General features: G+C 40.7%; 3 protein-coding genes and 1 long non-coding RNA gene across 10 annotated transcripts; 2 read left to right on the top strand and 2 right to left on the bottom strand.

The window, feature by feature from the left end:
- Window positions 1-4108: 4108 nt before the first annotated feature.
- On the bottom strand, window positions 4109-6959 carry LOC120369850. The gene is made up of 3 exons (XR_005583465.1): window positions 6825-6959; window positions 6221-6344; window positions 4109-4298 (listed from the first exon to the last, which is right to left on the bottom strand). It is a non-coding gene; the product is annotated as an uncharacterized LOC120369850 (long non-coding RNA).
- A 21142-nt stretch (window positions 6960-28101) lies between these two features.
- On the top strand, window positions 28102-54349 carry GFPT2 (glutamine-fructose-6-phosphate transaminase 2). 2 transcript variants are annotated; one of them, XM_039486603.1, is made up of 19 exons: window positions 28102-28152; window positions 37490-37597; window positions 38320-38418; window positions 39347-39472; window positions 42281-42339; window positions 42817-42951; window positions 44386-44447; window positions 46696-46775; window positions 47349-47466; window positions 47920-48083; window positions 48669-48764; window positions 48885-48982; window positions 49385-49505; window positions 49898-50055; window positions 50195-50309; window positions 51162-51289; window positions 52065-52232; window positions 52655-52816; window positions 53463-54349. In XM_039486603.1, exons 1-19 carry the CDS (start codon window positions 28146-28148, stop codon window positions 53505-53507), a joined length of 2049 nt encoding a protein of 682 aa, XP_039342537.1. In that variant the 5' UTR covers window positions 28102-28145; the 3' UTR covers window positions 53508-54349. The 2 variants fall into 2 exon arrangements, with proteins under 2 accessions (XP_039342537.1, XP_039342538.1); XM_039486604.1 differs by lacking the exon at window positions 28102-28152 and adding an exon at window positions 35810-35825.
- A 4329-nt stretch (window positions 54350-58678) lies between these two features.
- Window positions 58679-116576, top strand: MAPK9 (mitogen-activated protein kinase 9). 6 transcript variants are annotated; one of them, XR_005583474.1, is made up of 14 exons: window positions 58684-58905; window positions 70792-70967; window positions 81411-81540; window positions 83126-83184; window positions 84210-84348; window positions 85805-85970; window positions 87400-87471; window positions 91554-91736; window positions 93040-93164; window positions 93747-93810; window positions 94807-94878; window positions 104437-104641; window positions 115319-115648; window positions 116116-116576. XR_005583474.1 is itself a non-coding variant. In XM_039483599.1 (12 exons), exons 2-12 carry the CDS (start codon window positions 70846-70848, stop codon window positions 115342-115344), a joined length of 1158 nt encoding a protein of 385 aa, XP_039339533.1. In that variant the 5' UTR covers window positions 58679-58905; window positions 70792-70845; the 3' UTR covers window positions 115345-116576. The 6 variants fall into 6 exon arrangements, 3 of the variants coding, with proteins under 3 accessions (XP_039339533.1, XP_039339532.1, XP_039339534.1); XR_005583473.1 differs by having other exon boundaries at window positions 115319-116576; XM_039483599.1 differs by lacking the exon at window positions 104437-104641 and having other exon boundaries at window positions 58679-58905; window positions 115319-116576.
- Window positions 116577-116654: 78 nt separating this feature from the next.
- Window positions 116655-120611, bottom strand: LOC120369866 (rho GTPase-activating protein 24-like). Its single transcript, XM_039483602.1, has 2 exons — window positions 120115-120611; window positions 116655-118659 (listed from the first exon to the last, which is right to left on the bottom strand). The coding sequence occupies exons 1-2, from the start codon at window positions 120417-120419 to the stop codon at window positions 118407-118409; spliced, it is 558 nt and encodes a 185-aa protein (XP_039339536.1). The 5' UTR covers window positions 120420-120611; the 3' UTR covers window positions 116655-118406.
- Between the last annotated feature and the right edge of the window lie 792 nt (window positions 120612-121403).

A 121403-nucleotide genomic window follows, 5' to 3' on the forward strand; every position in this document is an offset into this window, starting at 1 on the left:
CTAGTATTTTTAGGGGCTGGCACATATCATCTATGTTTACATTCATTCAAGCAGATATGTACATAGCTATTGGGCAGAGACTGGCTTCGTTTGATAGCAGCAATGAGACCTTTTCACCCAAGCATTAAAGACAGAATGTGCTAAACCACACACAACTGAATTTTCTGAGCTATGTTATTGCATAATGAAGAAAACTGATGTAACTCAAGTTTATTGCATTTAGTTTAACAAAGGAAATCTGTGTTGATTTTGCATGTTTATAAACCAAAGACTCTCCCATTTTTAATTCAGTTACAGAAATGTCAGCTGCAAAACTGACTAGGGAGCTTGTACACAGACAGGCACACTTGTGGTGTGGAGAGAAAACCAAACGCTTGCTGCTGCCATTGTGATCCATGCCAAATTCCATTAACTTCAATGGGAGCAGGAAATTGGCCACTCCCCATCAACACACAGCTTGCTGCAATGGACTATGTGCTGGGGAAATCCACGGAATCTGGAGAAGGATTCCCACTGCTACGGCATGTACTGAACCCCTCAATCTGCAGCAGCCCATGTGGTTCCCATACAAGTACCTTCTGAAGGGGAGAGGAAATGCCAGTGGCGTAGCCAAAGGTACACGGGCTGAGACCCTGTCCGCTCCCTTAAAAAAAAATTAACTCATCACTGAGCCATAATTTTTACCATGTAAAAATCTGCATGTGCAAAGTCCAAGCGTGTACAATGGTCACCTTTAAAACAAAGTGGTAGTTTTGCCTTATATCTCTACAAGATGAGCTCACTATTTTCAGAGTCTCTTGCTCTGTTACCCCCTCCCCCCTGATATGCCCCAGGAAATACTGGTCCTCTTCGCTATTTATTTAAGACAAAATTGGCAAACATTGAACGATAATGTTATAAGAGCTTTCTGTCTCTGATGATCACTTTGTGAAAGAGAAAACTCTCTCTGCCAGGACAGACTGTATCTACGCCAAGGAGAGTTGGTACAGACAGTCCTTAACAGCATGAGGTGACTAAAGCAGGTAACGGAAAGTTTTCAGAGTGATCAGGACACATTCATTTTCAGCTGGAAGAGACATCCGGCAATGAAAGAAAAGCAACGCAAACACACCCTTTGCCAGCTGTAGCCACACGGATAGTTTAGGCTGCTCCCATATGACAGAGCATTGATGCCATTTGGCAGCAAAGCTCTTTAAAACTACGCAATGTGCAATAGTTTTCAATTTTATAATGAATTATGTAGCTCCAGAGAGAGAAATGATTAATGAAGCACCATATGCCCCACCCAGCACAGAAATGTCACATTACTCTAAGCTGTATTAATACTCTAAAACCATCTCTGGAAGTGCCACTATAGCATTGCTTATATCAGATAACAGTGTCTTCTTACCTGGTCCTCTCTGCCTCAGTGTAGTCTTGCAATGGCGGATTAGCCACTGGGACAATGGGGCCCATGCTGAAGGGCCCTGGCCAAATGGGGGACCCTGGAAAAAATTCACTGCCATTCAGCACCCCCCACCCATCCCTGGCAGAAGCCGCAAGGTGGCAGGGGAAGCCCCTGTGCCCGACTACATTCTCTGGCAGAAGCACCGGACGGGTGGGAGAAGCCCCAGCATTCCAACCCTGGTCCCCCACAGAAGCGCAGGGGGTGACGGGGGAAGCCCCCGCATCCGGACCCCCTCTGTGGCCCTGGGACTGAAGGAGCTCTCACGCCCCAGTGCGCAGGGATGCAGCTTCTTCAGTCTTGGGGCTGTGGGGCGTGGGCAGAAAGGAGCAAAAGGGGTTGCGGGGCTGCAGCGGGGGGGTGGAATGGGCGGGACCCTGGGTGGAACAGGGGTGGGCCCCGGGGAAGGGGCAAAAAGATCTGGGACTGTGGGGGGTGCCACAGGCAGAAGGGGAAGAATAGGGGCAGGGCCACAGGCAGAAGGGATGAGGAGGGGCCCCCCACTTGCTCTGGCCCAGGGCCCCAGGAAACCATAATCTGCCTTTGTCTCACTGACATACCAGGTATGTTTTTGTCACTAATTTCGACAATGCTGAGGATGTGATTTGTGCTAGGTGTGACTGGTTCTTTACAGACCACGTTACATAAAAATGGCTACTGTTTGTGCTCTCTCTGCGCGAGCTAGTTAGGAACTTCTGGACTGAATGTTTTTTTCATCTGAAAATACTGATTTGTTGAAAGCGGACTTTTCTGCAGGAACAGAGCTCTTTGGATGAGGCTTTAATTGGAAATGTTTCTCAGGATGGATTTTGGGGAGAGGGAGGGAAGAGAGGAGGGAGAGAGGACTACCCCAAACTAGCCACTAGCCTGGTCAGTTATGGCACTCAGCTGGGTTGGGAGAGATAGACCTAGGCCCCTTACTACTGGGCTATCTCTGTTTTTTTTTCAAATTCCCGCCCCCCCCCCCCCCCCCGCCGCAAGGGGTTCCGCATTGGAATGGAAATAAATAATCAAAATGTATTTCTTGGTTTCTAGCCAGCCCTAATCAGTCTCTATCTAAAAGCTGACAGAATTGGAGTAGACGCTATTGTCTTAAGCAAAGCTAAGCACGCGGAAAATTGCAACACCGAAAGAGTAAAAGTTAATTCTGGACTGTCCCTTTTGTGACACAGTGACTGGGTCATGTCTCGTGCGTCACAGACACTACCTCATGACTGACTACTCTGGGAGGAGTACTTTAACCCTAAACCATGATTTCCAATGCACAGCAACCAAAGCTCAAATACATTTATGTGTTGCTAAGATACAGTATCTAGTGATTCTAATATGAATAGCATATAAAGCAGGACAACACACAGCAGAGCTTCACCTAAATTACCCAAATTGGAAAAAAATCAACAAACAGTTGAAAAAATTCTTAAGTTGTCTGTAGCCCACAGCGTGACCTTCACTTTATCTCCAGGGGCAAAACTTCTATCACTGGCAATGAGAATTATTCAGACACATGGGGCGGAATCGATCCTTTGGGTTAATTTACAAGCCTACTGTGTTTGAGAGGGACCTAACTTCATTAAGGTGAATATCTGATGTCTTTTTCCTGTCACCTCCCCTTTAATCTGGGTTGTCCTTGGCCATTCTGCATGTAGAGAGAAAAGTACATGCACCATCTTTGCCCAGTTCAGTCACGCAGCAATATTAATATTGTTACTTCCAAGCCCACTTTCTGCTGCTCGGAGAGTTCATTACATTATGTAAGACAGAAGCTGCTGTGCGATATGTAGTTCATGGCCTCTAGGGTCTTGCATCGCAGCAACAGGTATTTAGCCTCTTGTGGTTGCAATGTCAGGTGTGATGGAAGAGCCTGTTAAAGTGCAGCCCGCCCTGCAGTCCTTCACTTCTGGTTCTTTTAAGCATCTGATGCTGCTGCCTTCCAGAACATGGAACTTTCCTAGGATCATTCCATGGGTGAGGGGGAAGGGCCTGAGAACAAAGTGATGATTCCAGGGGTTGTACAGGAAGCAGGTCCCTTTGCCCTGATTCTGTGGCCCTTAGCCTGCCTTGTGGCTCCCTGACACCAGAGCTCTCCTGACATCTTTCCTAGCCCTTGGTATCCCTGGGATCTTCCGTTAAGGTGTTTCCCCAAGTGCAGAAGGGGCATGAAAGAGTTAATACGACTTCAAGGCTCCATTCACTTTGGCTTCCCCCCAGCCCACCCCCGGCTGGGTGGGAGAGGATGTAAGTCTCCCCTGCCACTCCCCCTCCCATCCACAAGTCTCAGATCTTGCAGAGAGATCTCTGCTGGGGTATGGGTGGCAGGGAAAGTGACCCCTCCGACTCTCCCATGTAGGAAGCAGGTATTGTCTGTGGAGAAGCAGCTTTATTTATGTGATGCTGCGGAGGCAACTGGGCCCATGTTGTGAACGGGACTTAAGCAGTAAATAACTCTGGGTTTGCCAAGAAAAAAGCTGGTTGTACAGAATGAAAAGTGAATTCAGCAGCAAAATGCTGTGACATGACATTCTACTGGGGCAGCAATTCACCACGATGAATTCTGTCGCTGTGTGATTCAGCTTAGAAGTGGCATTTATTTCTTCAGTCATAGGGTCATCACCTTTTATCCATATTAGAATATATGGACAACATTTACATTCTGTATTTCTCCTTAGCATAGTAGTACACTGTGTGAAATGATTGAACCTCATGCTCCAGAAGTGTGTAGAGATGACTAAAGAAAGCCACTTCTGAAGCAGACATTCCTAAATTTCTTCATCTTTCTAAAAGCGGTTGATGGCAGCAGTGGAGTGATGAGTTGGCATCTCGAAGCATTCCTTGATGGGTTGGCCCAGTGGTATAGCTCAGACAAAAAGAAAAAAATTAAAGGTAAAGTGTAAATATACCCTAAATAACCAAACTGCCATTTGAAATCCATTGTCAACGAGGTAATCCTCATTACATCCCGCCGCTGCAGTAGATGTTAGCTAACTCACTCCCTGCCCTCTGATGTTTCCCTGAACATAGCTGCATAGACATTGGTACCAACCTGAAAGTGCTCTTATTCCCCAATCAGTTTTAATCAACTAATTTCTTAACAGATAACGTTTTTCTAGTGCTGTCCCTTTCTAAGTAATGAAAAATACTGCATCAAAGAGCTAAGAACGTCTGCTGTTCTTGCTTATAATTAAAGCCATTTTCTAGCAGAGTCCTGGGGTTGGGGTGGGACGGAGGGCTTGTTGGCAGGTCTGGTCAGGTCAGGTCTGACTTCAATATGTCATTTTAAGGGTAAATTTAAGTCTGTCTTTCTTGAATATAATCAAAAGGATTAGAAGTCTCCTCTGCTTTATTCAAAACATTTCTGCTGCTACTTAAGAAAGAAGAGGATGAAAACAAACACTGCACAGTCTCTGGTTACAAGAAAAAACACTTAGGAGGATATCTGTTAACATGGCCAGTGAAGTAACTTCGCTCAGGGACTAAGGTTTTGGATCATGCCTGACGTCCTGATAAGAATCCTACCCCACTGGCTGCGTCACACATTGCAACTATATTGTTGCTGAGAGTGTTAGGAATAGTTTCTTAGGGAGGATGCCCTGAAAAGAGGAAAAACTAGATGGAAGGGGAGAAAGTGACTCCCAACCACAGCAATTATGGTTCAGTGTGTGTTTGAGTCTGGATTTATATGGAAAGCAGAGCTCCACTATTACAGCCTGCTATCACCAGCATGTTCTGCTATGAAAACGTTAAGGAAAACTTAAAGGAAAGGCTGAAGATCCAGGAAGAAGCCATTTTTATGGGAATCATAACTGCTGTCAAATCAGTTGTCAGTTTAAATAACTGTGCTGACATCGTTTATGCTGCAAGGGGAGGCTCTCAGCCAATCAGTATGCACAGGTACAGTCTGACTGTTCCTCCATAAAATCGAACTCTGCTGAATGAGGCAGTGATGAAGACACCACAGCTTCCTCCACAATTCATTACTAGCTGTACATCTGGTGCCTACATTTATGTAACAAGCCTTTAAGTCTGGGCGATATCCTATCCTACTCCATGTAACAAATGGGATGCTCAAGATAATACCATAAAGACCTGCTGCAAAATCAGTGGTGACATCTAGCGATCTTTGATGTCCTACTTTAGACATGTTAAAGGGGCCTGACTTTCAGAGGGTGAGTGTCCAGCGCTTCTGAGACTCAGGCAACATTAAGGCAATTCAAGTTGAGCACCTAAAAAGGGAGACACCCAAAAATTACTAGTCACTTTGGTAAGCTCAGGCCAGAATGTCTGTCCCTGCTCTAGAGTCATAAGGACAGTGCCGGTAGGTGGAGTTCTCACTCCACTCCATACAGAACATACACACGCCTACTCCATTCTGCTGTGCAGCTCGGTAACACCAATAACAAAACATAAACTTTAGCCTTAAGTTTCTTCCTAAACTGGGTGTCACTGCAGGTCCTTCCCTGCCCTGAGAGGGGATTGAGCCTATTTTATATTCTGGTTTGAGCTAACTGAATCCACCTGCCAGCATGATGCAGCAAGAATTACACTCCACCTTCATGCAAGGTTCAAGTACCTGATGATAGAAGTACTCAAAGGATAAGCCATGCATCCCTATGCCGAACCCTAGATCCAGAAAGCATAACACCAAGTCAATGCTCCCTAACAGTCAGGAAAATGTAATCTGTGCACCCCATTCTCTTGGGGCAGCCAGCTTGATTCCGATGCACTCTTCCGGCATTCAGAATCCAGAAACAATTTAACAGCACTACTGCAAGTATTTACCAGGAAATACTGAGGAGAGAGATTGTATGCTTTTGTGGTTCTTAGTTTTATTGCCTTCTTCCTGTAGCTGGATGGATTCTCTCCAGCCTTGTGAAACATACTCATCGGTCCAGATTTGCTGAATCTGCAAAGGAAACCGATTGGTTAATAGTCATAGGCTGGTCTTTCATATTTCTGTAGGCATTTTGTCTCTTTCTGGTTATTGCTGAGCTGACTTTTGCATAGAAACCTCCAATATTATGCAAGACAGACAAGTTGTAATGTCTCTGGTACAGGGTTTCACAGCTATCATTTCCAAATAGTACTTCCCTCCTCACTGCTACTTCCATCTGTGTTAGCTCAGTTCTATCTGTTACTGAGACTTATGGTGATCCCATCTCACAGGCAATCTCTGAGTCAGATGTCTGTGTGCCTGGGGAGTGAGTAGCTAGAAAATAATTAGACTGTTTTACTTCTTGCTTTCAGTCCTTTCTGTAAAAAGAATGTTTAAGGAGATACCCCTAGACTGACCATGCAAAGTGACAACTTTCATTCAAGGCCCTCAAAGAACTTTATAAACAAAAATGAATGTTTACAACACCCTTATGAGTGAGATGAGTGTTACCTCCACTTTATAGCTGGATACACTGATTGCAAACAGAGGCTAAGGCCGCAATCCTACAATAAGTGCCATGTGGGCAGGCTTCCATTAATTGGGCCCAGAGCTCATTTTATGATGATGGCCTCTGATTTACCCAAGCTTACATAGTATGTCAGAATCTGGAGTTCTTATATGAATCTAAGTTCTAAGAATCTATGTTCTTATATGGCTTCCATCACCAGAGTATCTGAGCACCTCGTTATCTTTAGTGTATTTATCCACACAACAGCCCTGTGAGATGGCTCTGCCTTAGGAATTCCTAAGCAGCGAGCAGGCTTGATATATTAATTAAGGCATGCCCCTTGATAAATTAGCTTGATTTGATTGCTTTAATGTCACTGTTTTAGGGTGCACTGGACAGGCCATTCAAAGCTTGTTCAGAATAGTTTGCAGAGAAGAAGCTTCAAGAGAAGCTAGAAACATTTGTGGGATTGTGTTTCAGAACAGAGTTTTGAGGGTTTTTAATATTATAAAATCAGGTTCATCTTTGCACGTCCATGGATATTTATTGATCCCTATCGTGAACAACTTTTCTTATATTCCCTAGAAGCACAGCAGTCATCCTGCTGCTAACCACTGGGGGCACTGATGAACGTAATGCACATGCTGTGACATTCTCTTGGAAAGTTTTATACTTGGATGACTAAAATCTATGGGGTTGACAATTTAAATCTCTCCCTGAATGCACTTTACCTGTTTAGGCTCCCTGTATAGTGTATGTTACTTCTGATGTACCATTTTGTGGGAAAACTAGAAAGGGATTTTACAGTAAATGAGTATACATCATTGCAAAATGATTTGGCAAAAGTTCTGAGGATTTATTTCCCTTTCAAGAGTGAACAGCTGCTGGATAAAATTGACCAAGTTGTTTCTTTTCCTTAATCAAAATAAATTTTATCTAGACCAGAAAAGCCTAATAAGTGACACACACTTACAGATATATGATTAGTATTGGATGAATAATGCAAAAAGTCAGTTTTCAGAGTAGCAGCTGTGTTAGTCTGTATCCGCAAAAAGAACAGGAGTACTTGTGGCACCTTAGAGACTAACAAATTTATTTGAGGATATGCAAAAAGTGAATCTCAAATAAACATGGTTCATTCACTCAGCTCTTATTAATTGGGATCATACAATTCTCTCGTCAAGTAGCTAGATGTTGGCATTTGTTTGTGAATGCCCAAAGTAGCACAGATAATTATTATTCATTGGGAAAACTCAGACCAGAAAAGTGCATCATATGTTCATTGTTTATTGTTCTCTTGTCCTAATAGTTGGTCAACAGGCAGTAATATTCAGGCAGCAGCACTGCAGCAGTGACATTACGTACCATGAATGCTGAATAGCACATAGTGGAAATGGACTGTTTACAAATCCATAGGCTGAAATAATGAATATGTTCATAGCAATCAAGATAGCTTTGTGAATGATTCACAAACAATGGGGGACAAAGAGCTAAAGCTGATGGATAGTTTATTTGCAGCTAATTATCCTACCATTAAAAAGAACCCAGCAATTTCATAGCTGATATAAAGAGTTCATCAGCTCTGTGTAGGAGAGGGGAAAGGGGACTTCAAATCCATTCTCATCCACTTTAAGCCAGAGGCTTTGCGGGGAGGGGTGTTTTTTTCCTCCAAGTGGGGGTAAAAAGGGATAACCTGGAGTGGTTATGGACTACTGAGCATAATGGAGAACCACAAGATGTCCAATATAATTGAGTGTGATGTGGTCTACCTCTTCCATTTCCAAATAAACTATTCAGATTAAGCCATATTTCACATAGAGTCATAGTTCCAAAAGGGCCTACTTGACTTTAGTGCCTACATCACGTTTGACAGTGTGTCTTAAACTCCTAGGGGCCTAAAGTCTCATCCTAGGAGTCTAAGGGGTTGTCTACACTCAAAATGCTACTGTGGCACTGCTGCAGCACTTCAGGGTAGACTACCTATGCCGACTGGAGGGTTCTCCCATCAGTGCAGGTTATCCATCTCTCTGAGAGGCAGTAGCTAGGTCGACAGAAGAATTCTTCTGGTAACCTAGTGCTGTCTACACTGAGGGGTAGATAGGCTTAACTACGCCACTCAGGGGTAGAGGAATTTTTACACCCCTGAGTGACACAGTTAAACTGACTTAATTTTCTAGTGTAGGTCAGGCCTAAGTCATTTTTAAAAATGGAACTTAGGCTCTTAAGTCACTTATGCCCTATTTTTAAAAGGTTACCCTAAGAGTAAGCTCAGACTATAAATTACCTCAGTTGCTCTTGGTCTCTAGAGACCATGTAGATTCCAGTTTATTTGGCTAATGTTCTGTTCCTATTTGGGCAAAGCTTAATTGTATTCAAAGAGCCATATTCTCCACAGCCTTGCAAGTGGTGTGGTCACTTATCTCTGTGACTGGGTAACTGTTCGCTTTGCACAGGTGTGTTGACTACAGAAGGTAAAAGGCAGTGGTGAAATCTTATTTTGTTTCACAGCTTTAATGTTCAAGTCAAGGATGAACAACACAAAGGTTCAGCGTAAAACTATAGTTTCATTTCATATCACTGAGAAGAGGAGAAGGAATAACTTACTTTTATTTTCCTAGATTTTTTTCAGTTTGTAAAATAACCTGAATAATGTTTTTAATGTTTCATGGAAGGTTATAAAAGTGTTACTCATTTGAAGGAGCAGCACTCTTCCTTCTGTATCACATTTGTCTCTTGGGACTGCTCTAGTTTTCCCAACCTGTCTGAAAAACATACATTCAGGTAGCCTATAATAATCCAGTTATTAGTGAGGTGTTCTCAAAACTCCTCTTCACTTGAAATACGGGGCTGGCTTTTGGTATTAAACGTATGTGTTTAGAATAGATTTTGTGTACAAAGTGTTTGACAAAGCTTCTCTCTCTCTTCCCAAGCTTCTATAGAGGAAAGAGTGGCTGAGTGTGTGAGAGGAAGGAGAAGCTGAAGACTAGGGGATTTTATGTGGGCTTTCCTGGAGTGTGTATGTTGAGGTTTTTCTCCCTTTTCTGGTTTGTGGCTTGGGACACATTAGTTTTTGGTCGCTTAAGTTAATTTGTATTTTTCAAGTGTTAAACATTAGAACTTCTTGAGAAAGAATGATGTAGTAAGTAGGGCATTAGATGGGGACTTGAGAGATCCAAGTTCATTTCTCAGCTCAGCCACAGACTTCCTGGGTGGCCTTGGGCAAGCCACTTAAGCTACCTCGTGCCTTGGTTTCCCTATCTGTAAAATGGGAATAATGCTTCTGTATGTCACTGGGGTGTTGTGAGAATAAAACTAATTCATTGCTGTGAAGTGCTCAGATGCTATGGTGATGAAGGCCATATAAGTACCTAGAAAGTGTTTTAATTTATTTAGATTTGTAGAAAATATAAAAAGATACCTAATAGTAATAATAATAATAGACCAAATGAATAGCCATTGTAGTTTATCAAACTTTGTGACAGAGAAAGACGGGTGCTCTAGTTTAGTCCCAAAATTTAGGGGAAGAGCTTTGCAAAAATTATTGACATGCATTATTATTAACATGTGCATTAATAACATGTTTTCACGAAATTAAAAAAAATTGTGAAAACTGTTTGTTTGTAAGTAACCAAACATCACAGCATTGTGCTAGTGCATAAGACCTAGAAAGTGAAGTCACCTTACTCACTGAGGATAAGGTGCATTATTGGACATGAATTCAAAAGTCATATTTTCAATATTTTATAGAAGTAGTTTGCCAGTATGGTCCTCAATATAGTCTTGAATTCTAAAATAGGCTCAGGAACTAAAAATCCACATGAATTCTTCGCTCCAGCTAAATTCAGCTTGACCCATTCCAAAAGCCTTAACTGTAGATTTCCGTACGAGTGTGATGCATATGATGCATGTATTACAGACAGATGGAAACCTGGATCATGCCATGCATGTATAGCATCATATACTTAATTTGTGCCAAATTCTCTAAAACCAATTCAAATAGCAAATGGGAAGATGATGGTTTATACTCTTGGGATCAGAGCTGTGTCAAGCTGAGAAATGTAGTAATTGTACTTTGTTCTTTACTCCATATGGAGTAGAGATACATTAGTACTGACCATTGGAAGAGCACATTAGACTACATATGAATAGGATTCCATTCCCAACAGACCCTCTACCCAAAATGTACCACCAGTGGAAAGCTCTAAAACACTGTTAGTACAATTGCTTACCTATGCCACAGGGACCAGTTTCCTGCCCATTTTTATCAATAATCTGGAAGAAAATATAAAATACCTGCTGATGAAGTTTGCAAATGACCCAAAGACTGGAGTGGTAAATAAGGATAGGTTAAATCTGGATTGCATGGTAGGTGGACTCACTTGAACAACAAGCATTTTCCTACAGCTAAATGAGAACTATATACATGTGACTTTGTCTTTGCGTGGGCAAGAAAGATCGTTCGGGAACAGCTATCAATGAGAGCAAGTCTGACTTTAAGGCTGCTCCACTTCATTCAAAAGAGAGATGCTGGTGAGTACAAAGCCATGTTTCTGTAAAAGCCTGAGTATTTCCCATATGCTGTTTAAAGAAAACATTTGTAAGCCCTTAAATCTATCACTTCCAGGGAAGTTAGTGGGGAACTGGAACCCAGGAAATGTAGACACTTTGCACCTTTTCCCCCTAAATGTTTTTCCGTTTAAGGAGAAGCTCTTGGTCTAGCTCTTTTCCTTGCCAGTAAAGCTTCCTATATACACAGAAGTTTTATTCAGAAGTCATTTTACAGGAACAATAGCAGAGGCAAAAACAGTAAACACCTTGCCCCATTCTGACTAAGATTGTCAGGCTGAAAAATTTGATCACTAGTAGCTAGGTATAGAATACTGGAGTGGAGGGACACTGAAGGCTGTTACAAGCGCAGGTCTGCACTATCACATCATAAGGATGGCATACTGTCTCCGAGGGAAGAATTTGAACTAATGACCCAGTAGGCTGTCAGGAACACTATCCTGCAGGAGCCGGTGCCTTTCAGAGGAGACATAAAACAGAGGTCCTGATCCTCTTGCAGTTATTAAAGAGCCCGTAGCATTTTTCAAAAGAATAAGGGTTTTAATCCAGGTTCTCTGGTCAAATAAGATTCAAGTGAACATAGCATTCTTCATGTCTTGTCCTGGGGCCATACCCTGTTTGCCTTATTCACACAAATAATCCTACTGACACCTTCGGGAATACTTGTGTACATGTGGCCTCTAAACCGTTCAATAATGGGAGGGGGTTTGTGTGCTGTTAATTGGTTGCCACTTATAACTCTATTTATAATTTGAAATATTTCTGGAGTGCTTCTGGGTCCTTTGGGTACCATCAAAATATAAAGTCACTAGGCCAATGTCTCAGTTTCACCTGTGCAACCCCCTCGACACCTGTACTGGTGCACAGGTATAACTAATATCTTGTCTATGCAGCAAGTTCCAGTAGTACATCAAGCCACACTCCAGGACTTGTGCTGTGCTACAGTTACCCTGCAGCAATTTGGTGCACTCTAGGTTCACACCCTGGCTTTCCATACCGGAACTTGCTGCCTAGACAAGCCCTATGAGGAATCTGACCTATTAACATCATTACAGGATGCTGTCTAGTTTATATCCCATTGGACTAGATGATACAAACCGTACTAAGTATGCTTTGTCATCCACTAGCTTTTTAATTTATTTGAAATTTGTAAAATCAATAGAGATATGTCACATGGAAGGGTCTATGTGCACAGTGGAACCATAGTAGCAGTGTCAGATGTTGTAAGGTAGCTGTAAAACTTTGCCATGAATCTAGTTCACTTGAGATGCTCCTTAATTGCTCTAACATATTGTTATATAAATCCCCCGAGTATGGGGTGTAGAAACACAAACACGACTGTGTTCGGATTTTTTTGCCCTCCATGCAGATGTGCTCAGTTGTTGACAACCCTTGAGAAAATGCAGGTGGATTTACAGTCCAGAAGTCTGGAATTCATTTGTGGAAATGTTCAGCCTTTTTTTTTTAAGTCCTTTGGCTCAGCTACAAGAAGTCAAAGCAAATGGATCTGAACTCTCAAAGTGAGGAGTGCAAAAGAGCTTCTTAGCCCTCCCTCCATTGAAACAGTGAATGGGCAGAAAAGTCAAACGCTCTCAAAATAAAATATCTTCTCGTAGGATTTTCACTGTAGCTCTTTCCAAATGTAAGAGACACACATAAGCTGTTGGGCTGTACATATTAACAACAACTAACAACAGGCTGGCTCCTTTTGACTACATTTTACAGTTCATGCTAACACATTCATCCAGGAGAGGGAGATGGGGTGTTAATTTATTCACTGAAGAGTTGGAACTAGGTCAATGTTCCCTACAATGTTCTTGATCTGGTAAATTGTATGTCTTTAAACTCCCTACAAAAATGTAGCCTCCGTGGAAAACTTTAACCTGTGCTGTTCAGGCTCCAGTCTGAAGCATGATGCTTTATCAGTCAATTGTGGCATCCTGGTTAGTAGCTTTGAATAAATTAAACATTATTTTTTGTACTTGGGCTCCTTAGGGAATGGACTTCATTTCTGGGCCCTAACTGAGAACAGACTGTAGTAACCCAATGGTGCGATTATGGGGGCGGGGGAAGGAGAAGGACTGGGGGTATAACTGCTTGGCAGCTAGATGGAAAAGGAATGACCTGTAGCCATTTTGAGGGGCATTGTAAGCTGCAGGCCTCTCTCCCCAGACCAGTAGGGTTACCACATGTCCAGGTTTTCTCACAATTGTCCCTTTGAGGTAGTTGTCCAAGGAATCTGTAAGGTGCTCAGTACATGCTGCCAGCTGTCCAGTTTTATGGGCTCAGGATCAGCCCAGATGTCCTGAGTTTTGTACCTCAGGGGTAGCAACTCTATTGCCCAGTCCAGTGAGCATTGGCCTGCTAAACCCAGGGTTGGTTGTGAGTTCAATCCTAAAGGGGGCCATTTAGGGATCTGGGGCAAAAATCTGTCTGGGGATTGGTCCTGCTTTGAGCAGGGGGTTGGACTAGATGACCTCCTGAGGTCCCTTCCAAGCATGATATTCTATGATTCAGGAAGGATTGACCCCACACCCAGAGCTTGGGTCAGGTCCCTTTTTCTCTCAGGGCTTCAGCTTTATTTCTTCCACATAAAAACTGGTTGCACAAATTCCACATCACTTGTTTCTTCCCCCTAACCTTGGGTTTTCTGCAGGGCTAGCTATTCCCTACACGGTCTCACCCTACAGGACACTGGCCTGAGAGCTATCTACAAGTTGTGCTCTCTATACCCCACCCACCAGAGCCTACTCCTGGCAGCTCTTTTCCAGTCCTCCTACATGACATTTGCTTGGGAGTCTCCCTTCTCCAGGGTCGGCCACAGGAATCAACCCACTTCCTGTAGCTCCCACCCCTGTCCCTGGGTCTCCTGCACATTCCTTCCTGTAGCTGTCTGTCCACCTAAGTGAGTTGCTGATTTATAACCACCTGATCCCTCACTGATAAGTTTTAGCTAGGAGGTAGCTAATAAGACACAGGCCCAACACCTCTCAAGAGGGTACATTTATACTACCCGCCGGATCGGCGGGTAGTAATCAATCTATCGGGGATCAATTTATCGCATCTCATCTAGACGTGATAAATCAATCCGCGAATCGACGCCCATACTCCACCTTGGCAGGAGGAGTAAACAGCGTCGACAGGGGAGCTGCGGCAGTCGACTCGCCACCATGAGGACGGCCAGGTAAGTCGAACTGAGATACTTCGACTTCAGCTACGCGAATAGCATAGCTGAAGTTGCATATCTTAGATCGACCCCCTCCTGCCCCAGTGTAGATCAGCCCAGAGTGCCTGCCACTCTGTGCCAGCCATCAACAGGGTAGTACAAAATTGGAAGGGGACAGGTCTCTCAAGCAACAGGGGGCAAAAAAAAAATAAGTGGGCAACACATATTTTTAATGATGCAATACATGGTGTGCTTTTGTTATAAAGGTTTTACCAGGATGGGCTGCATTGCTCATGAGCAGTGAAGTGATTCACACATACCCAGAATCCCGCCAATCCTTTAGGTCTCTGGCAAATCCAGGACCAGTTTCCTTACAAGTTACTTTGGCATTTTCAAAGGAGCTTGAGAGAGTTCAGGGAATTTCCCTGGAATTGGGGCACCCAACTTCCTTAGGCTCCCCACCGCCGCTGAATAGTAATATTTAGCACTCTTCAACCAAAGATCAAGGGTGAGTAAGCCTCATGATCCCCATTCTTTAACAGAGGCGGTAACTGAGCCATGAAGAGGTGAAGTTGCTTCTCCATGACCCTTGATAAAGGCTTGTCTATGCTACAGAACAGAACCATTGCTGATGTGGTTCACAGTGGTTGCAACCGAACTAGTACTGAACACTGTTCAGCTCTGAGTGCAGACAAAGACCTGCCACATTCAGCACAGTTCCAGCTAAGCTTTAACCCTTTGCCAGCAACAGGTTTTAGTCTGTAGTGTAGATAAGGCTTCGCCTCCTGTTTCCCTAGTCTGTGTACCCGTCTCTGAGGCAACCTGTAAGCAACATGACTGATACACAACTCAACATTTTTACAAAAACAAAACGTGGCATCATAGTAGATGGAAGCCTCTTCTTTTCTCAGAACCCACCAAGTCATACTCCTAGCTGAGATTTCCTCTACTTTGACTCAGCTTATAAAACGAATGACGCCTTGTGGAAAACTCTGCAAAACATTCTGTTAAGAGAGAGGTCAGCCTCTACATCATCCCTGGTCTGCTTTTCCACTCCCTTCATTTTTTCTTAGTAGGAGTATTGGCAGGACAAGCAGATCTTTGTTTCTTAACTGTTCCTGGGCTCCTGTTGCTTATCCCCCTCCTGCATTCATATAACCTTCTCATTTGGTTACCAGTGTTGCAGATAAGACAATGGCTTTGGGAGCAGATCTCATATGGATTATGATGCTGTCCTTTTCGTCCTTTATTAACAATGAGCAACACAAAAAATAACAACAACCCAACAGAAAATACACGAGGGAGAAGCAGCTTTGCTCCTAATTAGAATGTTTCCCAACATCTACCAGGAACCTGTGGCATTTATAACACTTTACATTGAAAATGGCATGCATTCATCTTACTCGATTTTACGTGCTAGAAGAGTTTACATTTCATCACATTTTGGACAGGAAAATAAGTTCAAGTTGCTCATATTGGCCATTTCCATCCTTATGTTCAATACACACCTTCATCCGTGTAAATGTGATGTGACCCAGCCCTGTTCCAATGATATAACTGGAGCCTGAGTTGGGTACCTATTCCCTAATGAGCATGGATGGAGATTTTTTCCCTTGTGAACAGAGTTGGATACCTGATACAATATATCACCTAGGGGGAGTCTTAAGCACAGGGTCCCCGAAAAGAGTCACTACTCATGCAAACCAAATTACCAACAAATGACTTAAAAGATGATTGAGGCAAGCATGATTTTAACCTTCATCTGGACCAGGAGCGGCGCCAGGGTTTTTGGCGCCCTAGGCGCAGGGCCGGCTCTACCCATTTCACCGCCAGTCCCGGGGCTCTGGTGGACCTGCCGCAGGCGTGCCTGCAGATGCTCCACCGGAGCCGCGGGACCAGCGGACCCTCCGCAGGCATGCCTGCGGGAGGTCCACTGGAGCTGCCTGCCGCCCTCCTGGCAAAATGCCGCCCCCTGCAAATCCTGGTGCCCTAGGCAACTGCCTAGGTCGCCTAAATGGAAGCGCCGGCCCTGATCTGGACAGGGCCCTTCTTACTCTGTATGTAGCTGAGACTAGACTTGCAGCTAACTACATTAGTGGCAGCAGGAGACCTGAACATGTGCAGCACCTGTATTATCAATTGATAAACGTCTCTAAGAACCGAGTCCTTAGGTTCTGCTAAAGTCAAAGGGAACTGAGAGTGTTCAGGATCAGGCCCTGCTATGCACTGACCGCTATGGCACAGGTTACTGATTGCAAACCATCAAATCCAATCTCACTTTTGTAACAGTCCATAACTATGGATTTATCTGATCTGCCTTAAATGTCTGCCCATATTTCACATTTAGACAGAAATGTACCAGACAACATAGTTCTGTTCTGCAAGGTAAATATTATACTTTAAACTTTTTTTTGTTTTTTGTAATCTCTGGTACTGCACACTTTTAGTGGTTTGGTTTTATTCAAGTTACAGACACAATTAAAAAGAACATAAGAAACCCTTGTCATTAAAACTGTGTTAATGTAATGTTAATGGTTTAGTGTGAATCTACAAATCAAAGAACCAGAGTAAAAGGTGAAACTACTTCAATTGGTGCCATTGTCTGAGAAAAGTCTCCAGGAAAGAAGATGGTCCCACATGACCTGCGGTACTTGGACTTGAGGGGGTGAGTTAAAGGCATCTTTTCAGGCCAGCACGGAATTTCCAGCGTTCAGTCAGTTTAAGTAAGTTGGTTTTAGTGGACTAAGTTTTGTTGATGAGAGAGACATGCTTTGGTGCTTACACAGTGCTCTTCTTCAGGTCTGGGAAATGTGCTGGGGGCAGGCAGCCAGCAGCCCAGGAAACGCACATGCAGAAGATGTAACCTGAAAGCGAAAGGAAAAAATCAACTGCAAGCAGCCTTTTAAGTTTTTTTTTAGCAGTGTAATAATGCACAGAGAAGATAGATTGCGCAACCAAGCGCCAGTCTCACTCTCTGGCGGGAAATTAAAAAAAAAACCCAACAAACAAACAAACAAACAAACAAGCCAGACCCCTGAAAAGCACCAAAAAAAGCAACATGCAATTTATAGATCCGAATAAGCAATTACAGACACAAAGAAGCCAAAATCTGCTTACTGTTAGTGGGCTTGGCAACACCCGGGGTTGCCAGTCTGAGAAAACTAATGGTTCTATTAAATGACATCAGTGATTCATTTTCCCATCTCTGCTGAATGAGCTGATAAAAGAACAAGATCACAAGCTGTTGTAGGGGAAACAAAACTTAAAGAAATGGCAGCAGATGGTATAGTTGAGCATATCTAATGCCAAACCTTAAGAACAATCCAAGTAAATATTTGACAGAGGCAGAATCTGATAGTGGTTCAGACTAGATTTAGGTGGGAGCATGAGAACAAGGACTCTGACTGAAATGTGTATTCTAGAGGATTGTTACAATTAGTACCAGCAGACAGATTTTTCTTCCACTGAAACGACCATATTAAAACACCTGAGATAGGCTTACACTGCTGTAGGTAACCTCCTGTTATGATTGGTAAAGGCGTGATCCAAATCACATTAAACTCAATGGAAAGACACCCATTGACTTCAGTGGGCTCTGGATCAGGCCCTAATTTCCAGCTGTCTGTTTTGTTATCCAGGGCAAGTTGGACGAAGGGTCCCTTAGTGAGAAAGAGAATCCTTCTACACTTAAATTAGATCGACCTACCGACCTACCTACTTTCCTCAGGACTGTGAAATATAGTTAGGTTGACCTAACCCACGGTGCTAGGCTGATAGAAGAATTCTTCCCTTGAGTTAGCTACCACCTCTTGGAGTGGTGGATTACAGTAACTCCTCACTTAACGTAGTAGTTATGTTCCTGAAAAATTCAAATTTAAGTGAAACGATGTTAAACAAACCATAGTTGCTTTTAGCCTTGAAGCACAAGGTTTATTATCCCTTCAAAAAATGTGTTATAATTCTGGATATTCTTGATAACCGTATAAATGTCCAATTCCTCTTTGAATCTTGCTAAGTTCTTCGCCTCAGTGACATCCTGTAGCAATGAGTTCCACAGTCTAATTACATGGTGTGTGAAAAAGTGTTTCCTTTCATCAGCTTTGAATTTTCCACTTTCTGTAATCTCATTGAAAGTCCCCATGCTTTTATGTTATGAAACGGCGATCTACCTTCTTTAGACCACTGTATATACATTTAACATGTCCCTTCTTCTTTAATTCTTTTCTAAGGAGAACAATACCAATCTTTTCAATCTCTCTTCATATGAGAATCTTTTCAGACCTTGATCATTCCTGTCACTCTTCTCTGAACCTCCTCTTAAGTCTGCATAAATTTGAGATGCAGGTGACCCCAGTACTGCACATAGTATCCAGATGAGGATACACCGTTAATGTATATATGGGTATTAAAGGCATTATCAGTAATTCAAAACAGATATTCTTGAAAGTCGTTTTCCTAGAAGTCAGAATATTTTGAGGTCTTAGATGAGGATTTGATCTGAGTAAGTGGAAGTGCAGAATGTGCACACACTCATGTGTGTTAGAGGGCTTGGTTAATTTACAGATGTTTAAATGCTGAAGGGGGGCAGGAGACTGTGCCTCCAGGGAGCAGCCCAATTCAGAAGACAGCAGAATCAGGGAAACACCGAAGAAGATGATGGTATTTCTCTCATTTTCACAATTAATTGGCATTTAGATGAATACTACAATTAGATCTTATCATGCACATACCAGACATGCTCACATGCCGTCGGAACATATTCATCCCTATCTTTCTGTACAGTAAGAGCAGTAAAAATGTTAAGGCACATGGCACCTGCGCATCGAATCAATACGTTTTCTTATTCTCTCTCTCCTCGTGTTTCTGTATGTTTTCCCCTTCATGCTGTGACACTTGTGCTGAAAGTTGATAGGAACATAGGACTTTCCATACCAGTGCAGGCTTCAGAGGAAAGTGCAAGAAACCGGGAAGTGAAATAACTTGCCCATAAGGTACACTGCTTCCTAACACCCCTCAAAGACTGGCTGATTGGACACTTAGGATCTGTCTATCCTGCAATTAAAAACCCCTGGCTGACCTATGCCAGCTGACTCGGGTTCAGGGGGCTAAGGCTAAGGGGCTGTTTAAATGCGGTGTAGACATTTGGGCTTGGTCTGGAGCCCAGACTCTAGGACCCTGGGAGGTGGGCTGGTCCCAAAACTCAGACGGCAGCTCAAGCCTGACATCTACACCACAATTAAACAGCCTCTTAGCCTGAGCCCTGTGAGCCCAAATCAGCTGGCACGGGCCAAGTGTAGGTTTTTAATTGCCCTTAGTGCCAGTCAGTATAAGCAGTCTGTCCAGTAACATCTTCATGTATCTAATATTCCTGTGACAGCTTTCAGGTACTGGCTGAGTTGAGTTCTCTGATCACTTGTGGCTTTTTGGTGGTATGTGTGGATGAGGTATTTCATTTCCAGTCTCTGTTTTACAAAAATCATGGCACAGTAGTTACAATGTAGAATGTACCAGCTTCAAGGACTACTGCTCTGTTCTGAGTCTGATTTTCTTTACATTTGGAACATATCACTTAGGCATCATGGATGTCTGCCTTGAATGTAGAAGGGGAGATAATGGAGCCATGATATTTGCATATATAATATGGAACAAGTTGCAACTTGATATTGAAGGTCACTAGAAATTTATGAGCAATAATTAAAAGAAAAACCCATAGATGTAGCTTTTGTGAGTCCAGAGTTTTGCTCCAAAGAATGCTGTGTGTGTGTTCTGGAGAACCTCAGCTTTGATTTATAAAATTGGACATTTCTTGCCAGAGAGCTGTCTATAAACAAAACAAGCAGCAGCCAACACCAGAACTATGTTTTCTAGCCTCAAATGTGTTAATTTCGAAGTCCAGTTTAAAAACATTCAGACACTCATGTGGATAAAGCAAACTGGTGAAAGAATGGCATGGAACTAGAATGGAATGATACCAAAATAACAGGTGAGATTCACTGCCGGGCTGTGCTAGAAAAGTAGGCTGCAGTGGTACACAAGCTGCACTTCACTTTGCCTAGCAGCCTGGAGTGAACCAGCCAGTGCAGCCCAGATGTGCTGGTTTGGCACATTTCCCAGGTGACCTCTGCCAGCAAGGCTGCTAGGGAACCTTGGAAGGAGTTTAAAGATGCCCTTCCATGCACAAGTCAGAGGTGATGCTGTGACCTGTCCCTGGTGTGAATGTCTGCTTGGGTGCAGCTACTTTCCTTGTATGAATTAAGCCAGATATCTTTATACATATCCAACAATTAATTTGTCCTAGCAATTCTTTCTCTGCTGATAAAATCCTCTAGGCCTGTGAAACTAAACTGTCTAGGAGAGAGTGTGAGAGTGAGTGTGTGTGTGCGCGCACGCGCATGTGCATTTCGCTCAGATTGGCATCTTCCCTCCAGTAAGTATGATGGGCTGGTGGCTCTGCTGACTGAAACAGGAGCTACAATTAACAATGGCCAGGAATCTCAGTCTCAGCTTTGCCTCCTTCTCCGTTCTATCACTGGGGGGTTGTGTTCCCAGATATGACTCAGGATAAAGGTACAACAAGATTTATTAATGGGGTGGCAAGGACTCCCCAGGTAACAAGGTGAGATGGATAATAAAACAAGGCCGTCTGTACCAATAGGGATGTATACATGAGGATCAAAATGACAATGACAGTACCCTCTCTGGCAGCTTGATTTGATGGTGTCTTCTGCTCTTCAGGATGGATGCAGCGCGACAGGACGGCCAGATTCCTCAGATACAGACAGGACCTCCAGATGAACATCTTCTCGGGTAAGATGGAAGTATTCAGGTAATTAAATCCCTCTCCCTCCCTTTACTTGCGTTGTCGTGCATGGGGCAAGTGATCACTATAGGAGATGGATTAGGTGTGTGTAGGTAAGTATATTCCCTGCTTAAGATGACCCTTGTGGGGTGAATGGCCTACCCTACTAACCCTCAGCCACTTGCTCTGTCTCAAACAGACAGCAACAAGAGTCTGCCACTCAGGCGGGCAGCCCCGACCTAATCTGAGCACCGCCCTTACGTAGACATAGGGTTGGTAGGCAGATTGGCCAATGACAGTAACCATCTTTTCCCACCTAAACACACAAAGGCGCCAAATTCAGAGCGAGAAGGGGACAAGAAGGGCTTACAAAATGGATGCCTAGTTGTCCTTTGGAGAATCCAAGGGTATGTCTATACCACCCGCCAGATCAGCGGATAGTGTTCGATGTATCGGGGATCGATTTATCGCGTCTCGTCTAGACGCAATAAATTGATCCCCAAATTGATGCCTGTACTCCACCTCAGCAGGAGGAGTAAGCGGAGTTGATGGGGGAGCAGCGGCAGTCAACTCACTGCCGTGAGGATGGCCAAGTAAGCTACGTGAATACGTCAGACAGCCCTGGGGACTTGATTTATCTCCAGAACATACATAGCATGAGGAGCAGATTTACAAATATCCATGTTGCTGTGTCAACACACCTCAAACCTAACTGGGAAGGACCACATAGAGATCTGAGAAAAGTAAAAGATATTCTACCAAGTTCCACTCAATCTTCCCAAAAGTTTCACCCATTGTATTCTTTTTTCTGCTCTTCCCCACTAACTTGTTTTCAGCTGCTATTACTATTAGAAGCACAATGTATTACCTTATGCTGCTCCATAGAAATTAGATCCAAAGAGTAAATGCTTTCAGTGAGAGCTTAAAAATCTTAGTGTTTGAAAAAATACTAAAAATCAAATGTATAGGTTAGCAAATTGGTTCCCCCACCACCATTATAGCAGAGTGCATGGAATTCTCATTATGAAACTTCTGTTACAAAGCTGCCATTGATTAAAAGTCTAGTTACTGTATTCTTGTTCCCAGACAACTATCGGTTATGAAAACAGACTTAATACTATGCACTTTTTCATAACGCACACAGCCTTTAGTTTTTCAAAAACAGCTGTTTAATGAAGGGGTGATGAATGCTGGCTAACTTTTCCTTGTAAATTATTATTGGTTCTGAAATTAAAGCTATAAAGTGGCATTATGTATCATTATATACATATTATCCCCTAAAACAAGTCCCAGGGAAGTACCATGTAACGCATGCATTACTGGCCCAAGAGAAACACCTGTCACAAACATGCTTTTCCTTCTTTGAACTTGTTGGCCCAGTACTTCCAGAACCTGAGAAAAGTTGTACTGTTAAGAGTTCTAAGTTAGCTGCTAATTTTCTGCAGAACTCCAACATGGTGCTAGGGGAAAATGTTGAGGCCAGTCCGAGCTGCTTCCTCAGGCATGACTTGCAATGAAGTCAATGGGAATCATGCTTGAGTTAGGAATTCAGAATGTGGCCTTCCTTCTTACCCTTATAGCAGCAGGGAGCAAGTCCCAGGGAGCATATTACTTACACTGGTTTTGCATCAGCATAACTTCATTGACCTCACTGGAGTGACTTCTGATTTACACCTGCTGTAAGTGAAATTGGAATCAGACCCGTAGGCCAACTAGCTCAAAAGTATAACCTTTGATTTTGGGTGCATCTGTTTTTGAAGGCTTAAGCGGGAGACACCTGAGGGTTGGTTTTTCCTCAGATGAGCTGAGTACCCACATTCATTTGTATATATTTGTCAGTGCCACTGGTCTCAAAGCCAAACCCACAAAGTGAGAGCCTCTCCTGCTGCGTTCCCATGCTGCAAGGCCAAGCAGGGAAACTACAGCTGATAGCCAGCAAACAGTGTTACACCCGGTTTGACTTAGGTCAGCTGACTAGCAGCAGACTTCTGATTGGTCACCTCTTGGCATAAAGCTTCCTGTTCCCCTTGCTTAGAAATTCATTAGTTGTTTGGACCCCCTATTGACCAGATCAGGTTCCTACTGTGTTGCTCTAGCTCTGGTTATTGACTCCAGCTTGACCCTTGGTGTGACTCTGAGTCTGATTTGACTCTTGGGTTGGCTTCTGACTCTGGCTATGCTGATCTAAATGCTACTTTAGGCTCTAACTGTAAGGTCAGACTGCCTACATATGGGCTCTGACAATATTAATATATACTAGAAAGAATTAACACTCTTAGGCTTTTGGTAGGAGGAATGAGTTGAAGAATAGGGGATAGAGGCAGGCTATGAGTCAAGCCCAGGCTAAATAATATGGTACATAAATCTATGATGTTTGCATTTTGAGGTAAAAGATGCTTTCTTTGAGTTCTTCCTAATTTTCCCCACTATTTCTACCCTCTTTTCCCATCTGTCCTTTCTTTCTTCACGTATATTGTCTATAGTGGCAGAGATCCCACTAAAGCCAAGGGGAGTGGAGCATGATGATTGAGGATGTTTCATGCCCTTTAAATCTGGCAGTGATATTTAGCTGAATTGTTGTTAAATCAGGAAATACAGAAATTATGCCACATATGAGGACAAATCTGGTTACGGAATGTGAATTCTTGGAAATGTGTAAATAATTTATGGGGATAAATGACTAACAGTCTAAAATCTGTAATTAACAGAGTTTTATTACTTCATAACCCAGCTAAAATCATAGGAGTATTTGAGTTGGAAGGGACTCCTGTTTAGTAATCTAATCCACCCTTGTATCAGAGAAAGCGCACTTTCATTATCCCTAAGTAGTCCCAGATAAGTGTGTCAAGGCTAGCCTTGTGTATCACCAGTGAAAGTGACTATAAAACCACCCTTAGCAGTTTATTCTGTTACCTAACCACTCCTCTTAAATGTTTCCTAATATTTAGCCTAAATTTTCCCTTCTGCAGTTTACACCCATTAGTACTTGGTCTGCCCATGTTAACTAAGGGGAATGTTTTGTCCCTGTCCTCTCTAGAACATCCTTTCTTGTATTTACAGACAGTTGTTCATAGAGACATACAAGTAGGATGACTGGATGTCCCAATTTTATAGGGACAGTCCCAATATTTGTGGCTTTGTCTTATATAGGTGCCTGTACTACTTGCTATTTGGTCACTCTAAATACAAGTCTCCTTTGGAGTTTGATCTGCATAATAACCAGGTATGTGGGTCTATCTGAATCTCTTCAATCTGAAAAATTGAGTCAGAAATCTTGGTTTTCTCAAAATGCTTCTGCTGCTTTCCTGGTCAGACCATAAATACTCCAAGAACAGCTTTTTTTCATGGTATCCAGGCACTTCTGGTCCTAGCTTGAACCAAGGACTACAAGGACCTGAAGCAATGAAATAAGCAAACTTCCTTGACTCTGAGTTCTAGTTCAAATTTGGTTTCAGTCTGATGGTTGGCAACAGTTATTCTGTCCAAACCTATTCACTATTGTGTCTACTTTAGACCTGGTGTAAGTTTCAGTGGCATTGAACTCATTTAACTCTGGTCTGAATTTGGCCCTGGGTCTCTTCTTGCTTGTCTTTTTTCTTTTCCTTTTAGACTAAAAATGCCTCATAAGCCTAAACTGACACAAGGGCCTCCTTAGGTTTTTCTTCCAGATGGTGGGAGACCCTGGCCACACCAAGTTGTTTGCTCTGGGTGGTTCATGGACAGGCCTCAGTTTTACTTCTTGCAAGGGGGCCCTGTCCTTTGCAGGCCTTCTTAAGTCCCTTCTGCTGGGGGATCAAAAGGAAAGATAAATGCCCCAGCACACCCAAGAGTAACTTCTTGCTGGGGTCCCTCAAAGCGGATAAAGGCCAACAGTACAGCATCTGTGCAGTGGTTTTTGAGATGTCCCTCTGGCTGGGCTGCTGAATCACACTCAGTCTGTGAGGCTTACCCTGGGCGTTCACTGCACTCCCCGAATGGTCTGGGTGGAGATCTGATGGGCCTTTCTCCCTGTGGCATCAGCAATTGCTTCAGCAGTTTCCTGCTTGGGGTGAGCTCTCCCCTGACTGCAGTTTCCTCCTTTTCAAAGGCCTCCTCCCTACCATACATGATTTAACAAGGCCAGCAGGGTTGGGTCTAGCCCCCTGCCCCCCTCCCCCGCCCCAGTGCTTCTCTGGCACCTTCCTTGTCAACATGGGGGCTATACACAACCCCCTTAGCACTTTTGTTCTGTACAGTACTTTGAAATTCCCCAAACTTTTCTTTTTTTAAAAGGTGATATCCAGAACAACACCCTGAATCGCTATACCTGGCTTGTTGAGTTCAAGGTACATTAAACTAGTTGTCATCTAGCTCAGGTTTGGACCATTCATAGATTTTAAGACCAGAAGGGACCATTATGATCATCTAGTCTGACCTCATTAAAATCTGTATAGCCAAGCCAAGCAGGCCCAACTGTAGGTTCAACTAGTACATTCTCTATACAGTCTTCCAAGTTAGTAATGAAATTTCCAAATGGTATTAGACACAGGGCAGACTGACAGAATCTCACTCAACACCTCTTCCCAACATGATGCTTAACCATTAATTACTCTACTTCCATTTTTTAATGCCCCGTGCATCTAGTTTATAACAGTTCCAGCTCATTTTCATTTCTCTAATTTCCTCTTGGGAATGTCAAATGGAGTCATATTGACTACCATGCTAAAGTGAAATACTTTGTTCAGCCCACTTTTCTTATCCTCTAAGCTTGTCACCTATCAAAGTAGGTTAGTTTGGCACAACCAGATTTTTTTGACAAACTTGTGTTGTCTGTTCACGGTACTCAGAGATGGAAAAGATCTACCATCAACATTATCACTATTTATATTACGATATGGCCTAACGACTCCAACTGCGATCATGGCCCCATTAGGCAGCGTGGGAGGGGGAAATAGGCACAGAGAGGTGACGTTGCCCAAGGTCATGCAGCGGGTCAGTGACAGTTAGGATTTAAACCCAGGTTGCCTGATTGACTATTCAATGGACCATTCTGCCTCAGAAAAAAAACATCTCTTTATTTTCCCCAACTATCAGATATTTACTTATTGCATTTCTCTGAGCATGGACAATGAAGATAGACTGTTTTACTTCCTGATTCTCATGGATCAGCTCAAGGATCAGCTATATGCTCCATAAACTGTTTTTCTTTTCTTTCTTTTAATTCCATGACTGTTTAAAATTGTTTTCAAAGCCTAAATTTTGTCCTCAAACTGGCAGTGTTCCCCTTTAGTGAGACTTTGCAAAGCTGTTTGCGTGTGTTTGACATTTTTAAACTCTGGAAATAATTTCCAACTTTTTTTTTATATCAACATCACTATTCACACTGGAATTGAAATTGAGAGCATTTGAGGCACTTATTCCTCGTACCTAAACTTAACATTTAAAAAGTGCAATCATGCTTTACAAAAATAAACACTGGAAAATTAATACTTAGTGTTGAACTAGAGTATAATAAAAGATGCCTAATCCTTACCAAAAATCCCTAAAATATTCCTGATCCTAAATTTTAGGTCCGGTAAGTAGTTGTTTTGGACTTTTACTATTGAAAATGTTAGGGGAGGGGGTTAATAAAAAAAAACTCCCTTGTGTTCCTGTTAATATTCTGCTAGACAGCAGAAATATATGTTGACTGACAGAGCGTGATCTTCTTCCTCTGTATTAAGAATTTTGCTCACTTGGATATCCTTATGAGAGATGTTTGTGATGTCCCAGGGACACAGCAATCGTATAATCATTCTCCAAAATACCTCAGTAGCTTACCACTATATAAAGCAGGGCAATTAGTGCAAAACTGAGTAGTCACAGTTCTGTTCTCCTCCTACAGACAAGGCTTCTTAAGATAAGAGATCAAAAGTTTCGTAAAAGCCAGTTAATGCTGGTGTGCCTATCCCATTGCCAGTCAAGCTACTCCAGATTTGTACTGTGAATGACGTACTGGCTACGGACATGATCTGCCACAAAAACAACCACCATCGTTTTAGTGCAGTGGCTCTCAGAGGCAGGTCTCTGGACCTCTTTCTTTTTCTGCAAAAAGAACAGGAGTCCTTGTGGCACCTTAGAGACTAACAAATTTATTTGAGCATAAGCTGTCGTGGGCTACAGCTCACTTCATCGGATGCTGTAGCCCACGAAAGCTTATGCGCAAATAGATGCGTTAGTCTCCAAGGTGCCACAAGTACTCCTGTTCTTTTTGCGGATACAGACTAACACGGCTGCTACTCTGAAACTTTTCTTTTTCTGGTGGGCCACAAATCCCCCAAAAGAGAGTACAATACAGTACTGGTTGAGAGAAGGAAAATAACGGGGAGTCTGAGCCCTGGTTCATAATTTCTTTCTTGAGAAGTGATCTGCAGGGGACCACTCATTGAATGAACTATTACATTAACTATTTTGCTTCCCTTGGGAAGCTCTCTTCAAGCTCGCAGTTCTGCAAAGAGCCACGTGCCCTTGCTACAATGTACCCATTTTAAATACCCCCCCCCCCAGAGGCTTGGGGAGGTGTGTGTCTATGTGCGCTGGTCTGTGGCCCTAGGTCTCGTGCAACGTGCCCCTCTCTCCAAGCGGGGAGTGCCCAGCCCACTCGCAGCGCAAGCACTGCCCCCCCCCCACAGCCCGCGGGGGAGGGGGACCGCCCCCCCCCCCCGCCCTGCCCCCAGCCAATGAGCGGGGCGGGAGCCGGCCCGGCGGCGCTATAAGAGCCGGGGCTGCGGCTCCGGCCGGACTCGCCTCCCCGGGTTACGCTGCGACTGGACCATGTGCGGTGAGTGAGGGGCTCGTCTGCCTCCCCCCTCCCCTCGCGTGGGGACCCCCCCCCGCCTTTCTTCAAAAGCCAGAAAACACGCGGGGGGGGCGTCTCCTTCCATCCTGCCAAGGGCCCTGGCGGCTGCAGGCGCCCCCTCTCCAGGCCCCCACGAGGGGGGAGCCCCTGAAACGGGGGGGGAGGGGGCCCCTCCTTTCCAGCCCGCACCCCTGCAAGGCGACCGGCGGCTGCTTTTCTCTGCCCCAGGCATCCGCCTGTTCGCAGCGAGCCTGGCACTGCCCCTTCGCCCGCCAGCTGGGGGCAGCAGTTCCCAGGGGATCGCCCCCGGAGCGTGTTGCTTTCATGGAGGAGGCGGGGGGGGGGCGCTAGGTGGCTGTTCTTGCCCCCCTGCCGGGGGGCCACAAGGGCCTTGGTGGCCCCCGCGAATGGGAGTGAGGACAAAGCCTGTCTGTAACCCTGTTACAAACTGCGTATGTGTGTGGGGGGATTACATCCTCTCCTGGGAGACAGCAGGGGCGCAACTGCTGGGACAGGAGTGACTCTGTTGTTAATTTGCAGGGTGGTTGTGTTGGGCCCAGAGACCAGGTGGGTTTGGGAATGTGTGTTCTCCGACCAGCTCCTGTTGGTGGAAGAGACAAGCTCTGGAGCTCCGCAGAACCGAGGAGGAGCTCAACAGCTCGTCTCTTTCACCAACAGAAGCTGGTCTGATAAGATATTTCCTCACCCACCTTGTCTCTTTGATTTTTAATGGCGTTAAAGTTAGCCAGAACCCCTGCTGCAGTGGGAACGGGAGTTCGAGCTAGTTTAAAAACAGAAAATCTAGGCTTGATCCCCAACTGTTCTTTCTGGGCTGCTTTATTTTGCAGAATTCTGGTCGTGATGCATCTGTTTTGTGGGGATGGTAAACCATAGATCTGGGAGGGCGTGACTGGTTTTAAACCAGGGGCCCGGCAAACTTTTTGGCCTCAGGGCTGCCTCGCGTTTTGGAAATTGTATGGAGGGCTGGTTAGGGGAGGGGGTTGTGACCCAGCCCCCACCTATCTGCCCCCCCTGGACTCCTGCCATCCCATCAAACCCCTCCTCTCATTCCTGACACCCCTACGCACCTGCCCCATGCAGCCACCCCTTCTCCCTGTCTCCTGACTGCCTCCTGTTGCCCCATCCAACCCCCCCCCATTCAACCCTCCTCCGATAGCTATCCACATTCCTGCCCCTGTTCATCACCCTGAACTCCCCTGCCCTCTATACACCCCCCCCCCCCCGCTCTGTGCCCCCTTAACATGGAGGCTGCAGAGGAGGGGGTACAGCAGGGGAGGGGTCGGTGTGTGCCCCCAGGCCATTCACTTAGGGGCTGGGTAGGATGGTCCTGGGGGCTGGATGTGGCTCATGGGCTGTAGTTTGCCCACCCCTGCTTTAAACCATTTGTTCTTGTCATAGGTAATGCCTCCCTCACTCACTTCCCATCCTTAACTCCCTTTCTGACCTAATCAGATCTTTCTGTTTTCCTCCTCCAAACTCCACCTTCTGGCTTGCCCCCAAACATCTTTCATCACAACAGGTGTGAGGTGGTACACTTCAGTGGGTCTTTGTTTTTGGGTTACTGGGTGGCTCCACTATTAATCTTTGCTCTAGATCAGGGGTTGTCAGCCTTTGGCCTGCAAACTCTGGGGGGTCAGACTGAGTCTAAGATTTCTAAAGGGGTCTTAACCTCCATTTGAATTTTTTTAGGGGTCCACCAATGAAGAGTTGAAAACCACTGCTCTAGGTCCAAATAGCTACATTTTTAAATATTGATTTCAATTCACACACTAAGTGTCCAGTGCTCACTTTGATTAGAAATATTTGCACTGTAAAAATTTTTTCAATTCACCTAATCAGTACTGTAGAGCAATCTATCATGAAAGTTGAAATTAGAAATGTAGAATTATGTTAAAAACCCTGCATTCAAAAATAAAACAATGTAAAACTTTAGAGCATATGAGACCACTTAGTTCTACTTAAGCCAATTGCTCAGACAAACAAATTTGGTTACAATTTGCAGGATTAATGCTGCCCACTTGTTTGCCTGTTATCACTTTCCGGTGATATTGTATTTGCAATGCCTGCTACAACAGTGCCATGCAAGATATTTATGTGCCAGATGTCTCTTCATGTCTCATCCACCATTCCAGAGGACATGCATCCATGGTGATGAGTTATGCTTGGTAACAACCCAAAGCGACGTGGACTGACATGTTGATTTTCATTATCGGCATCAAATGCCACCAGCAGAAGGCTTTTCTTTTTTCATGGGTTGGCTTCTATAGTTTGCACATCAGGGTGTTGCGCTTTTAAGACTTCTGAAAGCATGTGCCACACCTTGTCCCTCTCAAATTTTGGAAGGCACTTCAGATTCTTAAACCTTGGGTCAAGTGCTGGAACTATGAGAAATCTCACATTGGTACCTTCTTTGCATTTTGTCAAATCTGTGAAAGTGGTCTTAAAACAAACGTGCTGGGTGATCATCTGAAATTGCTATAACATGAAATGCAGGTAAAACAGAACATGACATAAATTTGAACTCCTTGTGGGAGAATAGTAACTAACACTTTAACGGGCATCATCAGCATGGAAGCATGTCCTCTGGAATGGCTGCCAAAGCATGAAGGGGCATATGAAATGTTTAGCATATCTGGCACGTAAATACCTTGCAATGCTGTCTACAAAAGTGCCATGTGAATGCCTGTTCTCATTTTCAGGTGACATTGCAAGTAAGCAGGCAGCAGTATCTCCCATAAATGTAAACAAATGTGTTTGTCTTAGTGATTGACTGAACAAGAAGTAGGACTGAGTGAACTTGTAGGCTTGGAAGTATGTGTTGTCTTTGAGTGCAGTTATGTAACAGTTTTTTTAAGTTACACTTTCACAATTTCACTACAGTACTTGTAAGATGAATTAAATATTTTGTTTAATTTTTGCAGTGCAAATATTGTAATAAAAATAAAGTGAGCAGTGTAAACTTTGTATTCTGTGTTTTAATAGAAATAAATGAAAATGTAGAAAAACATCCAAAAATATTTAATACATTTAAATTGGTATTTTATATACAATTAGAGTTAATCACATGAGTTAACTGATTAATTGACAGCCTGTGTTAGAATTCTAGTGATAAGGCAGTTTGTAGTATTCGCATTACTCAGTTCTTCCATCAGCCTAGGTGCCACTTCTGTGAGAGGTAGATAACTACATCAACAGAAACCTCTTCCATCAATGTAAGAAGTGTCAACTCCACAGAGCTACTGTGCTGTTGTAGCCATGTTTGTTACAAGTTAACACACCTTTGCTTTCCTACTGAAGGCAAGGCTTTTAAGATGATAGCTAACCCAGTAGAGACCATTGATTAGACCAGCTTTGAATGTGACTAGATTCTGTGATGCTTCAAACAGTGACAGCAGCCTGCCTACACTAGGGCTCTCAATGCTGCTAAGGCAGTGCAGTTTAGCAACAGAGGGATATTTTTCCCTCCCATATCCCTCCCAGGACCCCAGTGCCCCCACAGTCTGGGGAACCCTCACCCAATGTCCCCACTTTGCCTCAGTCTTGGCTACTGCCCAGTCTCCACCTAGCTCCTGTTCACTGGGGCAGATTGCAGTATAAGCCACTCATCACAGGCAAAGGGGTTTGGACCTGCAGCCCAGTACCTAATAGGTCTTACCAGGCCTGCAGCCTTCCTGGGCCAGAGCTCCCTTGGCCTTTCCCCAGCCCTGCTCCGCTCCAGATACCTGGTTAACCTCCCTGCAGCCAGGCCACTTTCTCTCTGTATTCAGAGAGAGACTGTCAAGCACCTGGCTCCCAGCCTCTTATATAGGGCCAGCTGAGTCCTGATTGAGGTGTGGCCCAGCTGCTGCGGTTTTCCCCAATCAGCCCAGCTTTTAGAGCTGCAGTCCTTGCCAGGGCTGCTTTTACCACTGCAGCCCTCCAGGCAGGAGTGGGGGACCATCCTGCTACAGCTACCTTAATTAAAACAAACAAAACAGCAGCCTAGGTGAGAGACGACCCTAGGTAAACAGTCATGTAAGTTGGAAACATTCAGCTGAGAGACTGGAAATGACTTAATCCCAGAGTATGCAGGCGTTATTGATTGAGGAAATAAGGGAATTAATCCTGCTAAAGCAGTTTAGTAAAACTTCTAATTTAGGGGTGGGGTAACTGACTCAGTATGAAATGGCAAGGCGAGGGACCAGTCACATATAGTGAGAGTGATATGATTTAATTGCACTCAGCCTTCTGCTATCACCAGCATTTGGGCACCAGATGTCTTCAGTGATGTAAAAATTAAAAAATGTTATAATGGAACTTCAATCCCAAAATGCCACTGGGGGTGGGGAATGGACAGGGAATCCTTGTTCTGGATGTGAGGTATCTGTAAAATGGCCAGGATAACATGTATGACCCCATTAACATTAACTGTCACATATCCCTTAACACATACATGGCATGTTGAAGCTGTTCTGTGAAACCTGGACATTTTCAACGTTCTCTCTACAGTCAGCAGATATTTTAATATTTTTAAAAAGTATTAATAGTCCCTTTTTAAGGTTTATTCTCTCCTCCAATGATTTAAATCTGGAAATATCAACTGTGGTACCTTGTCTAATCTCTGATTTGGGTGTGTTTAGGTGGCACATATAGGCCAAAGGTTTGCAACGTGGTCTCCTAAAATTTAAGTACATAAATTTATCTACATAGAAACCTAGTCACCCTTTTCAGGTGACTAATTTGGAAAATTTTGGCCAGAGTTAGTGTTTGTGTAAATGGAAATGTTGCATGAAAATAGTGTAGTAAGAGTAGTAGTAGGCATCTGTCAGTCTCAAGAGACTGAGAGGTAAAGAATTTACTCAGTTGTTTTTTATGGCAGCTGTGAACGTGGTTGAAGAGCAGAGGTGAAAGTAAGTCGGTACGCCCCGGTACGGCGTACCAGCAAGAGCGGGTGTACCGTACTGGGGCAGCCCGGCTTCCCTAGGCGGCTGGAGCCCCAAGCCCTTTAAATTTGCTGCCAGAACCCTGCTGCTGGAGCCCTGGGGTAGTAGCAGCGGGGCTCTAGGGGTTATTTAAAGGGCCAGGGCTCCCGCTGCCTCTACGGCCCTGGCCCTTTAAACTGCTGCCAGAACCCTGCCGCTGCTGCTACCCAGGGCTCTGGCAGGCTCAGGCAGCTGTTTAAAGGACCCCAGGGCGGTAGAGGCAGGGGAGCCCTGGGCCCTTTAAATAGCCCCCGGAGCCCTGCTGCCGGAACCCTGGGGTAGCAGCAGCAGCCGAGGGTTCCGGCTTTGGTTTAAAGGGCCCGGGGCGGTAGCAGCGGCCGAGCACTGGGTCCTTTAAACTGCTGCTAGAGCCCCTGGATGCCGCTGCTACCCTGAGAAGGAGGGCACTTACCGGTACAGGGCGGGCCTGGGCTGGCTCTGATCCTTCCACCTGAGGCCCCGCCCCTTCCGGGGGCCAGAGCCGGCCCCAAGCCAGCCCTGTACTGGTAAGTCCCTATTTCTACTTTTACCTCTGCTGAAGAGACCCACTTGAGAGAGCGAATCTCTGCTGCATCTGTCACATTTAAAAGTTATGTTTTGACCCTATGAAGATGCAGTGTAAAAAGTGTTGACTCTATTTTAAGCAGATGATTTGGCTATTTAAATATAAAATAATAAGCTCTAGTCCATCTAAAAATGAACTTCACTTTTTTTTCCTCAGAGCTAAGTTTTTGGCAACAACACACTCGCTCCAACTATTGAACAGACTTTAGTCTCTTTGGGGGGGAAAAGTGCCTTTACTTTTGGTCAAATTCAAAGCATAGGCTGCCCCCATCTTGGTGAAGGCTTGCAATTACATAGAAAACCCTCAAATCCTTTTTCTAACCCATGACATGCAGTCTGTCAGGGAAAGCCAGAATTGCAGTCTCTTGATGGGGGTTTAAGGAGAGCAAGATTAACTCTGCTCTTACTTAAACTTCTGAGTGGTATTTTGGTGTTTTGTTTGTCTATTCCAGTGCAAAATTGCTTCTGTACAATCAGCTACAAGTAACTTGATCAAATCAGATAATTACAGTCATTACTACAGTTTATAACTGGCTTCATCTTCTGTGTGATGCAGTTACAACATGGTATTGAGGTCAAAGGAACAATACTCTAGCAAAAGACAAAAGAATGACTTTGAACATTAACAGTTGGCTATAAAATATCTGATTCTATCTTGTACCTCAGATTTATATTCAAGGACAACATTTCATTTTTTAAGTTGTGCTAGTGAGGTGAGACCATCACTTTCAATGGCTTTACTTGATTATTTTGGTATAATACTTAAGCTAAAATGTTTTAGCTTTTTCATTACAAGTTCTGTTGGAAACTGCATCTACCTAATGCTTTTTAATGGTATTCAGAGATATCGGTTTCACAGGTCTCCTTTATATCGAGTAAAAATATTTGTCAAACCTGTAATGTGGTTCAGCTTCCAGTGGATGCTAGCTTTTCAGAAAACACTATACTAAAATGCTGATTATTTCTAATTGCATGTTGCTCAACTCCTCCTTAAATCCAGCCAAAAGGATGATCTGTTCAGGGAAGAAAGTACACAAGGAGTGAATAAATTATGAAACACAAGGAAATATTGTAGAGGTTTGGTTTTGAGAATGAATTATTTCCCTGTACCCAAAGAATTTGTAATATATTCCTTGGCAACCCAGGTGCAGCTATCACTTTCAGTGTAATGCCTCTAGTGGCTTCTGAACCTTCTAGTTGACATATGTAGAAATATAGCTGAGTTCCCGAGAAACAAGGAGCCTTTAACAATTACAGCACACTGGTAGCATTGTAAAGGCAGTCCCAAAGGAAGCTTTTCCTGGAGCTCTGCGTAGTCACAAAGACGCCACACTGAACACACAAGCCTGAGGTGTCTTTAAATATGTTGTGAAATCTGGCATAGAAAGCATGGTTGGATCTGAAAAGGGAAGCATGTAGCAATGTTTTGGAATGATATTAAGAAATTTGTATTTAAAAATTCTGCTCTTGAGGCTGATGGCATGCATCAAACAACTGGAAAAGGGTGTCTGAAAAAGCTGTCCAAAAATCCTCAGTTTAAGGAGGCTTTATATGTAATAAACTGTAGACATTACTTCCAAGAAATCCATTTAAGAATAACACTTGTGAGGTGTTTAGATGCCTTTTTTTAAAATTTAACTCTGTCAATATTCTCGGCACATACTGCCACCTGGATATTAATATGATGGGCATATTAGAAATGCCCAGGCTAAATAGATGTATGCAGTGCTGTTGTTGCTGTGTTGGTCTCAGGATATTCAAGAGAAGATGGGCGAGGTAATATCTTTTATTGGACCAACTTATGTTGGTGTGAGAGACTAAATAGAGGGATTTCTCTTCTGTAGCACAGAATGGTTCTTCTGAGGATATGCTATTCTGGATCAGTCTATGCTAGAGCGCAATAGTTTATATGAGACTAAAAAGCTATCAGGCTAATTATAATATCTGTGGTAGAAACTCTTTGAAGTTACTGGATTTACACTAACAATGAATTTGTCCCTAGATGTTCAACTATAATATTTTCACTACAACTTCCTTGCTTTTGGAGGACCACTGGGATATGTAAATTATGTTGTTGAGTTCTTAATACCTTTAATTGATGGAGTGAAGGTATTGAATCTTTAACAAATGCTTCTTGTATTCAGAATGTTAATTAGTCATTGCAGCTCTGTATTTGTTAATAAAAACAATACTTTCAAGTTTAACAGTCTCTTAATAGCTTAACTTTCACTCCTTTAGCTTTGTGATGTCAGTTTCACTAGTTCTCTAGTCTGGATATGGTTTTCTGGAGTAGTCAGGAGCTAATTTATAATGTTAATAAAGGCATATTTTTAACAGCAAAATCTTCCAGGCTACCATTATAACAGTGGTCAGAAGAATACATTTTTTGGTCTCTTGCTTGCAGGTCACCTTAAAACACACGCGCACGCACACACACACACACACACACACCTGACCGACTATAGTTGCATCCCCTAAAGTGATCAGCAGTTATCCTTCAGTCTCATTAGGAACATTCTGCTATTACTCTGCTGCACTTACTCTTCTACACCCCAGCCTTCAGAAAATGACCTGACGCATCAAGAATTCCTTCCTGTCTTAGTGATGTCCCATTCCCCTCTTCTTTCCCTTCCATTCAAGAAAAGAGATTCCAGCTTTTGCACTCTCTTCTCATTCTGTCTTTCTGTTTATGGGAGCAGAGAGTTTGCTCTCTGCACAAGATGACCTCATCATCTATAAGGTCAGAAGGGACTACTATCATGATCATCTAGTCTGACTTCCACACATCGCAGGCCACAGCACCTCACCCATCCACTCCTGTAATAGACCCATAATCTCTGGCTGAGTTACTGATGTCCTCCAATTGTGATTTAAAGACTTCAAGTTACAGAAAATCCAACATTGACTCTAGTTTAAAGCAGCAAGTGACCTATGCTGCACAGCTGCAGAGGAAGGTGAAAATTCCCCAAGGTCTCCGCCAATCTGATCTGGGGAAAATTTTCTTCCTGACCCCAAATAGATGCTCAGGGTCTAACTGATCACCATATCTCATCAAGACCTACCAGCCAGACACCTAGGAAAGAATTCACTGTAGTAACTCAGAGCCCTGAAGCATGTGGGATGACAAATGGGTCTAATGACTCTTCGTAGAGTCGAGGGTGGCAAGCAGGTTATGTTGAAGTAGCACAGAAGGAGAACTTTGGGGGTGTCTCCTTTGTCCCCTCACTTTCTTTTGTCCTTCCTTTTTGATGTCTTCTTTTCCTTTGTATTTTGCTAAAATGACTATTGTAGACCATATAAACTAGGAACTTTTCAAAAATAGATGACTGCTCAAAGTACCTATCCTATTTAATAAGCATTTTGGGCCCTGACTTTGATTACCAATGTCACCTTTCATTCAATCATCATGAAGAGTTGGGAAGACTCTCTTTTCAGTGTTCACTGCTGTTCCTAATTGGATATGTCTGTGAGGCGAATGAAAGGCTAAGCATTGCTTAGAACTGGTGCACTTGCTTAACGAACGTGAACACTGTATTTGGTTTGCAGCATTTAAAATGGTTGGATAAAGTTCTCTTCCCATTTTAAAGCCCACTGGGAATGACCGTACCAAATATAGGAGACTTTATTGGGAAATGTGGGTGGTTTTTTTTTGTTTTTTTGGTAATATTAATATTTTGAATTCCATAAAGGATTTTAAATCAATTTCTGAAGGGATCTAAACTAAATATTTGCTCTTTCTGTTCTGTCTCCCTTCCTCTCTCCTTGCTTTACAGGAATCTTTGCTTATCTGAACTACAGAGTATCTCGGACCCGGAAGGAGATATTTGAGACTCTGATAAAAGGGCTACAGAGATTAGAATACAGAGGCTATGACTCTGCAGGTATCTGAATTTGCTTGTTGTACAAATGAGCAGTTGTAAACAGGATTATGCTAACTGCTTATCTTTAAACTTAAGATAATATGGCTAATGCTTCTAATCAAAATTTAGCATCTTGATTTGCACAGTATTCTCTCAACCTAATTTTATACCATCGCCAGGAAAGGATCAAAATTTATCTTGACTATTAATCTGATCTTCAACTTTCCTTAGGACTTCAAGGGCTGAAAACTTGATTTAATCAGTTGTTCATCTATAATTGAGTTGTACATCATGTAATCAAAGCAAACAGGATAAGGGAGCATTGTTTACACACTATAGGGTTGGGTTGGGGAGGGTGGTATGTGTCTTGTTGAAGTGTGTATGGGGGAAATCAAGGAGGCTTATTTATGTCATTTTAATTTTAACTTGTTAATGTCACTAGGCAAAATCTATCTGGGGGTCCTTACTTAGGCAAAACTCCTGTTGACTTCAGTGGGAATTTTGCCTGAATTGGGGATACAGGACTTGCCCTAATCTACAGGAGTCCAGTAATAGACTTCAAGAGTTTCTCTTTGGAGGCTAATTTTGAAGTAGAGCCATGCCTTTGCATGTGCATGTCAGTCTCAATCTCAGGTTGGACATTTCTTATAGACTCTTAGACTTTAAGGCTAGAAGGGAACATCATGATCATCTAGTTAAATGCATTTCTTAAGTAGCTGACACTTATGTCTTCTGAATTCTAGGTGTTGCCATTGATGGAAATAATAACGAAGATAAAGAAAGGTACATCAGACTAATCAAGAAAAGAGGAAAAGTGAAGGCACTAGATGAGGAATTATACAGTAAGTTTAAGAATCCTTATGTTGGCTTTGTACGTATTGCTGGTATGATATCACCTTAGACGTCACTCGTGTAAAAACACTACTGCTGATTGCTGTGTTTGTATAACAGGCATTAGATTGGAGTGAGTGGTCTGTGATCAGCGACACTGGCTATCACAAAGTAAATCAATCTTCATGCTCCAAGTGTAAAGCAGCAGTCGTCTTGTTAAAGTAAAGCTGCTGGAGGCCTCAATCCACTCTTCATTTTTGAGTGGCTAACATGCTCCTTGAAATATGAGCTTCCTCTTGCAAGCAATCATATACTTAATGTACATTCTGCAGCAGGAATGGCAGAACATGGACTGTTGTACAACAGAAGCGCTTATTAGCACTAAAGCAACTGGTTGTCTTCACAGCATCAGTTTATATAACACTTCAGTAACCCACACGCCTCCTGGGTGTGGTGTTCTGTCCCATCTAGAGGCATGGAGACCACTTAGAGAGAGAGATAAAATGAGTCTGCTCTACAGCCTTAACTAACAGGCAGTTGGCTTTTAGCTCATGCACTAAGCTCCAGAGGTCCCCGGTTCAATCCCGCCCGCTGACGACTGGGTTCTGTCAGTGCTCCACTTCTATCTATGAAAAGCAGAAGTCACATTTCAATATGTCTGAACTGTATCTAGTAATGTGAACTTTTTGGCTTGGTTAATAACTGTTAGGATTGGTTGAAAATGGTTCAACTTTAGCAAATAAAGGTTTTATTCACAATAACTTGAACAATCCAAAGTTTAGTGTCATGAAAGTAAATACTTAAGGTTTTTTTTGCCATTTTCTAACTGCTTTTTAAGCTCTGAAATCTAAAAATGTTGGGGGACCAAATTCTGTTCTTGCATTTGTGTGATTACGATTCAATTTAAACCTGTTAGTGACCTGATTTCCCTCTCTATAGAACAAGATGGCATGGACTTAAAGGCAGATTTTGAAACACATTTTGGAATTGCTCACACTCGCTGGGCAACCCATGGCGTGCCCAATGCAGTGAATAGTCACCCTCAGAGATCGGATAAAAGGAATGGTAGGTATTCTCTGTACCAATGTGCCCCAAATTCCCTGGTGCCCTACGCAGCTGCGTATTTTGCGTATGGGCTCAGGGACAGAAAGGAGGGAGCTTGCGGGAAGCTGTTGCTTCCTGTCTGAACTGGCTGATCTGCTTAAAAGGGCAATGTACTTGAAGTGGGATCAGTGTACTTAAAGGGGTAATGCATGTCTCTCTCTCATCTGCGCACCCCCCCAGCACTTTGAAAAGTCAGCAGCTGTGTATGTGCTATCAGGAGGAGGGAGTAGTGCACTCCAGCTGGATAGTGTGGGCTCCTCATCATGTTCCGTTTTTGCAGGGAAGTGTTTGCAGCTACTGTCCTGCATCTGTTGTATTTCCTCCCTCCTGCCTCCGTCCATGCTGTCTTGTAGAATGTGAGGCTATATTCTCAGCCAAGTGCTAGTTCATCATTTAGCCGCAAGGCATTCCCTGGGAAATATTCCACCTCTTACTCCACCACTTCAACCAAGCTTCACAATCATTCATTGTTGTGTACCGTATTAAACTGTTTGTTTAAAATTGTTTAAAACTTATATTGTATATGTAGATAATGTCTTTTGTCTGGCAAAAAAAAATTCCCTGGAACCTAACTCTCCCCCCCCCCCCCCATTTCCATTAATTCTTATGGAGAAATTGGATTCACTTAACATCGTTTCTCATGAAGTCACATTTTAAGGAAACATAACTACAATGTTAAGTGAGGAGTTACTGTACAGTGGATTACTGTAAAACTGACGAATGTGTAAATTTCAAATAGGCTGAACTCCGTTACTTTCTCAAACAGAAATTTCAACGAACAATTTTGTGGATTTTTCTGAACTTGGCAAAGCAGTAATTGCTCAAATAAAACATCCCTGCTTCTAAGAGTCTTAAGTGAAATTTGTGTCATGCTTGAGAAACACAAGTGCAACAGAATCACTAGGGGTATAAATTGTTCTAACAGTAAATATTTGTGTGTATCAAAATTTCAATACAACTAGCCATCTACTCAGACATAGTAATATAGAAATACATCTTATTGGGTCAAAGTCATCCTCGGTGTAACTACATTTCAAAGGGATTAGATTGTGGATGAATTTAGCCTGTTGAGGGCTGTAAAATGCTTAGAAATAACTTTTGTAATGTAGCTTGAGCAATCTATTAACTATACTTTCAGAGATCATTTCTATAGTTTGTAATTAGAGAAGTGTAGTCGAAAGTGTCTGAATCCTGATTGGCTAGAAAAATTCTAAGGGCAGATCTACACTTAAAATGCTCCACCAGCAGACCTGCACCACTCTAGCGCTTCATTTGGAGATGCTCCCCTACTGGTGTAGTAGCATCTTCCCTTAGCATAGTTAGTCCACCTTTGCAAGAAGTGGTAGCTGTGTTGATGGGAGAAGCCCTCCATCCACATAGTGCTGTCTACACCATCAGTATAACTGTTGCTCAGTGAAAAATCCACACCCCTGAGCAATGCAGTGATGTCAATCTAAGTTATAGTGTAGACCCGGCCTAAGTAACTTACATTAGAAGCAGCTAGTACTCCAGGAAAAAAATCATCTCTTTGCTGATATGAGAATACTAGAATAGTTTAGCTGGTACTAAACAGATTCTTGTGTGGCACCAAAAATTTTGATCAGCCCAAACTGAATATTCTCCTGACTATGAATTTTTTATTGTTGTACATAAGTCTGCAGAAAGAGAGGTGGAAATTGTCCCTGTCTTGGCCTACTGGATTTAAAAATGGCCTACTGGATTTTTCGGGACTTGAGGTCAGATTTTCAAAAGAACTCAACACCCATTTAGGCACCTAAAAATGGGAGGAGAATTCTTTGAAGTGGGTGGAGTGGGCATCTTAAGTACACATCATAGGTGTAGCAATTTAAATGGTACCAGGAGCACCTACATGGAGTGGTCTGACATCCTAACAGTTCTAAACATATAAGAGCCAAATGCTCAAAAGTACACAGCCCCCAGCATACTAACCTCTGTTTAAAAATCTTGCTACTTATTATGGTGCCTAAATGGGAACTGAATTCTTCTGAAAATCTGGTGCGTGATGGCTTTTATTTTTAAAGAAGTTACTTTATTTTTAAATCTTCTCTTACTGTAAATGGAGTTACCCTGTTTGAAAATTTCTGTCCAAACAATAAAACACACAAGTTTCAAGTTCCAGCTGCATTAACACATTCTTTGGTTGAGACAACAGTATACGAATGGCCTAATGTCTCTTACAAATGTAATGATTTTTGGATGGTGAATTTTTAATTGGTGTACAAGGGGTTTAAACATTGCTCAGTCTGGCTAAATTGTATATATTTAACATAATTGTTAACAAATATCTAACAAACTGTCCATAATAAACTAGTTAATAAAGATTACTGTTAATATTAATATCTAGTTGGAATATTTAATCTCCAAAATTGAGTGTGAACTCTTTCAGAAAAAAGTCTGTTGCCCTTTCTAAAAAGACCACTCTCTTCCCCACTCACCCTCCATAAGCCAATCAAGATACTTCTTCCACTGGCTGGCTGGGAAGAGGGGGAAAAGAGATTAACAGTTTCTATTTTGGGAAGTGCTCCAATACTACTGTGGTGGTGACTGCTGTATCACTATCTCAATACTTAAGTCCTACAAGGTTGTATTTTAAAAAACAAAACTCCTAGGATTTTGTAGTTCACTCTCGAGGTGCTGCGATAAACCTTGATCTTAAAGCTCTGGAAATAATTAATGTATTTTGTGGCTTTAAGCTTCTCACTTTAATTTTGTGTGTGGAGTTTTTAATTATTTTAATCTTCCCTTTAGAGTTTGTAGTTATCCATAATGGAATCATCACAAACTATAAGGACCTGAGGAAATTTCTGGTAAGTTTTATGGCAACTTGACTAATTCCCAAACTAGGAAATACAAGCAAACATGTACGGATTTCTCATGGCATTTGCATAGTGTGAATTAAAATGTGCAGCATTTGCTTTAAAAACTGTACTGTAAAAGAAGCTGCCTAATAAGGATAATACCCAGGAACTGATTGAATGCAGTGCATTTGTAACCCTTTACATGGCATGACGGGTGTTGTCTGCAAACCTTTTTGCACATTGTTGCTCATGTTCTACCCTGCTCTGTTATAGTCTCTTATCTAAATGTTCCTTTGAAAATAATGCTATTATATTTTGTTACACCTTTACACTTTGTTCAGTGATAAAAAAAAAATATACCAGCCCAATATGATCCTCTGTTTGAGATGTGTATCTTTCTGGTGAGACACACCAGTTAAAGGCACTTGTTGAGTTCCTGTCTGAGGAAGAAAACACTTATCTTGCCTTCAATATATAACATTTTAGGAGACCAAAGGCTATGAGTTTGAATCTGAAACTGACACGGAAACCATCCCAAAGCTGGTCAAATACATGTATGATAACAGAGAGACTGAAGATATCAGCTTTTCAGCCTTGGTAGAGAGAGTTATTCAACAACTGGTAAGTGTGGGAATTCCATCTTTCTTGAGAAGAGGGACTTCTCATGGTGCTATTTGAATATCTTCATGAATTTATTGAATCCACCACAGAATTAAGATGCTGCAAATAACTTTTTATTTTTAAAACTTGTTTTAGTGGTTTTTATAGAGCAAGAAATTAGATTAAAACATTGGAAGCTTGAAAAACTTTGGTAAATCTCAAGCTTCGTTAGTATTTTAAAGCAGCAAGGGGGATGTTGCTGCTTTTTGCTAGACAGCTTTATTTTTAAAACGCTTTTGCTTAATGTGACATTCTGTAGGTGTCAAATAGTAGCCATCCTTTTAAGGGGCCTCTTTTGCAGAGGGCAGTGATCTCAAATGCTACTGTGATTAATTCAAATACAGGTAGACTTGAATCACAGCAATGCTGAATAACTTAGTCTAGTAAAAAACCTTGGTTCCTTATTTGGAGTTCAGTCTAATGTATGTATGCATGGCTTAACTGTTGGTTTAGAAATGGGAGCCTATTACTGTGTTTTGGTGAGCGAAATATTCTACTATAGACATAGGAATGGCAACCTTGCACCATAAATAGTGAAATTCACTGTGCCCCATCCCACTCGCCATTGAGTCCCCCTTTCTCCTCCTTGCAGTAACTCCGTAAGATTTTCTGCAACACTAGGGCAGCAATAAACAGGAGAGAAGGATAGGATCCACAGAGAGCTAGTTAGGGGACTGGTGAATCCATCTGCATAGCCTGCCTACTCCCTTCTGTAGCTCTGTGGATTTTGCTTTTGAGCAATTCCACACCCTGCCTATTTCATATTGTCCCTAAATGTGAGGGTCAGGAGATGGTCTTAATCTTGGTAACATGGGGCAGGAGTTTGCTCTTGCACAGTAGGGTACTTTTCAACTTCAAAGCTAGCAAACATTTTTATATAAGGCTGCTTCTGAGTGTGGTGTCTTTTTAATAAAAAAAATAATGGAGCCCCATACTTGCACTTGATAGTAAGCAAACTAAGAACTTGTAGGACCAGAACTTTGGCCTACAAACCTGGGAGTCATCCCATGTACATCCTGTAATGCAGAACAAATGTGTATTACATGTCTAAATGTTACTGAAAATCTACAGCTGTCAGTTTTTATTGACTCTTAACGTTGTTCATGATGAGGATTGACAGCCTTTTGTGTGTATGGGGTGGAGGGAGAGGGGGAGTTCTCTTCCTCTAATCTTTCTGGCTGTTTGTAGAGTGCATGTTTGTCTGCCTTGCATTTATTCCACTACTTCCTGGCTGACCCCTTCAAGGGGACAATTTAATTTCAGGAAAAGACTCCAGATAACCTTAAGAGCTAGACCCAAGAGGCTCCTCAGGAAGAGGGAGGGCCCAGATTAATGCAAGATGTCTCATTCATGTAACTTATTTGGGATTTTCCCTTGTGTTTGTATCGTTTCTAGGAAGGTGCTTTTGCATTGGTTTTCAAGAGCATCCATTACCCAGGTGAAGCTGTTGCCACCAGGTTAGTGAAAATCCATTTTTTAAAAACCCATTTTCTTCATTCGTGGTAGTCTGTAATATAAAATCTCTGATCCATAAAATATAGGAACAATCTCTTCAGTATTTAGCCATTTTATTTTCTAAGTAATTATAAACATTATTCAATCAAATACAATTTGAAAACCATTAGAAAAAATGAAATAAGGAAACTTGACTAATATTATGATGAAAACTGCACCTGTGCATAACATCCTGTATGGTTATCTATCTCAGCTCAAGAATCTTTGCAAACGGCAACGGCATTCCCTCTGAATACTTCTTCTTCAATTGACCATTAAATACAATAGATTTTAGAGATCATGAACTAGTCTTACTTTCTAAAACTACAGATTGCTAAAGGATTACATTGCTTCACAAGTTCATTTTGAAAGTCTGTTATAAATGCAGCCTTGGTTGTTGAGGTAATAATTGTGTAAAACATGAATTAGCATTTTGTAAACACAACTGAAAAGCTGTCAGAACTTGACAAACCAGACTTATTCTTGATGCACATAACTCAGTGATTTTAGAGGGAATTGATATATATTGTATCAAGAGAAGAACTTACGAAGTCAGACACCTCGGTGTGGAATTTCCTAGCTATGCTGTAGCATGGTGGTGGGCAATCTGCGAGATATTTTGCTGATGTTGACCGGATCTGTGGGAAGCAGTGGGCCACAGGGATGTGCTGTCCACTGCTTCCCACAGATCCTATTGGCCGGGAATGGCCAACCACAGCCACTGGGAGCTGTGGGGGGCCATGCCTGGGGACAGTCAACATCAGCAAAATGTCTCGTGGCCTGCAATCAGATTACCCTCAGAGGTCGCGGGTTGCCCATCGCTGCTGTAGAGTGTCACTTGAAAAGCTCCATTTATCTTCTGTATCCAAAGTGCTTTTAATGGGTATACTTGCTGTACTGTTTTATAACAGCCAAAAAAGGCGAGAGGGCTTGTGCACTCTTCCTTCATTCTGAATACTGTTAATAATATATTCATTCAAGCTGGCTAGAAGCCATTGAGCTAAAATGTTACACAAACACTGATCTCTAGCTCTAGTTCAAGAGACAAAACTCATGATAGTGTTTACAAACTCTGCTTTTATTTCTGAGTGGAAAAGCAACTTTCAGGAAAAAGCAAAGGCAAGCAATTTACAAAATGGTAATTCATGTTTTACACAACTGTTACCACACTTGTCAAAGACTGCTTTTTACAGTACAGCTATGTAGCCAACAGAAGCTGTGGTGTGCCGTTTGCTATAGGCATTGAGATGGAAAAAAAGTCAGTCTCCTCCATGTTTTGGAACACATAAGCAAAATCCTATAACTGATGGCAAGCAGAATTTTCCATGCCAGTGTTTTATATTCCTTATTTTAGTGTTCTCTGAAACGTGGTGCTTGCATATGTGCGAATTTTTAAAATTATGAAGAACTCAACATAGTTGCTTTTAATTTGAGAACATCTCTTTAAACCTTGTGGCTCTGTATGTTGACTCTTTTTAATTGAGGTTAAAAAAATGGACTGGTTTCAAGCGTAGTCTAGTGACTTAATGTGGGGTATGATCCATCTGGCTCAGAAAAGTGATAGAATTCTGCTTTGCCTCCTAACATCACACAAGTCCATAGGCACAGTAATTAGGGTCCTGCGTTTGAGAGGAAGAAAGGCAAAACAAATCCCTAATTATACAGTGATTATTGGGCTTACCTCATTTCAGAGGCAGAGAAGTGTAACTTTATCTGTAGAAAAGAGCAGCTTCTTGAGTGTGTGGTATAAAGGGATCCAACTAATGCTTTAAAGATTCACTCCTATACATTTCCATATGTGCTATGGAGGAGAGCAGCCTAGATGATACAGTGAGGGCGATCTCCCAGCGGCACTTGGCCCTCAGCAGCAGCAGAAAGGAGGCAGGGATGGGACCTCTAGGGCAGGACAAGCCCTAGGCACCAGATACTGCACCAGCAGCAGCCATAGCTGCTGCACTGGCAGCAAGGGGATGTGGCTATCTAAGATTATAACATGCCCTCCCTTAAGAGGAGTGGTTGTAGGTGGGGAAACTGTGAGTTACAGTTGCATCATTCCCAGTATATCATGCCGCAAGGGTGTGGTTGGAGCATCTGCCTCCCTATGGAATAAGAAGGGGTGTTGCCTTTCAACTCTGCAGATGTCTATTTAATCAGAGAACCTACCCTGTATAAAGGACTTCCTAGCTAACTTGCTCATCATTGCATTCACAGGCGAGGGAGTCCTCTACTCATTGGAGTTCGCAGCAAATACAAGCTTTCCACTGAACAGATTCCTATCTTGTATAGGACATGTAAGTTATAACTAGCTTATCTGTTTGTTTTTCAAGATATGTAACATAAATTCATTTCAAGTCACATTAAGTCCTTTAGAAGAGAATAGGTTAACTTCTGTACCTTAAAACCATCAACAGATGCTCAAAGTGAAAATACCCAATTTTGTATTACTGTTATTTAATGTCCATTTGAGAGTGGGGCTACTTAAATGCAGGTTTCAGAGTAACAGCCGTGTTAGTCTGTATCCGCAAAATGAACAGGAGTACTTGTGGCACCTTAGAGACTAACAAATTTATGCTGAAATAAATTCGTTAGCCTCTAAGGTGCCACAAGTACTTCCGGGTTTTTTTTACTTAAATGCAGTGTCTCTCCTTGCTACCAGGTCGTCTGGACAAAATACATGGTCCTACATTACACAGAGTATTCAACTCAAAATTCTAAAAAATGCAGGTTTCCTCTTAGAAATGGTGATCATCACTTTTTTTGTGATATCTTGAGCTGTGTAGTTCACAACCTATTTCAAATCATTTGGGTTCTGCATTTCAGATTGGTCTATATATTGAACTTGTCTCATTTTATTTAATCACTAGGCAACATTGAGAATGTGAAGAACATATGCAAGACGCGAATGAAAAGACTGGATAGTTCTACCTGCCTTCATGCTATTGGAGATAAAGCAGTAGAATTTTTCTTCGCTTCTGATGCAAGGTAACGAGCGCTTGTATTTTTTGGTCTGCCCTGCAGCAGTGATAAAGTCAGTTTGACACCTTCTGTTGGTTCTCTGCTGTTCTTTTGTGATTTGGAGGTAGGCTGTTTTATCATGGAGATTTGGGAAGCCCAACTGGTAATTACTCTAGTCTACTTATTTGATTAGGATGGGAAAACTTATACCAGATGTGGGAAAGAGCTTTTAATAGAACACCACCAATTTATGAGCTATAGGCTGGTGATACTTGCCAATCTCTAGCCTTTCTGCCACTGATGTAAAATATATCTAATGCAAGTAGTCAAAGCAAGTTTAAGCAGCAACTACCACCAGCAAAGTATGTGTAGCTGGAATGGAGGGTAGCTTTGGTTTTTTTAAATCATTCTTCTGCTGCCCACTGAAACATTGTTCCAAATATAAATCTGCCTCTTCTCTATTTGCCTGTCTTTCTGTAGTGCTATCATTGAACACACCAACAGAGTAATTTTCCTAGAAGATGACGACATTGCAGCAGTGGCTGATGGGAAACTTTCTATTCATCGGCTAAAACGTTCAGCTAGTGATGACCCCTCTCGAGCCATCCAGACCTTGCAGATGGAATTGCAGCAAATCATGAAAGGTAAGTTGGAACATCTACAAATAGTCTATTCAAAGGTGAACAGTCTTCCTGATATTGAAGTGTGGGGGATTTATACCCCAAGAAAATTACCATCTGATCATGTCATGACTTGCACCTGTTTCTAGCACTTGAAAGTCCTTCCTGGAAGCTGGCAATCCCAGGACATCTGACCAAATGGAGGATAGGGAGTGCGTGGTACTACCTACCCCTGTAGAGGATATCAAATTTGTGCCCTAGGTAGTTTTTAATTTTTAATGTGTTCAGTACTCGTAAGCCTGGACTGATCTGACAAAGCTATAACACAACATATCAGAACTTTGATTACAAAGAAACTATTTTTGTTCAACTTCCTCCAAAACACATTTATTAGATTGTCCTTTTTAGGGAAAACTAATCGCATTAAATGGAGCAAATGGCCTAGTCGTCTTCCCTCCCCTATCCCTAAACCTCCATCCAAGCACAACTGAGATGAGATGTTACATTAACACTTTGTCCAAACCAGCATGCTTCTACAGGTCATTCTAAAAGTTGACTCTGTAATTGAAATAACACAAACAACTGAAACCTTTGTGTTTGTCTAAACAGGTAACTTCAGTGCATTCATGCAGAAGGAAATCTTTGAACAACCGGAATCTGTTGTCAATACCATGAGAGGCAGGGTGAATTTTGAGACCAAAACAGGTAGCTTGGAACATTTAATTATTGAAGTTTTGTTGGCTTATAACAAACATTTAACACATTGGCTTAATAATAAAATCCCTGGCTGAAGTATACTTTTGTTGTTGTTGTTCTTGACTACAGTTCTGTTGGGTGGTCTGAAGGACCACTTGAAAGAGATCAGAAGATGCCGACGACTGATCATTATTGGCTGTGGGACCAGCTATCATGCTGCAATAGCTGTACGTTCAACCCGCTCTAAAATATATGGAATACTTAGCTTTGATTCAGAGAACAGCTTTCTTTCTTAAGCCCTTGGCATGAGAGTCTGAAAATAGATGCATCTTTCTTTCCCCTTTTTCTCTGCACCTGACACATAGTGTTAAACACTTTGTTTTAATGCAGATTTACTATGATCTACCATGCCAGAAATTAAACTTCTGCTCCTTGATGTTACTTATTAAAACTGATCAGTAATTACAGCTGCCCTATCTTCTATGACAGGAATAAATAAAATATTTTTCTTACTAAGTTTTGTAAATATACTCATCCTTGTCTTTCTCTCCCCCCCCCACCCCCTAAAACTATAAAGTATTGATTATGGATGGCAGTATTAACAAGTGTCTTATGCTTATTGAATATAGACCCGACAAGTGTTGGAAGAGTTGACAGAGCTGCCTGTGATGGTGGAACTTGCTAGTGACTTTCTGGATAGAAACACTCCTGTATTCAGGGATGATGTGTGCTTTTTTATAAGTCAGTCAGGTGAGTTGCCTTGACTGTTCATCCCTATCTGAATGGCGGCCTGTAGCAAAGCATAAAAAAATCCAGTAAATAAAAAATATTTGTTTGAATGTCTTAATTTGAAGTAAAACAAGGGAGGCTAATGATTAAAGGTACCAGAGGCTCTATATTGGATGCAAATCTTGCTTTTCAAATCAGTGGCATGAATCAAAAGTAGAAACAGCTTGTGAATAATGCTTACATGAGGTTTCAGTGTAAACGTTTTCACTCATGATTACAAACATTTTTTGTTGTGCACAACTGGATTCAATTGGTTAGAGCCTGAAGTAAGCTTGAATATGATAGATTTAAAGTTTCCCAGTGCTCTTGCTGTTCTGTGTTTAAATTTAAATGTCAAACTGCTTATTCTGTAGGTGAAACTGCAGATACGCTTATGGCCTTGCGGTATTGTAAGGATCGTGGGGCTCTGACGGTTGGCATTACAAACACCGTGGGAAGCTCAATATCCAGGGAGACTGACTGTGGTGTGCATATCAATGCAGGCCCTGAAATAGGAGTGGCAAGCACAAAGGTAACTCTGTTCACTGTGGCTTTTTATACCTTTTTTCCTCTGTGAAATCCAATCAAAATGTTAATATATTGGTGGTTAAGATATAGGTTGCATTAAGCAGTCAAGTCTGTAAGAGTTAACGTTCTGCTTTTCTCTGCAGGCTTACACCAGCCAGTTCATCTCTCTTGTAATGTTTGGCCTCATGATGTCTGAAGACAGAATTTCTTTGCAGAATAGGAGACAGGAGATCATCAGTGGGCTGCAAACGTTACCTGGTATATGTGAAGTTCATACTACTTTTTACTATTCTAAGTATTGGTGCATTAGAGCTCATTAGTGCAGTGAGATTTCCCTCATTCGGAAATACAATCCTTTGAAGTAAAGTGATATTAACTTGGTTTCAAGTAGCACTTCTGTCTCTGTATAATCCTTTCTCCTGCTACCTGACTTTTAAAATCACATTCCAACTTAGTTTCTCTTTCCTATGGCTTCATGAATAGGGTGACCAGACAGCAAATGTGAAAAATCGGGACGGAGTGGGGGGTAATAGGAGCCAATATAAGAGACCCCAAAATTGGGACTGTCCCTATAAAATCGGGACATCTGGTCACCCTATTCATGAAAAGTATGCATAATAAGGAAAACAGATTGATTGATTGTTGTAAAACTCTGAAGCTGACGTATAGTCAGAGCTGTCATATAAATGGACACCAAGTAAATAAATTGGAAAACCAAGAATGTCTTACTTTAAAATGTAAATTGTAGTGAATAACCTGTTTTTTTGGATACAGGTTCCTTTTAAAGTAACTTTTAGAGTATTTACTATTTTGTTTAAATCATTGCTGAAATAAATCAAGCCTATACAAAACAGGTTCCAGAAAGAATTATAAAAGTATATTTAAAAATAGTAAATGGATCATGTGGAAACTAGATTGAATAAGACCTTTTAAGAAGGCTGGACAGAGACGACTGGATTCATAACTTTGCAGTTTTGTAAATAAGTTTAAATTCATACAATTGAGTCCATCTGTTACTGCTTCATTGAAACAGATTGAAATACTGTTAAACTAGTAAACCTGGAATAATGGCATTTATGCTACATTCTCTTTTATTATATGATCTGATAGAGATGATTAAAGAAGTCTTGTCCTTGGATGAGAAGATACATGACTTGGCCCTTGAACTGTACAAACAGAGATCGCTCTTGGTTATGGGTCGTGGCTATAACTATGCCACTTGCCTGGAAGGAGCACTGGTGGGTATGCTTGTGAAAACTTACGGTCCTATTTACCTGTTTTTTTTGTTTGTTTGTTTGTTTTTAAATAGTTTTCTTCTTTTTCTTATGATTACATCTTTGGATTAGAATTAACTGTACCAGTTATTTTGGCTATCAATTTTTAATTCTATCACTCCCCTGCCCATTGCTTTTTGTTCCATCTGCAAATGTAATTGTATACAGGCAAACATAATTTATAGCTATTTAAAAACCTCACAAAACATGTATATGGCTAAGGAAAAAATGTGTGAACCTTTCATGCTGCACCATCTTGGCAGTAAACCTCTCACTAGGACTATCAGATGATACAGTATGTCTGGTCAGAAATAATTGCCATTCATCAAAGATTTGACTGATTCTAAAATATAAACCTGAGAACTGTCTCTAACTCTGGCCATTTTTAACACATCTCAATCTGTATTTCAAATTTCTTTGACTAACCCTAGTCACTCCTACCCCATCTGGCTATTTTTTTTGCCCCAGTCAAAGACTCCCATTGACTTCTTCTGTCAGACATAACTCATGAAATGACTCCACCACTTTTAGACATGGAAATTAAGATAATTTTGCCAAAAATAAGTTTGGGAATTAGTTTGTCTTAAGAGGAAATAAATCAATTTCTGAAAAGAGCCATTAAATATGGAAATAAGGTAACAAGTTAATTTTAAACAGCTGACATTCAGTTTTGTATCTGTTTTTGCCCTCTGAGGTTCTTACCTGTTTTGCCCTTAATGCTTTGGCATTTGCTTTCTAGAAAATCAAGGAGATCACGTACATGCACTCCGAAGGTATCCTGGCTGGTGAATTAAAGCATGGACCACTGGCTCTTGTAGATAAACATATGCCTGTTATCATGGTAATTATGAAGGATCCCTGCTTCACCAAGTGCCAGAATGCACTGCAACAGGTCATTGCTCGACAGGTAAGCTGTCTAGTGAGCACTGTATCATGTGGAGAGATGTTCCGCATGTTGAAATATACTACTGATCACACTTCAGAAACAGAATGTAATGGTGATTTTTGTCTAATCAAATCAGATGCACTTACCATCTGATTATAATATAACATTAAAAGTTGACAGCAGTGGTGAAGAGTGACTTGTAAAAATGCAGTTGGAATAATAATAAAGCTGTATATGGTGCTGAAGTCAAAATCTTGATTAAATTAAAAATACCACCATGTAAACAAGCACCTAGTTTCCTATAATATAAACCTGCATTGACATGTTTCTTTCTGTGTTTGAGTAATACTTTCAAAATATACTATAGGTATTTCAGAAACCAGCAACATACACTCCAAAAAAGTTGTATGTCACCACTCTTCATTATTACATTTTATTTATAGGGTCGCCCAATTATTCTGTCTTCTAGAGAAGATACTGAAAGTTCAAAATTTGCATACAAAACTATTGAGCTGCCACACACAGTTGACTGTCTCCAAGGAGTCTTGAGTGTTATTCCCCTACAGCTGCTTTCATTCCACTTGGCTGTTCTTAGAGGATATGATGTAAGTGTCTTCTGTATTTTGGTACTGCAGTTAGAGAAACATGCTTGTGAACTTTCTCCTACCAGCCTAAAGAGAGAGGTATAGTAAATGTATGTTAAAAAGGGAATAGCTGTGCTCTAGTTAGTTAAGACAGAATTTCAGTACAAGTCCCCTAACTTAAACTGCTTTTAACTGAAGTATAAAAATTCCATTTTCAAGAGAGTGAAATTGAGCAAATGATCAGTCATTAGAGTGCAGACTTCTCTGTCTATTTTCAGGAAATATTTCCAGGGTAAGTGAAATTTATTCAAGGAGCATGTGCGATACATTTTCATAAAAATTACTAAGAACATTGATCTCGGAATGGTGCTATTCTTGGAGAGTCTGTTCCAATGCCTGTCTTAAAATTTATCTCATGATAGGGTGTTTTATCATAGTAATGCATATATTCAAGGAGGGATGGATTGTAAGGCAGCTTTTGACTTCTTTGTGGATTTAAAATTTCAAATTTTTTTGAAATTAATATTCTTGTGCATTCACTGGTGTTAGGACAGATGGGCAGCAGAATTCATTGATACATGCATGTGTGCACGCAAATTGAATTAATTCAACAAATGTAGAAGATTGCTTTAGCTACCAGATTCTGAAAATCTGTTATTCATTCCAGGTGGACTTTCCAAGAAATCTGGCCAAATCTGTGACTGTGGAATAAACAACCCACAACAGTGTGATATTTTTTTCACCGAAGTTCTAAATTTTACTCCTGTTTTTAATTGATAGTTACATGACATTAAGTGGAATGATACCATAACTGGAAAGTTTTGGGGACCGTTTTTAACTTGTTTTAAATATTGTTTTAAAAGCTTTTGATGTGCCTTGTACCCAAGTGCTTTTGCTTATGGCAAATGTTGTTCCTCTAAATCCTAAAAATTGCCAAAGAAGAGAGAAATCATTGTTTACACAGGTATAATGAATGAACTTTTTTACTACTGTGCAATATATATAATATATACAGCTCTGGTCAGAGTAACTGTGAACATTTTTGGCCAACACTACTTAACTAGTTTTAAAGACAAAGTATTTATAAGTACAATTGTATAGCTTTTTAAATTATTTTTTTAGTATGTTGCTTATCTGTAGCATTGGTAATGCCCAGAATGTAAATTCTGAGCATGTAACTTTTTTTATTTGTGTACAGTCACTTTTTTTTAAATTTTATCTTTGAACTGAAAATCTGTGGCCTTTGAGGGTTTTCCTTCCTCACCTTTTTTCTCCTAGCTTTTCTAGACTTTCCACTGCACCTAATATTTCTTTGTTAATGATCTTTTTTCCCTACCCCTCTTCTGTGGCTGAAAAGTCCCAAGGACACCTTCAGATTTATCTAAATCAGATCAACAGTTTGATTCATGTGTAGTCCCACCTTCATATCCATGGAATGTACTGTGCAACAAAATAAGGGAACTGGATATTTTCAAGTGGGTTACAATGCTTCTGTTAAAAGATTGTACAATCAAACTTCTATACAATTAAAGAAAATAAAGAATGTAAACTCTTCTCGTATGTGTGTGAAATCTTTTTACCGTACCTGATTCCTGCCCCTTCCGAACTGGTGATGAAAGAAACAAATGAATATACATTAACTACTCTTCAGTACAATGTCATCTGCTTTTCCAGCTTTGCAGATAATTTTTCTTAATCTTTGTACTATCAGACTATTAAAACTACTCATTTTTCATTCTTGCAAAAAAAAGTGAATAAGTGCTGTCCAAGGCTTCATTTTTAGAGAATAGTCTTGTGCTTAAGACAGTGGTCAGGATTTCAAAATCTGGGTTAAACTATGCTACAGACTTTGTGGCATTGGACAAGTCACCCAATCTCTCTGTGCTTCAGTGCCTTGTTTTGTAAAATGGGCATAATTTTACATTTCTCCCACCTTTTGTGTGTCTTGCCTCCTTAGACCTCAGACTTTTACTGTATGTACAATACTCAGCACAATAGAGGCTTCAATCCCAGTTGAATTATTTCCTTTTGAGGTACATACACAGCTAAAGCTTAACTCTTTGCAGTAATTTATACAAAAATGTCTTACGAGTGTCTTACGATAAGTAGAGTAGGAGTAGAGAGGTTATTTTTACCTCTATTTGGCACTGATGTGACTGCTGCTGGAATGCTATGTTCAATTTGGTGCCCACAATTCAAGAAGGATGTTGATAAATTGGAGAGAGTTCAGAGAAGAGTCATGAATGATTAAAGGATTAGAAAACATGTCTTTATGGTGATAAAGCTTTTTGAGTCTCTCCTTATCTTAACACAGAGAAGGTAAGGAGTAACTTGATTGATCTACATGTACCTACATGGGGAGGGGGGGAAATATTTAATAATGGGGTCTGCAGTCTAGTAGAGAGGTGTACGTGAGCCAGTGGCTCAAAGTTGAAGCTAGACAAATTCAGACTGGAAATACAGCATACATTTTTGACAGTGAAGGTAATTAACCATTGGAACAATTTACCATGGGTCACGGTGGAGTCTCCATTGCTGACAATGTTAGAAAAACATCCAATCTTTATCTTAAAGGGAAGCTCTAGGAATTATTTGAGGGACATTCTGTGGCCTATGTTATACAGCCCAGATTAGATCATCACAATGGTCTCTTCTGGTCTTGGAATCTATGAGCTTTTCTAATGTGCTTATCAATTGTCGGGTGCAGATACAAATATTCTCATTTAAACTACCAGCTCTTTGTAGTGTGTCTTCCTTTGATATGGTTGAGTTAGACATTTCCCACAATTTTAAACAGGAAGCCATTTTTACTACTTTCATACCTTTCATGTGAAGAAAAAAGTCACTTGCATTGTAGCTTAAAACCTTTCAAAAATTTCCGGACTCTATTTGACTCATGCCAACAAACGTTTACGTACATCTTTAAGCTAGGATCAACCAAACCTTGGTGTAAGAGTTGGTTTCCAGCTTTCCCTATTGGCAAGAATCTTGGAATAATTTTTTCTTATTGAGCAGCCATCACAGATCCTGAAAACTACACAGGGTGTGGTAAAATCCTCCTTGATGTTTGGTTATTTTTTCATCACAGAGGAACACTGTTCTGTTTTGGTACAGAAATTCTCAGTGTCTCCTCAAATGTCCTGTTATCAAATACTCCCCTTCATCCTGTATAGTTGGATAATTGCAATACTGTATCATGGGAACTCAAGCCCAGCTGCAGCATGTTAATATCAATGGCAAATCCTATCCTATGTGGTCTCACTGATTATAATCCAGAAGTCCAGCTTTGAAGGATAGATGACCTGATCTTCAGATATAGTGTCCCTTTAAAATAGGCAGTGTACCATAGAATCCATTTATAGTGTGCTACTTCTGTAGTTAAACTTTTTTATAGCAAATATGAAAAACAGATTTTTTTTGGTAATACAGACAATTGTACCTAATCTTTTAATAATTTCTGATCTTAAACCAGCGTGGATAAAAATCAATGCTTTAAAAAAACATTGGATTTTTTTATAAAATGTTTTTTGAGGAAAAAACTTATCTAAAGATAGTTTGAGCTATAATGCATCTTACTTAAAAGATCTCATCATGGAATAGGGATTATAAATTAGAATTCTATAGTATGAGACGACATATTCATGTAATGTTTAAGAAAAGTTTTCTAAATGAGTTCCAGTAGTTCATGGATTAGGGACCCAATCTTATGGGGTTCCACAGGCTTGTGTATAAATTATTTAGGTTAATCTTTCTATCTACCCAATGGGACTCAGTGCTCAGTCTAGAAGATACCATCAGAGATGCTTAGTTTTGCAGTTCTCAAACTGGATTTGTCTCTCCAGAGGGAACATGCTTGTTAATAGCAATGTTTTTAAAAAAAATAAATATAGAGGTGAGAAATAACAGACCTCAACTCTGTTGTCCCTCTGCAAATGTGTGTACTTAAAGTCAATCCCTTACCTCTCAAAGTGCAAAGCTTCAAAAAGTTCAATGAATACAAGATTGTTGGGGGTGGAATAGATCTGTATAAGGGGGAAAAGTCTGAGAAGAGAGGGACATATGCTTGTTTTGTTAAAATAATATGTTTGTTGTTGAAGAGAAAAATCCAGAATACTTAACATATTTTTAGTTAAATAAAACCATTTAAATGTCTATCTAGTGATGTTTGCCTCCTAATACAGCATGGCAAGAAAATCCTCCAAATATTAACGGTAGAACTATCTCCAATTCTACAGGTTATCTCCCAATGACTTCATAAATATCTGCTTCAGTTACCTATGGTAAATGAAATAACCAAACACTCATTCATTTTCTGCTATAGCTGTAAAACTAATCTGAAAAGTTTTCAAAATAAATCAGTTTAAAAATGTATAGTGTGTACCTTCTAAAACTGAAACCTACATCTGACTTGTGAAGAAGATGTATTAAGGTTATAACAACCAAGAAGAATGCACTTTTATGTAGAAAACCATGATTAAATTGAGCCTTCCTGACTAGTAATTTAAATCAAATCCACCCTGTCTTAAACTAGACATATTTCCAAAAATTTTGCATTTCACCTTTAATATTATGTAAACAGAGTTGTGGACTAGCACTATTGAGCTATTATAAACCTCAAGGGAATGTGGTAACTAAGAGTGAAGTACTCTACTGGGTTGTCACATCAGAACATTCAAGAATTACCTTAATTTAAGTTTTTTATTGTGATTTTAATGGCTCACATACGTTCTCATCAAGAAATTATTTTTGTATATACATACAAGACATCTTGCAGGGTTGCTTTTAAGTAGAGATGTTTTGATACTTACACATTTTAATGTCTTGTTAGTGGTACAATAGCTTGTTGTAGTAGTTTCTGATAAATTGTTCTTAAGCAGGGTTTGTTTTACTTTTCAAAACAGATTTTCACTGTACTTTTTTTTTTTTTTTTTTAAGGCATGGATGCCAATGGCATCTGTTAACAGAATTTTTTTTGGCAGGTGCTGGGAAGGCCCTCATGTTTATTGAGCAGCTAGTTTTCTTGTATTGCAAAAAAGTGCAGTAATTAAGGCAAGTTGACAACTAGTTAGTAAAGCACATTAACTCAGGTGTTTAAAATGGTTTTTTAAAATTAGTGAGGGGAGACGAGGTAGAGGTGGAAATGATCGCTAAGGGTAGATTGTGTCAAGATTTTTTTTTCCTTTTGGTCAGTAGCTGCTCTAAAAAGCAAGCTGTCTTGAGGGTGAGGTCAGGAGGGAAGAAGTGCAGGCTTGTAATGTAGATTGGGGGGGGGGGGAAGAGAGAGAGAAAGAGGCCCAAATATTCCCTTCACTTACTTTGCTTTCAATGCTCAGGCATTGCTTACGATAAATCTAAAACATGGCATTCTAAACCAATGCTGCAGATTACAATAGCTATTAATTTTTTTTTGAATGGGCAGGGGCTGACCCCATGAGGACCTCCTCCCCCATTTTTGTGGTAACTAAATATGGTTGCCATGTGTTACAGAATTAACTGGAGAGGCTCCACAGGTGGCAGAGTGATCACATCCCACCACTGTCTCCTAAAAACATGGATGGAAAGTGACCACAGCATCTTGTGATGCAATGAGCACCAAGTGCCATCCTGACAGCAGGGGATGGCATCACTTTGTGGTAACAGGAGGGTCTACCCTGACTGCACCTCAGGGAGTTAGTGGTGAAAGGTTGACATCAGTGCCCTGACAATGGTGCTTTACCCTGAAGTGAGGGTGTCAAGCATCTCATGAGGACACTGTGGGGTGAGGTGATATCACACTGACTATAACATAAATTGATGACATCAGCACGAGGCGGCAGCGAGCTAACTGAAACCGACCAACCCCACAACCTCCCCGCCTTTACTGCAGCAGCCCCCTGCGCCTCCGCTTCCTTATGTAGTGGCTATCGGGTCCCGCCTCCGCAGGCTGATTGGCTGCGGCCGGCAAGCACTGAGCGGCGATTGGGCAGTGTGGCTGCTCGTCAGCGGGTCCGGACCTGGCGCGGCCCGTGAGGGGGCCGCGACGAGAGGCCATTGTGGCGAGGGAGGCCTTGGGAGGTGGAGGAGCGAAGCCGCTACCGCGGGACCCAAGCGCCGAGCCTCAGGAGCAGACGGTGAGGGAGGGAGGGAAGGAGGAGAGGGCAGCGGGAAGGGGAAAAGGGGAAACTGCGGCCGGGCGGTTTCTGTAGCCGGGCGGAAGAGGGGGGAGGGGCGAGTCTCCAGGCCTGGGGGCCAGTGGTATGGGGACGTGAGCCCGAGACCCTCGCCCGCCTCCCCGTGCGGGTCCGGCTGGCCGAGCCCGCTCCCCTTAGCGCCGAGCTGTCACCGAAACTTTCCCTGTTGTCCCGCCTTGCCCGGCGGGCTGGGGCTGTGGCTGGGGCTCGGCTCGAGGCGGTGCCCCTGGAGCTGCCCCGCAGAGGGCCGGGGCTGGGTTTTCGCCCGACGGCTTCCCCCGCCCCCCCGGTGCCGCAGTCTGTCAGAGCCCGGGCCCGCCAGCCGCGAGCTCCTGCCCTCGGTTCGCATCCTCCGTCCTGCTGCAGGCGGCAGCAGAAACCGTCTCAGCTGGATGCCCGCCCGCCTCGGGGTGCTCAGCCTCGTGCCCCCACCCGGGGGGGGGCGTTAGTAGCCGGACTACGGGGTGCGGGGAAGGAATCCCCCCCACGGGTGTAATAAACTCTATGGGGAATTCGTTGTTAATAGGCTTCCCCAGAGCACCCGAGCAGTGACAGGTCGGGGACTTAAGGACTGTTCCCTGCCCTGAGATGTTGGTCTAGTTGTCTTGCTTCTGTGCATGGGCCCCCTGTTTTAAAAGGAGCACGTCTTCTCGGGGCAACTGGTATATTATTGGCAGGGCGCCAGTCTGCGTTTCTGGAACATTAAATCGGTATAAAAGCCCTTTGCAGCTTGAGCAGCGTACGTTGAGTATGACTGATCTGGAAAAAGGTATCATCCCAAATGATCAATTGGCAGTGTTGCTCAAAGTGTAAAAATGTGATTAAAATTGACCTATCAGCATGACTTCAGCTTTCTGTTTGCTGAACCAGAATAATTTCACAACCGAAAAAGATTTTTTTTTTTTAAAAAGATGCTCTCTTTAAATCTGTTAAATCACTATGTGGCAGCGTAATCTGGTATAGAGAAACAGCCCTGGGAAGCTGAGGTCCACCCTGTTGTCACTGAGTGTACTGCTAAAATGTGCTTTAGAGGTAGTTGTTGACTAGCCTTTTGCTTGGAGAATGAGTACAATCACTGCAGCAGTCTAGAACAGAGGTGGGCAAACTACAGCCGCAGGACCGTCTGGTCCGGCTCCTGAGCTTCTGCCCCAGGAGGCTAGCCCCCGGCCCCTCCTCTGCTGTTCCCCTTCCCTCACAGCCTCAGCTCACTCCGCTGCCGGCACAGTGCTCTGTGCGGCGGGGCTGCGAGCTCCTGGGACAGCGCAGCTGCAGAGCCGGGGCCTGACCTGGTGCTATGAGCTGCGCGGTGGTGTCGCTGGCTCCCGCCCCCAGGCGGCGCAGCTGCCTGTCTTGCTGCTCTGGGCGGTGCAGCTGCAGCGCTGCCAGCCACCGGTGGTCCAGGCAGCACGGTAACAGGGCAGGGAGCAGGGGGAGTTGGATAGAGGGCAGGGGAGTTTGGGGTGGTGCTCAGGGGGGTAAGGGTGTGGATAGAGGTTGGGGCGGTCAGAAGTGGGGAACGGGGGTTGAATGGGGCAGAAGTCCTCTGGGGGCAGTCAGGAAGGAGAGTGGGCATTAGATGGAGTGGTGGGGATTCCGGGGGCTGTCATGGGATAGGAAACAGGGGGGAGTTGGATGGGGCAGGAGTCCCAGGGGGACTGTCAGGGGGTGAGAAGCAGAAAGGGTTGGATTGGGGGCAGGGTTGGGCCACATCTGGCTGTTTGGGGAGGCACAGTCTCTACTAACCGGCCCTCCATGCAATTTTGGAAACCTGATGTAGCCCTCAGGCCAAAAAGTTTGCCTGACCCTGGTCTAGAAGTTTTAGTTGCTAAACGTCTAATCTGAAGGTATTTTGACTCTTTAGGAGTGTGTACCATTTCATTCTAACTGCTTGACAATTATTGGTTTCTTGTATTTTATGTACGTTACGTCTGTATTGTTAGTTGTCATAACTACTACATTTCAGTAGTAGTTCAACTGAATAGATTTCAGCACTAGAAGGGATAATTATGATCGTCTGGTCTGACCTATTGCTATACAATATATACCAGCTGTGAAAGAACTTTACCTTCAGAACTAAGATGCTTTCTCAACTTACTGCTTTTCAATTCACTGTCAAGGTTATTAGGTTAAAAACTGATTATCCCAAAAAGTCTAACATTCTAGAGTGTTCAGAGTCATGATTGGGGCCAAGAGTGGGTCTGCAGCGGGCTGGGAGCAGGCCTGCGGCTGGTGTGCCAGGAGCAGAACTGCGGCTAGGAGTGGGGCTGGAACTGTGGCCAGGAGCAGGGGGCCATAGGTGGGAGAAGGGTTGCGGAGGAGTGGGGGCTGAAGCTGGGGCAGCATCTGGGAACAGAGCTAGGGGCAGGACTGGAACTGGGGGGCCGCGGTTGAGAATGGAGCCGGAGCCATGGCTGGGAGCTGGTGTCTGGACCTGGGCTGGAGTAGAGTGGGGGGCAGAGCAGATTGGGGACCACTGACCTACCAGTAAGGTACAGGCTAGGTTTAAGTGCATTTATGGTACAAAAAATGATAGTTAAAAACCAAAAAATGACACAGAAACTTTCCATATCTTGTTTCTGTGACTTCACCTTTTCATTTTATAAACTTACAAATTTTATCTAACTACCAGTATTAGAATCTCAGCCTGTGATTTAAAAATCGAGTTATGCTCCTTGAGATTCTTTGCCCTTCACTGCCAGCAATAAAGATTCTTCTACAAAATTGATGTTTATATTTTTGTTGAAGTGCCTTTCTCCAGACCTGTATTTAGAGTGAAATACTAACAGTAGTAACTTGGTATGTCTATGAAATAAGCAGATGTGACTTGAAGATATACAGAGAATGGATCTGTTTAGTAAGAACATGCCACTTTTGAATAGTCACTCTCCTGACTATAATTACACTTTAAATAGTGCATGTAAGCTAAAATGTATTCACAAGTTTACTGCATCTGACATGCTATATTAGCCTTGTGATTCTGGAACTTTTCTCGTGGTTGCAACTAGATGGAAAACAAAATAACTTTCAGATTGGACCACCCAGTGTATGTAAGCTGCTTTTTTATGCACCATGTGCATATTTATCACTTTTGTATAATCCTTTTAAATTGATAGTACATCATATTGATTCAAGAGATGTCAGTTTATGAAGATGTTGGTGAGATTATCATCACTGTCCATCTTTCATAGCATGAATACCTTAGTTTTCTGTTTCTATATTGATCATAATTGTTTCACTAAATAATATGAGAACACCAGTAACTGAAAACTTCTGTTTTTTTAAATTGAATGTGATGCTAAATTCCAGTGGAGTCCTTGACTTTCCGTACCAGTGTTGGGCCTACTGATACGGGTCTACAGTCAGGATGTATGGAATATGCTTTGCATACCCATGATGTATATGATAGGTAAATAAACTATTGTCAGTTAAGAGACTGGTACTTCAGAGTCAAGAAATCGAGTTGACTGACAAAGTTGGTGGTCTCGAATCCTAATCAAAGCAGTTTCCAACAGTCTGGAGTTCAGAGAGTGTTTATCCTGGTTTCTAAATCAGCTTCATTTTAGGATAGTTTTATACAGTCAAATTCTGTCAAAATGCCTTTTGAGCTCGTAGCTTCCTCCTTTCTTTAATGCTTCTTCTTTAATACTATCAGGAAAAAAAGTGTTCTTAACTCAAGTTAGCTAGCTCAAGGTAAAACCCTGGTAAAGACAAGGCAATTTGTATTCTTCACATGAGTTAGCAGGTTGAGTTGAAGCCTGTGGGCAAGCCTAGTCTCTAACTTCACCTACTGATTTGTATGAAAACTACAAACTGCCTTTTCTCTACTAGAAATTTACCTCTAGTTATCAATACACCTTTTACTCCTGGGGGAATTCTGTGCCACTGTGCAGTGCAGAATTCTGCAGAAATTAACATGTGCGCAGAATTTCCTTCCCCTCACAGAAATGGGCTGCAGTGCTGCTAGCTGCCACTAGGGGCCACTGGACCCAGCAGAGCTCAGCTCACACATACAAGTCACTTCTGGGGGGAGAGAGGGGGAGCTAGAGGGTTCCTGGCAGCTGCAATTTCCAGCATGCCCTGAGGGAAGGAGAGGGTGGTGCATCAGGCTGTTTCTCTCTGGATCCCTAGGCTCTTGGTGGAGGGGAAGGCAGGTGTCTGGGCTGTGGGGGGCCATGGCTGGGCTCTGAGGGGGAGCGGATGCAGGTATCTGGGCAAGGGGAGGCATTGTGGCTGGGCTCTGAGGGGGAGCGGTACAGGTATCTGGGCAAGGGGGGCATTGTGGCTGGGCTCTGGGGCGGGGAGGGTGCGGTTATCTGAACCGGGGGGGCCCGTGGCTGGGATCTGAGGGGGAGGGTGTGCGGATATTGGGGCTGGAGGGGCCCCGTGGCCGGGCTCTGGAGGGGTGAGGAGGAGGTACAGGTATCTGGGCAAGGGGGATCCATGGCTGAGCTCTGGGGGGGAGAGAGTGCAGGTATTGGGACCCCATGGCTGGGCTTTGATGGGGAGGGGGTTTGGGTGTATTGGCTGGGGGGGCCATGGCTGGGATCTGAGGAGTAGGGGTTGTGGGTGTCTGGCCCCCTGGCTGGGCTCGGGGGGATTGGGGGCAGAGAAACAGGAACTGGGTTGTCATAGGGGTTTCTTTAACTCTCTACTCCTGGGGGAATTTGTGTGTATCTGTATAGTTACAGACAAACTTGTTGACAGGTATTTTGAAATAATTTTGAAGAATTTTAAAATGTTGTGTGCAGGATTTTTAACTTTTTGGTACAGAATGCCCCCAGGAGTAGGGACTTTTTTTTTCCTCATGAAGATAAGGCCTAAGGAGGGTCTGGCTCCTAATAGCTGCAAACTCTGGCCCTTTTCCCCGCCCCCCAATCATATCCTTCTTATAGTGTGCTGGGAAATGGTCCCATCCCTGTTACCCAGACAGTTGCTGCAATTAGGACAAGTAACTGTGATCTTTACTTTAGGGTTTAACCTTCTCCTTGTCCAGTGATAACTTTGCTCACCTCAGTTCTACTCAGTTGCTGACCACAGTTCTGCCACCCATTAAGCTCAAATGCTGAAGATCGGGCATGGGGTGGGTGATGTTTAAAACCTTGCCTTTCCTCTGGTCTGCAGGACTTGTCTATGCAGAGATTTAGGGCATGGCAAAATGGAGTGTAAATCTACAGCATACCTTCTTGCTGCACACTAGCTACCCATATGGCAACCCTTGCTGAGAGAGAATAAGAAAGAGAGGGGACTCCTCAAGGGGATGAGGGGGTTGAGGACCTAAAGCTTGCAGAATAGGGGAGGGAATGATGGAGAGAACAGCAATAAACTGCTTAATTTTAGGGCAGCAATTATGTTATATGCTTGGATACTATAGTGATGATTTTTTAAAGTTTTGACTACTAATCGAAGGCTCCCCATTATGTAGTTTAAAAAAATTTCCACTTCATAGTTTGTATTCTTTCAGCTATCCCTCCTCAATTTGAAAGTGTGACGAAGATTGTCATAATCCTATCCCATAAATCAAAATATGAAACGAATGCTCTGAAAATTAAAATATAGGAAAAACTGGAACTCTGCTTTACAGAGTTCTCAGAACTCACTGGGGTGACTCGGATGTCTGAAAGTGCTTTGGAAGAGGGAGGATTGTTCAAAAAAATTATGAATTTATCAAAAATTCACTTTATAGCTCATTATGAGTCTCTCTTTAACTTTTTTGTAAAGTTAGGCAATTTCTCCTATTTAAATAAAGTTTAGTATTCTTGCAGTACCTGGATGTAATAAGTTGCTCTCTTGAACAACTCTTTAAATCCTATTAGGCCTGTTCTACAGGGTTGCACACTTTGTTGCTTCGGTGGGCTGAGCTCACTGACACACTAGGGGTTCATTGCATCACTCCATTCCCTGCACAAGCTCCCTGTGTGCTCCTATCCTGTCCCCCTCTATTTCAGGGACTCCCTGCACCCCTTCTAGCCTCTCCCTCCTATCAGGGACTTTTTGCGCACACACCCCTTACCGCTCCCCCCTACACCAGGGGCTATTGTGCCCCATATTCCTCCTACTCTCATACTTGCGTCTGCCTACCAAGACCTCAGTGTGCCTCCCTTCCCGCCTCCCTCCTCCCCCCCGGGCTCTATATAATCCCTGTGTCCCTGCCCATTGTCTCCCATTTCCCTCTCCACCATATGCCAGGGGCTTTGTGTGCCCTCTGTTTCCTTCTTTCCCTCAATGCCAGGTCCTTCATTCTCCTCTCCCATGTAAGGAGCTCTGTGTGCTCACCCTGTTTGCACCTTTTCCTCTACCAGTATTGTTTCTTTCTATCTGGGGGATAAGTCATTCAGGTGGTCAGCATTTTAAAATCTATTGGGACAGAGTTAAAATGAATGATGTTATGCTGGAAGATTTTTATGGCTGTCATCAGCTGGGTTCTTTAATCTGTAGACAATAGCTGAAGCTAATTGGTCTGCTAATCAGATGCCAGGGGCTCAGTGTATCCTCTAGTGGAATTGATCAGATGCTGCATTCAAAAGTTATCACATCACATCACAGACAGACAAATGAAAATATCAAAACCAGCAAAAATTATGTACTCTGGGTTTCAATATATTTATCGCATTTATGTAGCAATATGAATGACTCTAAGCGTAACCTTATTTCATGGAGACTGCCATATTTCCTGTGATGGAGAAAAAATTTCACAATGATTTCAACTGGAAAAGCACTCTACTTTTGCTGGTTTTATATAAATGTACTCTTTTCTATACTTCTTTGTTTATAAAGAAAATATAAACAGTAGAATTAACAATTGAAACAAAAAACTCCATATATACACAAACATTTAAAATATGTGATGAAACATTCCCAAAGTAATGCTTAAAAGTGAGTGCTTTTCTATTAAAACCAAAAGGAAAGTGATTATCTTCATTATCTATTCTGTCAGCCTTAGTGAATTAAGTATTTTAACATTTTAAAAATGTTAAATACAATGTAAATTTTTAAAAAAGGCCAGTTCCAGTGGCTTTAAGTCTTGAAAAGATTGCTGAATTTTTCCTTTAATGTAGTTATTTGTGTCTCAACAAATTATACTATTTAGGTTGCAGTGTGCAACACTTAGAAAATGCCAAATTTATGGTGGTTTATACAACCTTAATTTGATCTTCAGGTGTATCCAGCCTATTAACTGAATGAGAGGAAAGTTCTGTGGAAAAAAAAGTGTGTAATAATGTAATTAAAGATCATAATGCATATGCACAAGGGAGCTGAATTAAGGTTTTATGGGCAATTGTAAATCTAGCATTTTTTAACTTTCACAGTGCTTGAAACTTTGCAACCTAAATAACATTCTTTTAACATTTTTTGTATGCAATTTCCTAGGTGTGTTTTCTTAAAGAGAGAGATAAAACCAATTTTTTAATATGTACCGTTATAACAACCTCCTCATCATGTATCATGATCAGGGTTTAAACCCTCAGCACCACAACACAGACTCGTATCACTTGAGCTATAGGACTGTAGTTACATTGTAGTGGGGGAATGGGCAGATGGTACCATGTACTGGGTTTAGGATTGGTCAGACTCCCTTTTTGCCCTAGCTCATTCCTTATATAGACACTGGGTCAGGGGGAAGAAAGGATTGTTGAAGAAGGTCAGTTTCCAGATATTCCCTGCACAGTGGTGGTGGCAGCACTGATAGAAAGACCAGGCTCTTTAGGGTGTTCAGAAGCCAAAAATTTCTGAGGCACACAAGAAGGGAAGTGATCATTTTAAACATATTGCAACTCAGCTAAATCTAAATGTCATGTGACTGGTCAAAGAAAAGGCATGTCTGTAGCCTGAGGGGTTTCTCCTTATTGAGTATCAAAGACCTGTTGCAAACAATGGAGATGTTAATAATACTTGAATAAAGTGTGTTAATTATCCTTTATAACGGAGAGTGTTAGGCAACCTAAATATAAGGGGGTCTATCAGCTCCTCCTCTAGTAGAAATAATGAAATTTAAACTTGTTTAGAGTCTAATATGATCAGAAAGACAGCTGCTGACAAATGTATCTGATCTACTTTGACTTTTCTTCAGGACATCAGGTCATGGCAATTAGGTGGTATGTGTGGAAAAAGGGTGTTTTGAGTCTCTTTCCCCTCCCCCCCCAGTAATGTGGGTTTGTTTACTCAAAAGAAAGTAGATGCAGTCTTGTCACCCACTTCATGTTTTTCTCCTCAGTGTTAACATGGAAATTGTGAACAGGAAAAAAAATGATGATTAAGCGGGAAGTGTTCGCTGTTACTGGTTATGTGTAAAATTCCATCCTTATCCCTTTTATCCACATCACCAAACTCAAATGTTCTTAAAAATCCATCCACACAATAACTGAACTTGTGCCATTACACTGGTTCCTGTTATCATTTAGTATCCTCTTTTTAAAATTTAATTTCTGACAATTTGAAGACTAATGCTATAATAGATTAAAACAATCAGCAGTCTGTGGATTCCTCAGGAAGTTTCCCAGTATGTTTTGTTCTTGCTGAAAGTACTTTGAGCCCCAAAACTGTGCCAAGTACTTGTAGATGTTTGCATGGTTATATGTGACACTTTGTTGATGATTTATCTAAGTTCTAGACACAATGGATTGTCAGATTTTGAAACCTATGTAGCATTTACTATTTACCTTTTTTGTAATTTGGCATCACTTTTCCTCAGCAGGCAGGGGATTGTCAGTAGCTGGCAAAGGAATGTGAACAAGATGGTGTCTTTTTGCCCTGTGTGACAGTCTTGCTTCTGGTTTTAAAATAAATTTAAAATCTCAAATATTTTCATGGAGAATACAGTAAACCTAGTCAGTATTATACATAATATTAGGCCCATTAGAACAAATACTGATTTAATTTGTGTGAATATAGGTGTATCTGAAAAAAACATACAAAATGTTTTCACTGTCTCTTATGTTTAAGTGATTTTTGTTGATTCTGAAAGGTGCCAGAATAATGAAAATGTCATCCAAAAGCTGATCATAGATGAGGCTTTTAATTAAAAAAAACAAAACTAAACAGTAACTTTTTTCATTATCTGACCAACATCATTGCTTATTGAGAGATTGTCTAATGACACTTCCTTCCCATTCAGGATCCTGTGGGTCACCTCTGTTCCCATTTCAAATTCTTATATCGCTATGGTAACTGCAGCAATTAGTTCACTAATATTAGTTTTCCATGTATGTATTTTAACTGTCTTCAGCTACTACATAGTTCTCATACACGTTTCCAATACTATCACCAATCTGTTTTTTGCAGGCTACCAGCAAAGAATTATGTGAATCACAGTTAAGGATATGTTGTGTTGATTAGAAATTACATTGCAAATTCTTTGCCTCTCTTCTTTCTTTGTATGAGGCAAAGCGGTGACTGGTTGATTTAACTCTTGCAATCCTGCTAGTTAAGAATGAACTGTTCATATGGTGGATAGAAAGGAGACTGGAGTTTTACTGATCGTACCTGCACTTACACAGGTGTCTGCTGGTTATGTTTATATCTATGGTAATAGGCAAATAAATATGTCATCAATAGACTAGAAATAATTGGTCTTCGAAAACAGAACTGGATGTGTTAAAACATGAGGACATGTCTCTTCAAAAGACTTTTTTGTTGCAGATTTATGTGAAAATTTGTGGCTTTAGAAAAAACAAACGTTCAAACCCAACTGGTAATTCTTTTAGCTATAAGCTGTGCCATTGAACAGAATTCCTTAAAATGTTCAAAAATGTCCAAAAGAAAATAGCCTTCTGAATGTATCACATCAATCTTTATCTCATCAGTTTAGTGAATGAAACAGCCAAGACAATAGGTAACATGTGAGTTTAGAGAACACTTTTTTAACAAACTACCTTTAGAATGTTGTTAGTTAGCAAGCACAGAAAGGAGTCCTTGAGACTGCTGCTTTGAAGTAGTGAACATTGCACAGGCCTGTCCTATTCTTAAAAGTTGGGTCAACATAACTACGTTGGTCAGGAGTGTGTGTTTTCACATGCCTGACTGACATACCTATGCTGACCCTAACTTCCAGTGTAGATGCAGCTAGGGTTGATGGAAGAATGCTTCTGTTCATATAGCTGCTGTTGCTCAGGGAGATGGTGTTCCTACACTGTTAGAAAAACTTCTGTTAGTGTAGGCTGCATCTACATACACCATTATGCTGACATAGCTATGTCAATGTAGCGATGCCAGCATAGTCATAGTATAGAAATAGTCTGTATAGTATATTTACATCTTATTATAGACTCTCATGGATGTTGTATGAACCAAATTTGAAATGGCTGGTAAATGTTTTTTATTGTTTAGAGACAATTTTTGTGAAAATCTTCTCTTTATTTTTAAACTGGTATGTTTTGGCTGTCTTCCCTTGTAACTTGGATTAATTTAGTATTGGTACTTGAAATTTGTTGTACTTCACATGTGGGACTTCTTTCCATGATTTATATGGTTATAGATTTATTTCTAGTTTAGCTCTTGGAATTTCTCAATATTTTATTCTCAACTGAACATGCATGGAATTTTTCCTTTGTAGAAAGATGGGTGAAAGGAGTAGGAGATCTTAGTCTTTTTTGAAGGAAACTCCAGGATTTATAGATCTACATAATGTGACTTTTCAGTAGCTCATTGACCATAGTAAAGTTTTTCTTAGAACATTAAGTATCTGCAGTCATGAATCTTGCAAAAAGTAGGGCCTTGTGGTATTGATCACAGTCAAAGAACCAAACCTGAAAAGCCAAAAGTTGTTTCTTTTTTTTCCCTTTCAAATTTTATCTTAAAGGAAATCCGATCCTCCAAAGCACTTGCAACCTCTCCCAGCTTGGTACTGTCTGCAAACTTTAGAAGTGTACTCTCTATGCCATTATCTAAATCATTAATGAAGATATTGACCAGAACCAGACCCAGAACTGATCCCCATGGGACCCCACTCGTTATGCCCTTCCAGGATGACTGGGAACTCTCTGGGAACACTTTTCCAACCAGTTACGCACCCACCCTATAGTAGCTCCATCTAGGTTGTATTTTCCTAGTTTATGAGAAGGTCATGCAAGACAGTATCAAAAACCTTACTAAAGTTAAGATACACATCTATCGTTATTGCTCTGATCATCTCATCCCTTCTCTTGAGTCCCTTTATTGACTCTGTGCTTCTTTCTGTGTAAATTTCAAACTCCTTGAACATACTTAGTTTTATGTCTTTTTGAAATTCTGTTTCTGGCTGATATCATGGCTTTTCCCAGTGTTTGCCCAGGCCACTCACTGTGCTCTGCCCTTTTGTGCTACTGACTTCCATACCTGTTATCTGCTCTTGAAATACACAAAGAAATGTTGAATTTTGCCATGAGATTGCAGTCACATACAGTAGTAATAGCATAACAACTCCAGATATAGGTTTTACATTCTCCCCCTTAAAGGTTGCTGGTTAAATCACAGTCCCATGGAATGTTAAATTCTGCTGTTTGAATCAGTAAAAGAAAGTTGCTTCTTGGGGTTATGAAGGAAACATTTGCTCTATTTAGCAGTGATTTCATCCATAAAGATTTGTGTATCTTATTTTACAAGAACTGGTAGCTGGATGAAGAATGCCTAATTTGTTTAAATCTGTGAAGAGTCCGTTTATTTTTGCCATCTTACATATGTGTACCTTATGTATTAATAATAAACCAAAGCACTAATAAGTCCTGATGAAAAAATCATTTAATAAATAGTATATGTATTGAAAAATTCTTCTACAGAAAATATTGAAAAGATTTTAATGAATTTTCCTGTTTAGAATAAACAATTGTTCAATATCTCTTTTTGTGTTTAAAGATCTTGAAAACTGTGCCAGGTCCTTGGGGGAAAAAAACTACATGACAGTGCAACATGAGTGACAGTAAATGTGATAGTCAGTTTTACAGTGTTCAAGTCGCAGATTCCACATTCACTGTACTAAAACGGTACCAACAATTGAAGCCCATAGGATCTGGGGCTCAGGGCATTGTTTGGTGAGTAATACAAACTTTATTTAAACACAAACAATTTTAAATACAAAGCAAACTGTGAACATACTCTTGGTATAATGAAAAGGTAAACTATACATGTGCCAGAATATAAAATATTGATTGTAATTAATACTTTTATCTCTTGCTACAGGATTATGAACTAAGCAGGTTCTACAATACCTGCTTGCTGTAGTGTCTAGTATTGAATTTTTGTTTTAGGAAACAAAATTTAAATTCTTAGATATCTGCATAAGTTGTTAAAATGGGTAGCAAATTTCCTTCTCATTAACCATTTTATTTTTATTTCTAGTTCTTACATTCCCCATGTAGTTATGATATTACAGTGTAAGGTATGACAATGAGATGGTGAGAGATTCTGGGTTTTACTCGTTTCTTCATCCTGGCCCCCTTTTTCCCCCCCCTTTTATTCCCAATCACTCCTATCCATTTCTAGGAGCCATCAATGCAGTGCCTTGCCATTAACTGGCAGGATGAGGCAAATCAATGTCATTGTCACTCCATGGATTAACCAGAAAGGGATGCTGTGTGAGGGGTTGGGCTGGCCGTCTCTTCCTTGGTGTGTCACCTCAACTATGTGTCCAGCCTCCACTGCCCCAGGATGTGCGAATCGTTAGTCTGATCCTGAACCTTAGTCTCTTGTATGGCACCACAGCACTGGGCCAGCTTAAAGGTAAAACTTTTCAAATGTTTTTTAGACTGCAGCTATCAGCTCTACCCAGATTACCTGTCAGGCCCATATTTTATTGGGCAAAACTTTATTTGGTAGTAGAAGGAATGTGTAGGTAACTGTAAAAGGCTACCAGCGGTCAAGGGGGAAGAAAGGCATCACTAAGAATACCCTGGTATTGAGTTGGAATAACAGCTCCTGGGGCTTTTACACTTTAAACGTACACATTTTTTTAAAAATATTTTTCTACCTTTATATATGTATGTGAAACAAATTTATTTAATCTCTCCCATTTTCAACTGTTGTGGATGTGTCTGAAATGCCATTGTCATGCTATTATGCAAGAAGTAAAAAAAAAAAATTAAAATGGAAACTTTCATTCTTCTTTGAAATTTGTGTGTTTGAGTGAGGCATGTGTAATCACTACATTAGGTATTAGTGATTACGTTTATTTATTTATTTGGTGTATGCAATCCTGTCAAGCCGAGCCAAGCCAGGTTCTTATTAATGATGTTTAAGGCATGAAGACCTCCAGGAAATTGAGTCATTTAGCAGTCCTCAACAATGTGTCATAGTTTGTGGCTGCCCACATTGACATAATGGTCTGTCTCTAAAACAGCGATTAGGTAAACTTCAGTATAACATTTAAGTTTTTTCAGATTAATGTATCTTTTTGTTAACTTTAATTTCTTTATATTAGTACCAGATGGCATGAGGAATTTAAGATGGAAATGACCACCCTTTTTTTTTTTTTAATAAATATGGTGCATTTCTGATCTGTCCCACTTCACCTTGAGGGAGCAATCTGGTTTGTAGCAGCAGAGAAGTCCAGTGCTGAGGTTAGGCTGTAGGGTGTGAGGAGGGTTTGGTCTGAGAATTCTGGATTGAAGAGGAAGGGTAGGAATACAAATCAAAGGTATACCATTTCTCATTTTCTTCTGAAAACTGTCTGCAAATTAAAGAAGCAGTAGCTAAAACTACATCTTGTAAAATATGTATGGAAACTTGCCAAAAATCAGCATTAATAATCCAGTGCTTTCAATACAAAGAATGATATGCTCCCCTAACTGTTGTACTTCCAGTTTGCTAGCTGGAAAGTTGTAGCTTCCAGGAAGTAGGGTTTTTTGGCTTTTAAAAAAAGGGTTTTTTGGTTAATCATATGGTTAATTTTAAAAAGCCTTTTATTAGTCTGTCAAAATCCAGTTGAGCTCTGAATCATTGGTGGGGGGGGATCCCCATTATTCAGTTTATTGATTTAACTATAGGAGATTTGGAGTTAGTTATTTCCTTAACAATATGAGAATAGGAGCAATGAGAGTTGCCCAGGTTTTACTAAGAACCAATGTTAATACTGTTCCACTTTTCCTTTTGGTTGATATTAATATGTGAAAAGAAGTAACACATTTGTTCTAAGATCTAATGTTGGTGTTCGCTGGTAGAGGGAGTCTTTTTTTTTTTTTAACCTCAAATACAAAATAAAGATTTTTGGAAGGAGCTCAAAGAACTTGGTTCCTTCAGAGAGTGTTTTAACTCTCCTCCCTTCCTGTTTAAGGGGACTAATCACATATCACCCTTTTATATTGTAGACAAAGTAGAAAACTCTGGGTTTCCCACCAAGATTCTGTTTCTTTCTTAGTTTGTGACTATTAATGTATTTGAGCTTTTATGGTAAGACTAAATCTACCAAAGTTTTAAACACCTCTTTCAACACACTCCTCCCCCACCCCCCCCAAAATATTCTTCCCTTTCCTCTCCAAATGGCTCTTTCCTATCGGGGGTGTGGGGTGTGTGATTTAAATCAAATTGATTTAAATCATGATTTACATCACTAGTCAGGAAGACTCAATTTAATCATGGGTTTCTACATAAAAGTGCATTCTTGTTGGTTGTTTTAACCTTAATACATATTCTTCACAACTCAGAGACGGATGTAGATTTCATTTTTAGAAGGTACACACTATATATTTTTTAAAGTGATTTATTTTGAAAACTTTTCAGATTAGTTTTACAGCTATATCAGAAAATGAATAATACTTTGATTATTTCATTTATCAAAGGTAATTGAAGCAGAGATTATGCAGTCATTGGGAGGTGAACTATCTCCAATTCAACAGGTTAATCGTAAATATTTGGAGGATTTTCTTGCCATGCTGTATTAGGAGGAAAACATCATCAGATAGACATTTAAATTGTTTTATTTAACTAAAACAACAATGTGATATATTCTGGATTTTTTTCTTCAACAGTAAACATATTTTAACAAAACAAGCATATGAATTTTTAAATTTAGTTAAACATTCAAGTTTTTTAAAATCAGGATTGTTTTTGTTAAAATTGCTTTTAACTAAAATAGTTACATGAAATATTTAAAAAAAAACAACCAAAAAACCCAAAAGTTAAATGGACTATGTCAGCCAGGTCAACATGAAAAACTTAAAATATTGGCTTTTGTAGCTAACTCAGTCATCTTCACTTTCATTTTCCTGTTTGTTCATGATCTGGAAAAGAACAACAAGCTTTCCTGCTTTTTCAGGTCCCAAACAATTTCTCAATTTGGAATGAATTAGTCCAAAGGAAGAAAATTATTCTTTCTACACCGGCAGAAGAAGCTACTGCTGTTAAAAGTGGGATTATCACTTCAACAGTCTCTCTGAATCCAAGTGCTTAAGTGACTTCCACCAGTTCACTGGTGTGACTTCCTTTAAAACATAATCAGCAAAGATATATTTCTTGAATGGTTCACCCTTAGCTCTGAAGTTTATTATAGTTGGCATTATGGAGGGATGATTGCTGGATGTCCATGTCATAGCCAACTCCTCTTCTTCAGCAGTTAAGGTTTGACCCTGTGTACTGAGTATTGAGAATATTTGCAAGAAAATCAGCTGGAAATAGTGCTTGTCCCATTTGTTTTTTTTAATGCTTGTAATTTAACTCTGTCATTTTATATTTCTCTTTTTATGCTGTCACTCAGTTCCTTCCAAATTTCAACAGCATCAGCAGTAAAACAGCTATTTTCCTGCATTTTGTTCAAGGCTACAGAAACAGGCTTCAGGGTACTCAGCATGTGTTCAACATTTCTCATAAGCCCAATGTTGAGAACTTTGGCTGTGACAATACCATCTATTTTTTTTTCTCAATTTTGTTCACACAGTCATCAGATTAGGCCAGTTCTTGATATAGTGCTCAAAACAGTCCATTACTGAGTTTCATCGCATGTCTTGTGGGAGAGTCAGCTTGGTTCCTCCCACTGTTTTTAGAGCAGCTTCTGCAAAGTGGTTGTTATGGAAGTATTTTGCAATTTCTGCAACATTAGCCTTTATTTCTGGAACACTGAAGTCTTTGGCTAGGAGGTGCATCAAATGAGCACTGCAACCGTATGTTATTAGCTTGGGATTCTCTTCGCTCTCTCTTAAATTTCTTCTCATCTTGGATACATTGTCTGTGACCAAGCTGCGTACTAGACATTTGAATTTTTTTTTCACAGTTTGTTATAGCTTTTACTCCTACCTCTTGTAAGTATTCTGCTGTGTGCACATTTCCTGATGTATCTATTGTTTCTATAAGGAAGACACTCCCTTTTTCTGTTGTCACACAAGCACATACAACAGGATCATTGTGGACATTGCTCCACCCATCAAGACTCAGGTTAACAATTTCACACTCTATACCTTTTGCATACTGCTCAATTTCTCTTTCATATACTTTATCCAGCAATTTCGCCTGCAATGTCTGCTCTGTTGGGTGGATTGTATCCTAGTCTTAATGACTGAATCATGTTAATGAAGTGTGGGTTCTCAGTCATACGAAAAGGAGAGTTTGTAGCATAAACAAACCGGGCAGTTTTTTCATCAATTACACCTCTACCTTGATATAACACTGTCCTTGGGAGCCAAAAGATCTTACTGCATTATAGGTGAAACCGCGTTATAATGGACTTGCTTTGATCCACCAGAGTGCGCAGCCCCGCCCCGTCGGAGCACTGCTTTACTGCATTATATCCGAATTTGTGTTATATTGGGTTGCATTATATCGGGGTAGAGGTGTACCTCTTTTTGTAATCTGCTGGTTCTTATCACAAACTTATCTATGGTGGTTTCTGGATGATGAAGTTTTTTTTTTTTTTCTTTTTGCTACAGGTGATAGACTGTGGCTATGTGACATACATGATGTGACTGAAACACTATCATTGGCAGATAACTCTGAAACTATAGAAAATGATGGTGATCTTGAAAGTGGATAGTCTTCAGAATCCTGTATGTTGAGGATGGATTCTCCTAACAAAATATGTCAATGCAGTTATTTAATTATTATTTTCATACTGCTCATTTAGTATTACTCATTGCATTCACTGACACTCAGTACTACTTCAAAGGTGAAATTGTAAAAGGAAGATCTGCCCATTTCAGCTATTTATTTTTTATCACAATGGCATCTAAAATGATAGTACCATAGAGTAACAACTATATTTTTTGCACAAACATGAGAATTCAAGAATGGTCCAGAAGGAAGACGGGCAGTCCTTAAGAAAAAAGTGTGAAATAAAAAAGTTTACCAACGTGAAGATCCTGCATGTTCAGACATGTTCCTTTCATCATCTTCAACGCAGCTTCCTCCTGAGAAGGAACACTTCTCATGATGTTGTTTCATTCATGCAACCAGGCCTTGCATTTCTTTGTTACACTGTTTGCATTTTGCAAGAATGGCTATCTTACCCACAGGTAGAGGAACTTCATTAAAATATTCCCAAACTGGGTCTCTTTTATGGCCTGCTGCCATTATAGGTTTTCCCTTCTAGTGAGAGAATGGTATGGTAGATCTCAAATCAATGAAGGCTACACTCAGAAAGACCTCAAGACTTCTGGAATATGCTGCTCAAACAGTTTCACTTTTGTTTCTACTATGTGTCCCGCCCTTCTCAAATTTATCTCCAGACTTCTTGTCCATATCTATTCCACCCCCAACAATCTTCTATTCATTGAATTTTTTGAAACTTTGCACTTTTAGAGAGAGGTAAGGGATTGACCCTGTGTACACAAATTTGCAGAGGGACAGTAGGGTCGAGGTCTGTTATTTCTCACCTCTATATATTATTTATTTAAAAACATTTTTGCTGTTAACAAGCATGTTCCCTCTGGAGATACAAATCCACAGTTTGAGAACTGCAAAACTAAGCATCTCTGATGGTATCTTCTAGATTTAGCACTGAGTCCCATTGGGTAGATAGAAAGATTAACCTAAATAACCTATACAGAAGCCCCTGGAACCCCATAAGATTGGGTCCCTAATCCATGAACTATTGGAACTAATTTACAAAACTTGCCTTAAACATTACATGAATATATTGTCTCATACTATAGAATTAGAATGTATAATCCCTATTCCATGATGAGATATGAGCTATAATGTATCTTAATTAAAACTACCTTTAGATAGTGTTTTTTCCTCAAAAAGCATTTTATCAAAAAAACTAATTTAAATAAAAAATCTGATTTTTTTTTTATTTTTTATTTTAATTTGATTTTTTATCCACCCTGTTTCCTATAGACTGATTTATTTCCTGGCTCTCTTCTCTCTTCAAGCTCCCCCCACCCCCATGGACTCCCTCATTTTCCCTGCTTAGCTTCTTCCCTATTCCGAAAATATTCCTATATCAGGCCCCTTCAAGCAGCCAAGCCACGATCTTGGGGATCCTGCTTTTTTCAATTCTGAGATGTAGGCCGTGCCAATGTCTGTACTAGAGGAAACATTTCAAAATGACATATTGAATGTTTTTAAACAGTATTACAAAAAGAGATGGCATAGATAGCTTAAGATTTAAACATATAGGTTCCTAAGATTAAACTGACTATGGGAGCCAAGTAATTTATTCTTGAAGAGATGCTTTACTGAGTGATCGCAAGGCATGCAATAACTTACTGTATATAGTTTTTTCATTCCAGTACCCTTCACAGACTAGTTGAGAGCAAAGGCACAGTGCCTAATTAATGGTGAAGATGAAAAGCCTATGTTTGTAAAGGACAGATAGTTCACAAGAACTATTCTTGCCCAATAATAATCAGAGCAACACAATAACAAACAGCACTTGACCTAAGGGTTTGTGTTGCTGCTTGTAAACTTTTTTGGAAAGGAGAGAAAAGAGTCAAAGTGGTGAAATTGGCAGTATACAAATTAATTATAGCCCACTGTAGTTCAAATAGATATACTCTGTCTACTAAAAAAGAAATAACTTGGTTACCACAGCAATGAGCATTGTATAAATGCCTAGACAGAGAAATAGGTAAGAGTAGAGGCAGGGAGGAAGTTAAATCCTTGGATCTTTCAGATGTGTATGTATTTTATATAAGGGCAGAAACTGGTATTTTGAATTTCTTGTGTACGGGGATGTAAATTAATAAAAGTCAGGGTACATTTTGCTCAATCTGCCAAATGTCATTTCTTAAAATTATTGTATTTCCTGATGCAACTCTGATCATAAAATTATTAGTGATGTATTATCTTTCACCTGGTACTGTAAGTGCATTCTTAATCTGCATTATGGTTTACTGTTCAAGCAGAATGCTATAGAAAACCACTATTATTAGTGGTGAATGCCCTAAACGATCTTTCATCTGAATTAGAATTGTGAAGAATTCACACAGGTGGATGTTTTTAATCTCAAACATCTGTAAGAGAATCACTGTGTGATACAGGATGTTGGAAGAGTATCTCGTTCAGGTGGAAGGAAACTTATTTAATAGACTTCCCATTATTAATCCAGGTGATAAGGAAAATTAAGGAGTTTTTGGCAAAATAAACCAACTTCTATAAAATGTTGTACCTGTAGCAGTTTTCATCCAGATGTCTGTCTTTTTTCCTTCCAGTGAATCCTTCTAAAACTAGATGTTTGAATTTAGAATGATAAGAAATAAAAATACTTCTTGCTCAGCGGTCTGAAATGTTATATGATGCTTCTCACCGTAAGCAAATAATGAATTATAGAGCATTTGAAAATGAGTACTTGATTATGGTGTAGGCCCTTTGGCTTTTTTTTAAAGTGTCATTTTGTAATACTACTAAGTATTAGAGTTCTTGGTTTCCCTTACCATATTGCAGTTTCAAAGTTGCTTTCATACTGGTTAAAGAATCATAAAACCTTTAATTCATTTCCTTCGGTTTGTAGCAGCAGACCAGGTTTCTTTCCTTAGGCTGTATGTACAGCATACACAACTTAATTTGAAATATGTTGTCACGGCCCCTCCTGTAGATCAGCGAACGTGGAATGGGTGAAAGTTGTGGCTACTGACTTGCTTGTATCCCTACCGAGAGAGTTTGTCAGATTTGTCACCTGATCTCTGACTTCTGGAATAAAAATGAGGGACTTTATTCCCCTTAAAACCATTCATGTATGCATTGCTGTTGGGGTAGTATATCTACTTGTGACTGAACTTGATACTCCTGGGGGAATTCGGTGCCAAATTAAAAATCTGCAAAATTCTATATATTTTGTCAAAATAACACACTATAAACTACCAAAATAATTGAAACTAGCATGATTATTTAAAAATACCTGTCAGCAGCTATATCTGTAACAATACAGACAACAAAATTTTTCCCCTGGAGTATAGAGTTAAAGAAACCCCTACAATAACCCAATTCCTGTTTGTCCCACCCACACCCCTTGCCCCCCTGGAGCCCAGCTGTGGGGCGGCCCCCAGATCAGACACCTGCATCCCCTCCCCCTCAGAGCCCAGGAATCCAGAGGGAGAAACAGTCTGTTGTTGGGTCCTGGACTTGTATGGAGTTTCCTGCACACCACCACCTTTTTGCAGGTATGCCGGGAACCACAGCTGTCTGGAACTCTCCAGTTCCCCCTCCGCCCTCGGCAGTTTCTTCTATTTGCAAGCTGGGAAGCTGCGCTCTGCTGGGTCCAGTGGCCCCTAGCAGTGGCCAGCAGCTCTGCAGCACCAATTCCGCAGTGAAAAAGGAAATTCTGTGCAGATCGTTAATTCTGTGCAAATTCTGCATTGCACAGTGGTGCAGAATTCCCCCAAGAGTAATTTGAGAATCATCAACCACAGTTTCATCCAAGCACACTTGTTTGTTAAGTATCAGAGGGGTAGCCATGTTAATCTGTATCCACAGAAATAGGTATATCCACTTGTTAGTGTGTATCCACAGCCTGTATGTGTAATTTTCACTCTATGCATCTGAAGAAGTGGGTTTTTTACCCACGAAAGCTTATGCCCAAATAAATCTGTTAGTCTTTAAGGTGCCACCAGACTCCTACTTGTTTACTAAGAGAATTTGATATTTTGTACTGATTCACAGAGTTAATATGTGTAGCACTTTCTACATACTAATACAGTGTTATCTTGATTAGGTAAATATTGAAAAGTGTCCACTTACTCATGCTGGCTGGGTGAAAAATACTATTTTAAAAAACATCTGTTCGGTTGTCTTCCTCCCCTTATGTATTCTGTTTTACATATTCAAGCTTTGGCTCTGTGAACAATTGAAAATTACCTGATAATGGTGACTTCCTTAAACAAAGCAGTTCTGTAAAATAGGTAACTGCTAATAGACTCTAATTTTAGGTTAGAAATGTGTGTTAATTAGAATCTGGGCACATAATCATGTCACCTCTACTCTTGAACAGTATTGCTTTCCCTGTAGGAGAAGCAGTGATTTAATGTTGACAGAGTATGTACTATTTTATTTCAGTATTGAAGCTACCAAAGGGAAGACTATTGTGCAGGAGTACAGTGATACACCTCTACCCTGATGTAAGTTTTTTTGGCTCCTGAGGACAGTGTTATATTGAGGTAGAGGTGTATTATGGTGTTCTTCAGTCTACTGCTATGTGTGCCCTAAAGAGGAAGAAGTAAAGAGAAGCTGCTCACAAATAGCTTTAAAAAATTTGAAAAATATGTGGCAGAGCAGAACATCCATTGACACTAACTGAGCAGCCAAAATAGAGCTTGGATTATATATGCTCAAAATTAGATACTTATGGCTATCGAAAACAAATTTGAAACTCCCCTGCAAAACTTGCTCATATAAATAGAGGCAGAAGCTCACTAAGAAAAAGTAAAGCTCTTGAGATAAAAGCAAATCTAGTTGCCTCTCTTTTAACTGGAAACCTTTCTTCCTAAAATCTGTGATTCCTGTTATTCAGTCTGTGGGTTGGAGTGGCCTTCTCCCAATGAATCATAAAACTAGAGAATACTGAAGGACTCAATTAGTAACATTAATTAATTTATTTGTCATATTTTGCAAGCTTAAAAAATGTCTTAAACTGCATACCTATAAGGTTTGCCCTTATGTTAGCCGGGGAAGTGATGCACTAAGGTATTTGGATTTAAAGTGAAGACTTTAGTAGTGCATAGTTAATATTTGAAAGAGAAGTGCATCTACCCTAAAAGTAGTGCCAGCAGCATTGTGTGAAGAACTCATTTAGCCAAAATTAAGCATCAGATAAACTTTTTATTTCAAGTAAGTTTAATACAACTTAAAGTTGGATTTTGCCCAAAACGCTGGTGTTAGTGCCCCCTATCTTGGCGAAGGTACTATTGAAATTTTCAATAAAAATGCAGAGGGCTTCTGTTTTATACTTCAGTCATCACTGGTAAAGGATGTGCAGGTTCTGTTTTGTTTGTGTGTGAACAGAGCTGAGAAGAAATGAATATGACCAGGTTTGTGGATATGCATGGTTTCAAACCTTGATTTCTTCTTGTTCCCCCAAAAGATTTGCACTTACGATGTTTCTTTCAAAATTTCAGTGCTGCATTTGATACGGTCCTTGGGATAAATGTTGCGGTAAAGAAGCTGAGTCGTCCTTTTCAGAACCAAACTCATGCAAAAAGAGCTTACAGGGAGCTTGTTCTTTTAAAATGTGTCAATCACAAAAACGTAAGTGTATTTTTCTTAAGAATTTAATTTATTTTCAAATAGTGCTCCTACTAATAGTGAACAAGAGTGCATAAAAGTAAGCCTTAATTATGGAAAGGTCAAAACTGGTTAAATGTGGGTCAGAATTGGCAAATTATTGTAGATAGCAAAGACTGTTATGAAAGTTTTGACTTCTGAAGTATTTGAAATGTAAAACAATGGAAGTACTGGAACTTTGGTAACATATATTAATGTGTCTAATATTAAACAAGAACATTTTTTAGTTAGACCCAATCTATATTTGGGTTTATGGGTGGGAGTGGGTGCTTTGTTTCCTTTGAGGTGGGGAGGGGAATGAGGTTTTTGAATCGATGCATTTGCATTAGTAGAACCCCCCAGTGTAGGTACTGCACCAGTGTAAAACTGGGTTACTGCAATGCAATTTATCCCAGTAAGTTATACTAGCACCAGGGCTATCTTACAGTGTTTCGGTGTGGGTTTGCACATCAGTGTGGTACACCATTGTAAGTTTCCGTGGTCTAAGCAAGAAGGCTTTTACTGGCCTCCATCTTTCAATCTGTCCAAAAAAACAAACAGAAAAACAAACCTAAACAAAAAAACAACCTGTGCTCAAGGGTAAACTTTGAGACAGAATCATAGTTTGACAGTACTTGCCTATTAGCAATAGTGAGATGGTACTATGCTGCTGCTGCTAGCTTATCTGAATAATACGGAAGATATGTTACATTTTACTTGTGTAAATCTTGATTGAACTTGACAATGCTTTGACAACATAAAGCCATCATACTGGTGCAAGTACTAAGTATCCTAATTACAAGAATACCAGGATATGAAACTTTTAAAGGATTTTGAGAACTATTTCCAGAAACATAAGGCATGTCTACACAGCAACTAGACACATGTGGTTGGTCCATGCCAGCTGACTTAGGCTCATGGAGCTCCTGCTGCAGGGCTGTTTAATTGCTGTGTAGACTTCCGAGTTTAGGTTGCAGCCCAAGCTTTGGGACCCTTGCAGGGACTACACAGCAATGAAACATCTCTGCACTCCAAGTCCCGCAAGTCCAAGTCAGCTGGCATAGGCTAGCTGTGGGTTTTTCTTTGCTGTGTAGATATATCCATAGAGCAAACAGGTTGATGAGGCATCTCTGTCTGTGTACTATTTGGAAGCCGTTTTTCTAAGGATAGAAAATACTTGCACACCACTTTTTCTCTCAGAATTTTTGAGTGATAAAATACATCACCAAGCTATTATTCTAGGCACAACATTTTAGGTTTTATTTCATATGTGGGTGGGAGGAGAAGTGGTTTCATGTAACTTAAATGTGACCTTTTAAAAAATGTACAAGATCTCTGGTGATACTTCAACACAGATGCTGCAGTATTGTACTTGTACGTGTGAAATACATTAGTAACAAACCAGTCTAGTTTCACTGTCAAAGTTGAGTGGAAAAGTAAATCAGCAGTATAAAGAGAGAGGGAAACTGAGTTTTTGTATTTGTTTTAATAACCACATTGTCTTGCTCTATATTTAGTGTGTAAAAATTCATATATTTAAGGTTTCTTCATGTTTTATTTTTATTTATAGATAATTAGTTTGTTAAATGTATTCACACCACAGAAGTCACTGGAAGAATTTCAAGATGTGTAAGTACTGTGGTTCTTAAATTTTTCTTGATAAACATTGTCCTGAATTTAGAGGCATATTCTGTACTTTCTTACAACTTTCTGGCCGTGAAAAAATATAGTACTGAGGATAGAATCTCTGGCCTGTAATTAATCTTTAAATGTTACAGTGAGCTCCTTGAGAAAATCTATAACTAAAGTTGTTGTGGTGTGTGTGTAGTAATAGAAAATAATGGAAAAAGTATCATCAGCCCTCTGCCACCTTTACTGAGTACACATGGATCTGTAATTACACAGCTGTTTTCCTTTAGATAGAATGACAGTCAAATAAATAAATTCAAGACAATAACTCAATGTGGATAACCTGACATGCTTTTCTGAGATCCAGCCCATCAGAATCACCGTACCTCCATCCTTAATTACAACCTGAATATATTTCTTAACCTAGATCTTGTATGTGGTGGTAAGAGATCTGTCGAAGTATTCATGAGGCTCCAGTCAGTGTGATATCTAGGTGCTAATGTGTGTGTTGTTGCAGCTTTGGAATGGATTTATTTGATGAATGGCATAAAAAAGGGGTTGTACATTAACTTGGAAATTAATCATTGCTCTTTATTTCACAAAATGCTTTCCCTAATTTTGTTGATGTTAGGTCAGTACACAGTGAAAGGAAATTTCAGTGTGACATGTTTATTTCTTCATCCTATCTGTAACTTCTGTGTAAATTTAATCTGTACCTAGGTTACATTAAGAGAGACAACATCAGCTACCAGTCCTGCTCTTAAATTTTGTTTGGTAGAATTGATGGTTTTAATGGATTTCCACTCTCTTGTGAGAGTATATGTTCATTTTTATTCAAACTTTTACTGTTTTTAGATCATTGTTTTAAACAAGTTAAATTATGACATTCAATATTTTTGCCTTTTACTAACATTCCAACACTCATTTTTCAGTGACTTGCATGGGGTCCTACTTAAAAATATGTTCTGATGCTAGTTATAAAATACCTGAGATGAAAAAAAATTTTTTTATTCCTTATACTGTAGGTATTTGGTTATGGAACTGATGGATGCTAATTTGTGCCAGGTTATTCATATGGAGTTGGATCATGAAAGAATGTCCTACCTTCTCTACCAGATGTTGTGTGGTATCAAACATCTCCATTCAGCTGGTATCATCCACAGAGTAGGTAGTGCTTTGATAGTAACATTGACAACAAGCATCTTTAAAGGTGGCATTTATATGAAATTTGTTTTTGCTGGTTATCTTGTAAATCAGTATTCCATTTCTTATTCATATTATTAATAGTAATGTGAAAACCATATCTGGTTCAAGGACGGACAGACAGACAGACATATATGTGATAAATGAAACTCCAAAAACCAAACTAGTTCTGCAGATGATAAAAGGGCATTTTCTGCAATTTTTTTGTGTTAAATGAGACTAAATATAAACACAAATTAGGGAAAAATATAAAATACATGATATTAATATTGATAGGTGACGGAATGTCAGTAAGGATGCTCCAAGAAGCTTATGGTTAAAGCAAGGGAATAATTTGTATTAAAATGAAATCTTTTAAACAATTATGTACGACAATAATATTAATACTCAAGGTAAAATCGGTAAATGGTTGCTCAAAATTTCAAAGCCCTACGCAGCCGATGTCCTGCCTTTCTGCAGCTCTGTTGGGCCTATTTGCTGTCCCAATCTGCATGACTAATCCTGCTCCTTTGTGGGTTCCAGTTCCTTTCATTCCTGCCTTTTAATTTCTTGCATGCAACCATGTGCCTGGAACTTCTTGCCTTCACCCTTTCCTCCTTCAAGTTCCTTGTTAAAACACAGTAAAGAAAGTTTATAAACTCTAGAATGGAACGCAAGATTCCCTAATCTCATTGTTCCTCTGCTGCCAACAAATATCTGTGAAACTCACTAGCAAAGTGTCCCATCCCTCTCTTGTGCTGGTCCACACAGAGAATGACAACTTACTGGTGGTATTGATTGCACCATTACCCCCATTGGCAGAGTTCTCAGCAGTAGAGATCTAAAGGCTCCAACCCTGCTGATGACCCATGTGGGTGACAGTATGATGTCACATGCTGGAATTTCTGTCTTTTCAGTTTGACTTCAAAACCTAAAAAATTATACACGCGCTATAATGTTTTTTAACATAGTTTAAGTTTGCAAAGTCAAGCACTCAAATGTTAGGAAATGGTTGAACTAAGATTGCCCATGCAACCTTAATTTGGCTACACAACCCTGATTCATCCCCAGAATAGGTCCATTCTGTGCACTAAATGAGGCAGGTCCTGTGGAAAATATAGTATGTGATCATGTAACTAAAGAATGATTCATAGTGCATATACACAAGAGGTCCTAATTAAGGTTGTGTGGGCAACCTTAATTATGTAATTTCCTGACTTTTGTGTGCTTGACTTTGCAATCTTAATAATGCTCTTTCAAAGTATTTTTGTGTGCATGTAATTTGTACACAAATTAACTAAAAGAATGCATGCAAGAAACATATATTAAGCTGCCAATGTTCAATACAGTGTGGTAGCTTATATTGATTTTATGGAAGGTTATATGGTATCTTTCAGCATGTTGAGCCTTTCTGTTAACTGAAATAATTTTTCTTTAGGATTTGAAACCCAGCAATATAGTAGTAAAATCAGATTGTACACTCAAAATCCTTGATTTTGGACTGGCAAGAACAGCATGTACTAATTTTATGATGACTCCGTATGTAGTAACACGGTATTACAGAGCACCGGAAGTTATCCTCGGCATGGGATACAAAGAGAATGGTAAGTTGCAGCAATGAAGTATTAAACCTTTTCTCTAAAGTGCAACTCTCTCAGCAGAATCTCACTGGCAGGACACCTTTTGAGTTTTCTATCTCTAATGCTAATGTAATTTATAACATGGTGTTTGAGGAATAGCTTTTGTCCGGTTTCTTCTGCCTTTCTCTCTACCACTGCTCTCTTTATCCCCCTTCCCTTCCATTCTCACTTGCTTCACTCCACGTAGTTCTTCATTCCTATTACCATTGTTCCATCCTCAAAAAAGAATGCATTGTTTATAAGGCAATTATACTGCTAGATTTTAAAAATCGGGCAGTATCACTATAGGAAATAATTAACTTGTTGTAAGGCGTCTTCACTTTCCCCCTGTTTACCACCCCCACATTTGTTGCTTCATTTTCATCATGTCTATTTAAGCTCTCTGGGCCAGGGAGTGTCTTTATACAGTCCTAGGTCTATGTAGCACCTAAGACACTTTGGACACTGTATTAATAATAATAATAATACATCTTAAGTATCTTAAGCAAAGCTTTCAGTAAGGACAGTGTCCTTGAATTTCATTCCCTTGTCAAAAAAAGTTTTCAGATGATATCCTGCGTTCTACTCGAGACCTTCAGCCAAGTGCATAATTTGATCATTTCATTTTACTTTCATATTCCTTAGCCTGGATTAGCATTATATGGCCTGGGAGCATACCTTTTTTGAGGTGTAAAGCTTCATTGTGGCTGTCTAACCTGAGAGTTCCACAGAATTTTCCTGAGTCAGCTGTTATGATGGGTTCTGTCCGATACACAGGGCCCTTGACAGTACAGTAATTGGTGTGGATCAAAAATGCTTAATATGCCTGTAGTAGAATGTGTCCTGAATTGGACAAGAACATTCTAAATAACATGAAGAAGAAGAAGAATAAACTAATCTGTAAAACTGTAAATATGCAGTTTAAATTTTACAAATTAAAAATCTGTTTGTCGTAATTTAAAAAAATTCTTTGATCTTTTGTCCTTGTTGCACCTAACATATGATAGTGGATATCTGGTCTGTTGGGTGCATAATGGCAGAAATGGTCCTCCATAAGGTCCTGTTCCCAGGAAGAGATTGTATCCTTCTTCACAGTGGTTTCAGGGATTGTAAAGTATAATAAATATTTAAAGGTAATTGAAGGATTTAAGAACTGATCAGAAAAGCATTTTATAGAGTTAAAAAAAAAAAAAGCAAGGCCTACCTCACAAAAACTGAATTACTGTCTAAGCAAAACTTAGGAAAAAGCGAAGTCAGTGTTCTGTACTGTTGAGAAACTCATCTGTTAGCAGTTTGGTTTTCTGCATTCTTGTGTTTTTATTGTAGATAGTAAGTTTATTTGTTTAGGTTTTTTTAAGTTTTCCACTTTTGTTCATGACACTTCATAATTTGATCATTTCATTTTTACTTTCAGTTGATATCTGGTCAGTTGGGTGCATCATGGGAGAATTGGTGAAAGGTTGTGTGATATTCCAAGGCACTGATCGTATCCTTCCCTAGTCATCCTTGAATCCTTTTTCACATCCACCAAAGATGCACAATTATTTTTATCTATTTATGTATATAAAAGCATAAAAAAGAAAACAAAATATTTCACTACTATATTTTAATGGATCTATTGTAATGTTTGAAATTAGTGTCATTAACCAAATAGCTGAACTTCCTTTTTTTCCCTCCTACTTACTTGACAACATTTAACATAGTTCTTACTGCTTGAACGCTTATTATTCATATTAACAACTTCACATTTTGCAGCTTTAAATGGATATTGCTAGGTTAAAAAGCAAATTTCCTTGCCAGTGTTTCTAGTAGTTAAATCGCTAAAACTGAAATCTCGAAAAATTTACTTTTCACAATTTATGCTGTTTGCTTCTAGCATTTCTGTATTTGCACAGTGAAAATAATCCTACTCTCAATAGTTTGTTTTTAGTTTTTTTTTGTTTTGTTTTTTAGGGTTTTTTTGTTCTTGTTTTTTTGGTACTTGTATAATAGCACACAGCAGTGCTGCAGTCTCTCAGTTGGAAATGCTGCAGAAGAGGACTGTACATTTAAAAGTAAAGACCTTTTCTTTTGGATTTTTTTTTTTTAATTTTACGGAAGCATTTCTGTTGGTCTTGGATTTTTCTAAAAGTTTGTTCTTACAAACTTGACATTTTGGTCTCTTAACTCATTAAATACATCTGGTTAAGATGGCTTAAACTATCTTTGCCAATAGATATATTGTACAAAACATTATTAATTTAGTATATTTCAAAGCCTTTTCCTACAGGCAAAGTATAAAACATAGCTTAATTATTTGTTTCCAGTTTATAATATAAAAATTGGAAAGGAGACTACATTTCTCTCCATTTTAATTATTCTGAAAATGAAACACTGAAAAGTGAAAGGTTTTGTGGAACATCTAGTTCTGCATCAATAAATAAAATTTTATTATCCCAGCTTTTTTATCTATATAAAGGAGATTCTGTGAAGGTATAACCTCTATTAAAAAAAACATAAACATGTAACAATACAGGAATTTAAATCTGACTGCTAAATTCATGACACTAATCTTCAGCAGTTGATTAACATGCATTAATTTAACAGCACAAAATAATTAATACACAATTTTTTTCACTCCTTCTTCCCTCGTATATTTATTGTTTTATCCTTCAAAGCCTTCAGACCAACCTAACACAATTCTTCATGTATGTTGTATATCTTCTCACTTGCATGTTAATGTTGGTTATCCTGATTGCTGTCTTGATTTATTCATAAATAAATCAAGGGAATTTTTTTCATACTTGTCAGATATGTATATAATGAATCAGTTTCCCTTCTGGAAGGGTAAATAAAGCTCCACCAATCTAGATTTAATGTAGTATATACTATCTATATTGTAGGTGTTGCTGGTAGCTATGCTGATAGTTAATATTGCCTAACATTTTCCATTCTAAGATTCTGTTTCTAGTTGCTTATAACTTTGTCAAACTTTAACCATTTGGGCTGAAATTTTCTATTTCAGGTGTCTGCCTCAGGTATATTTTTAAGTTTCAGCTAAAATGGTTCAGCAGTTTCATAGAATGAGGTTGGAGAAAAAATACATTGTTTTTGCTCATGTTACATTCTTACAGCTGTTTCACTGAGAATCCCTAGCACCTCCATCCTTTGGTGCAGGCACTTGAACTCTGGCAGAGAGGGTTACTCTAATGCCAGGGATATGCCTTTGATTGTCTGTGTAAAAATCACCCACGTTTGGCCTCAGAAAATCATGGTTAACATATGCACAGTAGGCGTTTGTTAGAGGCTGGTGGCATTATTCTCCAAAGATTCTGCCTGTGCTGAGCATGCGCTACCCCTAAAAAACTTGCAGCGTTCAGGGTGGTGTTTTGTCACACCCCTGAGCGAGAAAGTTGCAGCACTGGAAAGTGCCAGTGTAGACAAGCCCTAACTGGTGATACTTTTGAGGAGAAACAACCCTTTGAATGTAGTTTGGTGGAGCCCCTACCAGAAATCAGTTTTCCAGGTGGAAACAATATTTTTTGTGTGTGTTCAACAACTTTTAGTTTGTGCACATTGTTTTAGCATGAGACTTAACTTTAGTAATTTTTTATTTACCATGCTTTTGATGTCAGTTTTCCATTTGAATGCATGGAACAAACAAATACATTATATTAAAATAATCTTTGCACTAGATGTCTATTTTTAATATGCATCAGTGCATATCATGGGTATGAAAAGTTCTCAGTAGTGGCTATATTTTTGGCAGACTAACTGAAATTTAAGCACTTCCAACAAAAATTTCTAAATAGAATTTTTTTTATCCAGACATGCCATTTTGTTATACTCTCCAGCTACATAAATAGGTATTCTAGAAAACTTTAGATGTGACATAACTAAACGTCTAACTTGTGACTGTTAACAGAGTTGGTGTTCCGCAATATGTAGTACTGCATTAGAATCCCAAATTCCTCTGATTCAGAAAATGATTAGGGATTCTGTCAATAAGACGGTCAGATCTTTGAGATAAACTCCCTTGCATAAATTAATTTACTTGCTGTCCAAGCATCTTCAGCCATATATACCTTTTTAATAGATTGGACTGAATTCTCAAGAACTGCTTCACAGTCAGTGATGATAGAAATAATACAAGAATAATTTATCTGTACAGTCCTCTTCAGACATTGCTATGCTTTCTATTACATAGCATGTAATAAAACACTTAATAGAGCCACATGCCGAATATTATCTGACCCCCAGACTGTACGGAGAAGACTAGATGCTTCAGTTCCTCCCCTCCTCTACTTTTTTTTCAATGTAAATAAGTAGAAAAATCCTGGAATTTCTAGCATAATCCCAATAAAACACAGTAATTGTGGGTTGTTTTCCTAACTACTCCCAAGCATCCTCTTTATACTGTGACAAATTGAGATTCACATTCTTAACCAAAATGCTGTTTTAAAAGCCAGATAAATGAGACCGCTTGCAGGCGAGATGCACAGTTGTCATTTAGATAGTAGGGAGGGCAGGGGGAGAGTTGGGAAGATGCATCTTCCCTAAGTGTGTTACCTCCTGTGAAGTTACATTTGAACTCTTAATAAGCTATGGTTATACTACAGCTGAAGTTGACATCAGTTATGTCACCCAGGGGTGTGAATTAGCCACCCCCCTGAGCGACATAACTTATGTTGACTTAAGCACTGATGTGAACAGCACTGTGTCTGTGGAGAGCTTCTCCTGCTGACATAGCTGCCGCCACCTCTTGGGGGTGGATTAATTAAATTGATGGGAGAGCTCTCTCCTGCTGGCTTAGAGTGGCCACAAGCTGCACCGCTGTAAACTCTCTGGTGTAGCCATAGCTTATGATTGAAGAACAGTCATTGTTCTCGTTAGGTATTACCATAATTGATAGTTTAAAAACAAAACACTTATATAGAAAATTCAGATTTGCCATTTAGAAGCCATTATGATTCATTAGAGTTGGATTTTCATTCCATCTTCTCAGGAAACAGTTTTTGGATGAAAAATCGCTGTGATGCAGACTTTCTTAAGTAGAAAAGTTGTACAAAATTCTTCAGTCTGAATGTGATGCAGTTATTATTTGGTCAGGTTTGTCCTGATCTTTTTCCTGCCCTTTATTAACTTTCTTTGTGAGGTGTTTTGTACCTCTTAAGTCCAGAAGATTCAGCACCAATCTTTCCTTTCTCTCGTCCCTGTCTCCCTGAACAAAGTGCTTCATTTTGGATACCTATCTCCAATCCTTTTGGATTCTGTCAATGCCACTTTTAAAAAATGGCCAGTAGATTCTGTTCAACAGAGATTTACACTTTATACATTTTGCCATACTTTTAGTCCTTCCTACTATTGGGATTGGAAGTCTGATTTTTGGAAATCAAATTTGTTCTTTGTATGACCGCTGAGAATGCTGTTGCTGCTAGAACAATATTACAATCCGAATTTGGCTCTTGCAGTCCAGGTTTTCATTACTTTCAGTGCACGCAAATACTTTGTGGCACATTTCTATAAGCAATATCTTACACAATGCAGATTTGAAATTTTTCAGCTACTTTTCCTAAAGATAGCATCCAGATATTGATCAATGGAATAAAGTTATTGAACAGTTAGGAACACCATCAGCAGATTTTATGAAGAAACTACAGCCTACTGTGAGGAATTATGTAGAAAACAGACCGAAATATCCGGGTATCAAATTTGAAGAGCTCTTCCCAGATTGGATATTTCCATCGGAGTCTGACCGTGACAAATTAAAAAGTAAGATATTTAGATACAAGAGGGGTCTTTTTAAAATTGCTTCACTTGAAGTATATACAGTATGGGTAGACAATGCAGACATGACACTATGCTGGTGTGATAGTCTGATATCATCACATTACATTGCATTAGGAAGCAGGAGATTGAAAGCAGCAGCCTTGCTTTTTTCTGCATTGGTAGCACACCATGAAATGTCTTACTGCTGCCATTAAAATAGTTTGATTGAATATATACGTTCTGTTCTCAAAATTCCAGTCTATTAAGATACAGTCGATGGTTTGAATGTTTTCTAAAAAAACATTTTCATTAAAGCCATTTTATAATGAAAATTGATCTTTCTTTCTCTAGTTGACATTGATATGCATGTGTGGTTCTCATGCTCATTTTAACTGCAAATTGATTAAATAGTTTTTTTTTCTTAATTACTGGTATATTAGACATGCCTGTTCAATCTACCTCTTGGCCATGTGCAACTGTAATTATATTTAAAAAGCCACAGCAGCAGGCAGCTTAAATTTGTTATAACAATGTGATACCACATTGATATTGATATGGGGCTCAATCCCGCAAATACCTATTACTAACTTCACTTGTGTGAGTAGTCTTGCTCAACCACCTAAAGATATAGGTACTAATGCACCATAAACAATAACTCTATCTATCAAAAGGAATTAGTGACTTCATAAGTCACAAGAGCTAAAGCTTTCTTTTTACTATATTAATACCTATTTTTAAAATTTCAGGTTATGCTGTTATACTTGAAATATTATTTTAGTGCCATACAAACCATGGCCTTGTACTGCAATGAGACTGAGTGCACAAGCAAAGTTACTTGGGTGTATTTGCAAGCATGGGACTATGACTTGGATGGTATTAAATAATGTTTAATTTCAAACATTGTAACCTTAATTTTAAATATATACAACAATATAATAAAAAGAAACTTTGTCTCATTTGGCTTTTGAAGATACTAGTTTCTCTCAGTAGAGTTAATACTTTAATACGTGCAGCCAGATGTACTAGACACCTATTTAATCTTGGTGCAGACTCTCACACAAGAGACATGTTTTATACTTGTTTTATACTCTCATATAAGAGACATGTTTAATCTTGGTGCATTGTGAGACAAGATTGAAGGCCAAGAGTCTACCAGTAACTAATAGAACTACTTGAATTATTAACTTTCTTAGGAATTTTTGTTTGTGTATCCTTTTTTCTTAAGATATATTCTACCAGTGTTTTTTGTTACACTTTAGCGTTTCAGCTTCTGAAACTTTGTTTGTTCTTTCCCACCCTCTTCTAGCAAGTCAGGCTAGAGATTTATTATCAAAAATGTTGGTAGTAGACCCAGACAAACGAATTTCTGTAGATGAAGCCTTACGACATCCATATATCACGGTCTGGTATGATCCAGCTGAAGCAGAAGCAGTAAGTGTACATAAAAATTTCTACTCAAAGTATCACTTTAATCTTCATATTTGAGACAGTAGTTTGTGTCTTGTGTCAGGTCAAGAGCAGACGTTGAATTCTCACTTTTCAGGCTAGCAAAGATTACATATGTAGTCTTGAGAGGATGATAGCTTGAAGTGATTGAAATACCATCTCCAAAACAGCCCAAGAAGTGTTGGTTTGAAAACATCCCCTATAGATGATTTCCTGTCCATAGATATATAGTTGCCAGTGCAACAGTAATTTAGGCAGGTTTTTAATCCTACCAGCTTTAGGATAAAACCATTTAAACCATTCTTTAAACCTAATATCCAGTTTTCAGCTGATAAATCTAAATTTGGTACATCATTCCAGTAGCTTGATTAGTTCTGAAATTGAGAGCATATAATTCTGAGGCACTTATATAAAACAGATAGGATGGAGATATTGGCAAGGGATCCAGCCAGAGATTAGCAACTAAAAATAACATTTCACCTAGCTCTTTTTTGTTGTTGTTGACACCATGGTTAATTATACTAATGAAATGCTGCAGTTATATTTCAGATTTTATTTTCTTCGTAGCCTCCTCCTAAAATCTATGATGCACAGCTGGAAGAAAGAGAACATGCCATTGAAGAATGGAAAGGTAACAGCCAAAAATGACTGATTCCAGTGATGGTGGTAATTTATCAACCATCACTACTAAAGTAGTGTAACTGCTACACTGCATGGCTGATCAGAACCCACCAGATTAATTATACAATACTGCGTGCATCTGACGAAGTGGGTATTCACCCACGAAAGCTCATGCTCCAGTATGTCTGTTAGTCTATAAGGTGCCACAGGACTCTCTGCCACTTTTACAGATCCAGACTAACACGGCTACCCCTCTGATACTCAAACCACAATACTTAGTCTCAGATCTGTTCTAGTACAGGAGTCCTGCCTAGCAGAGTTGTGTATTTATTGTAAGACACAGTTTTCTTTGTTGAGTAGCTTCTATGTTGGTAATTTGCAGAAAAAAGATTAAAGGCATTGTGTGTTCTGGTAACAATTATGCCTTATTTATGGCGTTGTGTACATCACCTTGTGGTGAAACCAAGATGTCAGGTAGTCCTTACTCAAGTAGACTCGATCACATTAGCATAATTAGTTTTACAAGTTATGGGTACAGGATCAGGCCCATAATATTACCTTTAGAGAGAAGACCTTATAGATAAGTAATTTCCATCATGGTTATGAATGAAAATATTCCTATTGGTAAGAAAAAACTGCTAAGGTTTTTCCAATACAGGTTGTCCATTATTATGTTTTTTAGCTGACATACTTTTTTTCTGACCTTTTGTAAAAGTTTAATTTCAATATAGTTCAGCCATACAGTAAGTTATTACAATGGTTACTATTATATTTCCTTTAATGTGTTTAGAGTATGTCTGTTAACTTTTTGGTAAATATTGAAACTGTTTTTAACTCTTCATGTAAATTTGCAAAGTCCATTCATCATAACAGTTGTTTGTTCCATGGGAAAGTGTACTTCTAAACAATTTACAGATACACCTTTAAAAGTGTAAAAGGAAATGGCTGAAAGCACTGTTTTTTGTAATATTATCTTTCCCTACCAACTCTTTTTCTTTTATTTAAGAATTAATATACAAAGAAGTAATGGATTGGGAAGAAAGAAGCAAGAATGGTGTGGTAAAAGATCAGCCCTCAGGTTAGTCGTTGGTTTTAATAGTTTAATTTTTTCTGCAACTCTGATACATGTTTGGTGAGATGCTTATATTACATGAATCAGAATCAACTATCCAGTTATGCCAGAAAGTTTTGGTGTGTAATGCTCTTGATCCTGATCAGTCTCCCAGATTCATAGTCAATTTGCCTTGCTATGAAGTGAGCTGCAGAACCATGTGCTGTTCTTCCTCCCTGACTGGAAGAGGCAAAAATAATTGTTTTGGGATTAATTTTTTATAAACCACTTCTTTCTAAGACATTCTCCCATCCTGTAGGTATAACCTATGTCCACTGGCCGTGGTTTTCTGCTCTAGGCCAATGGGAGCCGCTGGAAGTGGCATGGGTCTAGGGACTTACTGGCCGCTGCTTCTAGCAGCCCCCATTGGCCTGCAGTGGTGAACTGTGGCCAGTGGGAGCCGCGATCGGCCGGACCTGCGGACAGGCAGGTATACAAACTGGCCCGGCCTGCCAGGGGCTTTCCCTACACAAGTGGCGACCCCAGTTTGAGAAACACTGGGCTAGCATCTGCAATGGTTTTGTAATGGAAAAATGCACTGAAGAAACTTGCACTAGTGTTTCAATCCCTTTATTCAGATGTTGGGGGGGTTCTTCTCTTGGCCTTGTAACTTAGGTGGGTAGTAGTGATTTTTGTTAGCAGAGTATAAAAATTGCAGAACCTTTGCCCTGTTTCCTTTCTAGATCAGTTTTTCTCACTGTTATCCTTTTATTGGTCTGAGGAACTAATTTATTTAATTGGGGTAGTGATTTGTCAGATCCTGAATCCCAAGCCAAAGAAAGTGCAGGTAAATCCTTTTTACTTAGTTTCCCATATTTATAAATAATAAAATAGTAATTTATTGTCCTTACCCTTTGCCTTAATAATTGATACTAGAAACAGCATATGTGAAAAGCAGGTAGACTTCAAATTTGACTGTATTCTTGATATAAACCCATTCTGTTGTCGCTGTGTTTTTGCTGGGAAACAGCTTAATTTGCTCTTCCCTTCTGGTTTAGAAAGAGTTTGCTTTATCTTACTCATGTTTCTCAGCTGGATACACTATATATAGATTTAAATTTACATGTAAATTCAGAAGCTAGTTCTGTCTGTTCAAAAGGCTAAAATAGTCATATTCTGCACAGAGAACTCCAGTGAGGGCCTTACATTTTATAGTAAATATGTTCAGGGGAATGCCCTTGTTATCGTCTGTAAAGACCCACATTATTATTGGGGGTTTTATATTTAAGGAGTTCCAAAGGTATGAACCAGTTTTTATCTGATTCTAGTAGCTGAAAGAAGCTGCCAGACCAAGTGAAAAATGTGCTGTGAGCTGAAAAGTGAAATAAATTAAAGTATGTTGTGGAAAACAACTCTGCAGACTCTACAAAATGTTATTCTTTAGAAACTTGCAAACTGTTCTGCAGGGATCCAGTACTCTTCAGCTGACGGCACTGTAACTCAAGATGTCCTCCTGCAATGTTTAGATTTAATTTGTCTTTAGTTTTATAGTTTGTCACAACTTCTTTATTTGTAGTACTAGTTGTCTTGTAATTCAGTGACATTGGGATTATTACTCCCTGTGTGTAACATTTTAATAACTGTATAATACAAGTACAGCAGTTCTGTACTTGTATGTAGAACTCTGATAGAATTAACATTGGGGAAAGGCATATTGTAGGTTCAAAATACTGACAAAATTACAGAAACTGCTACCTCAAAGTATAAAAGTGTCATTCAGTATAAATCAGAATACAGATATTTATCAATCTTGTCTTCAGGTATTTACTCATACAGTTTTCTGGAGGATGCTAAGAGAAACTTCTCCACATCCACATATCTTTTACCATACAATGTAAATACAGTGATATTTTTAGAATTTCCATGGTCAGACAGAGTAACGTTAAGAAAACCTGAAGCTAAAATCTCAGGAAATCAACAATAATCTTCTGTCAAGAATAAATTTAGGTTACCCTTAATGTTAATTCTAACACATTCAGGAAACAGAACAGGCTGTCCAACTATCCGTCCTGTAGAGTTAGAGCCAGTACCCCTGAAATACCCAAACTTTACTCCAGGATGCATATTGGATACTGAATACCTTGAATTAAAAAATGAAAAACCAAAGTCACTTTTGAGGCAAAATTCTAGTAACACTTTATCTAAGTATTTGAGTTGTTTTTTCAGCCAAAAAAAAAATTAGTTCACACAGATTTTAGTTCACACATTTGTGTGCTTGCTTATCTTGAATAGTACCTTATTCCACATATAAGCCCATGGAAATAGTATATCTTCTGTAGCTTCTATTTTGGCTGACATAAAACTTTAATTTCTTCCTGTGTCTCAAAAATTATCATAACCAGCATAATCCTAGCAAGTTAAATATTTACTATTTCCAAAAACCGAGTCTTACATTTGAATTAAAATTAGTGTAATCTGGAAAGAGTTCAGTCTGTTAAATTCAAGCTTGTACCTGATGTGTTGCCCCTAAAATTGAATTCCTCATAGCTATTGTCGTACTTGTCACCAGTACTATTTTGAAATTTCAGGAGGATGCACCTTTCTTTGTGGATTTTGGTTAGCTGTTGATATACCTTTCTGAAGTGCCATGCTCTGAGTGTGTCAACCATATTGAAAGTAACCTTCCCCCCTCCCAACTTTTGGTGTTCGCTGGAATACTTTTCTTTTTTCCAGCCCAATATTTAGATGAGTCCAACCTGATTCAGTACAACATTTCTTTACTGTAAAACTCTCAGACATAGTCACAAGGAGCTGTATAGGTTACAAGCCCTGAAATAGACTTTAACTTCTTGACTATTTTTGTCTAGTTTTTTATCTGTCATCAGTTTCAGTATATCATTGTGACTGGTTGGATCACAGAACCACCCCCCCCCCCCCTTAGGAACTGCCAACTGATGTGCCAAGACTACTTCTGCTCCTGCTTTCCCTGCTAGCCTGGGACTCTGGCACCCTGTCTTGTTGAGCCAGACATGCCAGTCTGCTCCAGCACAGACCCAGGGTCTGAACCACGTGTCCCAAAGCTGTTGACTTAACTGAAAGCAACTTAAGAAGTGTTCCTCTCTTTAACACCCAGATGCCCAACTCCCAATGGGGTCCAAGCCCCAAATAAATCCGTTTTACCCTGTATAAAGCTTATACAGGGTAAACTCATAAATTGTTTGCCCTTTATAATGCTGATAGGGATATGCACAGCTGTTTGCCCCCCCCCACGTATTAATACATACTCTGGGTTAATTAATAAGTAAAAAGTGATTTTATTAAATACAGAAAGTAGGATTTAATGATTCCAAGTAATAGCAGACAGAACAAAGTGAATTACCAAGAAAAATAAAATAAAACATGCAAGTCTAAGCCCAACACAGTAATAAAACTGAATACAGATAAAATCTCACCCTCAGAGTTGTTTCAGTAAGTTTCTTTCGCAGACTAAACGCCTTCCTAGTCTGGGCACAATCCTTGTTCCAGCTCAGGTGGTAGCTAGGGGATTTCTCATGACTGCAGCCCCCTTTATTCTGTTCCACCCACTTATATCTCTTTTGCGTAAGGCAGGAAGCCTTTGTCCCTCTCTAGGTTCCCACACCTCCTTTTCAATGGAAAAGCACCAGGTTAAAGATGGATTCCAGCAGGGCTGCCCAGAGGATTCAGGGGGCCTGGTGCAGGGCTGGGTCTTCAGCAGCAATTCAGCGGCGGGTCTCTCTCGGAGGGAAAGACCCGCCGCCGAATTGCAGCCGAAGAATGAAGTGGTGGCGGTAGAGCAGCCTAAGTGTCGCCGATCGCGGATTTTTGTAAATTTTTTTTTCCTGCCACTTGCAGTGCTTGTACTCACCGGGCAGTGCTCCGAGGCATCAGCAGCACTTCAGCGGGTCCTTCACTTGCTCCGAGTCTTTTGCTGCACTGAAGGACCCACTGCCGAAGACCCGGAGCGAGTGAAGGGCCTGCTGCGAAAGTGCCACCGAAAACCTGGAGCGGCTCACGGGGCCCCTGCGGCGCCCAGGGCAAATTGCCCCACTTACGCCCCCCCCCCCCCTCCGGGCAGCCCCGGATTCCAGTTCAGGTGACATGATCACATGTCACTGTAAGACTTCATTACCCACTTGCAGGTATACAGGAAGACTTACAAGTAAAACAGAGCCATCTACAGTCAATTGTCCTGGTTATTGGGAGCCATCAAGTTCTTCTTCGAGTGATTGCTCCTATGCATTCCAGTTAGGTGTGCCTGCCGCGCGTGCACGGCTCTTCGGAAGATTTTTACCCTAGCAACTCCGGCGGGCCGGCTGGGCGCCCCCTGGAGTGGCGCTGCTATAGCGCTAGATATATACCCCAGCCGGCCCGTCCACTCCTCAGTTCCTTCTTACCGCCCATGATGGCCGTTGGAACAGTGGAGTGCTCTGTTCACCTCCAGAACCCTAGTGTTTCTCCTTATATAAGTGTATATAGTTAATTAAGTTAGTTAATTAGTTTAGTTAGGATAGTAAGGGGAATTAGGGGGGCTAGCCCCTCTTTTTCCACAACCGGTGCGGGCTCATGCCCAAGGCACCGGGGTTTAAGCCTTGTTCGGCTTGCCAGCGGCACATGCCGATCGGTGACCCCCACAACTCCTGCCTCCGCTGCCTCGGGGAGTCTCATCGGCCAGATAAGTGCCCAATTTGCACGGCATTTAAGCCAAGGACAAGAAAAGAGAGAGACTCTCGCTTGAAACAACTCCTCATGGAGTCGGCACTTAGCCCTGCCGGGCCGACCCAAGCGGCTCCGAAGTCCTCCTCGGCACGCAGCGCACCAGCGGTCCCGAGCCGCTCCGGTACCGAGACTGTTAAAACTCTTCGGCCGGCACCGGTGTCCCGGCACCGTTCCCTCTCTCCGGCGAGGAAACGGAAGACGGCGCAGACGGCCTCCAAGCCTCCTGCACTGGGACCGCTCACCCAGCCACCTCCGGCACTGACTGTGGTGGTGCACAAACCGTGCACGGTTCCGTCGACTCCGGCACCGCAAGGGCCGTTGAGTCCGGTACCGCCCTACTCTCCGGTGCCAACCGCGGTCGAGCTGCCTCTCCCGTCGACGCCTGAGACTTTCTCGACGGCGAGAGAGCTCATCGAGCTCACAGAGGCACCGGGCCTCCGGCCCCCGGCACCGCCAGTGCGGGCTGTACAGTCAGCGGGCAAGCCGGCTATGATGAGGCCACCTTCCCCTGGCAGACGGGATAGACGGCGTTCCAGGTCCCGGCACCGATCACCATCTTGGTACCGCTCCCCGTCTCGGTGCCGGTCGTAGTCCCGGTACCGCTCCGCATTGCGGTACCGGTCGCACTCCCCGGGACGTTCCTGGTCCCGGTCTCCAGACTGTCGGTACCAAAGGAGGTCCGGATCCCGGTACCGTTCCCGGCACCGCGACTCGCGAAGCCGCTCCCACCAACATCGGTTGAGATCGCGGTCGACCTCCCGGCACCGGCACGGTAGATGGTCCCGCTCTCGCTCCCAGCACCGTGACGACCGGCACCGTCCAGGGACAGATCGACAGTCCCTGAGCGCCTCTGCCCTCCCATGGCCTTCTCGCCAACCCTCGGTCGCTTCTCAGGTGGACAGCGGTGGAGATCTCCGGGCCGATCCCCAAGGGCAGGACCACGGACCGCAGCAGTGGGGCTTTTGGACCCCCTGGGCCTACCACGAGGCTCAAGGGCTCCCCCTCCCTTCGCGCCCTAGGGGCTTCGAATGCAGGGTGCCGGAAGCCACGTTCAGCAGGCCTCCTTCATCACTACAGGGTGAGGCCCCACCACCACCTGTAGCGGCAGAGCATCCCGTAGCCGCGGCGGCTTCCCACCCCCTGGAAGAACCACCTCCAGAAGCCATGGTCCAGGGCCTGTCCTCGTCTTCGTCGCCGGACGAGGCGGTGGCGGGGGCATCTACAGCGGACCCCCCACCGATTGACTTGCGGGCCCACCAGGACCTCCTTCGCCGGGTGGCGCAGTCTATTGACCTCCCCGTTGAAGAGGTCGCTGAGGATGACGACCCGGTGACCAGGGTGCTGGGAGCTGAGGCCCCGCTGCGGGTGGCCCTACCCTTTATCCGCACCATACAGAAAAATGCCACTACCATCTGGCAGTCGCCAGCGTCCGTCCCTCCCACCGCTCGAGGCGTGGAGTGCAAGTACTCGGTTCCTCCCAGTGGCTACGAGTACCTTTATACACACCTGACTCCGGACTCCCTGGTAGTGCAGTCCGTGAATGACTGGGAGAGGCATGGGCAACCCGCTCCAGCGCCAAAATCTAAGGACGCACAGAGAATGGATCTGTTGGGCTGGAAGGTGTATTTGGCCGGTGGTCTCCAGCTCCGGATTGCCAATCAGCTGGCTCTCCTTGGTCGCTACACCTATGACACGTTGGTGTCTCTTTACAAATTCACGGAGCTGATCCCGACAGCCTCACGTCAGGAATTGTCGGCCCTCCTTGAGGAGGGCAAGAAAGCCTCCCGGTCCTCCCTCCAGGCTGCTCTGGACTCGGCGGACTCCGGAGCCAGAACTCTGGCCTCGGGGGTGACCATGAGACGCATCTCCTGGTTGCAGTCCTCCACCTTGCCGCCTGAGGTGCAGTACACCCTGCAAGACCTCCCCTTTGACACTAAGGGTCTCTTTTCTGAGAAAACGGACTCAAGAATTCAAACCCTTAAAGATGGTCGAATTGCCATCCGCACCCTGGGTATGCACACGCCGGCTACCCAATGGAGGTCCTTCCGGCAGCAGCCGTACCGGCCATTTAATCAAGCTAGACCACGGCCTGGTACTCGGCGCGGAGGCAGAGTGAACCGCCGTAGACCATCGGGCAACCGGCGTAACCAGTCCCAGGCGCCCTCCAAAGCCCCTCGAGGGCCTAAGCAGGCGTTTTGATGGGACGCCCGAGGACGGCCCATCAGACTCTTTACCAGATCCTTCCCCGTTATTTTGCAACCGTCTTTCCCACTTCCTCCCAGCGTGGTCCCAAATAACAACGGACAACTGGGTACTTCGTATGGTCCAGTATGGTTACCGCCTTCAGTTTGTTTCGCCCCCTCCCTCCCACCTACCCTCTCTGTCCCTCTTCAGGGACCCCTCTCACGAGCAATTCCTCTTGCAAGAGGTTGAGACTCTGAGTTTGGGTGCCATAGAGGAGGTGCCGAACGACATGCGAGGCAGGGGTTTTTATTCCCGTTATTTCCTAATCCCCAAGGCGAAGGGAGGTCTCTGACCTATACTAGACCTCCGAGAGCTCAACAGATAGCTGCTCAAGCTCAAGTTTTGCATGGTAACCCTGGGGACCATCATTCCCTCCCTGGATCCGGGAGACTGGTTTGCCGCCCTCGATATGAAGGACGCATACTTCCATGTCGCGATTTACCCTCCCCATCGACGCTACCTGCGGTTCGTAGTCAACAACGCGCACTACCAGTTTGCGGTGCTACCCTTCGGCCTTTCCACTGCGCCAAGGGTCTTCACCAAGTGCATGGCAGTGGTTGCCGCAGCCCTCCGCCGTCGTCGCATGCACGTGTACCCGTATCTCGACGACTGGCTGGTTCGCGGGCCATCTCGACAGCTGGTAGCAAGTCAAATAGTCGAGATCCTAGCCCTGTTTCAGTGCCTAGGCCTTCTGATAAACGCCGAGAAGTCCACTTTAGCTCCATCACAAAGGGTGGAGTTCATCGGAGCGGTCCTGGACTCCAATTTGGCCAGGGCCTGCCTCCCTCGACTCCGGCACCAGACGATGGTCTCCATCATCCGGGACCTACAATCCTTTCCCACAACAACGGTTCGGTCCTGCCTATGCCTCTTGGGCCACATGGCGTCCTGCACGTTCGTGACCACGTACGCGAGGCTGCGCCTTCGCCCGTTTCAAACTTGGCTTGCGTCGGTGTACCGTCCGCACCGTGACCCCTGGACATGGTAGTCACTGTCACAAACCCAGCCCTCGCTTCGCTGAGCTGGTGGCTGGACCCAGAGGTCGTGTGTGCAGGAGTCCCGTTCCGCCCTCCCCCCCCCCCCCCGTCTGTCACCTGACCACGGATGCCTCGGCGTTGGGATGGGGGGCACACCTTGGTGACCTACACACCCAGGGTCTCTGGTCGCCCCGAGAGCTCTCCCTACATATTAATGTCAGGGAGCTGCGGGCGATCCGCCTCGCGTGTCAAGCTTTCCACGCCCATCTTCAAGGGCGCTGTGTGGCGGTGTTTACGGACAACACGACGGCGATGTTTTATGTCAACAAGCAGGGTGGGGCACGCTCCTCCCTGCTTTGCACGGAAGCGATGCTCCTGTGGGACGTCTGCGTAACCCACTCGATTCACCTGGTAGCGTCCTTTCTTCCAGGAGTGCAGAACACGCTGGCCGACCGTCTCAGCAGGTCGTTCCTCTCCCACGAGTGGTCCCTTCGTCCAGATGTGGTGCACACAAGTTTCCGAAGGTGGGGGTTTCCCCAGATAGACCTGTGTGCCTCCAAAGAGAACAGGAAGTGCCACTGGTTCTGTTCTTACCAGGGTCGCTCCCGAGGCTCCCTGTCGGACGCATTCCTCTGCTCCTGGGCGGATCACCTCCTATATGCCTTCCCTCCGTTCCCACTCGTACATCGGGTGCTACTCAAGCTTCGGAGGGACAGAGCCCGCCTCATACTCGTCGCTCCGGCCTGGCCGAGACAGCACTGGTACACTCTGCTGCTCGAGCTCTCCGTACGGGATCCCATTCCCCTCCCGTTGTGGCCGGACCTGATAACGCAGGACTTCGGCAGGCTCCGCCACCCGGAGTCCCTCCATCTTACAGCTTTCTGATCTCCCCTTTCTGATTGCATGACCCATCGGTCTCTTGAGTACTAAATATTGCAGAATGCATTCTCTTTAAACTACCAAGCCTTAATAACCAGCATAGCAGCGCTTCCCCTTAAAGAGGTTGCCATATTTTCTATTATGTGGCTGTAAAAATTAGTAATCCAGTCTATTCTGGGAGGTGTTGGATACCTGTTGTATGCTTTGACTGTTCAGAAAATTTAATACTAGTCAGATGTGAATAGGTAAAAAGCATTGCTGTTAAGAATGAAATGGAGATCTTCCCATCTTCTCAAGGAATAAAGTTACAAATTATTCAAACATAAAAACGACAAAATGAGATGTCAGAAAGGCATGGAACAGTGTTTCCTGCTATTTATAACACTACTGTGGAAATGTAAATCTGAAATCTGTTTATCAGACTTGTTTGCTCTTCTAATTTTGTTCAGAAGTGATGAGCTGCGTGTGTGTGTGTGTGTGTGTGTGTGTGTGTATGTATGTATATATATATATATATATTAAAGGTACAGTATTCTTTTTGGAGGAAAAAGGCACAGAGGGTTACATGTATTTTGCACAGATACATGAGCTCAAATTTTGCATTAACTTTGATAGTCCCTTAATAAATACAATAGTAAAGCATTGTGTACTCTGGAAAAGGAGATACTAAGAATCCTAAAGCATCATTATCTGTATTTGCAATAAAGTCTTGCCTCAGATTTTATTATGCTTGGTTTACTTAGCACAGATGCAGCAGTGAATAGCAACACCAGTCCTTCCCAGTCATCATCGATCAATGACATTTCATCCATGTCAACTGAGCAAACATTGGCTTCAGATACAGACAGCAGCCTTGATGCCTTGACAGGACCCCTTGAAGGATGCCGATGATCAGCCAGGATTGCAGACTTAACATTGGAAAAAAAACTCGTTTCCATTGGCCTGAATTGCTTGTAAGTTAATGGAACCAAGTAGAGAAACTCCATGTTCTGCATGTTCTACTAAAGTAATGCCTGTGTTTTTACTCAGTTGTAATAAGACTCCCTGCTTAATGTTATAGAATGAAAGCAAATCAATGTCTAAAGAAGAAAAAATTACAGTTTAGATATTACTATAGACTTTTTTTGTTTCAGCCTATTTCAGGTGAGCAGTTACAGTAGGTGTGTACCAGATAACTCCTCCTGAGTGAGTTTATGGACCTTCTATCTCATTCAGTAGACTTCTGTAACACACACATGGTCATTACATTTTTGCATAGAATTACCCTGTAGTGGGTTTTTTGAATGTATAGCGTCCGTATAATTTGCTTAAATATGGCTACAGAAGTTTGCGCTATTTAACTCCAATATGTTGTATGTGAGTGTTACCATACATATTGGAAATTATCAGTACTGTATTCAAGGGGCAATTGTTCTTCCACATAGCACTTTTTTTTCCCCTCTTGAGCCCTTTCTCTCCTCACCTCCCAATAATTTTGTATATCTTCTTGTAGAAGAAACAAACTTGAGAACTTCATATAGCATAGCCAACATTTCATATTTTACCCATGAATGCGACTATGCTTCTCTGAATGTCTTCTTTCAGTTGTTATAGTGTGAGGTAGAATGGGTTAGCTTGGTGAAGCAACATGTCTCTTTAAACAAGGTGAAGTGCTAAATTATTTCCTTATTTTCTGGCTAATACATTGTTTTGGTCCTTTTTTATCAATAAAAACTTTTAGAAACTACCTTTTCCCTACTTTTTCTTTCAAGAACAAAAATTAGTCCTGTGGAGCATCTCCCTTAGTCACTTCTTGTGTCTCAATGCAAAAATCTGATAAAGTGCAGAGGCAATGGGGAGACTTGAAACCTAAGCGACCCCTGGAATAGTTGCACAATTTTTTTTCTAGTCTTGTTTATGGAACCATTCTACAATGTGAACACTTCTAAATTTTGATAGGCCTCTTGACTGATTTAACAAATGATTTTCTTAAGTATTTCTTATATCTATAGAGCTCAGCTCTACTTCCAAGTTAGACAAAATTCTTTCTTTATTAAAAAAGCAATCTGTCTACATTTTTTAACAAGGTACCACAGCAGAGGGAGGCTGTTTGCAGTGAAGCGCCTCTTCAGTTTTAATAGAAGCTTATCAATGCTGTTTTCAAATTTAAATAATACAGACATTGCCTCTTACATAGCACAGTATTTTGAATTATTAGAAAATGTGTGTGCAGTAGGATAGTGCTTAAGTTATCAAATATTATACAGTTGTGCATTTGCAAACAGAAAAGCATGTTTGCTTTGGAACGCACAAGTGTAAGAAATGCTTTGCTAAAAGATCTTCTTGTGTGCGCGTGTGTATGGTTAAACTATATAACTAAAATAGTAATGAACAAATGTCAAAGATGAGGCAAAACATTTTGCTTTCATAGTGGCACTATATTTAGCTGTTGGCTTAGCTACTGAAGTCTTGAACATTTAAAGAGAACTTGCACAACTTTCTCACTGAACCAGCAATTATATTACTGACCTGAATTGTTCAGTAAGCTGTTTGGGAAAGGAAAAATAATTGCCCATGATTTTGCATGCTCTTGATTGTGGTCTGAAAGGTAGAAGTTTTTCTATTAATGCAGTGTGTACTCATAAATGTTTTAAAATAGGTTAATTTGCTGTAGCTTTGAATTTATCAGAACAGAAAAAATTGACAAGAAAATTGGACAGAAGTATCTTAGTGATATAAGCTGTAGGAAATAAATCTTTAGAGTTCACATCTAGCATCTTTGTACATCTTTGATATATATATTTTTTTAACACAAGTACTGTTTTTTTAGTTTTGCGTTTTTGTTTCCTTAATTCAAAAAATACAGATATATTATTTATCACGTGTTTCTGGTGATATGTGCAAAATTTGTCTGGCTTATTTTGTCATTAGAGCAAACCTTTGATAAAAATGCTTATTGTGTTTTGACACAATAGAATTGCGCATACTCATTATCTCTGGGTGTTTGAAGGTGTTAATGTTCAAAGACACCTAGCATATAGAATAAGCTCTGGTGACCTTAAACTATCTTGTGATTAGCTTCCACCCTATTCACTTGAGCGGGGGGGGGAGGGAATGGGAATTGAAATCTCTCTCTCTCTCTCTCTCTTCTGGTGTGTTGATCCAAAAACTGCTGTTTTGCTCTAGAGAGAGCTTCACTTAGCTAAACCTATATGCCATCGGTGATGTAGGCTAAGACTTTCAAAAGTGACTAGTGATTTTTGGGTGCCTAACATGAGGTACCTTTTAAAGAGCCTTCTTTTCAAAGGATGGGAGCTCAGGACTTTGAGAATCAGGCCTGTCAAGGTTTCCTCCCCCACTCTGAACTTTTAGCGTCCAAAAGGTATGGGGACTTGCATGTACCCTTCTAAGCTTAATTCCTAGCTTAGATCTGATAGCACTGCCACCAACCAGAAGTAGTGTCTGGTACACTCCCTGTCCCCCCAAAACCTTCCCTGGGGAACACAGACCCAAATCCCTTAGATCTTAACACAAGGAGAAATTAACTATTCCCCCCTTCTTCCCCCCCCCCCCGACTTTCCCCTCCCTGGGTTGCCTTGAGAGGCTTTACAGATTCAGAGACTGATTCAGAAAGATTTGGAGAGCCTGGATGGACGTCTGGTCCCTCTCATGTCCCGAGAGCGAACAAAACCCAAACAAAGAACACAAACAAAGACTTCCCTCCACCAAGATTTGAAAGTATCTTGTCCCCTTATTGGTCCTCTGGTCAGGTGTCAGCCAGGTTTTTACTGAGCTTCTTAACCCTTTACAGGTAAAAGAGACATTAACCCTTAACTATCTGTTTATGACAAGGCCACTTTAAGGTATCTCAAGTTAAATACCCAGAATCACTAGTTATTTTTGAAAATCTTGGCTTTAATGTTTTCAAAGAACTTTGAAATAATAGGATGAAATGTGCAAAATGATGCAACCTACCATTAAGGTTCCCTAAGAGTTTCCCACTGTACCTGAGGCATAAAGAGCTGAAATCTCGATAGCAATTTATTGCATGTCACAATACTGCTGCAGAGCAAATACAGTTAAGCTACCTTAGTAATAAAATAAATGATTTATTAATAAGATTTTGTCTGCCAGTCTTGGTCTGATCCTGTTTATAAAAGTTCTTGCTGGATATTTCGAGATCCATGATTAACTTCTGAGAATGACCTGCTGGGCTTGTCATTTTTCAAGATTATACAAAATCTTTGTTTAGCTTTCCATCCTCTTTAAGTAAATAAGCTAAAGTCTTCTCTGTGGTAACTGTTGTCATTCAGGAGCAACTTACCCCACTAGGTTTAGTTTGTTTGGCATGCCTCAGCTGCATGTGTACAGTGGTCATCCTGTATTCCACTCATAATTGTCATAATTTTCTACATTATTATAAAAAGAATCATTTGAACTAGTAAGGGAAGTTTTTCTAATTTATAGCCTAGTCTTGAAAATGTACTCCTGGAATAAAAAGCAATTGAGTTTTTTAAGTCACCATGTTTTCCCATAATCTTTATTATAGTAAAAGATTGATTGGATTTTTAACATTTGTTTTAACAGAAGCAGCTTCTTGAAATGTCAGTTGTGATTACAGAACTATAACTTTCTTGTTAACATGCATGAAAAATATAAAGTCTGCATATTATAAGTTGGATTTCAGTATGAAAAGAAACAGTTGTTTTGACTTTCAAGAAGTTGGATGTGCTGCTGTGTTCACAAAAATGGATGTAGAACAGTATGCCTACTTCTGTGTATACTTGCACACACAAATTGGATATTTACATGTAGAAAATAGGCATGCACTTCATGCTGATTTTGAGCATACAGTTGCAGTCCCAACTATATGCAAATTAAGCTGTGTCCAATTTACAAAATTGATTTTTGCTGACGCACAAGAACTCCATCTCTGATGTGAAAACTGACACTCACATGTATAATCTTGACAGTAGTTTAAAAGTTTAGAAATGAACTATTCATTCATTGCAATAGGATAATTTTTCTTTCAGGTGTAGATCATATATATCAGGGATTGGCAGCCGTCGGCACATGACCTATCAGGGAAATCCGTTGGCGGGCCAGGACGTTTTGTTTACCTGCAGTGTCTGCAGGTTTGGCCGACTGCAGCTTCCATTGGCCGCAGGCCACCGTTCCAGGCCAGTGGGGGCTGAGGGAAGCGTCGTGGGCCAAGGGACGTGCTGGCCACCGCTTTCCACAACCCCCATTGGCCTGGAATGGCGAACCGCGGCCAGTGGGAGCTGCAATCGGCCGAACCTGCGGACGCCGCAAGTAAACAAACCATCCCAGCCCCCCAGCAGATTTCCCTGTCGGGCCGCATGCCAAAGGTTGCCGATTCCTGATACATATGAAGTGATACAGTTGACCAGTTTTCTGCACTTAGTGTTTAGCATTTATAAATATTTATTTTTTAAGTGTGTGTGTGTGTGTTTGTAAGTAAAAACAGCCCAATTGATTCTATAAACATGAATGTTGACTTTCTGTATGACAAACTCTACATAGGTTAATACTGCTTCACGCACACAGACTTACGAAATGTTTAAAAATAAGTGATTAAACTTAGTTACAGTTCTTATACTTAACTGCTCACTTGAAAGGAGAAGGGGATAATGGTTAATATTCCGATTATTGTATTTAAACATCACTTTAATTATGTAAACACTGAGTAACTGAATGGCATTGCAGAAATGGAGTGTGTTTTAAAAAGTTGATTTAATTTTATTTGTACTCATATCACTTTTCCTCAATAACATAACTAAACTAAAAGAAATCAACCATTTTGAAAGATGAGTGAGCAGTCTATACAATGTGCTTTGAGGAAATACTTTGATATGAAAGATTTTCATTTTGTTAGGCTTAAAAAAAACCACTATGTCAAAATAAGGTTTGTCTGCACAGATCACATAAAATATACCAGTCTAACCACTGGAAATGCAAGCCTTTGAAGTTTGTTGTATCTTATTTCTGGTAAGGATTTAAACTTCTTTATCAAAGAGTACAAGCTAGATAAGCTCAGACTCAACTAGAAATTGTTGACTAGTTGGTTGTGAAGATATGAAAACCTGTTAGGGACCAGATTGTTTTTGGGGTGGTGGTGTTTTAAATCCTAAGAGCATGTGGGTATTTATTCAAAATTATGTAGAAAATATGATTCCTCCTTCAATTTATTAATATTTTATGAAGGAAAGCTTTTAGATGGACCTCTACCTAATACTGAATCAGTTTCCTTTTTGGATCTGGTTTTACTTGACTCTTGTCATAAACTTATGATTTTTAGAAATAGGATGGGGTTTAGAACTTCAAAATACAACTTATATGTCCATTGTCCAAGAGTGGAGTGAGTGACCCATTTCAGTACAGCAAAAGTGCACTGTACTGATTTGGGATGCATTGTAAATTCCTAGAAAATTCCTCAGGTGCTCAAGTGCAGACAAATCTTTACTGAACTTAATACCCAAATTGGCAGATAGGTTCAGTCTTGCAGCAATATAGTTTGTATGGGGTGTTTCATTTGAATTGTGAAACTTAGAGTGGAAGTACTTTTAAGTGAAGAAACACTGAGCAGCCTTTGTCTGTAAATGCTACTTATATATAAAATTGATTCTATCAGGGCTTGATGCTAAACTTAGTGATGCTGGGTACTTGGATCCAGATTCCTTCCTGGGATGTGCACTGTGTGGCTCCCATTTTAAGTTAATGTCTTGTGTGCACTTGCATCCAAATGCAGAATTATGTTCCTATGGCTGATTCCCTGATGTTGGTAGTTTCATTACTTCTCCATGAATGTCTTTGAGTTCATTTGATATTGGGGGTATGGCAGAAGTAAATATATTCTGGTTCATCATCTTATATATATTATTTTAAATTGTCCATCACGTAAGTTATAGTGATGTTCTAAATACACATTATTACACATCTATCAAATCAAGCCTATTCTTATACCCACTTATGCATGCTGCAAATCTCTTGAGCTAAATTATGTTAATGTTTTAAGTAAGCAATCTTTTCTCTTAATATTTGTATTAGAAGTAAGTGGAGAGGCAACCAACCTTTGTATTTGTGTTCTCTAAAATGACAACATTTATTTTTGTAACTATAATTCTACTTGTGGATTTCAATCCCACAAACTTGCTGTGTTAATGTGTAATCAGAACAGGTATGTTGAAAAAATCAAATACAAAATCAAACCAGAAGATTCTCTTTTGGGCTCTGTTACTGCATATATGGTAAATTAGTTTGGTCCCAAAATTAAAAAGCAGAATATTGAAGATGTATTTAATATTTAAGATTTTACTCTGTTGTGCTGCTGCTTAATTTTTGAAAAGGTGCTTGCAGTTTTGCACAACAAAAACCAGTTTTGATTGCAGTGTTGAAGCACTTTAGGATTTTTCTAAACACCACCTTCATCTTCTGTTTTTATATTGTTTTGCATGTTAAAACTTTGTTTTGCAAATTTTAATGTTCCTCTTTGTGATCCTGTAGTTAAGGTTGAATCAGCATCATACTTTAAACGTAAACCTATTTTCAGAGATTTAAAAATGTGGGTTTATTTTTTTTTAATAGGCTAAAACTTAATACACTCTAAAATGTCAGGAAGCATCATTTCCCCATATCTAAAATGGTTTGATTAGCAGCATGGTTGCCTGGCCACTGGTTATATAGATATTATAGTTTCTTGATTATAATAGCAGGATCAGCTAAGAACATTAGATCCTTTATTGAAACCAGAGTCTATTAATGCATGCTATGCTTGAGAGGAGAGCTGTTGTTTTATGGTAATGTCCATACACCCTAATCAGGATCAAGGCTTTATTGTGCTAGGTGCTGCACAGACACACATGCAGGCATAGTCCCTGCTCCAAAGAAATTATTCTGTGGCACTGATCCTTCCAGTGGGGAATGAGGCTTAGAGTATCATCAGCCGGGAACAGTAATCAGCTAGAGCCTTATTTTTTGTTCTCACGTGCCCTGCTAAAGGCATAATAGCTGAAACATTGACGGTAATATTTGTCACTCTCTATGTTTATGAAAATGAAGCTAAAATTTTAGAGGTTTATAATAGCACACTGCATGTGCTCACTGCTGTCTTCTAAGGAAAAAACTGGTAACTTAAAGGTCATATTTGTGCAATATTTTTTGTGAATTTCAGATGCTTGATTGGTGCTATTTTTTTTAATGAAATTGGCAGATTAGCAATGTGGTTGTCACTTTCGATATATATATTTTTTCAAATGGCTGGCAGCTTAAACTTTAAACTGGCTAATGTGCATTTTCAGCTTTTTGAAATAAAATTCAGAAAAATTCTTACAGTAGTTTGCATTTCCATGATAGGTTAATGCCTCTTTGGAGCCATTAGTTTATTGGATGAATAAAAAACTTCTAAAAACAAAACTCTATCAATACATAACTCTCTTTCAGAAGGCCAAAATTATATTATGTACTGGTAGAGCCAAAAGTGCTGTTCTAGTCTTTCATGTAAGAGATGTGCTTAAATAGAGACAAATAAATGCAAGGTTACTATAATATGATTTGTCCAGTACAATGATGCCTTTCTGGTCTATAGATTAAATTACCAGGATTTTACTGAAATTTTGAGCAAGAAAGAAATGGGTATCAAATGCAAGTACACTACAGTGATTTAACAGCTTTTAATACAAATTGTCGAGTCCAGGAAATTCAGTCAACAGTGTGATTGAATGAGCTGAAGATGAAATATCAACCTTAACAGAATTTCCTGGATTGTCCTGATTTCAGTCACAAACATAATGTGTTTGTATTTATGAAATGGTTTGTGATTGCTTAGTTTTAGCAGGTGTAATTTTTATGAGAATGTTCTGTATAAGGTATTTATGATGTGGATGTTTAACATTTGCCTAATCACATTTTGAAACGTCTGTTCTCCAAGAATTTTTTCAAAAGTCTTCATGTGTGTTCACTCCCACCAAAATGTGTACGTTATAGGTTCTTTCTATGGGTTTACCAATTATCACAAAAAATAGCATCAAGCCCTAACACATATCTTGTTCAGAGTGTATGGCCTTTATTTTAGTTACAGTATGGTATGTGATTTCAGAAGAGATGTGCTTTTAAGTCTAACTGTATAGATATCTAAAGTGGCCTATTCTGCCTAATAAACTTGGCTTTGATTGCCATATCTCATTCTTGATGCTTGTGCAATAGGGAAATGTTCTGTGTAATGGCAGTGGCTATTTTGTCTCATGCTGGATTTTGATTTCAAGAAGATTAAACTATTTTTTACAGACAGCAGTCATTCCTTGTTTTCAGACTGATTTCAAGAAAGCTAGAACTTTCATAAGGAATGTTGTCAATAGCTAACTCCGACGTGCTAGCAATAGCCTCATCTAAAATTTAGTTTCTTGAGTTTTTTTCAAAAGTCTTATTTTAGAACATCAATACTAAAACCACTGTAAAATTTCAAATAAATATGTGAACTTAAAGTACGTGAGAAGCCTGTTTCATTTACTGCAGCAGCGTTATCTTTTCGTCTTCTGTTTTCTTGCTTTGAAGTTACACATTTTACTCTAGGGTGTTGCACTAGAAAAATATACGGTTCCAGTCATTTTGTAAGATAAAAATTCAGTTATTGTAAATTTCAGTTAACCAGCGGTTCTTAAAATGCAAAAATTAATAGCGTGAAACTCTAGTGAATGAGATTTTTTAAAAAACTGCTTATAACTGTTTTCTTATGAGTCACTGGGACAGCCTGACATAGTAAGAGCAATTGGATATTAATACCAGATGGAAAATATACTGTGAGACATAAATTGTAGTTACTCCTGGGGGAATTCTGCACCAAAAAAAAAAAAAAGCAAAATTCTGTGCCAAAAAAAGCAAAATTCTGCATATTTGATTTGTCAAAAGGAATGCAATATAATTTGGGTAATTTATTTAATCTACCATACAGGTGAAAAAAATCACAAGAACTGTTCAGCATTTTCTAAACACATGAAAGTTAAGTTACCAATACCCTGCATTCCAGTTACAATCCTGGATTTTCATTTCAATTACATTACTTTTATTTTGGTGTTTGATGTTCTGTAAAGTTGAATGTCATTTTAAATTGCTTAGACTTGTGTGAAAGTCATACAATTTTGCTAATCATTGTCCTGCATTTTTTTTTTAATGGATAAGTAAAATAGATCCTGAGCTGTAATCTAACCCCATTGTGCCTTTTTGGCACAGGAAAAAAAGTGAGAAAGCACATAGACCTTCCTAGCTGAGGATTCTGTTACTGTCATTTACAATAAGGCTCCTTTGCACCACTCTGGCAAGGTAAAGAAGCCTTAGTTGACTAAGGGCAGGTCTACTCTAAGGGCGGGGGTCGAACTAGGGTACGCAAGTTCAGCTACGTGAATAGCGTAGCTGAACTCAAAGTACCCTAGTTCGAACTACTCACCCGTCCAGACGCCGCGGGATCGAAGTCCGCGGCTCCAAGGTCGACTCCGCCACCGCCGTTTGCAGTGGTGGAGTTCCGGAGTCGACCGGAGCGCGCGGGGAGTTCGAACTATTGCGTCTAGATTAGACGCGATAGTTCGAAGTCCGAGAAGTCGAACTCACCAAGTCGACCCGGCAGGTAAGTGTAGACTAGCCCTAAGAATGGGAACAATTAACTAACAATGGGAACATTAGCAGCCTGCCAGCTTAGTTGTTACATTTCTGCTTTGCCTTAGGGACAGAGCCTGTTTTACACAGCCTTACACCTCCAAGCCCAGGAGTGGTGTCTCTCACTTGCTCGCACACAGGCATGCACCCAGCCCCACCCCTTTAACATCTCTCCAGGGACGCACATATGCATGTCATCCCGTCCCCCCCCACGCCCCCGTTGATCTGCTCTTTGCTGCCAGGGAAGGGGTGTGTGTTCCCCACAGATTTCTTTTCTTCCCTATTTTTTTGCGGAGGAGCCCAGAAATCTGTGGAAGGTATGGATTCTGCACCCCCGCAGAATTCCCCCAGGAGTATTGTAGTGCTGAGTAATCAGGTACTACTGACTGCATTGTCTGCACAGTCCTGTACTTAGAAAAATCCAAACCTTCATACTATTCTGTTTAACTCCCCTCACAGTTTATAGATTTTAAAAAACTGTTGCTTACGTACAAAAATTTTCAGATGATTCTCTTTTGACCATCTGACTAAAAAGTGAGCTCCTGTTTGGTCTGTTTAATTGCATGAAAGAGCCATACAGCTGCTTTCAAAAACTTTACTCAACCACAGTTATCTAGGCATGTAATTGTTCGTTTTGCACTGTCAACCTTGTAAAAGGTAGGGGAAAAGATTTTGTGGCTGACCTGGTAAGATTTTGTGATAATTTTGCAAAGCTGCTATACACTGCAATATAAAAAGGAAGGTTAAAATCCAGAATTGCTGCTGCTTTCATGCTATTGAAGGTCATGCTACTTTTTCCTGAGTTCCCTGATTTTAAATGAAGGATTAACGTAGCCACTTCTCTGGATGGATGGTTGTAGTTGGTTGTCTTGTCCAAACTTGTGTTATAGAGTTTGAGTTTTATATAAAGAACTGAAATGCCTTACCAGATTGTGTGTCAATCTCTCTTTATTGGAAAAAAAATTAGTTTTTTCTCCTCTCTACAGGGTGCTGCTTGCAACTATCTGGCTGAAGAGTTGGGAGAGCCAGATCCTTAGACCACCTGATATTTGATGGCAGGATATTTTTCAGGTTGCTGGTTCAGCTGCAGAAAGACATCTTGTTGCATGAACCAGAACAGAATAGAAGACGATAGAGCAGCCTGGCTGTGTTTGCATGGGGGCATTTTACAAAGTATACTGAAATACATTCCTTGTCCTACATCTTGCCTTTCTGTTACCCTCGAGGTCTTTGGAGACAGCGGTTCAGGTATAGAAGAGCGTGGAGAGGTGAAAACAAGATAGGAAGGATTCTTGAGGAAAGTGGGACTTCAGGAGGTAATGAGGCATTTGTTACACAAATGATCCAACCAAAGGAGCTGCATGTTGGAAGATGCAAAACTGAGGGTGGGAGGAGAGGAAGAGTAAATTGGTTGGAGTAGAGCTCAGTTCAAAAATTCAGCCAGTTGTGCTATTATATAAAGCCTTGAAATGAGTGTGAATTTACTTAATTTGCAATGGTAAAAGACTAGAAACCATGGATAGTATTTAAGAAGGATATTGGGTGATGTGGTTAGAGAGATTAGAGAGTATGTGGAGTGGACTGGATAGCATACACCTTACTCATAAGTAAGGGTCTGTAAAACCTTGCTTCAGTGATTTTACAGTTTTGAGCACTGAGTGAAACAGCCTGCTTCACTCGGTGTACATATGAGTGGATCATATAGCATGAGGCAGTGTTACAATCAGATGTTCTGCATTGGCACCTCATTCCTGATCTCAAACTTGTTCTTTCCTTTTCATAGAACTAAGGTTTATTTACAGGACTGAGGCTTCGTGTACTGGCCCAGGTTCAAAGACTGCCCAGACGATAGCTGTCTCCAATGAAAAACGTTCCACAACCTTTCTTTTATTAAGAATATTTTTACTGGCACAGTCTCTCCCTTATGCCTTATGAAGCGTGATGATAACACAGACTTCCTTATTCAGTGCACATATTATCAAATCATATAACATGAGGCAGCACTTCTATGGAGTGCTGACTCAGTCCATCTGCGCCTTCACAAATCATCCTGCTTGTGCACCTATACATTAAAATAAAATGTGATCCAATGTACACATACACAAAGTAAGGCTCCGGGATTTGTTTGTTTTTTGCTCTTATGACATGGTCAAGTCAAACCTGATTTTTTTCCACTGTACCACCAAATATACACACATGAGGCTAATGTCCCTGTCAAGTCTCAAGCTTCTACTGCCTCCAGCTGAAGTACAAGAGAAGCTTTTAACTAAGGCCTGGTCTACACTATGGGGCTAAGTTGACCTAAGTTACGCAACTCCAGCTACGTTACTAGCATAGGTTGACTTACTGTGGTGTCTACGGGAGAAACTCTCCCATCGACTTACCTTATGCGTCTCGTTCTGGTGGAATTTTGGAGTTGACAGGAGAGTGATCTGTGGTCAATTTAGCAGGTCTTCACTAGACCCACTAAATCGACCCCCAGTGGATCGATCACTGCGGTGTCGATCCCCAGTAAGTGTAGACATATACCCCTAAGTCACACTTCTGTTTTTCTTCCTCTTCACATGGGAGAAGTGTACCTTTTCACTCCCAAACTGATGCACTGTGTATGCTCAGGTTTTCAGAAATATGTGTCCTTGGACTGAACGCACAGAAGATTTCAGCTTGAGAAGTAAGTTTTTGAGAAAGTTAGAAACTAAGACACTATATAATGGAAATTCTTGTGGCCTTTAACTACAGATGACATCACCATACACTGGGCATATAACTGGGAATGTAGGACTCAATTCAGCAAAGCAGTTAGGCACATGCTGTAAATTAAACACATGAATAATCCCAATTCTATTCAGCAAAACACTGAAGTGTGATTAAAATTAAGTGCTTTGTTGAATACAGATCATAATGAGCAATTGGGGATTTGGTAGTCTTAAAATACGTATTTGTCCATCAAAAATCTTTTTCCCATTGATTTGATCTGAACATGGCATATATCACATGAGAGCTCATTATCTGAAAAATATCAAAGTAGCCTTAGTTTCTTTCCAAATAGGCTAGCTGGGGACCAAATAGATTTAAAAATAAATAAATAAATTCAGGGAGATTTATTTTATATAATTCATATGGGTAAGTTTTCTTTAAAAATATTGTCAGTGGTAAGTGATATTCAAAAAGGGGAATTTTCTTTCTGTATAAGCCTTATTTTTTTTGGCAAAAACCAGCTGGAATTTTACTTTCTTTCATTCTGAACAGAGAAAAACAATTGTCATACTGGTACTGAGGAGGAGGAGGAAAAATGCAACTAGCCGTAGGCACTGAAATGTGACTTGGAAATATGTCCCCTGGGTTTTATTAAAAAAAGTCACTCAATTTTGTATTCTTCTTGCCTTTTAATATGAACTGGCAAACAATGGCCATAATTACATAATTTATTGATTGTATCCAATCATAACACAGGCTATCAGTTATCCCATTGTTCAGCATATAAATTATGTTGTTTATTGTTCTGGTTTTGCTTCAGGAAAATGCAAGTTTTTAAACTCTCCTGTGACATGCATTTGAATTGACCTTTGTTGCTCATTAATTGGTGTTGATTCTAGTGACTGGAGAAACTATATTGGTAATTTAGAAGTACAACTGTAATAAGGCTATTTGGTTAGTTACTTTGTGGATGGGGAAATGGACAGACTGAAATATAATCATTTCTGCTTCGCACAGGTTCAAATAAAGATATATTTTTTTCTTCCACTGCGTGCTGAGGTGACTTTTATTAGTGTACTGTTCTCATTGCAGTTTTTGGATTGTCTTGAACAAATACAGGATTTTTATGTGAGCAGGCAAAAAAATGATATTGTTTAACATATAACTTTCAAAATGTGATTTAGATTGTTGAAAATTAATAGTAGGCATTGCTAACTTGGTTTATTAAATACTGCAGTTTTATTCCCTATTTGTATTAAAAGTTTAACGAAGTTTAGTGTGTACTACTAAGCTTATTTTGCCATTAGGAATCTAATTTCTGCATTGAAATGACAGTAGTCATTTAATCAAATATCAGCTCTTTTTTTGCAAACTAGTCTAGTTAATTGATTTAAAAACTTTGAACAGTTTTTGTTCTGTCTTCTTCACATCATTTGTTAATTCCCCAAAGGTATCAAAAAACTCTTCCATTTCCCTCTGGAGCATTTCATTTCTTCTTTCTGCATCTTCCCGTGCCCTCTCTGCATTTCGCATTTTAATCTCCACCAGACTGTACCACTTCCGTTGCTGACCCAGTTTTGAATGCAGATCCTTAATCTCCGATTGCAGCTCTTTGTTCCGCTGCTCCAGGCTGTTTGAAAGATAAACATTGCAATTTATAGGGCTCTTTTTCCTGTCTCTGTTTCATGAAAAACCTAAATTTTTAAAAACCATTTGGTTTTAAGCATGTGATACTATAAATAGAAGTGTGTAGAGAGGCACTTGTTATCCCCAAAGCAAACTATGTTAGGTCCCCCTTCAACATGTTGCTGATGCATTTCTCTCCCATCATCTTCATGATTTGTCCAGTTTCTGCAGATCAGTGAGTTAATGTACCAAACCTGCTTACAAAATTGTCTTCCCTTTTCAAAGGTAAATGCAATTCTCCATTTTATACTCATGCTGGTATACCTTGTATTGCAGTGTAAAAAGCAATTTTGTACATTTCCTGCACAAATACCCAGATGCTATGACTTAGGTTGTGTGCAATTCCTCTAATATTAAGAGTTATGGAAGAGAGGGGCTATAAATCAGTATATAGTCTTCTCTTAGAAGCTATAGGAGGACCTACTTCCACAAACAGACAATTGGATTTTACATCAGATTTCAGTGGACTCTCACAAGTGTTCAGGATCCTTGCACACCCTCTGTATCTAATGCTGAAAAAATTAACAGCTATCAAAATCATTAACTCCTTTGACTATCCTATGAAATTCAGAAACTTCCAACAAATCTTCAATATTAGGCAGATTGCACTTCTTCTTTATTTTGAGGGCAAATTTAAATATCCCCTTTAAAAGTCACTAAAATTATTTCAAGGTATATCATCATTTAACTATTCCATTTGGATAATTTATCTGAAATTTTATAGCTAACTAATTAGTGATTACATCTGTTTAGAAGTTATGGGTATTTGTATAATAAACAGGTGGCATTGTTCAGCTGACTGAGCACAGACTTAGGAGCTGCATTCTTGTTCTAGGTCTACCTTTGACTCACTAAGTGGCCTGAGGATCGTACTTGCCAACCTTCCCACTGAGCTGTTGCAAAGAATTTTCCTTTCAAGTTTATAAACCGCTGTGCCAGTGCTTAGTATTATTATTGTTCATATCCTGGATTATTTCCTCCCAACCCCAAACCGACCCCCCAAAGTACTACTCTTCATGCTGACTGAAAGTGTGTGTGTGTGGTGGGGGAGGAATTCCACAGTAGACTACAGATTTATTTATTTATTTTATTTTAAAATCTTTGTTCTCCAAGAAATTGTAAAGGTGTTGACATTTTCCAACCAGCTCAAATGATACTGGCTTTTATTAATTTTAAATAAATGACATTAGCCTAAACCCTGTAACATGAGTCAAAACTGGTCTCTTGTAAATACTGGACAGTGAGAAACATTCACTTTGAAATGTGAAAAAACATTATTTCTATTGCAATAGTGTCCAAGGACCCCAGTTGGGGATCTCTGCCTCTTGGCAGTAGGCACGGTACACACAAACATCACAAAGTCACTGCCCCAGAAAGCTCATAGTCTAAGATTCTTTACCTTGTAATTTTAGCTTCATACTCTGCCTTCTGCCTGGATGTCTGCTTCTTTAGGTTGACAAGATGGTGCTGCACTGAAGTTGAATTTGCTGAGAAGTCATTGGCAGTAGGAGATGCTTCACTGCTGTTGTCTCCTGGGCCATGTCCCAAGGTTTCCTGTAGTCCCAAAACATTGGAAGTGGCTGTGTTAGTTTCTTGGGACTCTTCTGGGCAGGTAGACCTGGTTAAATACCTTGAAGTCGGGTTTTCTTCAAACATAATTTCACATAGGGAGCCAGTCCTTGATCCCTGACCAGTATTGCTCATGCCCTACTGGCTTTGCAAAAGAATCTGTTCCGTTTTGTTATAGAAGAGCTTGTTTTCATGCATTTGCCTCACCCTGGACTGTGAAACTTTTCTTCCTCGCCACAGCTGTTTGAAGCTTTTCAAATACTTGGAAATTGTCCATTTTGTTGGAGCCTGGATCTTGTTTCAGTCTCTGATTTTGTTTTTGATATGGAATGGGTGACGCCTCAAGTTTGTGTGCCAGTCCACTGTGCGCATGGCCTCATTGCGCTGGCTTGTTCTTTTCCCCAGGAGACACCGCCTCTTTTGTGTACCCGCCATCTTTTCTGTGTAGTATGAATGACATCTGTGGGTGGCACATTTCATAGCTGTCTGAATTACTAGTTGCATTCTTCTCTGATAAATTTTCTGCTGTGGTAATCTTGGCTGTCAGTAACCTGGGGCGGAAGGGGATATCTGGTCTGTATGCTACAAATACAAGGCTCCCTATGTTCCATGTTGCACAGATTATGGAAGAGGCATGTTAAATCTGTTTTGGGTGCACTGTGTCTAGCCAGCCTGGCGTGAGAAAAATTGCATGAATGGAAAACAGCTTGATGTGCTTTATCACTGACATCAACTGTTGCACATTTTAAAGGAAGCAGAGGGTAATGGTTAAAGTAAAGCTATTCAGTCTCTCTTCAGCGCTGTTGTATCAAGGACAAGAACTCCGAGGTCAAGGAAGCTTAGGGCTCTTTTTATCTACTTACACTTCAGCTCCGGTTGGACAAATTAGCATGAATACATTTTAAATAGACATTTATTTTTTTAACTGCCTCTTTTCAGAGGATATTCACGTAAGTAAAGTACAGCTTCATTTTATGGATAATCAGAAATAACTCAAGTACAGCAAACTAAATAGGAAAAAAAGCTTGTAATTACAGTTAAAATACACTTAACTTTAAAACTAAAGCAATTTAATAATAATTTGGAGAGCCTTTCCCTCAGCCATTTGGTACAAGGAAC

The sequence above is a fragment of the Mauremys reevesii genome, linkage group 8 (genome assembly GCF_016161935.1).
Source record: "Mauremys reevesii isolate NIE-2019 linkage group 8, ASM1616193v1, whole genome shotgun sequence".
Classification (NCBI taxonomy): domain Eukaryota; kingdom Metazoa; phylum Chordata; order Testudines; family Geoemydidae; genus Mauremys; species Mauremys reevesii.

Bases quoted from the DNA above. Each gene is read 5' to 3' on its own strand.
- GFPT2 (XM_039486603.1), top strand. The intron at 38,419-39,346 runs GTAAGTTTAAGA...CCCTCTCTATAG, and splicing joins ACTAGATGAGGAATTATACA to AACAAGATGGCATGGACTTA. The intron at 52,817-53,462 runs GTAAGTGTCTTC...TATTCATTCCAG, and splicing joins CTGTTCTTAGAGGATATGAT to GTGGACTTTCCAAGAAATCT.
- MAPK9 (XM_039483598.1), top strand. From the start codon at position 70,846: ATGAGTGACAGTAAATGTGATAGTCAGTTTTACAGTGTTCAAGTCGCA. The intron at 81,541-83,125 runs GTAAGTGTATTT...TTTTATTTATAG, and splicing joins AATGTGTCAATCACAAAAAC to ATAATTAGTTTGTTAAATGT. The intron at 84,349-85,804 runs GTAGGTAGTGCT...ATTTTTCTTTAG, and splicing joins CAGCTGGTATCATCCACAGA to GATTTGAAACCCAGCAATAT.
- LOC120369866 (XM_039483602.1), bottom strand. From the start codon at position 120,419: ATGAGCAATACTGGTCAGGGATCAAGGACTGGCTCCCTATGTGAAATT. The intron at 118,660-120,114 runs GTAAAGAATCTT...TCTTTCAAACAG, and splicing joins TATGAAGCTAAAATTACAAG to CCTGGAGCAGCGGAACAAAG.